Source organism: Gastrolobium bilobum, unplaced genomic scaffold, assembly GCF_033153095.1.
Source record: "Gastrolobium bilobum isolate Gb01-03AN ecotype WA unplaced genomic scaffold, APGP_CSIRO_Gbil_v1 utg10772, whole genome shotgun sequence".
In the NCBI taxonomy this organism is placed as follows: Eukaryota; Viridiplantae; Streptophyta; class Magnoliopsida; order Fabales; family Fabaceae; genus Gastrolobium; species Gastrolobium bilobum.
Window position 1 is genome coordinate 119,157 of NW_026897585.1, and position 141,633 is coordinate 260,789.

The window sequence follows — 141,633 nt, forward strand, 5'->3', positions numbered from 1 at the left end:
GGTGATAACCGATCTAGTGCTGGTTTGGGAACTGGTCCTGCCACAAATATAGGTGAACAGGAATTGCATCAGAAATCTCCATTGACAGAAGAAGAACATGTAAGCACAGATAATATTAATAGCCATTTGGAAGTTCAACCTTCTGCATTGGACAACAACCTAGTCCCCCCTTCTTCTTCTTCATCATCATCCCAAAACCCCTTCCTACATCCTAGTGATGCAACCAACAACATAGGTAATGGGGGCATGGATAATGATCCGAGTGATTCAACCAACAACACTGATATTGGGGGCATGAATAATGGTAGTTCAAGCACATATCCTGTTGGCTCTCAAGATGAAACACATCGTTCTTCAACTGATGATTTGTTAGGCCTCAATTCATCATTTGCACCATCTACATATGTGTCATCACCAGGAAATCCATTCCATGAGCTTACAAATACAAACAACAAGGCTCCTGTTGAATTTGATTCATGGCAAAACGAACCATCTGCATGTGAGACTGTCCCCACAAATGTTGAATCACATAATCCCTTTCAAGTAGTCACAGAACAAGGACATCAGGACATGGCTAGTAGCAATTTGGGGACATCATTTTCCGAAGCTTCTGAATCTTCAAGCCAAGAGCACATCCATGTTACTGTAAATGATGACAATAAGTCCCAGACAGACACAAATGCACCTCCAAAATTGGGATTGGATTCCCATATAACTGCAGAACATAGTGATGATGATATCCCAATCAGTTCAATGCCCAAGCATGGACAATCTGGTGATGTGGCAGGACAACATTCATCAACAGTTGAACCTGAACCTGAACCTGAAACTGAACCTGGTTCAAAGAGGGAATTAGGCACAAGGAAAGGATCAGAAATACAAAATCCTCCAGTGCAGGTGATGGAGCGTCCAGTTGAATCAGATACCTCTTCCCAGTATGTTTTTCCATCCCACGTTTTTGCTAGAAACAATACAAACTCAAAAGTGGAATGGAGCACAAACTCCAATGAATCATTGTTCAGCATTTACATGGGAAATATGAGCTTCTCAAGTGAAATTACTTGCTTTGGTAAATATGAGCCTGGTGATACATCCATGCCTGATCCACCTAATGCTTCACCATATCATCAGCCCCCAACCCCAGTGAATAAATTCAATGATATCAGCCAAAGAACTGCTAAACTACATGAACAAGGTTCGAAAGAAACTGAAGCAAAAGCTGCTGAGACAATGAGAGAGGTTATAATGGAAAGTAGTCGAACCACAGAGAAAGTAGGTGAAAGGGACAATAAAAGAACTAATTCTAATCGCCAGTCAGATGGGAGCTCTCAATCCTATGCTTTTCAACAGTAAGCTTTGATCACTAGCTACCCTTTTTATTATATATACAAATGCATGCTTGTTTAAGTTACTATTCTATTTAGGATCTATGTTAATTAATACATGAATAATGAACTTAGAAATAAGTCTTTCTATCAAATCTACTATTAGTGAAGGGATGGTGATGATGCTTCTTGATGAATGCTTTAATTGATGGAAAGTTTCTTGAGTAAATAGTTGAACATTTTTTTTTATACTTTAATGTGAAGATCGACAGATGGAGATAAAAGTGTTTCACTTAGGGGTGCTGGAGAGAAGCAAAAGCAACAGAAGCAGACAGAGCAAAAAGTAACAACAAATGCAGTTGATCAAGCCCCAAATTCAACCACAAATGCACCTCCAAAGAGATGGCTATCTTGTTTCTCATGCTGTACATTCTGTCATTAGGACAAGTTAGGTGATCATCACATCAGAGCCTATTTGACCATATAATAATATCTCTGTCATCTTATCAAGCTTGTATTATACATCTGCATTGCAGAATAGCTTTAGCCAGTTAGTTTTAATTATACTGTTTATCTATTTTTTTTTTTTTTGTCATGTTTACTCTGTACAATGTACATCCTAGTTGGGAAACCAGAGACCAAATTTGTGATTAACATTGTATAATAGGTTGTTAGTCAAAATGTAATATTAACAGATTAACAAAAAGGAATGACAGAGGTAATTGTTCAGGTATTCCATAGAAAGCTTGTCATCTCCCATGGAGTGCACATCAAGATTTGGCTTGTTTACAGAATATGTTGTCAGCTAGCTGAAAAATCTCTTGTTTACTAGTTCACAAAATTATGATAATTGAATCAGGAGGAGGAATCTAATTTCCAAGTGTAAATGAAATATAACTTTAGGAAAATTGTTTTTTGCTATAAGGTGATGTATTCATGTCAATATTTATACATGTTTGAAGTTGCCTGCCATTTATGTATGTGTAATTTTTCATACGAATTAAATCATACCAGAAACTTTCACCAAATGAATAAATAAGTATACACGGACACACACTCAGTTATACTTTCACCAAATAAATAAAATAACTATCTCTGGCTTACTCTTTGCGAGTCCAATTGTTACATGAATCTCATATATTCATCTTTTCTAGCCAAATCGGATATTCTTAATTAGTCATTCCATTTGCATCCGTTATTTTATTGGGAATATGTATCCTTTTAAAGGATATAACTTTATATCCTTTTAGATTCTAACCATTGATTTCCGTTCATCAACGGTTATAATTTATTGGATTAAAATTATTAATTAATTAATAATAAATTTGGCCCATTAAGTTTGGCCCAATAGATTATAACCATTGATGGACGAAAATCAACGGTTAGGATCTAAAAGGATATAAACTTATATCCTTTAAAATGATAGATATTTTTCCCTATTTTATTTATTTGTTTTTCGGGTCCCGCATTATATTTTTGAAATCTGATAATTGCACCTCTAATTGAAAGAATATATAATTGTTGATGTACCTTAAACTTTTTAGTTTTATTTTTTGCCTCCGTATCTTCAATTTTGATTTGTGAAAACTTATTGTTTTACAAACTCTTCGATCCAAGATGAATCGACTGCCCTATGGCTCCAAGGAGAGTGATCAACTATAGTTTTGGCATGACTTCTCGTGAAACTGGTGAAAATCATAAAAAAAAATACCGACATACCGTTGCTATGTGTATGATTTGTTGCTATGTTTATTGTTCTCATGTTATAGGAGATACATATTAGCCATGTTGGCATTCTCTGGAACCATCATACGATGATTTCAAATACTGTGGTAATTGATTTCAAATGCTTCCGCGCTGTTCATCTGGGCATAGATTAACGATAAAGGAAAAAAGAAGAAGGTATATGGCAGCGGAAGAGAGAAAGAGGAGGAAAGAGAAAGGGTACGGGAGTAAGTGAGAAGAAAGAGAGAAAAAAAAAAAGATTTATTTTATATCACAAATATGGACCGTTAGATGAGATGATAATTGAACGGTAACGAAAAGGGTAGACAAAAGTAGATAAAATGAGAGTAGGCACAATAACCTATATATATATATATATATATATATATATATATATATATATATATATATATAAGTGTGTAGGGTCAATATTTTTTTCTTTTCTTCTTATATGAACCCCATACATTTTTATATATGTTTAAAAAATAAAATTTATCTTCTACAATATGAGAAATATTAAAAATATTAAACTCTTATTTTATTGTTGTGTCAATTAAAATGCCTCCCCTTAAAGTAACTTTAAAATTAAATGGGTTATGGAAATATGGTTGTCTTTAAGTAAGATTTGTATTTACGTTTTTTTCCTCTTTTGATCGGTTACTAGAGGCTCTAAGATTATATTTTTTAATTGGAATATGATACTTTTTTATTAAACGAGTTTTTTAAATAAATCCAAACATGATTCTAACAACTAATTTTAGATATGTAAATGTAAGACTTCACGAAACGGATCAAAGTCCCATGGTTCGTTGAGCAGCCCTCGACACAAGAAATTTTTTCTTCCTTCGTTGAGAAAAAGCTTAAATACACATGCCATAATAAATTTGCTAAACAGGTTAATTCACGACAAATAAAACAAAACCAACATATTTTGGGCAACGTTACCTATATATTAAGGCCCAGAAATAATTACACAATAACCATTTCCTGTGTTTTTTTTTTCCCTTTTGTTGGGCCTATGGCCTTTATGTTACCAAAAAAACAAAAAGGCCCAGAAATAATGTACTTTCTTGAAAGTGATTAAATTTTACAATGTTATTAATAAATAATATTTTATTTTATTTTAAATATTATGAATCCAAATTCTTTTAAATTAGTAATCATGAATATTTTATAATTTTACATGGTATACGTTTTTTATTTTATGATTTTAAACTCATTCTAATTTTTTTTTATCTGAATTCTTAATTTTATTTGAAAGAAATATGGCGCCAGAAGTTCGAAGCATTGTGAAAATGTTCCGCCATAGACACAGCGAACAAATGAAATTCCCGCTCTTTCTCACATATTAAAAACACTCTCTCACTCACACAGTTTCTCTGAACCCTTTACCTTTCTTCTTCATCTTCTTCAACCAAAATCCCTAATAACATCAACGGTTCTTTCCAATGGCGAAATCAGTGAGTCCAGATGCAATTTCAATTTTGTTTGCAAACCCTTCACCCGATTCTTCATCGGATATTCCGGACATCGTCGTCCAAGTTCTCGATCTCAAGCAAAGCGGTAACAGATACATGTACGTTTTCTTTTTTCTAAAACAGAGCTTTTGTTAGGGTTTTCAGTTTGGGTTCAAGATCTGTAACTTTTTTTTTTTTTTTTGTTGATCTGGTAATAGGTTCACTGCTAGTGATGGAAAAAAGAAGCTGAGGGCGATTCTTCCTTCGGATAAGAACTCTGAGGTTCTCTCGGGGAATATTCAGAACCTTGGTCTTATTCGCATCCTCGATTACACTCTCAACGACATACCCACTAAGTCAGAGAAGTAAGAACTAGTTTCGCTGCATCCATCACATCACATGTACCCATTTTTTGTGGCTAGGTCGTGATCTGTGTTTTGCTTTTGGTGTTTCAGATACCTTATTGTCACGAAATGTGAACCCGTCTCTCCTGCGCTTCAGATGGAGATAAAGAGTGAGGAAACTGGAGTTATTTTGAAGCCTAAGCAAGAGGGTGGAGTGAAGAGTGAAGGTGTTGGTGGGCTTCTTTTGAAGCCGAAGCAGGAAGTGATGGCGAAATCTGCTGCTCAGATTGTGCACGAACATCATGGAAAGTGAGTGCTATTGTTGTTTTGTTTCAATTCAATTCGTGTTGAAATTTTAGGGTTCTAGGGTTTTGTGTTTTTATGGATCTCTCAGCAATGTGTGTGTGTTTTTTAATTGCTTCGCAATTTTGGGTTTTTCAGTGTGGCTCCTGCTGCACGAATGGCCATGACGCGCAGGGTGCGTCCTCTTGTTTCCTTGAATCCTTATCAGGGTAATTGGACAATAAAGGTTAGTGTTACGAGCAAAGGGAACATGCGCACTTATAAGAATGCTAGAGGGGAAGGTTGTGTCTTCAATGTGGAGTTGACAGATGAAGATGTAAGAAACATATTGTCTATTTGATCAATATCTTGCATTTATTTGACATTTGGATGTTGTCTTGTTCGTCAAGTATAGAGGGTAATGTTATTTTTTCTTTTTTCCTTTTAAAATATTTTTCAGGGTACTCAGATTCAAGCAACCATGTTTAATGATGCTGCTAGGAAGTTTTACGACAAATTTGTTATGGGGAAGGTTTACTACATTTCAAAGGGAGCTTTAAAGGTTGCCAACAAACAGTTCAAAACTGTGCAAAATGATTATGAAATGACACTTAATGAGAATTCTGAGGTGGAAGAGGTGGCCAATGAAGTGAGTTTTGTTCCCGAAACAAAATTCACGTTTGTCCAGATTGATCAGCTGGGCCCTCATGTCAATAAGTCTGACCTTGTGGGTGAGTGTTGTTTAGGAAACGTGCTACAGCTGTGTTTTAAACCTTTGCTTTTCTCTTATTGATAATATCTGTTATGAATTTCAGATGTCGTTGGAGTAGTTCAGAATGTGTCTTCAACAATGAGCATTCGAAGGAAGAGCAACAATGAGAGTATCCCAAAGCGTGACATTACTATTACTGATGAAACGTGAGTGTTTTCTCTTTCTCAACCTGCAGCAATTAGCATTTATTCTTTTGTATTATTGTGGAACTTTAAATATCTATATTTGGCATTGCAGTAAGAAGACAGTAGTTGTGTCTTTGTGGAATGAACTCGCAACTAACATAGGGCAAGATTTACTGGACGTTGCTGATACATCTCCAGTCATTGCAATCAAATCCCTAAGGGTTGGGGACTTCCAAGGTATGTTAAGGCATAAGCTTTGGTGATTATTGTATTGCATAAGTGCAAGAGGCTGACATATATGTCATTCTTGAATCTCTTCTGTTTCAGGCGTTTCTTTGTCAACTATCAGCAAAAGTGTAGTTCTGATAAATCCAGACATACCCGAAGCGAAGAAACTCAGATGCTGGTATACCAATGTCCATAAGGCTATTGTACCCTTGTTATGATTTTTTTTTTTTTATAATCATATTTATATGCTCATTTGGACCACAGGTATGATTCTGAAGGTAAGGATGCCGTAATGGCCCCTATAGGCTCTGGTTCAAGTCCGGCATCTAACAATGGAATTAGATCAGTGTACTCCGACCGTGTTTCACTTTCTCACATAACCTCAAACCAGTCCTTGGGGAGTGACAAGGTATTTGTTGCAAAATAGTATAGTTTCTGATCTAATAATGCAGCCCAATGTTTTGTATTCTAGTTCCAGAATGTTTTGACATTGCCAAGATGGTTTTATCTGGTTATTGTTTGATATGAACGTTCAATGAAACTATTCTTGGAAGTCTTGCAAATTTAAATGGATTTTCCTCCGGTCACTAATAGATTATTTTGTTGGTTTGGACAGCCTGCGTTTTTCAGTATTAGAGGATATGTAAGCTTCATAAAGCCTGAGCAGGCAATGTGGTATCGTGCCTGTAAGACTTGCAACAAGAAAGTTACTGAAAGTATCGGAGCTGGGTACTGGTGCGAGGGTTGCCAGAAAAACGATGAACATTGCAATTTAAGGTAATGCAGCTATCAAATTTAATCCGGAAGTTTTCCATATATTGTCAGTTTTTAAAATTTTCAATTGCTCTCTTTCAGGTATATTATGGTTGTTAAAGTTTCTGATGCAAGTGGTGAGGCTTTTGTCTCAGTCTTCAATGAAGAAGCTGGGAAAATCGTTGGGTGCTCTGCTGAGGAGCTAGATAACCTTAAGTCACAGGTAACATTAGTTACCCGGGTCTTGATTCTTTGAGCTGGATGACTCAATTTTGTTTTGATGTTAAAATTCTTTTTGTTTATTTCAGTGGGGAGAAGATAATCCTTATCAACTGAAATTAAAACAAGCAACTTGGGTTCCGCATCTTTTCCGGGTTAGTGTTTCCCAGAATGAGTATAATAACGAGAAGCGGCAAAGGATAACTGCCCGGGCAGTTGTTCCTGTTGACTTTGCTGCTGAGTCAAGAATTCTCCTTGAAGATATATCAAAGATGATGGTTTCTCACTAAGATGGATATGCTGGATTTTGTAGTTTTTAGATCTTTTGGTTCACGGCTCTCGAGAAATTTACTGCTTGTAATTATGAATTCCTTAGGTGGCATGTGTTATTCATTTTGCTGCATCTTAAGTTTATATTAACAGTGGTTCTTGCTACTTTGGATGCTTATATTTACAGTTATTTAAAGCTTCTAAAATTGGCGAGCCCACCCCCGTTAGATTATTTCATGGCTAAAAAGCCCATAGGTACAAAAAAAACCCTAAATAGTGATGGTTTACATGAGTCGAAAGCCCTACAAAGTTGTGTCAGAATCAATCCACGGGCCTTTAATTTTTAATATTTTTATTTAAAAAATTAAAATGTAAAAGAAATTAATAATAGAAAAGATGATTTTAAATATATTTTATCTAATACAATATATAATAGTTTTACCTATCAATTTTCATCTTAACATTAATGTGAAATTCTATATTATAAATAGTTTATAAAATAAAATTATCACTCACATGATTTATTATTATTAAATAAATAAATGCTGAAATATTATTATAATTTTTCTTAGATTATGAAAAAAAATTTAGGATTTTATTTTTTTATAATAAAATTTAAGAATTTAATTACAAAATATTAACTGATATATAAAATGTTTTCACTCGCAGTGGTTTGGAGTTTTGGCCTTTTGGGTGCTTCGTGCCGTTGCTATGCTTACCTCTTGTCTTGCTGAAAACGCAACTCCGAGGCTTTCAAATACCAAATATAAACCTTTACAAGGCGAGTTCTTCAGTGTAAGGAATTTTTTTTTTTTTTTTGATAAACAAAACGGCTAATGAGCTCCAAAACAAAACAAAACAAAAGATGAAACTATCTAGGGAGTGCCAAAGCTCACTCCCTTCATACCGAAGTCAAATCACTAAGATGTAAATGTTGCATACCAAGTGGAGGATGACTAAAAAAACACTCAGCTAGCTCACCAGAATCTAAAATAAAGTTAGGTAACCAATCTGCACATGAGTTGTTTTCTTTGAAATTGTGATGGAGATAAACCTGTCACTCCTTTCCAAGCCACGTCTGTATACGAGAAACCAACTACACCTACACCACAATTGGTGAGCATAGTAATTGCCAACAACGAATCACTTTCTAAGATAATTTTCCTGTAACCCTTGCTTCAAGCCCTTTCCAAACCCTTCAGAATACCTTATAATTCAGCTTTAAAAGAAGAGCAGAAACTCAACTTATACAATACCCACAAGTTGCCACACCAGGATTACCACGGAAAGCTGTATATGTATTTACCTTCACAAACCCATCTTCAGGAAAGATTCAAGACACAAGGATGTTGCTAATAAGTAGCCACATATTTCATATATTGTTCAATTTTAATGGGTAATTTTTATAATCCCTTCAATATTTAATTGAATTATGTTAGAATTTTTCTCACATTGATCTGACTATAAAACGTTTAGCTTAGCTTTTATTTTTTTATTTTTTTTAAGGAAATACTTTTTTAAAATTTTCTCTAAATTCTATTATAATTTTTTCTTCTAAATAAGTTAATCCTAATATACACATAATCTTTAACAGTACTTTAAAGATGGGCAATTCTTACAAACTAAATTAAGCATCTAAAATTTTAAAATTTAAATACAATTTTATAAAATAAGCACGGCAAAATGTTGAATATGATAAACTATGATCTAACTTCAATTTTAGGTTAAATTATAATATAGATCCTTATTTTACTAAAAATATGATAATATAAATATTTAGAAACTTTATTTAAGTTTTTATATCTAATAATTTGTAATTATTATTTTTTTATTTTAATTTAATCCATTTTTAATATATTTATAATATATATATATATATATATATATATATATATATATATGTGTGTGTGGGCAGGTTATATTTACAAACTTTTCTTTTACAAACTACACTAAGTACGACCGGTCATATTTTAATCATTCAGTGTATACGACCGGTCGTACTTAGTGTAATTTGCAAAAAAAATTGTAAACAGATCATATTTCTCTCTCTATATATATATAGGATCAACTTACACCAGTGTGAGAATAATAAATCTTACATCAAATCTTAACCGTTGATTTCCGTGCATCTAATGGTTGAGATTTATTGAGAATTAAAAATTAATTAATGAGTGAGACCTAATAAATAAATATATATATATATATATATATATATATATATATATATATATATATATTTCAATGTATGTTTTTGTGGGTGAAAAAGTGGTTCTGATGCGTGAATAAGCTTCAATTCAGTCTACTTACTCAATGAGCTTTGTGGATTAGCGCTGAAAGCAATTTCCGCACAAAGTGAATTTTGTAGATAGAGTTGAGCTTTGAAGCTAGATCCAAGAAATTAGGATATTTTGACTGCTCTAAAGTTATTGATTTTCCGTTATTGTGCCCTTATCTGGTTGTTTTAATTCATTTAGGCTAAAGTAAATCAGGGTTTAATATTATTGACCTGAGATAAAAAAAAAATAGAGATGGTGTGGAATTCGGAAGGTGTTAGGAAAAAGTAAAAGGAATATATTTCAAACAAAGAAAATTTGGTAGTGGATATTTATATAGATGTCTTAATTGAGAACTTGCAAACATTTTTTTTTAGTAAGTGAACTTGCAAACATTTAGATTTGCTAGTACAAGAGATTAGAGATAATTTTTTCTTTGATATGTATAAAAATCTTGCAAAGATGGTAAAAAATCTATCTATAAATTTACAAAGATAATGGATAAGAAAAGTAAAAACTTGACCCGAGATAAATACATCAAGGATAAAAATAAAAATATTTTGATAAGAAATATAAAAGTTAAAGAAAGGTAGATAAACTATTTTAACAAGTTTTTTAATGGGGATGATAAAAAAAATGAGGTGGATTTGGAATACGCTTACGATGATTTGAATAGAAGATTTATGCACAGAATCAAATCGCATGAAATTAAGGAGACATTTAAGAAGATAAAGAAGAGTAATAAATCTGTGTCCTAATGACGTCCCTATTGAAATGTGGAGAGGTTTGAGAGACTTGTCAATAAATTAGTTGATAAATCTTTTCATAAGATTCTCCAAACTAATACGATGTGTAATGTATGAAGGAAAAATATGCTTACACCTATCTAAAAAAATAAGGGAGATATCCAAAATCGTTACAACTACACAGATATTAAGCTTCCGAGTAACTATACTGTTGCTTTCAGAATATTATCAAGACAAGCATTGAAGTGATAGAAGAAGTCAATATTAGCAGTGATGATACATGTTATCCGATACTTTTTTCTTTAAACATTTTTATTCAATTTCAGTCTGATTAGTTATTTACAAGATGAACATGGCATACGAGATCGCTTCCAAGTTGTAAACAGAAATGGTTGAGTTTCTCAGCATCCAAAAATCTGAAATTTATCCAGGGAAAAATGACCCAAGTTCACTTTTTCCTTTCCTTATTTTTTTTTTTATTTTTAGGGTATGGGGGAGATCAGTACTCAGTAATCCTAATTCCCAGCTTCTATATTTTTCATGTAAATGCAGGCCAGAATTGCAGCTGAACTCTATAATTCTTTATTCATTACCTGAAAAAATAAACCTTATTTGTTGGGGGAACAAAAATCCCCATACAGCTTACAATGCTGGTATTGTCTCACTAAGAATAGTGTTTTTTTGGTTTTGCTTAATATGTAGACAAAACAGCTCTTCAGTCAAAAGCTGTCTTGACTCTTGAATATGCTGATATAAGCATTTCTAAAATTAGCTATAATCCAAGTACACACTTACTCAGACCATCTGACTTCTCATTATCTTTTATAAGATGAGACCAACAAAGCAATTTTATGCAATAGCTGGGATGCAGTCTTGTCATCTTGATGGTTATGGGAGGTCCATTCCTGAAAATTATGAAGACTACCTGTGAAGTCTGTAAACAGACCATCAACTCCTATCTTGTTGATCCAGTAATCATACTCTATATACGGATCTTGACTGAAGTTGAAGTGCAAGTACGAGTTCTCATTTCGGTAAGTATATGGATGCACCTGCATCATTATTAGCCATTCATATTGTCATTTGTTTAGCTCTAAAACCATTCATGGAATACACTCAAATATATTAAAAATTAAAGTGGAGAAATGTCCAACAGATTCTCATGAAACATATATGACAATGAAATCAATGAATACATACATCCACACAATCTTGTGAGAATTATCAAATCCATGAAATCATATGAAAGAAAACAAGCTTTAAACAAGAAGTTTACCTGCAGGTTATGAGCATGTGCCCTGGCAACAAGATCAGTAGGAGTTTTGATATAATTATTTACCACAGGTACCACCGTGTCCTTCCAAGGTCCAATTCCCACAACATATTGCTTAATGTAGTCTAGGTATTTATCAGATGTGATTTCCCAATATGACTGCACATCATCGTTACAGTACTATTTTGTTAGGCTTTAGAATAGACAACTTATAATTGGAAAACAACAGTAGTAAAATGTAGGCAGTATTACATTAGTAAACAATCAGATAGTACATAAATCTGGGTGAGATCAAGGGATTAATCAAGGTACAGTCATGTAGGAATGGATAATCTCCTAGGGCAGGGGTTTTTCCAATTTCAATATATAATTTAAGGAAGCCAGCATTGAGCGTGCTGGCTAAGAGTGAAAGTGGAAAGCTGAAAAATAGAACAGTGAAAATTGACAAGGTATTTGGACAGAACATAAGTCTAGATATATTCTCCATTTTCATTCCTTCATTTATTTAACAATAATAAGAAAGAAAAGTGTTTACTATTCTCCTCCGTATAAAATGAGTATAAAGCTGCACTATTTGGACTACAATTTGTTTTCTCTTTGTAGTGTATGAATTTTTAATGTCTAAAATTATTATAATATCAATCATTACTTTCACAAGTATAACAAACTCCACTAAAAAAAATCCATTTTGTTCCAAGAACTTGCAGAGAGTACTGAAGTTCAATAATCCTAATGCAGCTTCAGAGAGGCTACACCAGGGGTAAAATGCATTACGCACCTGATTAGTGTCTTGTGTTGGAACAGTAATATCATCAATTAAGAAAATCTTGGGCAAGTCTGTTTGATTTGCTATATGCACAAGTGAAGTTGGAGCAAATGACTGAATAAATGCAGGTTGTTTTAACCAATCTTTTGACAGGTAGGAACCCTTGTATCCATATTTCTGAAGTATCTCCACAAACTTGTCCTCAAATCTCTTTCCGTCTGACCATTTCACCTGTTGATTGTATCAAATTAATGAACAGAAAGCACACACAACCTCTCAAAGAAATTGGCTAAAACATATTACTAATTAGAGTAAATTACACTCCCTTCCTTGGGAAAATGGTCAAATTACACTGTGCTCACCTTTATTTTGAAAAATTACAATCTCCTCCAAAGATGAAAATGTGCAGCACTTTAGTCCATTTAATTGTAAACGACCCTCATAATGGTCATAAACAATTATGAACAAGCCTCCTAGTTCCTCTCTCTGCAACTCTCAATGTCACAGGAACCTAATTTTAAGTACCTACTATCGACTTTGGGACTTTAGAAGATGAAACTAAGTTTGGAAGACCCCTACTATTGGTTTTAAAACTTCACCCAGAATTTTCATTTCATCTTATAAAATCCTATAATCGATAGTTGAGATTCAAAACTAGGCACTGATAACACTGCAAAGATAGAAAACCTGTCCCTAAGAGGCTTGTTAACATTAAAATAGACTAAAGTATACAACATTAATCTCTCAAGGAAGGCGAGTGTAATTTTCAAAATAGAGGGGATGGAAGATTTAAGGATCTGTCAAGACCAAGTTATCAAGCATGAAATTGTAAGATTTTTTGCATAAAGCATATTCTATCAGGTGATAAAAATACCTTTTTCATACCATTTTCCTCATTCAAAACTTCCAACAATATAATCTCACCTCATATAATAGTCATTAGCCTTAATTTAAAGTAAAGATGAGAGTTTATTTCATTGACTGTACAAGATACCACCAGCACTAATCATCAGATACGTACGTGCAATAAGAATGAAGGACTCTAATATATTCTTCCGGTAGATGAATGATATATCAATAGTTTTGCCTTTTGGAACAATTCATCTTTGTTGCTACAAGTTTTTTTCCACCCTCTCTCTGAACATTTAGTCAGTTATTGGATTCTAAGGAGAAATACTCACATGCTGATTAATAAATACTGGACTCTTTATCTCTGGATATATTCCAACAACTCTGGGTGCATCCAGTGCAATGGAAATGTACTCTTCGAAAGTGATGATTTGAAATTTTCCTAAAAGAGATTCCAAGTATAAGGTTATAGACTTACAGTTAGCTACTATTTAATGCGCCAAAATAATAATAGTTTCATGTAATAATCACAAGAGAAAAACAAGTCATCAGCAGACAGCTGGAAAAAAAAAAGTAGTTGCAACCTTCCTTGTGTGTGGTGTGTCTGTATATGTATGGAGGATAAAGATATCTGAATCAAATATTAAAATCTATCATAAATTGAAAAATTTATTGATAATGGTTTTAGAAGTACCATGTAGAGAACTCTGGCAACAGAATAGTTCACAATCAATGCACGAACAAGTTACAAAACGAAAGAAAACTACACCATAATAGAACGAGGAGCTACTAGGTGTAAGTAGGGACTAACCATTAAACTGTTGATCCCTGAATTTATACCTCTGATTCACCCTCAATGACTTTAATTCCTCTAATGTGAAATCAACTGCGAATATACAATTGAGTACAATTATTTTAGCAAATTAGATTATTTCAACAGGAACCAAATTTGTTTAGATGCCATAACGGACGTTAAACACCAATATAGAGCTTGAAACATAAGCAAACCTTCAGGAATACACACCACTAAAAACAATGAAAGTTGATATGTATTTCAAGCTTATGCATTTATGTCATAAGCAGTAGACAGGAGCAATCAGATTAACCTCCTAAAATATTTTGTGAAGGAAATACAAAGAATAGCAACAGTACCAGTAAAAAAGCCAGTGATGGTGTCCCCTTCGACTTCATATGTTCTTTTACGATTAGCAAACTCTTTGTGCTTTGCAATGTCAGTAATATCATCGAGGTTAACATCATGGAAACATATAAGAACACCATCTTTGGAAGATAAGATATCAGTTTCAATGAAGTCTGCACCTTCTTCAATAGCTCTCTACAAGAGATTCATTTTTAAAAAGCTTAAGCCAAAGATGAAAATGATTGTACCTTACAAAAGTTTATGCATAATTGTAGCACGATTGCATTTGATAACAAGAATCAATATTGGCAACCAACCATCTCACCCAACAACTCCAACTGATAAGTGAACACCCATTAATGGTTTTTATATTTTTCTAACACACCTCCTTACGCGAGGTTTGAAGCGTGGATGTTACACAGATCCATTTGGTTTTTCTAATTCTACCTTGTGCTAACTTAAGCCCATTTTTTTTTCTACTTTGTGCTTACTTAATTCCACTAGAAAGTGGGGAGCAGTAAAGATCGAACCCCGTGGTCATGGAGGCTTTGATACCATAATAAGCAATCATCTCGCCGAACAGCTTAAGCTGATAATTAACGACTCATCAATGGTTTTTATATAGCTCTGGTACCTTGTTAAGCAACATCTCACCCAACAATTTGAGCAGGTAAGTGAAGGCTCATCAACCGTTTTAATATTTCTCTAACAAATATGATAACCGAAGCTTTGATAAAAGGGAAAGGCTAACTTACTACCATTTTAACCTTACTATTCTTATTACCTGATTGGTTACTCTTGGATCAATTTGAAATAAAGTTAAAAAATGAGAAAAATTAGCTGCCATTTGATTTCAAATTGATCTAACATTCATCAATTAGATAGTAAGACTAAAATGATATTAAGTATAACCACCCCCTTGATAAAATGAATCTAAAAACTAATTAAAAAAAGCACTGAGCTATTCAGTTTCTGTAGGGTCAACGGATATAATTATATGTGCAGGATAGAGAACAGGGGCATATCAGGTAAACTTCCTATACTTTTTTTTTTGGTGCATATAATTTTGTTCACTGTTCAAATTAGATATAAAATAATAAGAAAGGAATGCAATTTTTCCAAAAGAGTTATGGCCTTACTCACCATGTATGCTGGACGAGTTTCTTCAGGAATCTCTCCATTTGAACCCCGATGTGCAATGTTATATGGGCGAAAAGTTTGTAGAGGTTGTTTACTTCCATCACCACCTTTGCTGGGAAGCGGATAGAGAGGCCTTGCAGTGCACCCAACAATGAGCAATAGAAATACAATAGGTGCAAAACCTGTTAACCTTAGAATTATTACACCAACTTAAAGAGATATTTAGCTTGAAACACTACAGGGAAAAACAATTATTTGCACACAAGCATGAAAAAACATACATCCCATTTTTATGCCTACTTTTTTAATTAGGAAGTGAAGCCTGATAAGATGCGCCAGCTATAAATATAGTACTGATGACTGATAACATCCCAGAAAGAAATTGAAGGAAATTGGTACGTCCAGTGATAAATGGCAAAGGCTCATTGATTAATTAAGAAGCAGTAATAGTTCCACCCAAAAAAAAAAAAAACTTCGATTCAGGAAAAAAGAGAAATCCTCACTCAGATCAATAGAAACAAAATATGAAAGAAGTGGATGCCAAAAACATACAAAAAAAGGTGAAGACAGAGAAACACAGATTCTTAAAAGTAGATAAGCCTTACAAGGCGAGGAAGCCATGGAGATGGTTGTGTTGTGTTGTGTCCCTAACCAAGTCCAATCTTGTCTGGTGCAATTTTTGAGTCTTCCTAGGAACGGTTATATACTAATTGATTACTATGATTATGTTAATAAATAATTGATCAGAGTCGCTCTCTTGCCTAGGATATTATAGTTATGGTTTCCGCGAATATTCCCCACATTTTGTGTTTCCTATTGTCAAACTATATTATTTTCCTTTCTTTCAATATCACAACCTAAAATTATATTACAATTTTATATTTAAAACTTCTTATATCGTGTTGTCAAAAACTCTAAGCCGAAGAATATTTGCTTAATTTTTTTTTGAATAATTACGGGGGCATTTGGTACAAGAAAATTTTTTATTTGTTCGAGAATCTCGATTTTTTAAAATATAATTTTTGCATTTAGTTTATGATAATATCCAAAAATTAAAAAATTTTAAAAATTCAGTTTGCCGAAAATTTTGAAGAATTCCGCGTATCAAACGCCTCCTAGTGAATTAGTATTGTAAACATAATGGACCAATATTTTTACAATCAAAAAAATTTATTATCAACTCATTATCAATTATCATTAGATCAATATTTTTTCTTTCTTCGTAAACTTTTAAATATTTTTTTTCTTTGATTCAATAATAATTAAATAGATAATAAATTGATAATAAATTTTTTTTATAATAAAAATATTCCTACTCGTAAACATAATAATTGAACTTGTATTTATGTAACTTTTGACTAACACTATTTCTCACTCATGTCCCAGCTCGCTCTGTAAGACACCGACACAATTTTTTCGGTGAAATCATGTTTAACAAATTTAATTATATTAATAATTATATAAACCATTAAATTTATTAAAATTTTTTGTGTGTGTATGAAATTGAATTTGTCGATTCTGTTTTTAACGAGAATTTAGGCATAATAATCACTACTAGTACTTGCTTTGCTTTGGGTGGACCATATGAATTATTAAAGCTTTGTGTTTAACATAAATGTATCCGTTGCGTTTTACGGAATACAGAAAAGAAAAAAAGGATCGAGTAGGTGGTTCAGTGCTCTTGAGTTTGGGTATTTGATATATAAATAGATAATCGATGCTATAATGGAATATTTATGTCTTTGACAATACGACACAGAATAATTTATTGGAGAGTTGAATGCCATAAAATTATTCACACCTAAAATTCTTCGCACCTCATCATTTATAATCCCGTTATTGCTGTAATGAACCTGTGTGAAATGAGATCCAAAATTTGACAATACGACACAGAATAATTTATTGGAGAGTTAAATGCCACAAAATTATTCAGACCTAAGAATTCTTCGCACCTCAGCATCAGGCTTGGCCAAGATTTTTTAATACTTATAATGAAATAAATCATTGAAGTAAATTTATGAATGTCTTTTTCAACAAGACTTTTATGTAATATAATAGGTGGCACGCCATTTTTCATCGTTTATCATGCCGTTATTGCTGTGATGATCCAATATGAAATGAGATCCAAGATTAATAATATGACAACATAATTTTTGGAGAGTTGAACACCATTAAAATTATTCAGACCTAAGAATCCTTGCACCTTAGCATGACAACATCAGGCTTGACCAAGATTTTGCAATACTTAATAATAAAATAAGAGGAAAAAGAAGTATCCTTTTAAATAACACAAGCTTGTGTCTTTTTAGGTGTTTTACACAAAATATGACCGGTCGTACTTTTTGTAAATCTAAAAAGTTACTTTTTTTTCTTTTTCAGATACTTTTTTTTCTTTCTCAATCTGAAAAGTTAATTTTTTTTCTTTCTGTCACGTCGCTATGTGTAAAGTGAAAAAAAGCAACTTTTCATATTTACATAAAATATGATCGGTCATACTTTGTGTAATTCACTAAAAGGACACAACTTATGTTCTTTAAAATAACACCCACTAAACCCTAAAATAAATCATTGAAGTAAATTTATCAATATCTTCCTCAACAATACTTCATAAATAAATCAGTCAAAGTCCAAAGTAGCATAACTAATTATAGATCGGCATAACTATCTAAAGGGGCGTTTGGTACACAGTATTCTCCCAAATTCTCGAGAAATTGAATTTTTTTAAATTTTTAATTTTCGAATATTATTATAAACTGAATGTAAAAATCATATTTATGAAAATCAAGATTTTCGGATAATTTTTTTTTTTCCTATTCCAAGCCTAATGTTGTGGCCTTCTCCAAGAGATGCCACTCCAAGAGAAGTCCAAAGTATCATGCCTTCTCCGATAATGTGCATCGTGGCCTTCTCCAAATACATAGGGGCTGGTAATTCACTCTCTCTGTTCAACCATATAAACTGATTGGTGGAATTGAACGAAGTTATAAAAGTAACTTACATTTAACAATTTGAAATATATAAAAAAAAGTTTTACTAATCTCATGACGTGGAAGAGTAATTTTCTCCTACCATAGATATAACCATAAATGAATCCCACTCACTTATAAAAAACAAAAAATAAATTATACAAAAATTGATGGATGTATAAAAAAGAAAACTACTCTCCAACGACATGAGAGTAGTTTTATTCATATAAAAAATATGTTTGAATTTTATTCAAAATGTATTAATAGTCAATTTATTTAACCAAATAAAACAGAATTTTAAAACAGTCATAATCAATTTGATTATAAGACTTAACCACACTAAGTATCCAATTTATTAGCAAACCTGTTCAACTGTACTCCGGTCTAGTTTTAACGACCCTAACACTAATTCGAAAGCTGGCAGTGACACTGAATTGAAGGATAACAAATTGGATAAACCTTTTTTTGAAGATAAGTAAGGATTCTTTGCTTCCTCTAGAAATTCTAAAAGGGGTGAGTGATAAAGGGAGGTCCATCTCATCCATTAATCTAAAATGAGTTAGAACAAAGAGTGATGTGTTTCATGGGATTAGCCACTTCCTTGCCACCAGCATGCATCACAAATTCTGCTGGAGAGAGGAAGCTGCCATGGCAGACACATACAATACACACTTGATCTCTCCTATAATTGTATAGAAGCCCTTCTATTCTCTTCCCATTGGGGCCATCTCCAGTAGTAGTCACGCTATGCATCTGATATGCCTCCAGCATATATATAAATTTAATCCAAAAAAAGAAAAAATCTTGATCAATCCCGGATAAAAAGGGCTAGAATAACTGATAATTTGATAAATCTCAATCAGAGATCACGCAACTGATTTCATTTTGCTTTTGTAGGAAAACAGGACAAAAAGAAGCCCAAGTTGAAGTTTCCAAGCTGAAGCCCCACGCTACTAGCGTGGAACTCACGCTAGTAGCGCCAGAATTAAATTTCATCCCGAGACATCCACGCTCACAGCGTAAAAACTCACGCTAGTTGCGCCAGACTTTCTTGCAACCCACGCTCACAGCGTGGGAACCACGCTAGTTGCGTGAACTTCCAGAACTGTGAACAAAACTCCCACGCTATTAGCGTGGGATCCACGCTAGTAGCGCCAAGCTCCTGTATCAAGAACAATACTCCCACGCTATTAGCGTGGGATTCACGCTAGTAGCGCGGGAGGCACGTGGTGATTTTTCAAGCTTATATCAAACTATATCAGAGGGAGATTGGACCAAGAGATATGATGAAGATTTGATCAAGATTTCTACACAAGGTCACAAACTCTATAAATAGAGACTCAGACCTCAGAGACAAACAATCTTTGGCTTGAGAGAATTTTTGGAGGCTCACGCTGGAGATCAGGATTCCGAAGGAGTTGAAGACTGAAGATCATTGATCCTTCTTCTTCTTCTCCTTCTTTTTCTTTATTGTTCTCATGAATTCTTTTTATTCTTTTAATTTGTTTAAGCCAGCTATGTCTGGCTAGTTTGTTTTTGTAGTTAGGATCACGAACCCGATGTAAATCCTTTATATTTTCTGTATTGATATTTTATAAGTTATTTAGATAGTTTATTTTTTTCTACCTGGTTTAATTTTTCATATCATGTTTAGAACTGATCACTCTAAATTATAGGGCTTTGAGGGTTAGGATTCACAATAGACATATTGGGGTTTTAGTCTGGACAAGGGTAGAATAACAATTTGTGTATGATCTAGACATAAGCTTACATAAATTGCAGACTCATAATTCATTTGCTTAATGCTTAATTCAAGAAGGATTACTAAGACATTAGGATTCTGATTGGGTTAAAGGGTTAAAATCACTAAGACATTAGGGTTCAACTATTTTATAGGGAAATAATGAATTGTCAGAACAAACGAAGTAATTGATTATAAAATACAATATAGGAATATAAGGGAGGATCGGAGGTGAAGTGCATCCAGGCTACATCATTTATACAAATTTCTATCAATATTTTATTACGTTCTTGATTAATTCTTGCATGTGTTCAAATTTAATTGTTATTAATTATCTGTTTTAAATTTAATTATTTTTAAATTTTGTTTTGAAATTCCAAGATCAATTACTTTCACAACTCAACCCAATTTTATTTTCCAACTTAAGGGGAATAGTTAAACTAGTACTTGGTGCATTAATCCTCGTGAGAACGATACTTTACTTATCACTTTATTACTTGAAACGAACGGTATACTTGCCGATTTCGCAACACCATCTCTCTCACAAACTCCATTGCATCACCTTTAAGATTGGGATTCACTTGTTTAAGCTTTTTGGCTGGACTCTCAAGATTAGTATCAAAGGGAAGGTGTGACATTTCCTTAAGCATTGCTTTTGGGGAAACCTTGTAATTATTTTCCTGCATGGGTGATGTATGGACGTTGGAACTAGCTCTTCCTTCAGTATAAACAACATCAGCAGACAATAGAGTTAAGTATCACCAACGAAAGAATAACCTGTAATATTATTATAATGTATCATGAGAAACGTTCAATCAAAATCCAAATGCAAGTAATTTCCAAGCTAAACTTACGTTGATGGATTTAACAAACTAGTAGAAATATACTTAGCTTTAATTATTGCTCTACTCCATCATATCTTAATTCACAAGTGCACATTCTACATGATTGATGAAGTAGAATAAACAATCATACAGAAGTTATCTCGACATTATAGCCAAATGAGAACCAGTGGCGGAGCGAGACCAAAAGTTTAGGTGGTGCCAAAAAATTTTAACATATCAAATTATGAAAATATTTATTGTAATTACACAAATTAATCTGGAAAAAAATTAATTATGAATTCTAGCATAGTGATTTAAATTATGTATTAAATAATGTCACATAACATTGAAAATTCAAATGAACAATTGTCAATAATTATATATCAAAGCAAACATATAAAAAGACACTAACTTTTCCAGTAAAAAAAAAACACAAGCACCTTCTTAAAAGCACAAAACACTAAACACATTTTTAATAGATATACAAATTGCAGAGGCAAGCGCCCAAGCCCCAAGCCAAGTAGCCAACCACAGCCATTGCTATTTCAGTCAAAGCCTCGTAGGAGCAAGCAAGTTGTGCAACAAGTTAGACGAAAAAAGGAGCAAGACACAAGGTTGTAAAAAATCTGATTGCAATTGTAAGTCACAAATTAGGGTTTTGAAAGTGATTTTAATTTATGGGTTAGGTAAAAGGGTCTGGGTATTGGGTTTTATTTTTCTGATTGAAAAACATAAATATAATTATATTTATTTAGGTGGTGCCAAATTATAAATTTAATCTTTGTTAATTATATATTTATATATAATAAATTAAAGAATTTAAAACAAGGCACCTACTGGCATAAGTGTGGCTACGCCACTATTGAGAACATATGTTCCTATTTATGTATTTACTTGCAATCAAGCCACCAGTGTTTCAGAAGTGAAAAATGTCTAAAGGAAAAACCTTTGCAAGGTTTTTTAAGCTTAAGGAAATGCAGTTCTCCAAACAGACCTATTTTGATGCAAAATTACCAATGGAAGCTATGAAGAAGTCATGTACAGAACCACCACCTAGATTCCCAAATTATGAATATTTTTGTTGAAAATGACTTATACTTCGCATTCTCGGACCGTAGAGGCCTGGTACGGTTGTAGGCCTCTGACTTATTGTATTTTATTTTTCTTAGTAGTTTGGGTTTGGGCACATGAATAGCTTTTGTTAGGATTTTTAAATCCTATTTATATTCCCCTTGACAACTAACTGACTTGTAACGAGTGTCGATAAGGAAAATATAGTACAAACAAGCTAGACATAGCCTACATTGGATGAACTAGGGTAAATTGTTGTGTCAATTTCTCTTCCCTTTCTCTTTTCAAATCAAGATCGTGTGTGTGATTGGGTCGATTCCAACAGTTTTAAATTAAATGCAAATATCTTTTGAGACAAATTAAGCGGGGAAATTAGTAAAATTGGAAAATGTTAAGTTTTTGTTTATGATCATTATAGAATAAAGAATTCGGATGGTGGTAATCAGTGCTAAAAGTGGCATCCATAAAATTGGGTTTTCATGTAACGAGAAAGTAAATGAACCTTGTTTTGGAGGATACGAAATCATCAATATTAGTCTCAAGTCTTGACAGTTTTGTCTAAGCAAATTTTGGTCTTGCAAGGTTTCCCCACACTATTTTAGTGTAAGAGTAATTGTTGCTTTAGGTATTGAGGCTGCCCCTCCCCATGATTGCTTTCCATTTGAGTAAACTAAGAAGTCCTATTTTTCAGGAGTTCCAATTTCCAACGAGGTTCACATTAGACAACCTTGGCAAAGATAAATCTTTCCATATACAATCTCAGGCAAAAACAAATCTTTCCCCATTTCATCCCTAAACAGAATAGTAAAAGAACTGAACTGATGTAAATAATTTGAAAATAAATTGGAGGGGGAAAAGAAAATAAAGAAGGCGAGGAAAATAGCATTCAAAAGAATGAAAAAAGTTTCATTTTTTTTAGCAAAATAAGAAAGTCTAAGACTTGAAGTGAAGGGAGGAGGGATAAGATAAGGTGCAAGGAAAGGGGGATTAGTTGGGATTCAAGTATAACCCTAGATCATAGATCAAAAGGTCTCTTAAAGAGACTTCTACCTGGGAATTTTATTTTTTTACAAAGCTCCTGTGTTCTCATGTCATATTAAGTAACATCTTCTGTGCCATAGACACAATAAATTGTGGGACCTACTACTTGTTAAAAAAGTAAAAGAAAATAACACAAATTTCAATACCTCACAACATGACCCTCTCTAACAACATGAGAAAATAATTTTTCTTTTTTTTAATCTTTTAAATGCTATTCAAACAGAAACACAAGGTTTTTTTTTATTCTAACATCCTACCACAATCAGCAAGAGTATTAAAGACTTCTATTAAGAGTAGAGCCGACAAAACGGGCTCGGCTCGGTGGGCCAACCCGACAAACGAGACGGACTAAGTTTTTCAACCCATCTCAAAAGCGGGGCGGGACGGGGTCATTTTTTGGCGGGTTGATGGCGGGCATAAGTGGTCCGAGGCGGGTCAGCATAAAATAGCTGGTGAGCCAACCCGCCCAATGGAACAGGGCAGGCTAAGTTTTTCAGCCCACTTTCAAAAGCGAAATGGGAAGGGCTGACTCATTTTTTGGCGGGTTGATGGCAGGGTGGGGCGGGCCGCCCACTTTGCCACCTCTAATTAAGAGTGAAGAAATTCTTAATTAATATATTTACAAATTTTTTATTTACAAACTCTTATAAACTACACTAAGTATGATCGGTGATACTTCAATCAAGAATGTATGATCGATCATACTTAATGTAATTTGTAAAAAAAAAATTATAAACGGATACTTTTATCTTAATGTACAATATCATATCAAACTCAATTGAGTAATAAACAACCAAAGCTTAACAAACAAACGAAAAAGAAATTACCCTCATGCAGTGAAACCGAAGAAGGATTTGCGAGCATGTTGAGTTTATCAACTGAGTGAGCAAGTTGCTAAGCGCCGGCTGGAAACGGCGGAGACACCGCAAGGGACTTGTCTGGTTCTGCTGGTGCCACCCTCCGCAGCAGAAACCTATTCCTAGTCTTCACTCTTCTCATTGTCTGCAAGTCCCCAAACCTAATCAGACCCTTCACAGCCTCTAGTGGCAGTGAGCAAGACCTATCCAGAGATGGAACAAAGGGAAGAACATTATCTGCTCCAGCCATTGTTAATGACCTTGTCAGCCACTTTTCCTCTGCATTTTGACCGCATGGTGAAAGCTTCAGAGTGAGGTCTATCTGCTCACACTTGTTGGGTAATTTGGTTTTGTTTGGTTTCCCAGCAAAAACAACACCCTGCAAAAGACATAAAAAAAATCTTGCTAGTTTAATATTACTTTCTACCATGAATAAGTCAATTTGATCAGCAGTTGTTGTTTTTTTCTTCTGGTTTATCACCTCCATTGAAAAAATCCTTGAACAGAACAACACCCTTGAAGAATGTATATCTCTGAAAAAAGAACATGAACAAACAAGTTAGACATAAAATTTGGATGAGTGGTGGTCACCTTAAAATGTTACAAAATCTACCATACCGGATGAAAATTGCACGAACTCCCTCCCCAAAAGGAAGAAGAGTACTGAGGATAAATTATAGAAGATAGCGCAAAAGAAAAGGTAAATAAAATAAGGGTTTAATTGAAGATAAATATCTCTTATTACATACACATAATATAATGTAGCCATTATTTATTAAAAAAAAAAATAATGATAGGACACTTTTTTATGTGAAAATATCATAAAATAGTTATTTCATATAGAATGAGATAACAATTTTTCGTAAAGTCAAAATCAGAATGCAAGCTCAAATTTTGTGGAACAAATGTCACATCCAGAAGTGTTAGTTTCACATCCAGAAGTGTTAGTTTTGAACTATAGGAAAAACAAAGAAGAGAGCTGAGAGGGCTTGGCAGGAACTATACATATGGTTCATTCCAAAGGGAAATACTACTCTCATTTTACATGAGGTAGTTATCTCATTTTCTATCACATCAAAAATCGCACCCCTTCTTTTTTTTTTTTCTTTTTTACTTTTTAATGGTGAACCCCACTTAAACTCTCTCTATAACATGAGATAATACTCTCATGTAACATAAGATTAATATTCCCCCATTCCAAAAGTAGCAAAAGATAAGGGAGTTGGAAAGAATTTTTAAAGAAGTGAAGGATACAAAGGGAAGCCCATTTTTCCAAAAATGGAAAAAGGACCACCTAAGAAAATAGGCCCGGATCACGCTTGGCGAAGAGTAACAAAGAGAGATAAAGATGGAGAGAATTTATTGTGGTCCGGGACCATCATTTTTTAGGTGGTCCCTTAGTGTAAATGGAAGGATAAAATTGAAAAAGAAGAAAAATAACAGGAGTAAAATGGGAAAGAAAAAATTAGTGTTGTTAGAAAGAACACCAAATTATTAGGTGATCCTGGAGCATATTAAATATTTCCATAAACATGAAGAAGTGGACCTGAGATGATTGAGACATTTCTTGTTCATGCTTTTAAATACAGAGTGCAATTTGACAATGCTTTTCGAAATTTCCACGTGTTAATTAGTAGGGAGAGAGGTTCATGTATCTCGGGGAGCCCATAAGTCTTTGTTTGGAAATTTAAAAAAATAGGAAGGAAAAGAATTCAAAAAAAAAGAAAAATAAAGGAAATAGTGACCAAAATGTCACTGTTCATCAACTTTTTTACCTAAATACCACGCGAACAGTCTTATTTCCCAATCTGTCACAGGGGCGAGTTCGCTACTCGGTGTAGCGAACTCGGTTTGCTGACGTGTCACGTTTTTAGTGGACACCAAGTTCGCTACATGGGGTAGCGAACTTGGTTTTATGTAGCGACCTTCAAACTTTTTTTTTTTAATTTGGTACTTGTTATCCACTAGAAATGTGACAAATCAGCAAACTGAGTTCGCTACACCGGGTAGCGAGCTTGCCCCGGTGGCAGATTGGGAAATAAGACTGTTCGCGTGGCATTTAGGTAAAAAAGTTGGTGAACAGTGGCATTTTGGTGACTATTCCAAAATAAAAGATATTTTTTTCTCTTATTTAAGAGTTAAAAATTCATCTCATATCCTTTAAATTTGAGAATCTTTGATATTAAAGGCTAGAAGTTTTGAGGGTTTTACAAAAAAAAGTTGATTAGTTTTCTTATTTTTTAAGGGTAATATTTTTCTTATGTTACGTAAAAAAAATATTATCTTCTATACTCACATTTTTCAAATAGAACCCACAAAAAAATTTCTCTAATTTTTTTCTCTCTTCTATTTATTGTTTGAGTAAGAGATAATACTTTTCTTATGCAACATAAAAAAAAATATTATTTTTTTTAAACTCATAAATAAAAGAAAGATATAAATAATTTTTTTTTCCTTACTTTCTTTCTTTCTCAATTATTACTCCCAAACATAACCTAAAACTCCTGTCACTGTCTTCTCCTACGAGGTTACTTGTTAATGAGCCTGAACGAGGGTAACAAGTTATTGTCAAAAGATGTTGAGGGTAATAAGGTCAAGTTCAATTGAGCCAAAGTTGAAGTGACAAATTTTTAGTGGGTTGACAAGAAGTTGTGGCTCAGAGTACACGTGAATTGTAGATGAACTTGTTTATAGATAGAGTACAGTTTTTTTTTTTTTAGGTAACTGATAAAAAAATATGGTCTTTATTCTTTTTCTTATAAAAAAAATATTCATATTAGTTTTTTTTAAGAATTAAATTGGATCTTTATTGAATTTCTGAGAAATTCTATTTTTAAAAAATTAAAATTATAGATGGACCAAAAATTAATTTTTTTTTGTAAGAGACAAAAATAAAGATCATCTTTTTTTTAGGGATCCAAATAAAATTTTAGTCCTTGTAGATTCGTGTAATAAACACTAGGAGAGTACCGAATTTCGTACTTTCCTTTTTCACAATCAGTAAATTTTTATACCATTTCAAAAGGAAACATCGGGGGCCGTTTGGTACGCGACATTTCGTAGAATTTTTGAGAAATTGAATTTTTTTAAATTTTTGAATATTATTGTAAACTAAATATAAAAATCATATTTTTGAAATTTGAGATTCTCGGACAAATAAAATTTTTTTCTATACCAAATACTTAAGTCCTAATAACTTGCCAGTTTGGGAAAAATGTACCAACTACGGTGGTTCTGAAAATTCACTCGTAATCAATTGCCTCTGACCAGGGTTGGGAGAATAATAGCTCCACCAAGACCCAAGCAACACAGAACTGTTGATGAGAAGGGAGGTTGATAATTTGAATTGACGGAACAAGATATGAATTGAACATGAATGTGAATATAAAATTAGGGTTTTACATTTATCAGACCCAAAAAAAAAATTCTTACATATACATTCAAGAAGAGATAATTTTCTAATGTGGTCCGGGACTAAATTAAAAAGTCATGATCTTTCGCAAATAATTCTCATTTTTTTCTTGTTTTTTTAACAAAATTCTCAATTTGTCCCCACTAAATAACACAAAGACCACCTACTCGTGGAGCATGGAATACCTCTTCCAATAATAGATAGAAAGTGAAAGGATAGAAGAGCAAAAAAATTATATGGATCCTATCTCTTGAATGTGTGTGTAAGACTTTTTTTTTAAAAAAATAAACAAAATTTAAATTTAAAAATATATCAAAAAAAATTATATGAATATGATTCGTGTATTTTATGATCATATAAATAATTTGCCAATTTTTTTTTGTTTTTTATTAATTTGCCAATTTTTAAGTATGTTGTTTGTTATATGAGTTGACAATCATATAATACTACTAACTAGTAAACCTCAAAATGTATAGTTTTTTTTTTTTTTTTTTGAATAACCAAAATGTATAGTTTATTATAAAGATTAACACATACAATACAACACAAATAACTTAACTTATAAAAATAATTAATGCGGGTATTTTCATATTTGCTTGTTGACTCATGATATTTATCAACACAAATATGATATAAATTTGAAAATAGATCAACTTCAATACTAGTTTTTCATGTCGTATCTTTGTGAATAAATTAGGTCAAAAATTGCCAAAATAAATAAATAAAATATTTTTTTTATCTTTTTAATGTGGCTAACTTATAATTTACTTTTAGTAATTTTTCAGAATAATCAAATTTTAAGTTTTTAGATTAAAGCCGTGTTAGGTTGAAGTCAAGTGGGCCAGATTAAGTTATGACGACGCGTGACAGGCAAATAATTGAGCTGAATGAAATGAAGATGGGAAGGGAGAAAGACGTGGATTTTTACTTTTCATAATTTTGCTTTTTTGACCGTGGCAACGAGGTGATAAACTTTTTTTTTTTTTTGATAACATAGGTGATAAACTTTCGACTTTGAATAATTTGACGTGCCATTACACCTATGCCATTAAACGAGGGTACTAGCATTACCCAAGAAAAAATTCTTGAGACATGAGTCAGAAAACTTCTTAGTTTAGCTGTATTTCCATGATTAATATGTGGGATATTATTTTTATGAGATAATTTATCTCATAAAAAAAAATTATAGATAAAACTAGTTAAGGAAAAGAGAAAGAAAGAAAACAAATAGACTTCACCTTTTTTTTGTGTTATATGAGATATTTTATCTCATACAAAATGAAAAATAATATTCTCTTAATTCTTGGCAGGTGTCTTCAAGATTTTGAGATTGCATATAAAATTGATAAATTTTGTTTACTTTTCTCATTTTAATATAAGATATTAATGTTTCTCATGTTATAAAAAATAATTGTATATCTCTTACATACATATAAAAAATTGCATGGCCCGTATAAAGCCATATGAAGAGAAATAAAGAAATCACGAGTCTTATACACTTTTTACTTTTATATATGTAGGAGATAAAATTATCTTGTATAATATGAAAAATATTAATCCCTTAAAGGAATATAGATTTTCTCTTCTTTAAGTTATAACTTTAAAATTTGAGAAATATTACTCTTCTTTTACATGAGATAATTTCTCTCATGTTCTTTTACTTCGCTTTTCGCACCCCACCTTTTTTTTTTCTTGTAATGGTGGGATCTACCTATTTTCTCTCTACAACATAAGATAAATTATCTTTTGTAAAAGAAGACTAATAAAGTCCTTAAAATATTTTGAAATATTGCGAGGGTATAAGAGTTAAATTTTAGTCTGAATTAATTTTGCGGAGTGTATGATTAGCATATCACATATTATATGTTTAATAGATTAAATTGTAAAAAGAATTGTAATATTTGTGTATGTTTAGATTAATTTATTAAAATCTCATTCAGAAATCTTTTAGAAAAGAAAAATGAAATTTTTACTAAAAATTAATCTAATACAAACATCAAATTCACTGTAAAGACGCAAAATTAATCAAACCAACAATGTATAATTTAAAATATTGGGTGCACCTTAGCGTCTAAATGTTAATGATGGAGAAAGAAATAGTTTTATTAATAAAAGTATAGAGCCACGTCATTAGCGTCTAAATTCATTAAAACAAACCTTTTTCATAAAAAGCTCTTCACAAAATATAAATGCTGCTTTAAGACTAAAATAATTATTTCATTATTTAAAAAAAACTTAAATATTAAAGGGATTTTTTTGTCATATAACATAATATAATGTGAAGAAAAAAAAATTGAAATTAAAACTGAAAATGAAAGCCGCACACAGTCTATTCTTCATTCTAGGGATTTCATCAATCGATTAAAACTAGATAACCAAACTAAAAAATCGATAATCAAATTAATCAAAAACCAAAAAACGGAAAGAAAGAAAGAAAAATTCGCATATTCTAATTGGATTGAATCATTTTTTTGATTTTGTTGGTGAAAATTGATCCAATATATTATGTGTTTATTATTTTTAAAAGTTTGTGACTTAGAATCTCGTTATTTTGTAGATTTTGAATCTTGGATGTTATTGATAACAAATTATGTTATTTTAGTTTTTTTATTGTCTATTAATTTATGTTAACACTTTATGAGTTTTAAGACTTATTAGTTATTTTAGTTTGAAGTCTTAAATTTTTATTTTGATATAAATAGTAATTTGTATGGTCGAAATTTTAGATTTTTAAAAAATTAAAATTAAACTGAATAAAATTAAATTTAATCGGATTGAATTTAAAAAAAATTCAAAATTAAATGAATGATTAAATAATTAAATCAAAAGAATTGAATCAAATATTTTTATTTTAAAACCGATCTATTTCGGATTACGAACACCCTAGCTCATGCAACCATTTCTAAATCTGGAGCAAATGGTGAGAGTTCCTAGGTCATCCTAGTTATTTTGTTGCAGATAAATACAACTACATTCCAACTCTATCCTCCTTGTAGCTTCCCCAAAGCTCGAGGGTTGCAATACTCTATATCGTAACTAAAACAGCCTAAAACCAAGTATGAACCTTTTTTTATATATAATTAGCGAACTTAATAGAATTGACTAGTTAACGCTCATCAATAATAGCTGTGAATTTGTCTTTAGCGTCAAAAAAAACAACTAGAGATAGAGAGAAATGATATGCCGTACATACCACAGGTGTCTCACAAAACTGAGTAATAACGGTGCTTTGTTCCAGATCACTAACGTGTTGAAGATAATATCTGGAAAAACAGTTAGGTAAACACGCACAAACGCATGGTATAGATAAGATAAATGAGATGTACAAATAGGAGATGAATATCTTAGTTCTAAAAACTCTCATCTTTGGGAAGCGGGGGATACCCTTAAGTAAAGGTGAGAGTGAGTTGGGATGTGTCAAACTTAATTCAAAAAGCTTTAAGTCTACCTGAATGAATTTTAATTTGATGTGCTCCAATAGCATAGTATGAATTTAACTATTAGCCTGACTCATTTACAAGAAATAAATGGTCTGGTCTGATTCGTTAGCCTGTTAATTTTTAACTTTCAAACAGAACATGAATTCACTTCACAAAATACTCAAATTTTGTTGTTAAAACAAAAATCACAATTTCAACGTTCAAACAAGATCAAGAATCAGAATAACAACTTATCACAATCTGTATTTAAATCACTTTCAGAAGCAAGATGCTTAAACTAAATAATATATATTTCATCAGATCCCACAAATCAATCTATACTATATAAATTGAAATAACTACATAAATTCAACAAATGCATCATAATGATTGTAGTAGCCAAAAATTTCTCATCATCTTCTCTCCTCTACAAATACAATTCCAAAGTTACATAAGTTGGCAAACAATTTGTAAATGTAGAAAAAAATTAAAAACAAAAAATCTTTTTATACCTTTTATTTTTTCTTCAAACCATTTTTTTACGTCACTCTCCACCTTATATTAAAGCTTGGAATATATCTTCAGCCAAGCTACAACGATATGCATCAAGAACTCTTCCTCCAATACTAATTGTTAATTCTGATGGTACTATAGAGTTGGTACAGATCTTATGTTACTCCTAAAGGTAGTATTGGTGGGGGATCAAACCTTGGTCCTTCCACCGCTTACTCAAACTCACATACACCAACTGAACTATTATCATTTGGTACTAATATGAATAATATTATTTTATTTAATTAAAATAAATAATGTGACATAAGTCAACTTGTAAGCTTATAAACCTATGACCTACTTTCTAAATAATTTTTTTTAAATGTCCGAGCCTGTTCTATTTGACTATATGTAATAGACTAAGTCTAACCTAATATAGGCTAGGCCGTAAACCCTTGTAGGCTGAGCTGGCCCACTTTCACCCGTAGCCTTAGGGTAGAGATTATGGTCTATTTAATTGTGTTATGTATTTTTTGTTAATAAAATACATATTTTATTTTATTTTAAAAGTTCAAAATTAAAACACATAACAAAAACAACTCAAATATGTTCTCTAAATTTGATTCTAAAAATTAAAAATAATTACAATTTTTAAAATTATTTTTACAAAACAGGTGTTATTGAATAAATCTTTTTATTTAATTTTTTTGAAAATCAAAAAACTTTTTTAAAATACAATTCAAACAGACCCTATAGCTTTGGTTTTTCGTAGATAACAATAATAATAATAAAATCTCAACTTCCTAGTAAATATGATATTTTTATTTGGTACAGAAAAGATTAGACCCTAATCCTTAGAGCTTACTGCAAATAGTACGCGTATCACGTAAGTGCGTGAGAGCAAGAGAAAAACTAATCTTGACCCTTGACCATCTATATATCATCCTCTCGTTTCAAACTATATATATTGAGTCAATGCAAAAATGCGGTAATAGTTATTTCATATCCAAAACATCTGAGCACAAGGAAAATGTGCACATAACATGACTAATTCGGACAAGTATTCTCACAGCTCATCAATAGGCTAAAACTCATTTCAGATTCAGAAAGAGAACATACACCAATACGGTTTAAGTACAAAATAGCAGCTCACTACAGACAAATTATTCTTCTACTTTCAAATTGCCATAAGGTCACCATAATTTCGCATAAGCACTATTGATCCTGCAAACAATCCCACAGCACGCAGCAATTTCTGCAAGGAAACAACAAAAAAGAGAGTCAACAAACATTCTAAAATAAATCAAGCTTCAAGATATAATCATTAATTAACATGAACAAATACCTATAAAAATTAAGTAAAAAAACACTAAACAGCCCATTAACCACACACAATCTTAGGAACGGCAATTCCTCTAAACAAACCTCATGAGTAACCTTATACAATACTCCTGGATAATCAATTTCTTGCGTTCAATTGGCTATGCTGTAACTTCCACAATAGTCACAAATCATGCACACTGTCATATGAGTTTCCAAAGCAAAACTGATCACAACCAATAATGTTTCACATAAGAGAACACCCGAATTCCAGTATGAAACTAAAAGACAACGACTTTATCACTAAGGTGCTGGCAATAAGAAGAGGATCAACGATCTCAATACGTATAAGTAACATAGCAGGAGGCTAAACTAAGTTTAACAATTTAAAAACAGGATATTCGAGTTTGATAAAAGAACTGAAACTTCTCCATATTACATTGATGAATAAAATGGCAATCCACTATTGCAGCAAGTAAAGGCTACCCATATCACAAGAAATAAATTTTCAAGCTTCTTCCTTCTCGCAATAAAACGACACAGTTAACTGTAGTTTAGAAAGGGGCTTGCGATTTTCATAAGAAAATTGTAAAAATTCAAAAAACAAATATTGGGGCTATTGCTCTCACTCTTACTGTTTCACCGAAAAAAAGAGGGGCAATTTGATCTGATGACATAACAAATCAAACTACGCACCGTAATGAATCAGACATTGTATATTGGGGGCGAATCGAATACAAGAGTACGGAAAGAGAGATTACCACATTGAAGGCCCATTTCTCTTCGTCATGGATTTGAGAATTCACGAAATCTTTGAGGTACTGAATCGAAATCACAGAGTCGGCCATTGATATGAGATGAAAAGCGAAAAGCACCAGAATGAGAGCTTCGAAATTTAGGGTTGGGGTTCTGGGTTTTGAAGACCACGATAAGGGTTTATATATTTTGCTGACTGGCACGTGCACACGTGCCAAAAAAGAACCTAAAAAAAAGCACATCACTTTTTTTTTCTTTTTTCTTTTTTCTTTTTCTTTTTTTTGGAGTTACTCAACCTTAATTATCTCTTTGAGACGAGTTGGCTCCCTCCGGTATCCCCACGAGCTTCGACTCTTTGAGCCGGCTATGGGACTAATCCGGAGTGCGGGGGAACAGTGATGGCTAAAGGTTCAGCCCCCTCCCCAAGAATACATTCAGCGGAAATCGAATACATATCCAACCTTTTTTCTTTTTCTTGCTGAAATATGAATATTTTTGTCTTTAATGTTTCCATCTGCAGATAAAAAAGAACCATGGTTGGCAATATTTTCTGTAATTAATTTTGGAGAGAGGTCTCGTTATTTTATCAATTTGATTTAGGGGTGTATTGGATTAGGATTTTAAAATATTTTTTTGAGATAAAAAATCTTATAGATTTTAAAAGATTATTTAGAATTGGAGGGACTTTAAAGACTTTTCCAAAAGAATTTTTTTACAATTAAGATTTCATAAGATTGGATTTTAAGGAGTGTATTGGATTGAGATTTCAAAAGATTTTATTGGATTATTTTTGGACAAAAAAATCCATTGGTATTCAATTATAATTTTAATGGATTAAAAAAAAGTCATGTGATATTCGATTAGGATTTTAACAAATTATTATCATCTACGATTAGAGTCCAAATCCGTTGGTATTCATTCAAGATTTTAAATAATGAAAAAACAATCCTGTGGTATTCAAAAATCTTATGATTTTAATGAATTTTCTATTGATGTGGATTTCGTGAGACTTTTTAGTAAGAAATACAAATAAAATGACTCTCTCACAATCTCACCCAAGGAAGCACGAACACTTGTAAAAACAGGAAGAGTCGGGTCCGACACACTCCGACACACTCCGACACGGCGACACGCTCCGACACGGTGTCGGACACGCTGTTGACTTTTTCCGACACGTTGACCATTTCGACACGCGAATTTGACCGTGTCCGACACAGTCAAATGGCATTTTCGTAATTTTTTTAATTTTTTTTTTAATTTTTTTTTTAAAGTTAAAATATATTAATAAAGCTTCCACCTGATCATATCAATTTTATCTTTTTGTCTTTTTTCCCCTTAAGTAGATAAGAGATCATCTCAGCATCATTGTTGTCAATTCCTATCACGCTCTTGTTGTTTCTTCTTCTCTCTGATCTCTCTCTAATATGATTTCATCTCTCTATCTGATATTAATCATATTATATCTCTCTCTCATACCAGTTCTTATTTTTTTTTATTAAAGCTTCCATCTTTATAACGTGTTGATGGGTATTATTAATTTAGTTTCATTTTTTTGTTAAATTATTTAATATTAAATGAAATATACACTATACAAATTAAAAATATTATTTAATATTAAAACGTGTCCCAACGTGTCGAAATCCATAATTTTTTAGGATTGACGTGTCGGAGTGTCGTGTCGTGTCGTGTCGTGTCACGTGTCGCGTGTCGTATCGGTGCTACATTCTCACCCTAACTCCTAGGATTTCTTGAGATTTCTCCATTGCAGTATTTTCATCTTCCTTTGGCAGGTTGACCTGCCCGAAATCGGGTTCCGCCATGGGAGCTTCGTCAAAATTCAAAAATAGTATAATTTTGACCGATTTTCATCACTCAAAAAACCCAGAAACAACGTACCAATGAGATTTTAATATAATCTATCTCAAAATAATATATTTTTTAGCTATTTTTGAGAAATTTTGGAAGTTTAAAAAATGATTTTTCAAGCTATGGGTCGCGATTTTTTTTTGTAACAAAATGTGTGATTTTTGTATTAAAAACAACATAAAACAGTGGAAAAATAACAGGGAAACTAAAACCCTCAAACCAATTTTCGGTTTACATCAACGAAAAATATCAATTTAAAGAAAGATTGAAACTTTCATAATATAAATCCTATATTTCGTAACAATACATTCATGAATGAAATTCCTTCACTATAACGATTTCAAACAATTTTTGTGTTAATAGATAACTAAAAACTTGTTTTTCAAAAGCTCTAAAACAATTTAAGGTTTCAATGTATCAATTGAAAAAAAATTGAATTTTTTTCTAAACTTTCATGTAATAAAACCCAGAAATTTAGATTCGTAATTTTTTTAGAATATTCAATGAAAATATGCATATGATATATGGTTAGAAAATTTTCATCACATTGAACAAAAACCCCAAGATTTTCAAGATCAATTGCAAAAAATTTCAAACGAAATTTTATCAAGAACTTGAGGTTCTATATGCAAATTTAGAATTATTTTAATAATTAAAAAAATTGGGTCTTATACATAGTTTTGATACCAAATGAAGAAGATTTTCAACCCATTGGTCAAATCCAAGAACATGAACGAGAAAATGTTAATGCATGGAGGACTAGTATAACTTTAGGTATGTGAAGAGCTGTTGCTTAGTAATTTTGAATGTTTATTAAAAATTATATTATATTTTACTGATTGAGAAAATTATATTAGGTTTTACTTTTTTTTATTAATTTCATTCCATTTGTTTGTTATTTTTTCATTGACTCTTGTAATTTTAAATGTTTATTAAAAATTCATATAGTTTTTTAAAATTTTATAAATTCATATTGTTCTTTCAAATATTATAAATTCTACTATTAAAGTGTTTACATGTTAAAAACTTAAAATTACAAACATAAGCACTTAGAAGCATTTGGCGGAGGATTTTTTTTTTTATTCTTGGGTGTGAAAGTAAATTTCTCAAAAATATTACCAAAAAATCATTTAATAGATCAAAATATTATTAAAAATGTTAACTTAAATTTACTGATTCTATGTTTAATTGATTATCAAATATTGCTGAGAATATGGTGTAGGACAACCCATCTTCCCGTATTTTCATATTCTTCAACTACTATCCTTTTGTGGATCATAGTTTTTCAGCCCAATCTGGAGTTCAATGGTCTCCACAAATTTATGATTTTTCTCATTGGAATCAACCATGATTCTTGAGATAGCTTCCTTTAAAGCATCATCACTCTGAAGCTTATTGCACAGTCAACAGTCAAAAACAGATTATAAAACGTAGGTTTTCAAGCGCATCATTTCACGGAACAATTTTCATTAACATCAGAAACACCATACGAATTAAATGCACCCAACCCAAATCATCAATGAAAAATGATGAATAACAAAACGCATAAACACGCTAAAATATGAGAACAGAGGGACAAATAGGAAACGAAAGTATAAACACCTTATATTTGAAACTTCGATGTTTTTAAATCAGCTGTGAAAAATAATTCTGCACAAAACAAGGAAACAGGAATGGTTACGAGCTGAGAAGGAAAAAAAGTCCAATAGCTGAAACTTCTGATGAGAGAAGGTACATGGAAGCTCGCAACTCACCGGAGCAACCATCAAACTTGTCTACGGAGGAAGGGGTATTTCTGTCCGACTAAGTTTGGAAAAAAATTTCACCGGTTGGAAATCCAAGAATATCACCCACCCTGTGGTATTCTTTGTTAGGAATCATCTTCATAATTTTAAATTTTGGAAATTTTACTTTTTTAATTTTTTTTTTCACAATCCTTATATCAATTATGAGTAAATAAAATTTTTAATGTCAGTTTTTCCGAATCTAAAAAAATTTCTTCTATCAAATATTCCTTAGAAAATTAGGATATTAAAATAGGAAACGGATCCTATAGAAATCTAGAATTACAGTTGTAATTTAATTATTGAATTTCTTGAGCATGTGTTTTTCTATTATTTACATAAAAACTTAAATTTAAAAATTGAGATTTTGTGCAGTTGAAAATTAAAAAGATCTCTCTCTCTCTTATCTAGTATGTTGCATAGAATAAGAGTTTACAGCTTCTGATCATGCATCAAGTGTTACCACTTCAATCATTTTTTTTAGCCAAAAAAGGACATAAAATCATAAGTCAATTCTTTCATATTTTTCGGCATTTGACCTTTTAAAAATAATATATTTAAATATTTCACACATAGTTTAAAAACTCGGTCCGACCATCAGCTCGGCCGAGGCCAAGGGTCACTTCGTGACCCGATTTTATACATTAAAAAATTAAATATATATCCTATATGAAAAATTCAAAAAAATCAAACCACCAATCATCAAATATTTAAAATATATTTAACATAATTCAACAAATTACATCCACAATTCCATATTACAAAAGCTAATCAAAGTATCAAACTATCAAAGTATAAAATACATATTCCAATGGAGTTAATGAAAAGTTATATTATCAAATTGAGGACCTCCTTGTCCTTCTCACATGCAACAACATGTGAAAGGAGATCTCCTACCAAAGAGAGAACGACGGAGGAGAGGCATGGGTGCAACGAATCAACGGTGGAGAAAGAAGAACCAACACGACAAAGGAGAGGGAGAGAAATAACCGAAGAGGATAGGAGGAACCATCACCACGGCGGAGGAAATCACCAGATCAAGGAGACTGAGTATATGCCTGGGAGAGAAGATCAGAAGAGAAGAATAATAATTCAGATTTCAGATCTAGTTCTAAATATAGACAATAACGAATTTTTATTTTATCCTATTCTTTGTTTTTTGTTTTTACACACTAAACGATGCGTTCAGTGACCTCCTCTGACCCCTTTGACTCGGGAGTCACGGGTTCAACCTGGACGTTTCGGGGTCTGAGGGCTCAACGTGCATGCATGGTCTAACTATTGATTCCAACCCTCAGAGAGGAGAGGTTAGTGACTCAGCGGAGCCGACGTCGAGATGAGGCAGGTTTTAAAACACCGATTTCACATTTTAAAATTAAAAATCAACAATTTTAATTTATTGAATAAATTAAAATAAGTTTCAATTACACTCTTCTAGTAGAGGATTTATGGGAATTATGGTTTCAAAATCTCGTACACAAAAGCTAGGAAGACCAAACAGAAAACGATAGTGAAAAATTTCAATGATTGGGATGAGTAGTATCGAAATGGTTGCATTACATGTCATTATTTGCTCCGGATTTTGTGTATGGGAATTGGGTTGACAATCAATTTCAAGTGTTTCATCACTTATTTCTGACGTTCAAATACTGTTGTGATGCTTTGAATGATCTCTTACAAGGAGGCCAAATAAAAAGTGATAGTGAAGGTTTTCGGTGATTATGATGAAATCATATGCATATTTGCCAAGCCACTAGAGTTGATATACTGATAAGGGATTTGGTAGTTTATATTAGATTATGTGTTCAATTATCAAATCATCGCATAAAAAGAGTGCATATTTATCAAGATTGTTGGATTAAAAATCATTATTTGCTCTTGGTTCAGTGTATCTAATACAAACAAGTGGTTTTGTGTATGGAAACCGGGTTCACAATCAATTTCAAGTGTTTCATTGCCTTTTTTGAACTTTAAAACAATGTTGCTATGTTTTCAAGTATTGTAAACCTCTAATTCAAGTTGATGACAACTACCTTTGTGATAAGTATTAGGAGATACTTTTGATTGCCATGACACTGGAAACAATTGCATCCTGCCTAATGCATTTTTTATTGTTGAAGCTGAGACTTTGGAGACTTGGTCATGGTTATTGGCTAACATAGATGCATGTGATCCAAAAGCAAGGTGTATGTTTTATTTTTTATCAACATCAAAGTATAAAGTAGCTAGCAGGTTATATTTATATATTTTTTGTTTATAAATTCTTATAAATTTAAGTATGTACTAAGAGTAGTACATGAGTTTGTTTATATACTACTCTTAGTATATAATTAAGTTTGTAAATAAAATTTTTATAAAGATAACATTTCTCAAGTATAAAATTGGCAGTTGCAAATAAAGCTCTTGGTTAAAAGCCTCTGGATATACACCACATGTACTACATTTGACCCATTGCCAATAATTTCAACCATAATTTCAAGAATGCGAAATTAAAGAAATATTTGTTGAAACTATATATTGTAAGAGTTTAAAAACAAATTTTTTGTAAATATAACTTTCCTTATAAAATTGGCATTTGCAAATAAAGCTCTTGGTTAATGGCCTTTGAATATGCATCACATGTACTGGATTCAACTCATTGCCAATAATTTCAATCATAATTTTAAGAATGCGAAATTAAAGAAATATTTGTTGAAGCTATATATTTCATTTATTGTTAAAGTTAAATTCACCAATGGTTTAAGTGTGTTATTATTAATTTATTGTTTCTTCTCATATATTTTTCCAATGATATAAAATTTGGACCGATTTTCAACTCGGCGTGGGTAATTGGTTGAACCGGTGAGTTATAAATTCAACCGGATCAACCGGATTTATATACAAAATAAATATAATAACAATATTTTGATTGATAAGCTATGTTAATGTGCACCCTTCATAATAATACTAACACAACTTTTATGTGATTATCAAATGATCACGGTCTAAATGAAAACAAAATCTTGCTAACAAAAATATGTTGCAATAAAGCTAATGCAGTGATATGATGTAATGATCTGTTGCTAAAGTCACAAGTCACAACCAACAAGAAGAGATCCATCATGTTATGCTGACTACCGTTAAAAGGATGAGCTTTGTTGGTCTTCCTTGATCTGGCCTCGTTTTGTAAGTACTAGTAGACAGCATATACGAAAAAATATTTCACCAATGTGAAGTGAAAATGTAATATATAGTAGTTATAGAGGCAAGTCAAACATCGTATTTCTTGAGGAATAGAGACGTTTGAAAGTAATTCAGCTACCATTACTGTATTAGGACACTTCTCAACTAACCATGTTGCAAGAGACATGTTCGTCTTTAAGGCAATTTGGACCGATTATGCAACCGGTTTACTGGATACCGAACTGAACCGTCGAGCCGGGGTTTTTTTCCCTTCCCATCAACAATTAAGAGTTGCTTGTGTTTTCGTGGCCAGCCCAAGTCAGAGGCGATTGATTACACGTATCAATAGGCAAGTTCGTCTACAATTGACGTGTACCCTGGAGCAAGAATTTCTCGTCTCCCACTAAAAAATTGTCACTATAGTCTATAACCTTGCCTCAATTGAAATTGACCTTAGTGCCCTCAACATCATTTGACAATTACTTGGTACCCTCGTACGGGGCTCATTAACAAGTACCCGAGTGACAGAGGACCAATTTTCAAGGAGCTGTTCCTTAGTGCCACAAGATACATGAACCTCTCTCCCCATTAATTAACACGTGGAAATTTCAAAATGCGTTGTCAAATTGCACTCTTTATTTATAACTTAAAAGCATGAACAACAAAATTCTCTATGATCTTCTCACTTCTCAATCATCTCAGGTCCACTTCTTCATCTTTATCATTCTTTCTTATTATCTGCCAAGCCCTCTCAGTCTCAGCTATCTTCTTTGTTTTTTCTATAGTTCAAAACTCACACTCCTGGATGTGATTTCTTTTGCTTTATCTTCTATATATAGTCCTCAGTACTCTTCTTCCTTTTGGGGAGGGAGTTCGTGCAATTTTCATCAGGTATGGTAGATTTTGTAACATTTTAAGGTGACCACCACTCATCCAACTTTTATGTCTAACTTGTTTGTGCATGTTCTTTTTTCAGAGATATACATTCTTCAAGGGTGTTGTTCTGTTCAAGGATTTCAATGGAGGTGACAAACCAGAAGAAAAAAAAAAACAACTGCTGATCAAATTGACTTATTCATGGTAGAAAGTAAAACTAAACTACCGTGATTTTTTTTATTTCTTTTGCAGGGTGTTGTTTTTGCTGGGAAACTAAACAAAACCAAATTACCCAACAAGTGTGAGCTGATAGACCTCACTCTGAAGCTTTCACCATGCGGTCAAAAAACAGAAGAAAAGTGGCTGATAAGGTCATTAACAATGGCTGGGGAGAAAGCCAATAGTACTGTGGTGGCAAATGGAGCAGATAATGTTCTTCCCTTTGTTCCATCTCTGGATAGGTCTTGCTCGCTGCCACTAAAGACTGAGAAGGGTCTGATTAGGTTTGGGGACTTACAGACAATGAGAAGAGTGAAGACTAGGAACAGGTTTCTGCTGCGCAGGGTGGCAGCAGTAGAGCCAGATAAGACCCTTGTGGTGTCTCCGCCGCCTCCAGCCGGCGCTCAGCAACTTGCTCACTCAGTTTATAAACTCAACACACTGGCAAATCCTTCTCGGGATTCATGGCATGATGGTAACTTCTTTTTCTTTTGTCTCTTGATCCTTTGGTTATTTATTGCACCTAAAGAGTGTGGCGAAACCTTGCAAGACCAAAATTTGTTTACACAAAACGGATATTTTTATCTTTCTATGTCATATCTGAATCAATTTTAAGTGTTAAGACCATTATTCATGATTTTATACCTACCAAAACAAGGTTCATTTACTTTCCCGTTACATGAAAACACAGTTTTATGGATGCTGCAATTAGCACTGATTACCACTATCTGAATTCTTTTATCTATAATGATCAGAAACATACTTAACGTTTACCAATTTTACATAATTTCCCTGCTAAATTTGTCTCAAAGATATTTGCATTTAATTTTAAACATTCATAATTTGGGAATCTGGGTGGTGGTTCTGTACATTACTTCTTCATAGCTTCCACAGGTAATTTTGCACCAAAACAGGTCTGTTTGGAGAAAATAGCTTCCTAAGCAACAAGATTCCCTTATGTTCATAAGCTTAGAAAACCTTGCAGAGTTTTTCCCTTAGAGTTTAGACAATTTTAACTCCTGAACAACTGCTGACTTGTTTACAAGTAAATACATAAGTTGGAACGGCGAAAGCACTCTGCTGGGCCGACACTGACACTGAGAGACGAAAGCTAGGGGAGCGAATGGGATTAGATACCCCAGTAGTCCTAGCCGTAAACGATGGATACTAGGCGCTGTGCGTATCGACCCGTGCAATGCTGTAGCTAACGCGTTAAGTATCCCGCCTGGGGAGTACGTTCGCAAGAATGAAACTCAAAGGAATTGACGGGGGCCCGCACAAGCGGTGGAGCATGTGGTTTAATTCGATGCAAAGCTGTTCTCATTTGGCTATGGCTATAATGCTGAGATAACTTCTGCATGATTGTCTCTCTTGATTGTTTCTTCTACCTCACAAATCATGTGGAATGTGCAATTGTGCATTCCAAGTATATTTCTACTAGTTTGTTAAATCCATCAACGTAAGTTTAGCTTGGGAAATGGAAATTACTTGCATTTGGATTTTGATTCAACGTTTCTCACGATACATTATAATAATATTACAGGTTATTCTTTTGTTGGTGATACTTAACTCTGTTGTCTGCTGATGTTGTTTATACTGAAGGAAGAGCTAGTTCCAACGTCCAGACATCACCCAAGAAGAAAAATAATTGCAAGCTTTCCCCAAAAGCAATGCTTAAGGAAATGTCAGAAAGGCCCTCTGATACTAAGCTTGAGAGTCCAGCCAAAAAGCTTAAACAAGTGAATCCCAATCTTAAAGGTGATGCAATGGAGTTTGTGAGAGAGATGCATAGCGTGACTACTACAGGAGATGGCCCCAGTGGGAAGAGAATAGAAGGGCTTCTGTACAATTATAGGAGAGATCAAGTGTGTATTGTGTGTGTCTGCCATGGCAGCTTCCTCTCTCCAGCAGAATTTGTGATGCATGCTGGTGGCAAGGAAGTGGCTAATCCCATGAAACACATCAGTCTTTGTTCTAACTCATTTTAGATTAATGGATGAGATGGACCTCCCTTTATCACTCACCCCTTTTAGAATTTCTAGAGGAAGCAAAGAATCCTTACTTATCTTATCTTATGGTTCAAGTAATGTGTTCCAGAAAATTTTCCTCAAAAAAAGGTTTTTCCTATTTGTGAACATACACACCAGTGTTATTTGCAAAGAAATTTAGTGTTAAACTTAGTGTGGTTTAGTCTTATAATCAAATTGATGATCAGACTATTTTGGATCAATTAAAAATCATGATTCATTTGGTTAGATATATTGACAATTTTGGTTCATAAAAAACTCATGATTCATACACGCCCGTTAAACCAGAGCTTCCAACGATGGTTTATATAAATCTTATTACTGAAATCACCCATCATTAGAGCAGCAAGAAGGATCAACTGAAAGGTGCAAAAGAGGGCATAAGGCCTAAAGCCCAAGTAGAAGCAATAGCTCCAAATCTCAAAATCCAATCAATGGCAATAAGCATAACTAAAACAATAAAAAGGTAAGAATGTAAGATATATAGGAATAGAAAGAGAATGTCATCGGTTCTCTATTACTGATGTATCTAATAATGTACATAAGAGTCCTCTACACCTTGGAGGAAAACAAGTTTGGTAATCTTATGGGTCTAAAGCACAACACCAGTCTAACACATACGTGACCTTCTTACCATAAGCTTTGCTTTTTCCTTTTGGTTCCTTTTGGCTTAACCGCAATGTTGGTTTCCAACTGTATTGTTGTCTTCGTGTCAGAAAAATGGTTTTGCTATGTCAGATTTTCTTTTCCACAATACTTCCTTTTCTTTTTTTTTCTTGAGAAATTATCAAATTTTTAATTTGATGGATTTGTATGCTAACATAATCTTTTATTGTTTATGTTAGAAATTGTTTCAGTATTCTAAATCCTAATCTTTTATACCCGTTTAAATACGGGTGTAATGTTTCTGTTTTTGCTGCAGAAAAATATTTCCTGCTACATTCATATAAAAGTGAATGAGTCTTATTACATTACAAAGAGAAAAAAGAGAAAATATTAGTGGGATACACTCATATTTATGTAAATGTGGCAAAAAAAAATTATTTGCAGTAAAAGCAAAATTATTTTTTCCTTTAAATAAAATTTAAATTATTTTTTTCTTCTACTCTTTTTAGGTTTTAATATACCTTATGAAAGCTAAGCATACATAGATGATCAGGTTAAAACGAAAAACGCATACATAGATAACAAGTCAATAATCAAGCATTATTGAAAAATATAAATCTCGAATATCACCATCTAAATTTGTATTTAATAATTTAATAATTTTATAATTTTATATGATATAAATAAAATCAAATTATAACATTTATTATAAAATTTTCATTCTTAAATGTATAATATTATTATTATATTATATGATTTTACTATTATCAATCAACTAAAATCAAATTCAAATTTTAACTATTATTAAATAACAAAGTTGTTTGTGGAAAAGAAAATATGGATTAGCAAAACCATTTTTCTGACACCAGGGCATCGATACAGTAGGAAACCAACATTATGCAGCACCGATACGACACGCGACACGTGACACGACACGACACTCCGACACGTCAATATTAAAAATTATAGATTTTGACACATTGGTACACGTTTTAATATTAAATAATATTTTTAATTTATATAGTGTATATTTCATTTAATATTTAATAATTTAACAAAAAAATGAAACTAAATTAATAATACCCATCAACACGTTATAAAGATGGAAGCTTTAATAAAAAATAAGAACGGAGATGAGAGAGATATAATATCATACAGAGAAATCAAATCATATTAGAGAGAGATCAGAGACAAAGAGATACAACAAAAGCGTGATAGAAATTGACAACAATGATGCTGAGATGATCTCTTATCTACTTAAGGGGAAAAAAGACTAAAAAATAAAATTGATATGATCAAGGTGGAAGCTTAGATTTTAATTTTTTTTAAAAATAATTTTTAAAAAAAAAAATTAAAAAAAAAATTACGAAAATGTCATTTGACCGTGTCGGACACGGTCAAATTCGCGTGTCGGAATGGTCAACGTGTCGGAAAAAGTTGACCGCGTGTCCGACACCGTGTCGGAGCGTGTCGCTGTGTCGGACACGACTCCCCTTGTTTTTACAAGTGTCCGTCCTTCCTTCGCTGTAATATAAAGCGAAAAGAAAAAAGCAAAGCTTATGACATGAAAGGCCACAACATCCATTTGTAGCAGCAGAGGAATACCCTTCATCTATTAGTCCTCTCCTCCGACTAAGAGAAGCTAAATAGGCATAGAAAATTGCTACTTTATTGCATAATGTGTTTGGTTTTTATGTTTTGAACTCATAATCATTGTTTGAATAGAAGTTTAAAAAATAGCTTTTCAATCCATGATTTGAGACTTTTCAAGTGGAATTCAAAATTCTTCATAGCGCATGGCAACTCACAAGCTACTTCTCATCAGTCACTAAAACTGTAGGTTTTAGAAAAGTCAGCGCAACAAAATCACTCTGACTTGGTTAGAAAAGTTTTTTGGAATCTGTCTTCTTGCTTCTATCATCTTGGATGATAATCACCCCCTAGTTTTACTTTTTCATATCTTATATTTTGGTAAATAATGTTTATTTTTTATTCAAGTTGTTTCTTAAATCTAAATTCATAATAAGAAAGAGGTAACTATATCTGATTTTTTAAACGTTAAAAGAAACAAAAGGCTAACTATGCTGTGAATTTACCTCTTGAATGCGGTACCTGTTTATTATGTTGCCAAAAAGTGATTTCATCCAATTTATTAACTATTGTTCGGATTTCCTAGCTAAGTCTATTAGTTTTCTCTTTTCTTTTTGTGCTCAGGCCCTCATTGTGGTCCAATAAAATGATAACGCTTCGTTGCAGGAGGAATGTGAGTTTATGAAAGTCACAAAAATCTAAAAACCAGTTTAACGGCACCATTAAAAGCATTCTTTCCAGGGCTCAAATATTTTCTTCCATATACTTAACCATGTGCACACTGCATATAACAATTACACCTCCCATAAGAGTGGAGCAGCCGAAACTGTAGAGCAAAGCAGAAAAAAGTTGTGTCACTATCAGCAGAGAGAAGCTTGGGGTTCACCCTATCAACAATAGAGAAACTGCAAGTCCTCTAAAAAGTAGAAGAATTTGGTGCCATCTGCAGCCACTAATGATATTTGACATTTTCCCTAGCTACAGCAAGAGTTCTTTGTTATCTGATTGAGGATTTTGTTTCCAGTGTTGCTCACTGTTTAGAATTTTATTTCTCACTATGTCATTATAACCCCATTACAGTATACCATGTCAACTAAAGTAGATAGATAAATAGAAACTGCTCAACTAGTCCTCTTATACTCACCTAGGCACATAGGTAAAAATCGTACATGGTTTCCATTAAATTTATGAGAAAAAGAAAAGGAACTCACATAGTTCCAATTTACACATAAAACATCCACAACAGAGATTCATGTTAAACAACTCAGTAGGAGGAACATTCTTGCTCTATATAGCTCAGATATATCTCAGCAAAATAGAATGAAGTGTATTCGTAACGAAAAAACAAAAAAAGATGTGACCGATCCAAAACACCTCCTGCAAGGGCTGATCAACCTATTGATCATTGCAATGATGAAAGCCAGAAACCTGAATTTCTGCCTAAACAATTGGAAAGGAAAGAGGTGTTTGTCTTCCTTTTCCTATACAAATATTATCACCCACCAGTCTCTATTGTTTTGTTTTTGTTAATGTTGTTCTATTCTTTCATTAACCAATATGCTCATGCTGAAGTTGATGGTGTAGAATTAAGGTTCCCCACACCTTGACGTCCACCCCTCCCACCTCCATTCTGACTTGGCCGTTGAGAACTTTCTCCCTTCTGTCCTGTTGAACCCTTAGGTCGCCCTGAGAACTCTCCTTGGTTTCTGAATTCATTTCTTCCATAACTCCGTCCACCACCGAACTTCCCACGTCCTCTGAAGCTCTCGCTTCGGAAACCACCTCTTCCTGAAGGATACCTCCCTCTCCCACTACCGCTGACTATAATAAGAAAAAAAGAGCATAATCAACATCTCTCTGATAACGTTGGTTTTATGCCCAGCAAATATAAATCATGTTTAGCTCAGAATAAGAGGGAAGAAATGAAAATATGTTGGCATACCTCGTGTAGTAGTTCTTTTTTCCTCAACAACAGCTTGTCGCTCACCAACAGTCATTGGTGAAGCCTGAAATTCATTTTAGCAAGATTTATTCCACGAAAAATTTAGACTTTTGGTGGGTCATGATATGCAATGATAGACAAATACAAAAGATAACATGAAGATGCTTCAAAATGAACTGAATCACTGGTAATTGGTGCAAATAAGAATTCAACACCCGCATATTCTCTAGTTATATAATCTAACAAAAAAAATCAAGTTAGTCTTTGCCAAACTTCTGGTTATGGCAAAACAGGTAGGTAAAACTAGACCTATAGGTTTTTATTCCTAAAAATAAATACCCCAAAGAAAAAACTTGACAAGTAATCAAGAACCCAAATGTTTTTTAAATTTGAATTGGTAATCCATATAGGGAAAGTACAAAGTCCAGAACATCCTAAAACCCAGTTGGTCCGATCTGTAGTCTATATCCAGTAAAACAGTAGAGCACAGTACCAAGCTACTTCCTGAAAACCTCAATAGAGTTCCTATCTGGGGTTCATGCTACCTTAAAGCATTTCTGCATAGGAAAAGCCAATGGCATCCATGGCTTCATATTACTAAGTTAGACAAGGTCAAAGTCATTTGGACCTGCCACTAAAATCCATAGGGCATAGAACCGTAATAGTGAACTGATATGTTATGTACTGCAATACAGCATTGTAGATGATTTCCTCATTATATGACAAAGTAACTGCATCTTTTTTACCAAAAAAACAAATGGAGTAGAAAAATGGATCATTAGTTGACTTGTTTCCCCTTCTCTGATTCTTCTAAAACAGGTAAAAAGAAATTGATGTGTAAGGCCAGCGGTGCTCTATATTAGGAAAAGTTGGGCGGTAAAGTGCCAACAAGAACAAAAGAAAAAAGACAAAAAAAGTGTGGCAGAGATGGGAATGCTGAGGTGGATGTGTGGACACACAAGATAAGTTCAGGAACAGATGTATCTGAGAGAAAGGTGAAGTGGCATTTACAAAGGAGAGGATGACAGAAACTTGCCTAAGGTAATATGGTCGGTCATGTGAGAAGACGACCAATGGAGGAAAACCTATTGAAAATTGGATCTTTGATAGAGCCCAAGGACGTCCATTGATCCATTTAGCCAAACCCATCTAGTGATATGGGTCCTTGTTTAATAAGTTTCTATTCAACAAAATGACAAGAAGACGGAAACATACTTTTCCTCAGAAACACACACATTCTATTTCTTACCAACTTTACAATGACAATGGCGATCTATTTTCCAATCAAACTAGATGCCTCCTAGTTCCAACTGAATTTTGTGAATACATTAATTACAAAGCAGAAGCCATTCCACTACTCATCCCCTTCCACATGGTATTGCTTAAGACCAATCATCACAACCATATTGCTACCATTAAAAACCTGCTCTGCTGCTGTCGTTACTCACCAGACTCCCCACCACTTACATAGCATTTTAGTCATGTCATTCACCACCATCCCACCACGATAATAGCCATTTCAAACTATTAAGTCATCAATACCATTATGTTGTCATAACCATCATAATCAACTTGTCAACAACCGACACCCCTCAATCACTCAACCATAACATTAGCTCCATGACTTCTATCTACTGAGTGCTGGTGCCACCACTAGTGCCACATCATCACCAATTACCATATTCTGAAAGCAAGCCGTTTCATCCACTTGCTGCCACTGCAGCTTCACTGCAACACTGCTTCCTAATCATTCTTCAGATTACCACAATACAAGCATCTAGCCAGCTTGAGACAACAGGAAACTAATGGGAAGGAATAGATTTTTTAAATTAAAGTTATTTAAGTTAAAGACACTAGGGGAGTATATTGGCTAAGGATAACTAGTGCTCCTGAAAGAAACATGATTACTCAAAAACCAAACAAAAAGACACTGCAAGCTAAAAGAAGCCTTAATTTCTAATGTTGAGTCAAATACCTGGTGCAACCAAAACCAAGCTTGAGTTGTTCTCATAGATAACATATCATACAGTGATATGTTAGAAGAAACAAACTATGGTATTTTGTCAAATAAATCAGTGACATGATCAAGAAGCAAAGAGATTGGGTATCTCAATCATAAACAGAGATATCTTCTCAAATGCTTTCCAACCATGAGACCTGCTTCCTTATTTCACACAATTACAACTTAAACACGCTCAATAAACAATCTAAGCAAGGTTACCTATAATAATAAATACAAAAAGTCTAAAACTAATCCCATTTCCAAAGTGCATTTATATATTGCTTTAATCAGATTTCCAGAAAGGCCTTCCAGTTTAGAAGCATACAAAATGTTTTATGTACAGAGGCTGCAGAACATATTCAACACCCAAAAGTTCCAGCACCAGAACTGCTCCTGTTAGAAGCTGGAACATAGGAACTACAGGCAAAATTGATCCAAGCTAATGCTAATCTGTACCACTACCAATCAACTGAAAGTATTCTAAAAGTTATCCAAACTTTACCTTAGTCTTATGGATGTCCACAAACAGATACTTCTTTCCTGGCTAAATATACAAACAGCAGTGCAAAACTATAAAATCAATAGTTCAAAAAAATAGCCTGTACCTCAAGTGCACTATGCATGGAACTCAATTCCTCAAATTCAACAAAGCCAAAACAGAATCCATGCTGCAAGAAGCCAAAAGTACAAAATAGCTCTTTAGCTTGCCTCAGATAATGCTTAGATTGTTTGGAAGTGCAGATAGTAATATCCACCGACCTTACTACTTCTAACTTGGATTCCATCATGCTTAATAGGACCAAATTTCTTAAAGACGTCTTCAAGTTGTTCAACTGTTGCATTATATGGCAAGTTCCGTATGTATATGGAGTGACCTTCAGCTGTTAAAAGGAAAGAGGAAGTTAATTGATTTTCAAACTAGAATTTAAGGCACCAGTACATATGAAGTTATAAACTCTATCAATTGATTTAGCCTCCTTTTCTCTTATGTATTTGTTTTAATCTCTTCCATTCACAAGACAAAATTAGATGAAACAGAATTTGAGGAGGATAATATGTGTCTAGATCACAGGAACGGTCTGAAAAAGAAAATAGCTGTTACGCGTGTCAACAAACATCAATATATACCTTCTTCATGAACATCGCTATTCCCAGGTGCACTGTCACTACTAGGAGCTAATGCCTCAGGCCCAGGAGTAGATTTGCCAGTAGCAGGCCACTGTTCACTGGATTTAGCAGATGCCACTCTTGCAGCTTGGCTGGGAACATAGACATGACCAGATGCTGTGTTGCTTTTCATTACCTTCATGTAAATGAAACCAATAAAGTCAATGAACGTAAAAGATCGGAAGAGTACAACAATGCAAAAAAATACATAAGGACAAACTCACAATTGATGCATATGATGTCTTTGGTGCATCATCCTGGACTGCAGAAGTTGAATCATGAATTGTAACCACATCATTCTGACTTAAATCAGTAGAGGGCTCAGCAACCTCTTCATCAATAACTGATCCTTCTTCCTCATTGTCCTGAGAATGATAAACTTCATCACCATTATTAAGATTCTCATCCTCTGCAAAAGTTGCAGGGTCTGCCTCAAGATGTTCGGGAGCATGTATATCCTCTAGAAACATGTAAGACACAATTAAAAATTGAGGTTTAAGAAAAACAAACAACTGTTGAGTACATATAAAAGGAGAAAAATCATGCTAACCTGATTCTGGCATGTGCACTGACTCAGCATTTTCATTGATGACATTTACTGAAGCAGAATTTAACTGCAGTGTGTCATTCTCCTCGATGTACCTGAAGACGTCATTTAAGACATAATAGCCTCTATCTTGTGGAGCCAGAAAGAATGTCTGGGAGAACTTCCTTTTCACATTATCCTTCCCAGTTAAGCATCCAGTTACTAAAACTATCACACCTTTCTCATATGACTCCTGAGAATCTGCAGTTTTTATTTCTGCTGTATAATCTTCATAATTCAGGGAAATAATCTTTTCATTGATTGCCTGATCCAAAAGTTATTTCCTTCTCATTAATGAATTGCAAATAAACCACAAGTAGGGTTAACAAATATAAGAGGTCAAAGTTACTACTAGTATCCACTAGTAAGGAAATTCTTCAGGAACCAAACCATTTATAGGAAGCTTCGTAGGGAGTACGAATGTTATAGTTACTGGACATGTTACATCACAAAAAGTATCTAACTAAGTATACCAATAAGTTTGAGACATCATGACTTTAGATCCAGAAAGAGGGCAAAACAGTCTCAGAAATTGTTAAGCTAAATGTATTCACAGAAAAACTAGTCAAGCGAAATGACAGAACTGTTTGAATAATCAATTGACCAAAAGGTAATCTGTCCTTCAATACTACTAATTTTGTGACAAAACAAAAATAGTGTTATCATCGAAGTTGCATCCTTTAGCCCTCCTATAGTTTTGTTCCAAAGAAGTCTCCTTGGTGATTTTCCATGTCAGTAGTCTCTTGGTTTCGTTTTGTTTGAAATGGGTGCTTTATCAAAAACTTCTGGACAATATCTGAAGTGTAATTATATCATCAGAATTTTATTTCAGAACAAACCTAACAGCCAAGTCCTTCTCCTATTAAGTATATAGTGATCCCATAAAAAATCACAGAAAACTCACCACTAAGTCCTCAAATTACCCTCAGAACACATATACTAGACTGCTATCACAAAACCAAGTCACAATTTTTTTTTTCATAAATCCTTCTTGCTATTAAACTCATACTTTTAGTTCAAAATTCAACTAAGAAACATCAATTCAGTAATTTTAAATCCCAAGCTACAAATCCATAACTGTTACACCATAAATCCATCAAGTGGTGACTTGATAGACACATTTCTAACTGTAAAGAACCAATTCAACCCAAAAGCTTAAGCTATTGGGTGAAGGCCTTTTTAATGGTTTATATTATTATCTAATACTAACGAGTCATTCTCTAGTAAAATACAGACTCAAATTATAAACAATGCAAAGATAAAATGCATAATATGTGACATGTTGGAAAGAAATATTTTTTGAAATGGTCACTAATACTCAATAACAATTTCATAGCATTGTGTCTCTTAGCATCTTTCACAATTAAAATAGTAAATTGGATAATTGTTCTAGAAAGGGTTGGATGTAGAAAATGTAAGCCTTTATCATCTGAGGAGTGAATTATACATGCATATCCTGGTAGACTTACTTTCGTAGTTGTCACAGTCGTCATCACACCATTGCTGTCTGATCTGGTCAAGAAACTTGATTCCTGATAAAATCTATGCACCAAGTTTGGGGATTGGTGCAGAATGTGATAATACTGCTCCACGAAGGCATTGCCAACAACTTGAGCACTATGAGTAGTGGCAGGGCTTGCTTCCTGCATTGCCATCTGCAAAAGAATTTACAATAATGTAAAGTAAAAGAAATCGTAATTAACCATGGATAAATTTTAGTCGTGGAAAGCAAGAGAAATATTTCATTTTTCCACCTTGCCATGCCCCACCCCTGTTGCAAATACCAAAAGAAATCGCATAACTGAACTAATTATATGTCATAACAAAGAACAAAACAAAGACTCAGTGTCTTGAAAACATAATTCAGGGTGAAAGCTATAGGAAAGCATTACATCAGAACCTACAAATAGAAGGAACAATGTAAATGTAGAGTGGAGAAATATGAAAATACGAAACTTCAAACTTGCTAATTGTCAAAGACGCAAATTCCTTAAACAATAACTTCATGGAGACCGCTTGCTAATGTCACCACATGTAGTTTCATCACTAAAGCAAATGACGAGGTAGACTGTTATCACTCATACACAAACGGGTCCAATGATCAGAACACCTAAATCACTTCCCAGTCCTTACTTCCCAGGTCAAGTGTGAGGACTATTGTAACAGTATCTCCGAGATAACATATAATAAAACAACCTAATCAAGTCGCAAAAGTAAAGCTAGAGAATATTATAGTCATACCTAGAAGAACAAAAAGAAAAATGATCAATCCAGAAACTTAACATTGGAACAGTTAAGTAATTTTACGCTGGAAAACCGGCAAATCACGAGAAGAATAAAATCCTAGTAAAACCCTTAACAAGATAACAACCTACATATGAAACATTCGAGCAGTAAAAGAAAAGAATTGTAAACTAAAACCAAAAAACTGTGAACTTAAAAGCCGCAAATCATGATAAGAAGAAAAACAAACTAGGAAAAATCCTCGCGTACATCCTTAAAGGGATAGATACTAGTCCTAAAAGACACAATATTAACAGATCAGACAGCAAGCAAGATGCAGAACAAAGCCATAAACGAAAACTAAGATATCCGACAATAATTATAAGAAACATGTTCGTGAGTACAAGCACGTGTGTACCTGCTTGGTTACAGACACGGTTTATAAAGCAGAGAGAGAGAGAGAGAGATCGACAGCGCAGAGTGTTTGGAGGGCGAAGGAAGTTAGAGAGAGAGAGAGCAAAGATTCTGAAGCTTAGTTTGTGTTCGGAGATCACAAGAGCCGATGACTCCCGCTATTTGCTTTTTCTATTTCTAAGATGCCTTATTATTATTATTATTGGAAATATAAGAATTATACCATAGAAATGAGATTTTTTATCTTGTAATTGTTTAAAAAATATGTACTAGAAGAAGAAAAAACATTTTATAGTTATAATTATGTGCTACACTTATAGCACATGGTTAAAAACGGTTGTAGGATGGGTCATCCTATTACCCTATTATTATTCTCTTTATGGTTCATTATTTTTTTTAATTTTTAATCAGTAATTTTTTTTTTTCTCACTGCAAAAGAAAATAGAAAATAAAAAAAATTCCCTTCGGTCAAACGACATGGTGGTTCGTAAAAGCTATTAAGCTAAAACAAACAATGCCTTTATCAATTGTCATCTCAGCTGAGTTAGTTGAAGTTTTCAAAAAGTAAATAAATCGTTTGACAGTTAAAAAAAAAATTTAATTTTTTTTTTTTTTTTTTTTTTTTGTGTTGTGCGTTTTTGATAATTGAAACACTAACAGAATTCTTTAATCATGAGTAACTTGACCATAGTTCTCTGAGTGGTCCTTTTTGATATTATTAATTTGCTACTACTTGAAAATTCAGTATAGCCATTGTATGCCTTGACGATCGACTAGTCGTGATCAGTGATCACAACGAAGTCTTGGCTTACGTGCCAACTAAGACTTAACATTTTGATTAACTTGTAATTAAAGTAGTGATGAAGTGAATCATTATTTAAAGGCACAAATGTGTTTACCGAAAAAAAAAACAAACAAAGGCACAAATGTAATACGAAAAAATAAAAAAAAAATGGTACAAATGATCCGGGGATGATTTGCATTTTACGTTTTTGAAAAATAAACGAGTTCTGTTAATTTGTTGTTAAGAAACTAATTCTTTATTTGATTTACTTTACTTCCGCTTGAGAATAAATTATAAATGAATTTCAGTTTATGTTTATATTAATTTATGGAAAAAATATTATCATTTTAAATAACATAATTTTATATTATTTTAAATAACATAATTTTATATTATTTTAAATGAAACAACCGTATTTTAGTGTATATTTAGTGTTTTTTATACGATTAAATACTTTTTTGGTCCTCAATAAAAAAATATAGAACTCATTTTAATTTTTTAGAAAAAAAATACTCATCTCAATCCTTTTTGAGGGACTAACATGAATCTTTTTTGAATTTTAAAAAGACTATAATCTCAAAAAACTAGAATTTCATTGGGATCATAAATCAATTTTTTTTCTAAAGATTAAAATAGATTTTATGTTTTTTTGTTGAGGAATCAAAAGAGAAGAGTATTTGCTCTTTTTATATTCTCTTATTCACAAAATCAAGAGGAGAGAGAAACAAAAATGATTGTGAAAGAGAGAGAGAATCTAAGAACCTATCAAAACACAATTGTTTCACTAAAAATGATACAAAATTTGTCACTTAAAATAATAAATATTTTTTCATTGATTTATTTTTAAAAAATAATAAATAAAAAACATATATAATATAAAGAGAGAGAAAATTTTGTCGATAATCATTTTATCATTTTAAAAGATAGTCATTTTAATTAAAAAGTAGTATTTTTTATTAAAAAAATTACTCACTTTCTTATATCTGATTTTTATTGTGTATTTCTTACTCTCAATAAATTAAAAAATAAATTCTATGTCCTTTAAGAGTAAAATACCAAATCCAAATATAAACGGATCGGTCTAAAAAAAAGTGTGCGGATCCGGATCCGGATCCGAGGCGGTTTCGGATTCAAATCAAGGGAAAGGAACAACGCGAGGGTGGTTGATCTGAACTGAACTCAGCTTGTGAAACCTGAAGTTTGTGGTAATCATCTAGAACCTTCGTTGAGTGGTGATGGCGAAACTGTTGCAGAGCCTGAAGCGGTTTATGAAGAAGCCATGGGAGTGGACGGGACCTCAATCGCACCCGGAGTACTTGTCGGCTTTGCCCGGAGCCCTTGAGTACCGGGTCTTCTGCCCCGCCACCCCGAAGGAAAACGCGATCGTTCCCACCTCCCTTCCCGAAACGGTGTACGATATCAAATACTACAGCCGCGACCAGCGCCGCAACCGCCCTCCGATTCGCCGCACCATTCTCAAGAAGGCCGATGTGGAGAAAATGATGAAGGAGCAGACCTTTGCCGTCTCCGACTTCCCTCCCGTTTACCTCAACTCCACCGTCGAGGAGGACGAGAATGCTCACGGCGGTGGCTACCAGAGTTAGGTCATGTTGCAATTCGGGTGTGTAAATCTTTCGTTTCCCTAGAACCATGTTGTTCAATTGAAATTGCATTTTGAATTAGGGATTAGTTAGTTTATAGCTTTCGAAAAATATTGCACTGGAAGCCAAACTTGATAAGAATTTACTCATTTCCTGATGCAGGATGAGTCAAAGTCCTTTTTTTTAAAAAATAAAATAAAAAATAAATAGGATTATTTCCTTCAACATTGCATTATTGGTCTTCGTCAGATATTAATAATGAAAGATTGCTTCATACGGCATAGGTGGTATGTATGAAGACTGAAGAGGAGAGCTAATTAGTGAATCATCTCTTATTAAGTGCACGGTAATTTGAAGATGAAGATAAAACAAATATTATCCTTGTCTCACTTTACTCTTATGATTATTTGTTATAATGCTGCAGAGATAATTGGTTTCTCTGAAGGGTTTGATTGAGTTATTCTGTAAATGGCAAGTAGTTTGAACTATGGTGGGTGAGGAATGTAGGTTACTAGTATAGTCAACTTCAAAATATTTTGGAGGCTCTGTGAATTAGTAATCAAACCAGAGAACAATAGTCTACAGGATCCTGGAAGTACCATTTTGTGGCCTGGTGTGCGAGTTATGGAGTTGAGCTTAATTCCAGCTTATCTTTCCTTCTTATATTTCAATATTTCTTAAAGGTCGAGCAAAGCTGTTAGTTTTGCCTATATTGTTCTTTTTTCCCAATGAGAGGGTTGTGATAGAAGTTGCCAATCCTTGTAAAACTTTTTGAATCTTTATTATATGGATCAACAATACGATTGCACTAATGCTTGTCCTTTACCCTTAAGTAGTGTGTTGTATAGCCTTAGCACAATATTAACTTGGCTATAGCAGCTATGTCAGCGCACAGATGTACTGCACAATATTAAGTATTAACTTTGGCACGCCAGTAATGATGGAGCTAGAAATAAAGATGGGTATTATTATATATAAGACTTGGAGAAATAATGCAGTTAATGTTCTAAGGAGAGATAGGGTCACATCCTTAAAATTTGTCATCGAACAAGAAACATTCAACACTATAACTTATAGGGGAGTGTGTAACTGTGTATGCACCGCACATAGGATTAAAGGAACAAGAAGAATGAGATTTCAGGAAGTTTGGAAGGGGTTAGTTCAAGAAATCCCATAGGAAAATAGTATTATTTTAGGAGGTGATTTGCCACGCTGGAAGAGACATAAGGGAGTACACAGAGTTACACCCCAAATGACAAGGTCTGTTGTGACCTGGCTGCGATAGCAGCAGCTTTGAGTTTTTGTGGAGTGGCATCATCGGCCTGAATTTTAGCTAGATAGCAGACAAATTGCAGTTGTGGTTGCTATGGTTAATGGACCATTAAACCCCTGCTTTTCCCTTTTTTTGTATACTATCCCTCATATTTTTAAGGTGATTTTTGAAATCCGTACATTTTCATTTTTCCCCATCAGAATGAAAATAGGGCTTGAAATCCTTCTTTCTTTGTAAAATGACGCACTAGGTTCCTTCTCTGTTCCTTTGCACCACCATCTCGGGCAGACAAAGCATTTTCTGGCAAAACCCTGCTTTTACAGCAGCCCAACACTTTTTCTGGCAGCTTCTAAACCTCTTTTGAGTCTGCTCCTTCTTCCAGACTCTTTCATACTCGCAGGTCTCTCCCCACACCCTTCCCCCCTTTTTTTTTTGCCGAAACTTCTTCCATGATTCCATCAAATGTTTATTTTCGCTGTGAAACACATCCTTTGTACATCCTCTGTTCTGTCTGTTTTTGCTGTTTTTTATTAATTGTAGCCCCTCTTTGGTGCAGCTATCGCATCTCCCCTCAGCCTTAGCTTCAGTCTCTTCTTGTTATTGACTTGTTAATATGCCTTAGGTTGATGGTGATTGTGTGTCTAGACCATGACTTTTTATACTGGTTGCCTTTCTACTATTGTATAATTTAATTCTTATTGGATGATATCCTTTTACTATACAAACGAAATTGTAAGATATCATTCTTGCAGTACTTGGATTTTGCTGCTAGATCTTATTAACTGTAGTACAGTTATAGTAGTCATATCTTTATGAAGATACACCTGCTATCTTACTTGTGTTTGAAGCTATTTTACAGAGGTTGTGTAACTATGTTTGTATCTAGCACTACGTATGTTTCCATGTTTGGATGCAATTTCAATTTATGGGGCCGATTTGCACACTGGATTACCTGGAATAAACGGGATGCTAGATTTTATAACTGCAGTGCATGTTGTCATAGCTTTATGAAGATACACCTGCTATCCTACCTGTGTTTCAAACAATTTCATGTTTGATAATAATTTCAATTTATGGGGCCAATTTGCACACTTTGATCAGCTACAAAGAACTACCTGGAACAAATGGGAGTCAGAATTTGCAGGACACTACATTTCTCTGGAATACTTTTTTTTTTTGTTCTCTGTTTATATTGTATGCTCTGCATTCCCCTCAGCTGCTCCTGGTGCTCAATTATGTCTAGTATTACCTGTTTTAGTGTTCAGAGAATTGTTTATGATAATAATCTATTCATTTGTTTGGCTTCAACCGTTCTAGTGACTATCTTTGACTGCCTGTCTTTGCTTGTCACCAGGTTCATGCTATCAGTGGATAACATTATTGGCCCAGTCAAAATTGTGTTTCTGTTACAGACGTGTAATGTCCGTCCATTTTAAAGAGGGTGTAAGCATGTTATATCAATAAAGGATTGCTGGCTGCAGTTAAGTTTAACTATTTGTTTACTTATTTGTGAACGTTGCATCATAAAGTAAATTGCCTCAATGACTTCATAATGGATAAATTGGATAATCCCCCCCGAAATTCCCTGTTAATTTGGATTATGAATGAAGCTTGTCGGCATGATTTCAAAGTTTCTTCAGGGCAGCTAGACGAGCATGCAGGCCAGCATCCATATTTTGGAAATGAAATCCATATATATTTTTACGCTTAATTCTTGTTAGATATAAACCATTTATAAGCTTTTACCTAACAACTTAGTTGGACAATCCAACTCTCATCCCTATCGTATCTGTGCCTATCTTTGGAAAGTTGGGGGGAGCCTTGGGGTTTGTCCTTTTTACCTAAGAACTTAAATTTTTGGAAAAAAATTGTTAAAAATTCTATGTTATCCTCGTTCTTTTAAACAAAAGTTGAAAAATCTAAGATCGAGGTGGGCTTATGTGGATTCTCGTGTGTGTTAGATTTAAAACTATTTATGAGCCTTTTTTCGACTAGAAGAAGACTTTTTCTTTGTTTCTTCCCTCCCCACTAAATTTGCTTTTGAACTACCAATTAACACGGCCAGACATGTTCTTTTTTAAACCCTAAACCCACGACACATGACCTCCGTGGTATAATGTAGTAACTTGTAATGAAATATTCTTATCTCTTTTTCCATTCCTCTGTACTCATCCCTTCGCGTAATAGCTTACAAAAAAAGAAGAGTGAGTAATAATTGAATTTTATTTCTATATTTTATTGAACCAAACACTGCATGACCCTCGTTTAAAAAAAATAAAAACTTTAAATTAGTGATTTAAAAATTGGAGTACCATCGTATTAGTTTTTTTGAAAAATTATCATGAAATTAATTTTTTAAAGATACAAAATAGTTATTAAATTTATGTTTTTATATCACAACTATAATTCTTTATAAAGATTAAAGTGATGACGTTTTAGATTTTTGAAAAATTATTTTAATAATAAAAAATATATGAAAGTGATGCAGAATTATGAGAAAAATAGACTTTCAAGAAAATGCAGAAGTTTTTTTGCTATATTATTATTCTCCAAAAGTTAAAAGTCCCCCTTCACATCTTTCTAACAAGCTTTTTTAATTAGGCAATACAGAAAATAAACAACAATAAAAGACCATCAATGGTCTTAAAAATTGATATAAAACAGAAATAATCATAAACCAAACATAAAGTCATGCAAAGTGAAACGTTTGCAATTATTAAAATTCATAAAAGGCCTTAAAACCCCTATAAATGACAATTATAATGACTTATGGTGACTCAAGTGCATCATCCTCCCCTACTAAGGGAAGATTCGTCCTCTAATCTGCACTGTCTTCATCTGCCATGTCACCTTCATCTTCCACACGGTATATAGACCAAACATAAAGTCATGCTTTGCACTTATTAAAATTCATAAAAGGCCTTAAAATCCCTCTAAGTGACAACTATAATGACTTATGGTGACTTAAGTGCATCATCCTCCCCTCCTAAGGGAAGATTCGCTGTCTTCATCTGCCAAAGATTCGTCCTTGAATCTACACTGTCTTCATCTGCCATGTCGCTTTCATCTTCGACACAGTATGGGGATAAATCTGCAACATTAAAAGTGTCAACCACATTATACTGCCCTAGTAACTCAACCTTATATGCATTGTCATTGATTTTCTCAAGGATTCTAAAAGGATAATCAGCTCAAGGTTGCAACTTCCAGTGTGCAAGTGAATCCATACCAGATCTCCTTCCTTGAAGATTTGTTGCTTCCTATGCTTGTCTACCCGTTGCTTGTATTCTTCATTCTATTTTTGAATTTGACTGTGAACTTGAGAGTGGACTTCCTTGATGTGCTTAACATGTTCCTCTACATCGAAGCTAAAGTATTTCTGAATTATGCATAGCTAATGTGCATTGACAGCTGTTAACAGAATCACCATCACCGTACCATTTCCCTATTCCACGTTTTGATGATCTGATTGACCAACTTCATAGTGCCTGGAAATGAGTGGAGAAAAGCCTTTAAAACAAGAGATGATTTGTATGAATGGATGGTGATGTCATTTAGGTTGAGTAATGCACTAAGCACCTTCATGCGACTAATGAACTAGGATTTTTGATCTTTCATTGGTCGATTTGTGGTAGTCTATTTTAATGATATTTAATTTATAGTTCATCTGTTGAACAACACTTGGTCCACTTGAGAAAAATGCTTGAAACATTGCATGAGCAGAAGCTGTTTGTTAACGTGAAGAAGTGCCACTTCCTCACTTTAGGCGTGAACTTTTTGGGTTACATTATCTCAAAAGATGGTATTTGATGCACCCGAGCTGGACTTTTTAATAATTGTTAATCATTTTCCTTTTTGTTATTCTTAGATTAGGTTAGAGTGTGCGTTAATTAGCATTATCTCTTTGATTAGTGTGCGTTAATTGGCGTTATCTTTTTGATTGCGCATGATTATAGTTATTTACTTTTTTTTTGTTATTTTTTTTTGCTTATTTAAGACTTGGATAACCTTATTGTTATTGTTATCTGGTTGTTTTTGGTTAAATAAAATTCAGAAAAGAGAAGTAGTTTTTGATTTCTCGCAATACTTGTGTTCAGAGTCTTTCTTTCTGTTTAGCCAATGAGGTACTACTTCGGCATTAGTATTCAGATGGATCCAGCAAAGGTTGAAGCAATTACAGGTTGGGAAACACCAACAAGCATTCATGAAGTCCGAAGTTTTCTTGGTTTAGCCAAGGAATTGGGGGCTTATTAATTAAAGATTTTAGCTTCATTTCAACACCAATTTCTTATTGTATTAAAGGAAACAATTTCAGATTTTAAAGGTTAAGGTAACTGAGGCCCCTACTATTTTACCTGATTTTTCTAATGCATTTAAAATGCTACTCTTCTGGAGTAGGAATTGGGGGTGTATTAAGCCAAAAGGGGAAGTCAATTGTATTTTTTAGTAAAAAGTTGAATGGAGCAAAGAGAAAGTATTCCAAAACAAGAAGTTTTTCTTCTATATTATTATTCTTCAAAAATCAAAAATCTCCCTTCATATCCTTTTAACAAGCCTTTTTAATCAAACAATACAGAAATAAACAACAATAAAGGACCATCAATGGTCTTAAAAATTGATACAAAACAAAAATAATCATAAACCAAATATAAAGTCATGCAAACTGAAACATATATAATTAACAGAAAAATATTTCTGCAGTTATTGCAGATAAGTTATTTGCATTTATTCTTAAAATGACGTCAACTTCATGATTTTCGTCCCAAAACGACGTCGTATTGGACTTACTGCAGATAACTTATCTGCAGTAACTGCAAAAAAAGCGAACCCCTATTAAAATTCATAAAAAGTCTTAAAACCCCTCTAAATTACAATTATGGTTTAATACTAAAAAAATTATTTAGGAGAACTAATAGGATCTTCAAGACTTTTGTTGAGAACAAGTGTAGTTATCTTTTCCCGTCATAGAGATGCTAGCTAGTATACGGAATAATTTAGATGCGGGGTGTTGAACCTAAGTTTTGAGCAACTCCCTAACCTTTATAGTATTAGTGGGTATTCAACTAGTTGAGCAATTGGTCTGTGTACAATGTTTACAAACTACCTAAGAACTTAGATATTGCTCGTTGCAGCTTATGATCTCAGAAATCAGAATTCCGAGTGTTTAGCATTTTTGTAATCCTTATCCCATCAAGACATATAGATGAATTTGAACAAGATGGATTTATCGTTGCGGTGGACGTAGTTTAGTAACCCGTCCAAGGGGTTTAGAACTTGTAAGAGGAAAAACACAATAAAAATTGGTTTTATGCTTAACTGTTGATGAAACATTTCTTTAGATGCAAGGGATAACTCAAAACTCGAAAGGGACAACAAAGCATCGTTGTCAGTCAAATAATGTATAACATGCCAGCTGATGTTAATTCTGTCTTGTCCCTATCCAGCTATAATTGTTCACTTAGAACTGCTCCAACTACACGAGAACGAAATAGCTAGAAGCCTTGGCTCATGGCCATTTATATTATCTTCTTATGTGATTTTATGCTAATGTGAAATTGGCCTTAGAGATTAAGGTTGTTCGATGTGCTTTGCTATACCCAACAAAAATGCAGCATATAGTGGCGTTTTTACATGGAAAGGAACGTCTGCAACATGTGATTGCTGTTCTTAGTTTAAGACAGTCGAAGAAAAAAAAAAAGTGGAGCCCCTAGATTTTCAGTAATTTCTTCCATAGGGAGCGTAAGCTTTGCATATTCTTTTTCCAATTGCATGCCACTTGATAGGACCACATCCATTATTGTTCTTCCTATCTTTTTTATATGATTATATATATATGATCTTTTATGCGCGCAGTATGTAATTGGTCTTTTTCAGAATCATGAATAGTCCCTTTTTCCCATTTCCCCTTCATTTTTTTAGGGATAAATAAAAGATTACTTTTCGTGTTTTAGATGACCATGAAAATTATATAGGACCCTGAAAACATTCTTGAGGGTTGTTCGTAATTAAGAAAAAAATTAATGCTCATTTTATTTAGGAGCTGTTTTGCTACACCAATGTTTAATGGTGGAATCACATAGGAATTACCTCAAATTTATGGGATAGGTTGTATTTATTAGGGGTGTTCGCGGTCTGGATTGGATCGGTTTTGGAAACAAAAATCATTCGATCCAATTCCTTCGGTTTGATCATATAATCATCCATTCGGTTTGAATTTTTTTTCAAATCCGATCCGATCCAATCCAATTTTTTTCGGTTTGGATTGGATCGGTTTTTGATTTTTTGAAAATCCTAAAATTTATTTCATTATTATTGTGCAAATAACATCTTTTGTATATTTTGACTTTGTAAAAAAAAAAATTGGAAATACAAAAGCATTAGTAAACTATAGTATAATTTTTTTTTGGGCTTTTTGGGCAATGAGATATGAATCTCTAAAAAGATAAAATTTTGTTGATGAGATGTGACTAGATTTTTTCTTAGGTTTAGTTGATGGGTTAATGGGTCTTGAGTTAAGAAATTTTTAGGCTATGATTAGGGAAAAACCCAAGTAGGTAGAGAGGAATTAATATATTGGATCGGTTTGGATTGGATCGGTTTTTATCAACCCATCCAAAAACTGATCCAATCCAATTAAAATTTGCGATTTTTTTTCGGTTTTTGATTTTTCGATTTTCGGTTTATTCGGTTATCGATTTTTAAGTTCGGTCACCGCGGTTTGAATCGGTTGATGAACAGCCCTAGTATTTATCACCATTTTTTCTCATTTGATGTTATTTTTTAATCGTTGATTTGATTTTGATCCAACAATAATAAGATTGGTAGTAAGAAGTGATAAGAAAAAAAGGTGATAAATATAATATCTCCCACCAAATTTATCAAACATTTATGTTAGATTTATATTCAAATTTAAAAGAAATGTAATGTAACATAAGTTCACCCCTCCATTCTTATTATTTCTCAAAGCACGAAGAAAATTTGAAGTGATTTTCGCATCTGACTACGTACTACTATATTGTTTTGCATAATTTTCAGGTTCCGCCATTAAATGTTTTCGTATAAGAGTGTATTTATCTGCGATATTTATTTTACTGTGTTGCGTACATTTAAAGGGTTTTTTTTGTTTGTTAACATACACTTGAAGTTTGGTATTATACAAATGTAACGTGACATGTATATTTTGAATGATTATTTCTATTTCATTATGAATACGATGCCTTTTTTAGGTTAATTTATTTTGAAGGCCCTTAAAGTTTCACTAAATTTTTAAGCAAATCATTATAATTTAAAATTATTTAACAGAGTCCTAGCTAACAATTCCTAGATATTTTTAAATAGGTCCCTAGCTACTCGCTAACAGTCATATATTAACTTTTGCTAAGCTATAGAAATTTATTTAAAATGTCAAATAAATTATAAAAAATATATTCAATAATGAAAAATTAATTTATGTTTTATATATATATATTCCTATAGTTCATCTTTTTTTTCCCGATAAACTCCTATAGTTCATCTTAATTTTTAAATAAATATTTATAATTAAGTAAAAAGTATTTGAGTCTTAACAATTAAAAAATAGTAAATAAAAAATATTTAAATTTTTTTAAAAGTACAAGGATCTTGTTCAAAACTTTAAATTATAGTATATATTTTATTTTAAAAGTTAATAAAAATATAGACATCTATAAAGTAATTTAACCTTTTTTATTATCATGATAAATACTCACACATGCATATAAGTACTAAGGTTTTATTTTATTTTTAAAAGAAATAAAATGAATGTTTCAAATCTAGATATCATTAAATTGAAAGTATGTATATATAAAAGTGTATGTATAGGAGATAAAATTATTTCTTATAACATAAAAAAATACTAATCTCTTTTCAATAACCGATATCGGTTTAACCCAGTTTATTTAAATATAATACTTAGAGCATAAGTTAGTAAAACCAAGAGAATAATTATTGCTCCACATTAAAATATCCAGATGATACGTTAGAATGTGGTAGAAATCCAAACCATAAGGTCAAATGAAATGGGACAGACTAGCATCAAAATTTGAGCTGTTCAGTTGACCTTCTAATTAATTGGACAGTAATACATAATGTTGGTTATTAATTTCCTCTGTAAACAGACATCGCAGCAATGGGGCCACATGACCAAAGCCGCTCCCTCCTTCTCAGTCACTTTCATTCACATGAAAACACACATAGAGGTTTGCAAAGCATACAGTCACTGCTAAAGAATGAATAGTGAAAAGAAGAGGGTGTCCTGCTACTCATGCACCCAACAGTTTCAACATATACTAGGTTGTATATTTGAATGGGTGGCAATTTTCCTTAGTTCTAACCATTTGCTTAATTTGCATTGATTTTATTTTGGGATCATGTTCCTGTTCTGTCTACATTTCCTGCTACCGCTTTTGCAGTTGTGGCACAGTGCAATAACTGCCTTGGCAGCAGATACTGAGAGACCCATAAAAAATATAATCATATAAAATTCAAAAGAATTTATAGTAAGATTTAATGATATCTTATCATATAGATGATTGGATAGGTTATATTTACAAACTCTTACAAATTACACTATTTTTTTCCGGGAGAATACAGTGTAATATATAAAAAAAATCCAAAAAAATTTATAAACGAATTCTTCCCCGTAGATGATATCTTAATTTAATTATTCTATGCAACCTTCCTTCTTCCGGCAAACGCATGAATATTCGTATGGCTCATTTTAAATTTATCACTTTTATTATTTCTCTTGTTATTATTGAATTAATTCAAAATTAATAATAGTTAACTTTTTTTAATCATTAATTTTAAATTAATTTAATAATAATCAAACAAGTAATACAAATAATAAACATAAAACTGTAATAAATATAACCTTTCCTAATTTATATAGATAAATTTCTAATCGCCAACCGACAATGAGAATTTGTAATTCACACAAAACCTCTCAAATTTTCTATTCTGAATACATTTATTAATTGCTTCATATCATGTTGCCAAATAGATGAGGTCTTACCGAAGTTGATGGTGATAGTATATATTCATTTATTAGAGAGTTATTTACTATTACTCAGTGGACAGCGTTGATTGTGATATGACATTTTCAATTGCATGGGAAAGAAAGAAATATCTATTGTATATTGTATCTTGTATCCACTGTTCACCGATGGTGCCAAACTTTGTCATATATACAAATAAATTAAAGCCAGCATGCAAGTTTACACAATATAGACTTATTAAATGTCAAATTCTTAGCTATTTAATTAACCATAATAGCATGCTAAGAATCAAATATTTTGAAGAGTTTAAAAAATTAACTTCAGACTCAAAAGATCATTTTGTCTCTTACCCCAAAACGCTAATATTTGGATAATAAAGGTTCAAGATTTAATAAAAAAGAGAGTTCAAGTTTGACTCGCATATTAACTTATTAATAAATGAGAATTACATAATAATTAGTTAATCTGTCTATATATATATATAATCAGAGAGTATATATTTTTAAATATAGTTTAAATTTTTAATTTATTTTTCCTTAAAAAATAATATATATTATTCTTAATTTCTTTTCTTTTAATTTTTAATTTTTAATTTTTTTAATATATATAGATATATATATTCTATTTTAATTTTTTAATCTTTCCTCCTAACTTTTATTCCTTTAAACTTTGAAATAAAAATATTTTAAATTGATTATATATTTTTTCAATTTTAAATTCTTTTTCTTTTCATCTATATTAATTAGATTTTACTTGTATTCATTATACACATATTCTTTATAATTCTAGATAAATTTTTTTTTAATATGTAAGTTTTATATATTTTGATAAAATTTAAAATACTCATATACAATGCACAGGATATGCACATATTAAAAAAAAACGTCAAAAAATAAAATCTTTTGAAAGCTTAAAAAGTTAGGTTCAGACTCAAAAATTCATTTTCTTTCTTACAAAATGCCAGTGTTTGGGTTAATAGAGGTTAAAGACGTAATTTTATCTAACTAGATACTACATATTAATTGTTATGAAGATGAGGTTCATATAAGAACCAAATTATATATGTGTAACATTTGAGTTATTATGGTATTTAAATTTTTTTATTCTAAGTAATATCTGAGTTATGAAATATCTATACTTGATTGACTCAAAATATTTATTGTGATTGACTGGCTGTGTAGTTTTCTCAAATAAGCTATGTATAATAATTTTTTGTTATTACAGTTAATTAAAACTAGATTTAAAGTTTCTAAAATTACTTTAAATAATTTTATTTAATGTTTACCAAAATACACATATAAAAATGTGTGGGACTCATACTTTTTTTTCTCTCTCTTCTCTTCACATCGGTCCACATGAATCCCCACATACTTTTATATGTGTATTTTGGTGAACATTAAATAAAATTATCTAAATTAACTTTAAAAACTTTAACCCTTAAAAATATAGTGTAGTATCCACTTGACTGTTGGGTATAGTTCAAATGAGTCCAAATAAGAGCTAGTAAGCAGAGGAAAAAATTACAAGAGGTCTAGGTCAATTAAGGTTAAATTGTTATAAACATCCGATGTTTGCCAAACTATCTTCCAGTTAATTAAGTTCATTACTTTTTATGTAATAACTTGTTGAGAGTAAGATAACCTTAGGCACATAAAACAAAAAAATCCTTAAGCAACAGACAAGGGTACGTCAAATAAAATAAGAATATTTCTAATCTTACCATCTTTATTTATATATCTCAAAAGACAAAGTTCTTTCTGTGTTTATGGGTTTGCTGAGTTGAAATTTAGGGTTCCTTATGCCCTATCATAATATCGTTGGTTTATATTTTTAAATTGCTCATGTATAATTAGGGTGCAGAAATGATTTTTCACCATAAAGTTATCGTTGGGAAGATTTTGGGGTTCACAGTGATTTAATCTACTTAGGGGGCGTTTGGTACATGAGATTTTGAGGGATTCTCGGGAAACTGAATTTTTTTAAATTTTAAATTTTTAGATATTATCGTAAACTGAATGCAAAATCATATTTTTGAAAATCAAGATTCCCGGACAAATAAAAATTTCTCCTGTACCAAACGCCCCTTAGGGTTTTAAATTGAAAATTATGTAAAGTAAGTTTAGCATTTGACCACCACACAACTGCAGTTGCCGTGTCCCGATGAACTTCTCAATTATTTCATAAAGATTTCCAATTTCTAGATATGCAGGCTTTTTCTCTCTTTTGGCAGACAACATTTTAACATTTCATAAAGATTACTACTTGTATACGACATATCAGTTGACATAGTTAATTTTAACGAATAACTAAGAAATATAGAAAAGAAGATTCATCAGTTTTTTCATTTTACAACTTTAGATACAACAGGACTAAAGAGCTAGGGTTCCTGTGATTACTAGATTTGTTCTCTTGAAACACGAGTGTGTCTTTTTTTTAATTTTTTTTAAGATTAAATCTTAATATTCTCTCCAAGTAAGAAATAATTGCCTGTTAGTTTTTGTTTCCCTCTTCTTGTTTGACAGGTTATTTGAATTTTGAAGTACTCTGAATATAAAGAGACATACATACAACACCTAATTCGATTTTTCTGGTGTTTGACTCATTGATTAACTAGAATATACATATTTATGGAGAAGTATAAGCATCTCAATATTGAGACAACATATTGTAGAATTAGATGAGTAATCAAATCTAAATATTGTTAGATATCTTGAAAATTATATACATATATAGACTCCAATTTATACCGTGCAAATCTCACTGGATGTGGTCCCTTTTTCCAGCTATAAGTTGATTGAATGCTTTTAAGAACCTAAGTTGGTCCCTCATCTACAGCACAGCTAGCTATATATCTCGTCTGATTACAGCTGATCAGTCTCCAATAGCATATACATCACAACTTTTGAAATGTTAAGATAATGTTTTTTTTTAATGTTAATTAATTTGATATATTGATATTAATAACTACAAAAATGATAATTTATTTTCATTTTATTTTCTATTTTTAAGAGTTTGCAAAGGAAATTATAAAAAAAAAAAAAAACTTGTTCTAACCTTTCCTAAAATGTATATATATATATATATATATATATATATATATATATATATATATATATATAACATTTTTTAATTATAAATAAAAATATCAACTCAAAAAAAAAAAAAAAAAAAAACTGCAGGTATAACTTATCTAGTTGAATTTCTTCGATAAAAATATATCTACTTATCTAGTTAAAAAAAAACTGTTAGCTTTCTGCAACTAGTTGCAAATATCTGTCATGACTATTGGTATATTTATAAAACTGTATATGTGTGTTTATATATAACATATTCTTGGGTTATAATTTTTGGCTCACTAAAATTAGCACATTCCCACATTAGTCCATATTTTGTCATCAAATTAGCCTTTTTTAAGATTAATATGTCATAATATTAGTCCTCGGAGATTTTAGTCACCAAATTTGTTTCTCAAACATCTAAACTGTTATAAATTCGTCTTTGTTTTTATAAAATATTAAAGTAATTAATAATATAAAAGGACAAATTTAATAACTATTTGGCTCACTAAAATTAGCACATTCCCACGTTAGTCCTTATTTTGTCATCAAATTAGTCTTTTTTAAAGATTAATATGTCATAATATTAGTCCTTGGAGATTTTAGTCACCAAATTTGTTTCTCAAACATCTATACTGTTATAATTTCGTCTTTGTTTTTATAAAATATTAAAGTGATAATATAAAAGGACATGCAAATTTAATAACTATTTTATATGTTTAAAGGATTAATTTGATAGTAAAATTCTTTAGATACTAAACGCATTAAAATGTGAGAAACTAATGTGATGAATATATATATATAAAGGAATAATGTCATGCAAAGCTATTCTTAATTATATTTGTATTGTAACACTCATTAATTAAGCAAGTGATTGTTCAGTAAATCAAAGAAGTTAGTACTTGCAATTTGGTTGGCGTGCCAGTTCACAAAGGATGACACATGATCAGAAGTCAACTTTTTGATTGTTTTGTTTTTTTCCTTTTAACATTTACACATGCAACATGATGCTGTAAAATTAATTTCAATATTTCCTTACAAATTTTCTAAATTCTATGCTAAATATATAATTCCTTTGTAGGGAAAAGTTGAAGTCCAAACTTGAGTTCATCTTCTCAACTAATTAACACTGAAGAGTTCATTTTAGATGAATTTTATGCTGTGTCTACATACTTCTGCTTCCTCCTCCATTTCTTCTCTTTTTTGGCTCTCGTGAGAAGCGGATAACAGTTGACAGGTAAGTTTTTTTCTGGCTCTTGTGCTCATCATGCTTCTAATTTTTTCAGTGAAATCCTAATTTATATGCACAATTTCTGACCATGGCGGTGCTTCTGGCTTCGATTTGGTTTCTTAACTATCAATTGACTGAACAGGATTTTCTTTGCCCTTATTTTGGAGCAACATAACTTCAGCTGTCATGTAGAATTAGAAAAACTGATTTGCGTGTAGAACTTCCACAACTTTTTCTTTCTAATAACCCTTATTTAATAATAACACAAAAATATTTAGCAAATATAACTTCTTGTTTTCATTGTTTAATTATCAGGGGTTTGTTTGAAGTGCAGGAGAAAAGAGGGTGATGGGTTAAGTAAGATGATGATTGAAAATTCAAGTAATAAAGGTCAACAAGCCAAGCAAGAGGGTGATAGCAGTAATATTATTGAGAAGTTCTCCAAGGCACCCTCTACCTCAAGACAATGGACATCATTCAGAAATCCAAGAATTGTGAGAGTCTCACGTTCTTTGGGAGGAAAAGATAGGCATAGCAAGGTTTGCACCATAAGGGGACTCAGGGACCGGCGCATTAGGCTGTCTGTGCCCACAGCAATTCAATTATATGATCTTCAAGATAGGCTTGGGCTCAGCCAACCAAGCAAGGTCATAGATTGGTTGCTTGAAGCCACAAAACTTGATATTGATAAGCTCCCACCACTTCATATTCCTCAGGGTTTTGCTCAATTTCATCAACAAACCCTACTGCCTCATCATCATGAGTCAGGTACTACTCTATCCTCTCTTGGAGGCTTTTATGATGCTAATTCCCCATTTATGAAGGATAGGGGAAATCAAAACCTCATGGGAAATAGACTAAAAGGTAAGGAAGCTGCAAGTGTGTCCATCTCCAAAGAAGATGAACAAGAAAATCCAGATGGAATTGGTGGTTATAATAGGCAGAATTCAGCTCATAAGATCTTCCCCATTGGAAATAGCTCTTCTTTATCTGGGTTTCTAAACAATGTCATGACATTCAACTCTTACAATTCTCAGCCTTCAAGTTTATCTTTGTCCCAATTTGGAAGCCATGGATTATTTCCTTCCCAGGTAGATTCTGATCCAAGTAGTGGCAGTGCAGTGCAGTTTTCATCTTCTTTGCCTGTACCATTTGGTTCCCAATTACTTTTTTGTCCTTCTTCTCCTTCACTTTTTACTCCACATGCTCCATTTATGGTCAACTCAGAGGAAAGTGATCCAAGACAATTCAACCATATTCAGATCTTGAACTCAAGTTCTCAAGGAGTGTCTCATCCACCTCTTAGACGCCTTCCAACTCCATTTAGTTCCAGGCTTCTTGATTCAGATAAGGGTAATACTCGTTCTTGAAGCTCCTCTTCGTACTCCTTTTCTTGATGATGTCACTTTTGTTGATTGTATGCCTGCAAAGGATGTGAACAAGGCTTAGAGGGTATTCTTCAAAGAAATTAATCTAGATAATAAAGCACATAATTTACATTTTTCACACTCAGCGTGAAGATGAATAATTATGTAAGTATTACGGAAAGTATTAGTCTCATGCATGTTTCGTGCATAAATTATTAAGAAAAAATTGTGTGCACAATACATGCACAATATGGATGCTTTCCCTAATAATAAGTGTGACAATGCTGTACATATGGAATAATTGTGTTTAAATTAATCCTTGTGATTGTAGCTATAAATACATTGTTGACAAACCATTATGATTATGAATTAGAATAAATCAATCTAAAGTAGTATTCATGTGTTTAATGTGTTTATCTTCATATATAATCAATTTATTAATTGTATGTTAAATTAAGCATACTATTTTTTAGTACATACATGCACGTTTACCAGAGTCCAAACAAGCAATTTGACCAAGTCTTACCTATGCTTTGCTAGAATTTAGTGTTATTGCAAACTCAGATAGTCAGCATTTTAGTTAAGCTTGACATAAAGGAAATGTAGGATAATATGATTGATATCTGAAAGCAGAGATTGATAAGTAAGTAGTTAATACATTTATGTATATTTACATTTTTATCATTTACATTTTTATCAGTTGCATTATATAGAGAAACACAATATGGAAATTAGTTTCTTTTGTTAGATAAACTTCTGAGTACTCTAGTTAGAGGTACTATCAAGTCAGAATTTTGTTTTCTAAAGGAAAATACACTTTGAAATATTCTGCAAATTGAGAATGACAAGTTTGATTTCCCACATATGCATATATGTTATAGGTTTTGTCTTGCAAGTGTGGAATGGTTGGTTTGCTTGTTATTTTATCGTAAATCTATTCTACGTACTGGTCAATACATGGTTCTTTTGTTTTTACTACTTGTAAATGACTAAATGGCACTATATGGCGGAGGCTTTTTGACAGTTTTGATGCAAAATCCAAGATATATTAACAGATTAATTCTTTTGATAAATTATTTATAAAAAAAAATTGATAGATGAAATTAGTTTAGATGAAATTATTTATAAATTCAGTGCGAGTGAAACATGCATAGGAAGTGTGCGCGTTTAAATCACACATCACCTCATGTGTAATTTGTTCAAAAACCAAAAAACATCTATCATACGTATTGTGTTCTGCAAGACATACATGGAGTGCATGTGCGATTTGAACACATACGGCCAGGATGCGTGTCTTACATTACACTGATTTTTGCAAAAATTGCGAATGGCGGTGATGTGCGACTTAAACATGTACATTTTTCATGTGTGTTTCACTATAAATAGTTTGTTGTCAAAAGAATGAAACCGATGATATGTTTGTGTTTTTACTTCAACAGGATCAAAAATCCAAGGTTAAATAATGTGTCTTATTCGGACAGATCTAGATGAAGATTTTAAGCCAAGTAAACTCCTGGAGTCCATGACTTTCTCAAACTCTAGTAGGAATCACGTATGATTAAACATTATAGAAGTTTCACGTAGCATATATAACTAGCTAGCATGATAATTAACATGCAAATAGGAAATATGCATTGTGATCGACTGTTTAATTAACGGAGAACATCTTTCGAATATATATAGTAACCTAAATTAAATTAATCAATTTTCTGAAACCCCACATTAAACAAACATGCTGAATATCTAACTAAAAAAAGTGATTCAGAGATCCAAATTTCTATTGTCGACTTTGTTCGTGATATCAATTGTTTTGTCCTGGCAAGCAGCTGAGAGGTAATTGTTGCCACTGCAAGTTGTGAATCTTGTGATCATGGAGTCACAGGACAAAAACATGATGATTACTTTACCATTTAACCAAAACTCACTCTCTACTCTATGTACTAAATGTTCAATTATGATGGAAAGAAAATTTAAAACTGACAATGTACGATGAAATTAGATGCAAACTTAGAAATAACTTTTGGAGCTTGATAAATGACTTCTTGGATAATCTCTCTCATCCATGCATGCCATATGACACAAACATGATAGAGTTAAAAGAAAATGAAAAAAGGCTAATGAAAATGCAACTAAATGCAACCCCTCTATAATATATTACTAAAAAAACAACTATAATAAACTCTTAAAATTAAAAAAAAAAAGAAGATAGATCATGAGTAAGCCTAAAGATATATATAACTTTCTCCAGTATAGTGCATAGGCAATAAACCTCATCCACGCGCGTTTATCTTTGTATCATTTTTAGCATTATATTGATGAATTCATGGAGCTGATGAATGAATTAATTCCCTCTATACAAAGTGAGAAAATGTTTTTGAATCTATGGTTCTTCTGACCATGAAAATGAAGCAACATAAAATCACAAGCTTGTAAGCAGTCTGTGTTGCCAGTAGACAATAATATATCACAGGATCCAAGGTAAATTAAAGGAGACCCAGTTGTTGCTGCAATTTGACTTTTTTAAGGGTCCTTTAAAGGCGGCAGCAAAAAGAAAAATGAATAAAAGTTTTATTTGCCAGTGGTCCAGGTTCTAAGGTTTTAAAACTAAGAAAGAAAATAAGACAAAAATTAAGACAAGACAGCTACATTTATAATTTATAAATAAGTGAGGATATTTTAACTATCAAAAATTCTTACTACTAATTTACTACTCATCACATCACCATTGGATCAAAGAGAGAAAATGTTAAAAAGTTTTTAAAGAAAGAAAAAATGTTAATCTAACTGTGATTAGATAGATAGTAAATTGATTGTGAAAAATTTTAGTAACGAGAATATCCCTTCGCTAAATAAATATGATTTTATTTTGTTACAGCGGCCAGCAACGGAGCTTCGTCCGCTACATTACACTCATTTGCTAATATGTACAAATTAAAGTTGATATTCTATTGCGTACCCAAAAAAAAGAGAGTTGATATTCTATAAATAAATAAATAAAAACCTCTAAGAATTGTACATTGCTAAGTATTATGCTATAGTGACATGACTTTTTAATATTGGTGTCAGCTTAATCGTTAATTTTCATAAATTTAACCATTATAATTTATTATGTCACACTTAATTATTAATATTCAATAAATTATAATCGTTAAATTCACAGAAATTAATGAATAAAATTTAGTATCAAATTTTTTAGTCTTGTCCGCGATCATTATTTCTGTTTTAAGTTTTGCAAGCCTCAAACCGGATAATTATTCATGTAATTGATAAATCGGTGGAAAAGTGACAAAAATATAAGTGATATCCAACGAATTGTTATGAATTATATATAATTATTTATCTTTTTATATATTTATATAAAAAAATTGTTTTTACACATTGTCACTGAAAAAAATTACATTTTCATTCAAGTATGTATTAATGAGTTATTAAGAAAATTCTCATGATAATCATCTCAAAAGTCATACTTTTTTAATGATAACAAATTTATGGGAAAAGTCCAAAAAAATCCTATAGTTTTGCTTTAAATCATTTACATCCCTATGCTTTTTTTTAATCACTTATCCTAGGATTTTTTTCATCTAAATCTATCATTAATACGGTTAGACACTTAGTTAATCTATACACTTTACCCTTCTTAAAAAAAAAATAGACCGATGACAAAAAAAGGAAAAAATAAGATGAAAATGTTGAAAATTTATACCACTTACTAAAAATAGTAAAAGTAAAAAAAAAAATGGTCGTAGCTCAGTTGGCGTATGTGAGCTAAGCAGGTGGGGGTGAGAGCATGTGTTCGAATCTTCTCAGTATCACCTTTGGGAAGGATTTAAAGTCTTAATCTTGTACACGCCCCGAATCGAATTAGTTGTGAAGCAATGAACCGATTGTAATATTTTCACACAAAAAAAATAGTAAAAGTAAAAAAAAAATAAAGATAGAAGAAAAAAGATCAAATATATTGAAATCAAAAAGAATAAAATAGAATATGAACAAAAAATATAGAAGAAAAAATAAGACTAGATATGTTGAAAACTTACAATTGTGACATAAAAGACTAAAATGAAAAAAAAAGACTAAATCAGAGCGAGAAAAATAGACGGAAGAAACAAAATAAAAAATAGAAGTAAAATAAAACACTAATATTTTTCTATTTTTATTTTATTTTTTGTTCTCCATGTATTTTCTTCTTTTTGATTAGTTTGGTTTTTTTTTCTTTTAATTTTATTTTTCGCTTTTAGTCTTTTCTATCACTGTTGGTAGAAAAATTAAAAGAAAAAGAACTCAATCTTGTAAATTTCCAACATATTTAGTCTTATTTTTTCTTCTATTTATTTTTTTCTTAAGTCTATTTTTTTTATTTAAACTCTTTTTATTTTTTTTTACTTTTTATCTTTTCTGTTACTGTTGTAAGTTTTTAACATATTTGGTCTTATTTTTCTTCTTCTTTTTGTCCTCAATTTATTTTCTTCTTTTTTATTTAGACTTCTTTAATCTTTTTTTTCTATTTTCATTTTTTTAGTCTTTTCCATAAGTGTTGTAAGTTTTCAACTTATTTGGTCTTTACTTTTTATTTTATTTTTTAATATTTTTTCCAAATCTATTTTCTTATTTTAACGATGTTAAGGAAGAGTTTGGATGAAAAAATCACATGGGATAAATAATTTAAAAAAGCATAGGGGTGTAAGAGATTTAAGAAAAAATCATAGGGATTTTTTGGACTTTCCCCAAATTTATCTAATCTTATAAACTTAAGAAAAGTGTTTATCATTTTTAAATAATACAACTTTGTGTCATTTTAAATGAAACAACAATGTTTTGATATATATTTGTTGGTCTTTTATATTTTCTCTCCTCCATAGAATTACCAGGAAAGAGAAAGAAAGAATAATGTGAAAGAGAGAGAATGTAAAAAATCAACAAATACATACCAAAATACGATCGATTCACTTAAAATGACGCAAAATTGTGTCATTTAAAATGACTAACATTTTTTCTATTAACTTAAAACGATAAACATTTTTCCTATATAAGTTTATAAAAAAAATTAATCTTAATTTTTTTGTACAAATAGCATGCAATTTCTTTCCTCTTATATATTAGACTTCTTTTTTCCTAAACCATTTTACTTTATATATAACAATTTTTGTTGATATTCTTATCCTAATCTATACATCAAACCTTTTGATATTAAAATGAAACACGGTTTTAATTTTTTTTTCTTTTCCTGAAACAATATCAAATTTTGATGTAAAAATTTCATATAAATAACATTTATATATTATTATATCAATAAAATACAAACATGAAAGGACAAAAGCCAAAAAATATCATTGATTCTAAGGAGTACATGTACAAAGGAGTACGATCGATATATATAGAGAAACTAATGGAAAAAAAGTAATAAATTCAAATCCTAAAAATAAGAAAACATTAATATAACTAATAAAGGAAAGAAATATTACATATATATTTCATATTTTAGCATTCCCCCTCAAGCTGAGAAATAGATATTTATCATTTATAGCTTGCTATTAAATTCTTGAAAATATTTTAATGAAAAGTCCCTTGGTAAGATATCAATTAATTGATGACCAGAAGGAATTTATGGAGTAGATATCAGTTCACTATCTATTTTCTCTTTAATGAAATGACGATCGATCTCAATATGTTTTGTTCGGTCATGTTGGACTGGGTTGTATGTTATATAGATGACTGACTTATTATTACAGGGTAACTATAAGTCCTTCACATCTCATCTTGAGATCATCTAGAATAATTTTTATCCATAACAATTCACAAATATTTTAGTTCATGGCTCAAAATTATGCATATGCACTCGACCTAGCAGCTACATTTTACTTTTTACTCCTCCATGTTACTAGGTTTCCATAAAGAAACATAAAATAGTCCTAAATAGATCATCGAGCAATCACATACCTAGCATAATCAACGTCAGTATAAACTTCTAGGGTTAGATTTTCCCTTTTCCGATATAACAGTCCCTTGCTTGGAATGAACATAAGGTACTGGAGAATCTTGCCTACTTCGTGCATGTGTTTTTCCCTTAGGTCATGCATGAATTGACTAACAATGCTAACTGCATAAGCTGGATCAGATTTAGTATGAGCTACATATATCAATCTTTCTACTCATCATTGTATTGTCCCTTTTCAACTGAAGGACTCTTCTCTTTATTTTTCAGTCTCTGATTTTGCTTAAGAAGAGTATTGAAAACTTTACACCCAAGTTTTATCACTTCTTTAAGAAGATCAAGGACATACTTTTGCAGAAAAATAAAAATATCTTCCATTGAATAGGCTAATTCTATCCCAAGAAAATATCCCAGCTTCCTAAGACCTTTAACTTCAAATTCAGTAGTCAATTTCTCTTGTAGCACATGTTTCTTAACTATATCATTTCCTTTGATAATAATGTCATCAACATAAATGGGGAGAATAACGACTTTACCTCCTTGAGAGTGTTTAATGAAAAATGTGTGATCTCCTTGACTATACTTGTATCCCAGTGACACCATAACCTTGGTAAATATTCCAAACCAAGCACGTGGGGATTTCTTCAACCTACTGCAAACTTTAAATTTCTCCATTTGTGGTGTCATATCCCGGTGGAATCTCCATGTAAACCTTAAATAATTCACTATTGAGAAAGACATTCTTCACATCAAGTTGGTTCAAGTCCCAATCAAAGTGAGCAACAAGGGACAATATAACTCTCACAGTGTTCATTTTGACTACTAAAGCAAACGTTTCTTCATAATCAATGTCATAAGCTTTCTTGGCTATTAATCGAACCTTATACATATGGAGTTGTCATCTAAATTATATTTCAAAGTATAAACACAAACTATATGAGAAAGAAAGGACCCACGACCGAAACAGTGTCAGATCAAAAAGGATAGCACAAATATGGAAAAAGAAGGTTGGGGCGAGCACAACGACGACGAGCACGACTAAGAGGATGCTTCATATGCACCCACGTTGCAAGGCAATAGCGTATAGATCTCACGCATACAGAGACAGCCAACACGAGGAGGTGTGTGTGGTTGTTTCTAGTGATGGGCTCCTGGGTTTCAACCGATTTAGGACGCACGACCTCATCCTAGGATTGACCGGTTAGAAAAATGATTGAATATATAGTCAGCCAGAGAGATAATAACGATTGAAACTTTCCAGTGTGTGTAGAGGTGCATGGAGCAATTCTAGGACGACGCAAGTGTGTCGAAGAATTCTAGATCGGGATATTCTGAGTGAAAAATTTGCCTTCTTCACTGGAAAAGTTATCGAAATTTTTTTGATTGACCGCGAGTTAGGACCATTGTTGTCAAAAACTAGTGTAAAAACTTACATTTTTACTAGAGAGAGTGCGTGTTAAAACGATAGTAAAAACTGTCCTTAGTAAAAATTGGTAAAAATGCCGTGTAAAAACATAAAAACTGTAAAAACTTGTGTTTTTACCGTTTTGACCGTTTTTACTTAAAACTAATTTTTTTTTAAAAAAAAAAAAAAGATTTACAAAAAAAGAAATTAAAAAAAAAAAACCCAATTTTCATTTTCCCCAAATCATATGCACAAATCTTGATATCTTTTTGTTTAGATATATGTCTTTCATAATTATGTCTTATAAAGCTGCAATTCTATTATAAGTTATGCTATAGAATCATTTTGTGTTTTTGGATCATTGTGTGCACTAAAATAAGTGGAATGATATCATGATGAGCGATGATCCAAAATCTGCCTAGTGTATGAAGCAGTTAAAGCATGTTGGTTATCCATTACTTGTTAGTTATCACTGTTTATAATTTTGGCATTTGGTTATCAAAAAAAAATTTCCTTTTTAGATAGATAAGTGGCTCAACACACATTATGAGATATTTTTTTATATGCATATGCATATATGTATGTATGTACATATATATATATATATATATATATATATTTGTATCTTGACCTCAAGTAGTAGAAAGTAAAAACTTTACATTTCGTGTCGTTTCTACGTTTTACGTTTTTACCGCCCATTTCCGTTTCTACGTAGATACTCGAGTTTGACAACATTGGTTAGGACAACTGTGCAAGAGAATCCGCACTAAAGGCATAAAGAAAGGTCTGCACTAAAGACAGTAGCTGCAGAAGCTTAAGGCTCCTATATCGAGAGTTGTGATACAACTTAAAAGGAGAAAAATTAAAAAATATTAATAATTCTCAAGAGTACATGAATAAAGAAGTTAGAGATATATATATATATATATATATATATATATATATATATATATAGAGAGAGAGAGAAACTAATGAGTGTAAAGGAAACCTAAATCCTAAAAATTAAGGAAACACTAATTTGAATAATAAATAAAATAAATTTACAAATATTTTTCATATTTATAACGTAGAATATTATTCTACCTAATATATAGAGAGAGAGATAAACACTAATGAGTCTAGAGAATGAACCTAAATCCTAAAAATTAAGGAAACACTAATTTGACTAATAAATTTACAGATAATTTTCATATTTATAACGTAGAATATTATTCTACCTAAAAAAAATGAATACCAAATGATAAAGATTTAAAAGTTTTTTCTCTTTATATTATATATAGCTCCATATTATATACATATTTGGAGAGAGATCATTTGACTTTAGAGGAAAACTTATATATATAATTTTTTTATTAATAATAATTTCAATCAATGTATTTTATTTTATATAACTTTTAATGTAGTGTATTAATTATTTTAGCTCTTGAACACAAATAAATAAAAATTTAACAATATGATAAAAATATAAAACACAATATTCTTATGATTTAACATAATTTTTAATATTTGTGTGTGGGCACGTGCGTGTTTATGCATAATCATTATAAATAAAAATTTATATTATGTTTTATTGTTATTATTCCTTTATTATTACATTATTATAAATATATTAATTTTGTGATATCATTACACAATAATATATTATTTAGTGATACAATGAATATTTTTCTTTAAAATCTATTTCTTCTTCTAACAAGAGTTATAAGTCTCCTAATAATATTGTTAAGATATAAAACAATAATTTTTTTTTAAAATTTTATATCGTTAACTGAATTTGATAAGATATGACTTGTAAAATAAACAAGCTTTGTTAAAGATACAAACAGTTTTAAAACATGATCATTTATTTTATTATTTATATACTTTTATATTTTATGTATTTATGTTATGGATAAAGTTTTTATCCAGTCAATGGATATAAGTTATATCTGGTGAGCTCAAAATGATATCATTTTGGGGCGAAAATCAAAGTATTTTTGTAATTTTAATATATTGTAGGGATATATTAGTCTTTATTTATTTTTTAATCTTATAACTCAAAATAATATTGTTATAATTTTATCTCGAGTGACTGGAGAAATACTTTTTCCTTATATTATTTTGTTCTTTGCAAGTGAGTTAAGTTATTTTTCCTATATAATTCATGTCCATAATCCATTTTAAGAATCAGTGGAAAGTACAATAGATAAGAATAAAACAATGGCGCTTTTGTATGTGAGTAGTTGCATGCGCTTTGTAGGCGTGCAGAATAGCAATTAGCACATTCGGCATCAAATAAAATTTGTAGGCCTTGTGGTCCTATATGTCTGATATATTGTGCTTTAGTGAAGGGAAGGGCCGAAGGGACCATTTCTTCTGCCTGCTCTTCTTCCTTTTGTCCTGAAAATTAAGAAAGAGAAAAACCTTTTACATTAGCAATAGAGGATATATACTTAATTATGTTGAATATTTCTTTAAAGTTTTAAATGTACCACAAAGAAAAAACCAAGAGCTCTCAGTTCACTTTGTTGGGGCTGCAAGGAGCCCAACACCATCATCTAAATATTCGACAACAATAAACCCTAAACCAAAATAGCTAAATAATGAATAGCCCCCGGCGAGGATCGAACTCGCGACCTTTCGCTTACGAAGCGAACGCACTACCACTATGCTACGGAGGCTGATTGCAATGTAAAATAAATTAAAAGTAATATGTATCATTTTCTAAATTTGATTTGCTCTATTTTTAAATTTAAGGTAATAGATTTGAAACAAAATTTAACTTTGTGCGTGCGTTAGCAAACTGAAATTATCTCATTTTTATTTCTGTTGTACCCATTTTTTAAAATTTTATCTTTCCATTATTTAGCCCTTCCACTCCTTAAAAATAGCTTAGCATTACATTGATGGAAGTTAGTTCTCTACCCACTTTTTTGCACTTATGCATTTAGATTGATGACTATGGACTAGTGAAGGTGACAAGTGCAGTCAGGAGAACTATTCTCTTATATTGTTTAAGATTTGGTTTCCCAATGCTTTCTACAAAAATATAATGGGAAATATGTCTCTCCTGTGGTAGGAGAGACAATATTTTTCCTACAGATACATCGAAATGTGTGTCTTCTCTTTTCTTTTTTTCTTTTTTATTTATTGTGGTGGTACCTACAATGCCTTTGAGTCTGCAACATGAGAGAAGATGTCTCCTACTACGTAAGAAAATACAAACCCAAATATAATATTCCAGATTTTGTTGTAAAAAGGAGACGGACCCTTTTGTTGTCTAGAATATGAATTCATCTAAGAGACACTTTCATGGCATTTCCCAATAGTTTTCTCCACTTTCATTGAGGTGTGCAACTTATAACACTTTCATGGCATGATAGTTGGTGGCCTTACAAAAACCAAACTATGCGTCACAAGGAAAACACAAACAAGATGTGTCGTTCATAGGTGACACACAGATGTTCCACAAAGAATTTTTTTAGAATACCGCAGATGTGAATCCATGGTAAGTTACTTGCTTTACAACTTAGCAAAAATAATCAAAGCTCTAAATCTACAAACTTTATGGCTTGACACCAAAAAATTATATGTAAATGACAAGAAAGTGATGGATTAGAAATTAGTGATAAAGGGAAGAATGGAATGAACTACTTTCCAAATAGCTTCTTGCGCCTACCCAACTTGACTCGAGAACTAGTTGCTTCACCAATCACAATCTCGTCAACTAAGTCCTTAAATATCAGTCTCTCAACATCCAACACAACCCCAGGTATTTCACCATGGAAATCTGTCCATCTTTCTGAGCCATGCATCACATCTTCCAATAGAATACTTTTCAGTCCATCCCCTTCATCTTCTAAACTGCAATCTGGCTTCTTGGATTGAATTTTTTCTACCTCAAAGCACAGTTCTTTAAGAAGCTTTTGTGCACTGAGGACTTTCTTGGTGAGTCCATTAGGCTTCAACCATGGCTCGGGAGAAGAGCCTAATTTTACACCAAGAATCTCATTCACAGCATCAAAGATGAGTTTCCTGTGAAACTTCTCTGCATTTAGCTTCATGAAAGCAACTTTTCCGAGGCTGCTCTCTTCTTTTGAAAGCAAACTACTTACCTTGGTCTGCTCCAACACAAGGAATAACTCAGGGTTAATGGGATGACCTGATGAGTGATATTGAAATGTCAGCAATTCAGAACTCAGATCTCTGAGTAGTAGGCCTGAAGCTAATAGTATTTCGGAGATGTATCTGTGGTCTGGATTTGTATTTTCACAAAGGGAAGCTATGTAATCGATTCTAGCTTCATCATGATTTGAGTTTAGCCGTCTAAGCTTCTGAACAAGGTGATCTATGCTTTGCAATTTCTTGCGGTTGATCCCTCCAGATCCTGTGCTGTTAACTGAAATGCTATCTGCAGGGTTCCACTGATCTATATTTTCGTTTTCTTTAGATTCTTGACCATCTGCAGCATTTAAGCATATAGTGAAGTAGCGTAAAGAAAATATTATTTTTAAAAAGAAACTCAACAACGTATTAGACTATTGCACGTGACAAATACAATTAAGATTCCTTTATTTAGTGGATACTTGATGCTAAATATTCCGGAAATACATATTACACAAGGAAGAACGTACAAAGCCTATTATGTCTGATGCATAATGTAAAGAACCTTGGGATACACCACCCCAAAAGCTAGCTCAAAGGGTGGAAGTGCCCAAGGCCTTATAAACTCCACATTAGTTGCACATACAACCAATGTGGGACTATATATCTCAACACGCCCCCTCACACGAGAGCCTTTTGGGCTTGAAGTGTGGCCCCTCACACGAGAGCCCTTTGGGCTTGAAGTGTGGACAATGCAACAGGCTCAGCCTACCTGTGTTAAGAAACTCCACAAGAGAAAGAGTGGGGGACGGCGAGGCTCTGATACCACGTAAATAACCTTGGGATACACCATCCCAAAAGCTAGCTCAAAGGGTGGGAGTGTCCAAGACCTTATAAACTCCACATTAGTTGCACATACAACCAATGTGGGACTATATATCTCAACACATAAAGCATGAGTCTTTTCCTAGTTGTCACAATCATTGGCTTTGAAAATTTTTTAACATGCATACAATTTGAACGTCAAAAAGACTGGATACAAACCAGAAAAATCAGTGGCCAAAAGGAGCATAATTAGGAAAACATCATATCTAAGTGCCAAATCTGACATCTATTTTGAAGTATCTGTGCAATATAAGCATGATCAACCGTATTCTCAAGTTGTTGTCAGTCCTTCATAAAAATGGATTTTCAATCTATTACATGAGAAACCATTTCAAAAAGAAAAGAACTAATCTTTTATAAATAAAATTGTAATCAATCCTGAGGCTGAACTGATGGTCAAAACAAGAATTTGTCTTATTTTATTGGACTCAATATGAAGTATAGTCCTCAGGGATAATCAGGCTCTTAATTTTTGTATCCTTATTTGGAAGGCAAAAACCATACCTTTGGGAGCATTGCATATAAGCTTTACAGGGGATGGCACATCATCTCTGTATACTGAGATATCAAATACTGAAACACAACTTGGATGATCTGGGCCATTTGCTGCAAGTTCAACAATCGGCTCATCCTCATCCAATCCCAGAGTTGATTTCTGGAAAATTAAATAAAATATACATGTCAACTAGTAATTGGAATATGCAACTACTAAAATTATAAATTTTCTCATACAGATCTAATCAGAAAGCTTGAATTAATAGAGATTATCCCAGTTCTTACCTTCTTCATTGATCCTGAAACCAATTGCTCAATACCCTTCATGGATGGGCTTTGGCTATCAATAATTTCAGCAGATTGTAAACTGCTGGTGACTTCCATATCCATCTTTGAGTCAACTGAGATACTGTCTGATTGCAGAGATATTTCATCACCTTGGCAACTTAAACTTCTTGATTCATTGCTTATGTCACTAAGTTGGTCATCACTGTGCTGTGAATTATGGACTTTAGGTCTCAGTTTTCGAACAGGAGAACTTGATTCTGTTGTCTGCTTACTGGATTGCCTTCTGGTTTTATTTGAACCTGATGGAGGGGTAGGTGGTCGAGATCTCCTCTCCAACTCTAACTTCTGCTGCATTCTTGGGCTCACAGATCCTGAATTCTTTACTGAACTTGGGCTATTATCTTTTGGAAATTGCTGAGACCTTGGTTGAGATTGTGTTGATTTTATAGTCTTGCTACTACCAGCTTTCTTATCACTGGAACTGGTAGAAGCATCCCTGCGATTGTTTCTAGGAGACTGATCTTTTGCTATTCGACCAGAAGCTGTCCCTCTTTTATTATGTGCATGTACACCACCACTCTGGAGTTTATGGTAATCAGAAACTCCAACAGTTGGAATGACTGAAGAAGCCGAAATTCCAGCTTTCTCAACAAGTTTTGCTGGTTTCATGATCACAATTGGTGATTCAAAAGTCCTTGCTGAGTCAGTTCCCCTGATTTTATGTTTCCTTACCGACAGAGAATTCTGAACTAGACTCATTTTTGGTTCATAGTCTCTTTGATTTGAAACAACATTTGAAGCTTGTTCTTCTTTTCTTGTCTCTAACAGCCCCTTTACTTGCATTGCTTCTAGTATCCGTTTGAGTGCTCTAAGATCCCTTCCAGACTGTTTAAATTCAAGATCCTTCAATCTCTTCTCAATCTCACTATAAACTGAAGGAAATGAATCTGGTGTTCTCGGTGGAGCTTTTATGGACCTGGAATTTGGTTTCTGAGAGCTTCGGTTTCCATCCTGCTGCTTCCATGGTGCTGGTTCAATGGGAAACCTTGAACTTGAGAAAGGTTTAACAACCAAATCAGGATTCTTCCACTGCGGGGGACTTGGGTCTTTCAATGAACTTTTAGGAGAATTGGAAACTCGGAGTGGCCCGGTGAGTCCATTTTTTGAAAACTGAGCATTACTTTGAGTTGAGCCAGTTTCACTCACACTTGACTGATTATCACTAGCCAAATAAGACTCTGGCAATGCTTCCAAGCCCATTAATTTTGCTACAACACTAGGTGACCGGCTCTGAGTTGCTGAAGACTGTTGTAGACTAGAGACTTTGTTATCTGAGGTGGAGGTACCACCAGTGTTCAAATTTCTCGAGAGGTGACTGTGTTTTGAATCAGAGCTGAATGTGCGCCATGAACTTTCCCTACTGTCAAGTGAAAGTCTAGGAAGCTCTTTTAGCTTTGGTGGAAATTTGGTGGTATCAAGTGATTCAAAAGATAAACGACTTATTTCTCTTCCATCATAAGAAAACCGACGAGCATCCTTTGATGTGGAATGCCAATGTCCATCTTTCACTTCATATGATAATCTTGCAAGTTCTTTAACTTCTTCATCATAATGCCAAGGTGCTTCCCTAAGTTTAGCAAGAAGTCGGAGTCTGAGAGACTCCTCTAAATCAACAGGCACACTTAGTTTTCTATCCACAGATTTGGACAGCTGAAGAGGTCTTGGGGAGTCCATGTGCTTTATAACACCAATGGCAGCTTCCTCTTTGGATAGTCCTCTAGCCTCCCTATACATTGAGTCCCTCACCACATCCCTCAGGTCAAGGGAGTGACGCCCTAAATGGGGAGAGGTACTTGATTGGTTCATAACTTGGTCCCTCATTGGAGTTTCAGGAAAAATAATCCGGTCTAAGGGAGTATCTGCTTGAGCTTTACAATCCAGAGAGGACATTGATGATGAACAAGAAGAAGAGAACGAGGCTCTTGATGATTCTGTTGAAATTCTTTGTTTTTCACTCACACCCTTGTTTAAGCTTGTATCCTGCGATTAATTCGCTAAGTTGCATAAGTTCAGTTTCTTTCAAATGTGTGCAGTTTTGTTTCAGACAAGATGGCAATTACAAGACATGCATTACCCAAACAAGGAAAAAAACAGAATCATAAGTCTCTGAATTAGGAAATAGAAATAAACAGAATACATTTGATTGTGCAGAAGTTAAGGGTATGGACAAATCCTGAAATTGATTTTGAGGAAGATAACAAACAATTCTCAGCCTTTTACATTTGACTCCAGTAGATGGTATGAATTGACTCACAACCCAATGATAATATATCATTGGATCAGCATATGCATACTTGATCTAGTAACAAAAATTCCATGCCTTAAATTGAAGCAATATTCAAGAAATCTTGTATAGTAAAACAGTAGACAATTTGTAAAACGGGAAAAGGAAGGTTCTTACAGCTGCTGTACGTCGTTGGCGTATGCTATTAGAATCTCTTTCCAGGCTGTCATAATTGTAGTGGGAATTGCCTACAATGAAATGGAAACATATGACCAAGAACCAAGAATAAACCGCATACAAAATCTTCAAAATGAACTTCAACATTTGTTAAATAAATTATGACAAACATCTTATCCACGTGAATTCAGAGCAAACCTGCAAGGACTAAAAGAAAAAAGAAAAACTGCAAACCACCCTCCCCACTTTCAAAACATGTGAAGAAGAAAGATGAAAAAGGACCGAATTAGACAAAAGGCCTTAAAACCCATGACACTAATCTGAGATTAGAATCCTTGTGATAAGTCAACTATTAGGAAACAGCTCAATTCATAACAATTTCTGAGATTGACAAGAGCAAAACAGAAAGAGGGGGAAAAAAAGATCAAAATAATGCTTATATAAACTAAATTACCAAAATTGAGCATGTAACTACTAGAGGTTTACCAGGAGGAGGCCTCTTCTGGCTAATTTGGCGAGCAGTAACAATATGATGACGATCAAAGAGTTGAAAAATCCCAGTCATGCATCCTATCTGCTTCTGTAAATCTGGGTTATCATCTGCTAAAGAATGTAGGAGTTTTGCAGCCATATCCACCTCTTCTTCTCCAATTAAACTCAACTTCTCAACTACCACAATCAATTGCAATTACTCCCTCTTCATAAAAGCTCTATCATTTGTTACTCTCCAATCTACCAACACAACACAACGCTGGAAAGTGCAAACCCCTTCAGAAAAAGGTTTCAGATTCTAATAACAATAACACAGAATCCGGGACTCCAGAGAGCTCAAAGGGGTCCTTATTCCTTTACCATCCAAAAATACAATCCATTTTGCTTAAAGATAAGTAAATGAGCCTCCTTTCTCTTCCTTCACACTCAATTATAGTACAGGCCAAAATTCATCTTGTCTTTAACCCAGATAACTACAAGTCAATGGAGCAGGTTTCCACATTTATGCAGTTCCATATGCAGCATCCAGAAAGAGGTTTCCTTCCCCAGCTGCAGATAAACAATACTCTTGCTAAACCCTCCAGCTAATTTCATCAAATGCTATTATACAATTGACTCCTTACAAAATATGAAAGAAAACAACTTTTGCCGACTGAACTGAACACTACAATCCCAAAAATTTCCAATTATGACTTATATTCCCTTTTTCGGTATTGGGTTTCACAAGAAATAAACCAGGCAACACCTTGTATGATAATAACCAAAAAAAGGCCAAATGAAAAGAAAGTGGCCAATACCCCTTACAATATAAACACAAGAAACACAGAGGGACACACACACACACAAGCTTGAACAACCTAAATGAAACTAGTTCCAATGCAGACACTTCAAATGAATGTCAGCAGATCCAAGAAGAATTGTAATAATAAGATCTACTGATCTCCTTAAAGAACAAATGGAGAATCATAATAAAAAATGTGCTACCAATCTGGTCAGAGCTGGCACAAAAATTCCTTATTATTTTCTTAATATATATTATTTTATTTTTTCTTGGGGAGAAAGACAAGAGAGGGGTGAGTGAAAAATGTTTTAGTGGGTCAGATGTACCTAAGACTCTTTAACTCACAAATCCATGTGGGATTAGGATGTGTGGGTCTGAACCTGTCTGCATGTGCATGTGATACTGTCAGGACAGAGAGGGAGAGAGTACAGCTTGTAGGGTCTAAACTCAAAAGGCTCAGTAAAGTGTATAATCAGTTATGCATAATAAGTGGTAAGTGGTAAGTGGAGGAGGGTGTGTTGATTTTAAAGCACTGAAAAATGTTGAAAAGGTTGCAATACTCTTACTTCCTGCAAAAGTGCAAAGTACAACCAAATAGAGTTTTCACAAGTGGTAAGGAAGTTGTGTCCTTTAAACCAATGATTTTGTGTTCGAGTTTTAAAAAAGAAAAAAATGATGAAGAGCCACCTCTCTGTAAGATCTGACGATGCTAGAACCAGACTAGTATCAAAGATGAACCGATGGAGGAGACAATAAAAAAATGCAAATTCCAAGTACCCCTTTTCAAAGCTTCAATCTCTCATCCTTCCATTGAAACCCTCCAGTTTCCTCTACAAAAACGTAGTTGCTAAGAAAACAAATACAATTTAAGCTGCAAACTAATGTATTATAGTGATTATTCCCTAACATTTTAAATGCATTTTTGTCAAATATATTATAAAACTTGCCTAAAGCATTCAATTTGTTTATTAATAAATGGATGTCATTATTTTATGATATTGTAAGATGTAAAGTGCCGTGTGTCGACTCGTCTGTTTTATTACAAAAGCTTATAATAATCTAATGCATTCTTTTTCTTTTTAATAGTATGAAAATCTCCAATTTTAATTATAATAAATCAAATAAATTAAAACACAGTGACAACTTTTTGCATCATTCAATAATAAAATACTTGCCACTTACAGATAAGTTTCCATTCCTTAATCTAATTCTTGACCAACTGAAAACAGTGCTCGAGGAAGAAACATCATCGGAGTATGTGTTAATTGCCAAAAATTAAAAACGGAGAAGGGAGAAAGATATCTATTTAAACTAAAAGATAATGCGATTTAATGTATGGACAGGAAGGAAGATATACTGATGAAACTCTGGACAAACTGATTTACTTTACAAACTTTCACATTCATTCTATTTTGTGTGCAAAAGATAAACTTCGGTCTATTAATATTTTGAAGGGATTTTAGATTGTTTAATTAATTAAGTTATCTTGCAATCATGCCATAACTAAATTGGAATTATTATTATTTTTTACTTGATGTATTTATTTATTTTCCTAATCCCACATGATGAATGAGTCCAATGCAATTTATTGTGTCATTGATGTTTAATCAATAATTAAGAGACATAACCATACATGCAGGCCATTACAAATTACAACCAATACCAGCAAGTGAGCAAGTCTTAAAGCACCTTCAACGAACACCTACGTAGTATTTAATTTCACAGGGTCAAGTCAATGATGCGTAAGCATATTATATACAGATATGCATTAGTACATATACAGCGTTTATATATTTTATATTTTATACAAAAATATATACACCGAATATACTTGGTAAGTTCCATTGCTGGACCCCACCCGTGCATTATCTAGATTGCATCTTAGGCTTAGGGTACCCCAGAGAAAAAATTATATGGAAAAGTCTGATCCGTTATTCAGGAACTGGGAATTCTGTGTCAGATTTATGGGGCACAGGGCCACCCAGCAATTCCTAATTCATTCCAAAATTTCCCAACAAGCTATTTCATATTGTTTTTACTGAGTTTCAGGGCATAAAAGAAGAATGGACACTCCCGAGTCCCACGGGTCCAATCGTCAGAAAAAATCTAAAGGGCTACCTTGCTTTATTTCTCATCACAAGTAAACATGATTCATTGATCAAGAGTTGCTAGAAAATGTGTTTACCCCAACCCCACAAATGGGCTCGTTAGTTACCACATGTTGCATTTTAGGCCAAAAGTAATAGTTATTATTTAGGGTGCAATTTTTTTTAAGGTAATAGTTTTCTTATGCAGTAGGAGATAATTATTATCTTCTACATACTCATTTATGTATGTGAGGTTCACTTTTAGGATAAGAGAAAAAAAGATAGAATGAAACTTATCTTGAATTTGTGTGTATAGGAGATAAATTCATTCTTATGTAACATAAGAATAATAAATTTCATCTTTTTATTTACCCCAATCACTTCAAGTGTAATAATTCCATCTAATTTTGACCCCACACTAGATATAGGCTTGAAGGTGATCCTATATAGGCTTGAAGGTGATTCACTAGGATTAAAGAAGTAGGATCCCTTATCCAAAAAAAAAAGAAAAAAAAGTAGGATCCCCAAAATGAATTCTTTGCGGGAGGTTTCTCTAGAGCCCATACCTGTCTCGGAGATAAAGAATACTGTCAACATGTTTGTAATGCAGGATGGCTGTTGGGATTGGGGGAAATTCAATGTGCTACTTCCACCGGACGTCATTGACTGGATTGCTGGTATGATTCCCCTTACTGATGAGGATGGAGAAGACTGCGTAATTTGGGACACTTCAAATGATGGGGCCTTTTCAGTTAAATCGGTTTACATGGTTCTCAATCCTACTCCCATCTCTGAGTGAGCATGGGAAGAAATGGTCTTTGGCTTGGGACTGGGAGGGCCCCCAAAGAATTAGGAACTTCCTCTGGCTTCTTATTGGTGACAAGCTACTTACTAATGAAGCTAAATGTAAGAGACACATGGGGGAGGATAGTTGTTTTCGTCGCTGTCAATTCCCTGTAGAAGATGGTCTACATATATTCAGGAATTGCCCTTAGTCTAGAGCTCTCTGGTTGAGAATGGTCGACTGTAACATCAGGCCTCAGTTCTTTAATCTAAGCTTTATGGATTGGTTGGAAGATAATCTAAGTAGGAGGAGGGGTAGGCACAACCACTATTGATGGGATACCCTCTTTGGTGTCACGTGTTGGATGATATGGCAAGAGAGGAATAATTTCATCTTCAAAGAGGATTGCAAGACCCAAGATTGTGTTATAGCTGGAGCGAAGTCCTTCACCATGAACATTGGGTTGGCAGAGCAAACTTTAGCCACCGCCGGGATTCGTCCTAGCTGGAAACAGGAAATCTTTATCAAATGGATCTTCCCTCCTTCTGGTTGGGTTAAGCTGAATATGGATGGGGCTTGCAAATGGAACACCAGGAAGATGGGCTGTGGAGGAGTCATTAGGGCTTGTACTGGTCATTGGATCGTGGGATTCTCTAAGAATCTGGGTAAAGGAAATTCTTTGATTGATGAATTATGGGGTGCTCTTATTGGGCTTGATCTAGCTTGGAGTAAAGGCTTCAAGTCTGTTATTATGGAGGGGGATTCTTCTACCATGATCAATCTCTTGAATGATGGTTGTGAGCCTCACAAACCTTGCTTCAACCTGGTTCTCAAAATCCAGAGCCTTATTAATCGTCCCTGGCGCGTTATCGTCTCCCACTCCCTCAGGGAAAGCAACTCGGTTGCTGACTGGATGGCCAACAGCTCCCTAGCTCAAGACTGGAGCACTGTCGTGTTTCTACACCTAGGCTTGTAAACATGTAGTCTGTTTTTGTTTCCCGTGTTTTTCAAAAAAAGAAAAGAAGTAGGAAATCACATATGAATTAGATATAATCGAAGTGTGTTAAGTGGAATGATGAGTGTGAAAAGGAGTCATTGAACCCAAGTGAGGGATCACTTAAGTCATGAGCTAGTGAACGGTGATTCACTATGACCAAAGACATGTAAAGGTTAAGGAACCCTCATACCCATTCAGGGGCGGAGCCAGGGGGAGGCTAGGGTGGGCGGCCGCCCCCCTCCCCTCTCCCCCCCCCCCCCCCCCCCCCCCCCCCCCAAAAAAAAATAAAATAAAATAAAATTGACGCAGTTGTAGGCTAGACGTGGTACTGTTGTTATTGTTAAATATGTGTATTCTGGAAGTTCTGATTTGAGATCCAAGTAGAAATCTACCTCCACTTCACCTAATATGTGTGTGTCATGTGTACCCTTTTCTGTATATTTTTTTTTTTTATTTTCATTTGCTATATTTTGGTTAATGAAAGCTTTCACATTTTTGCTTTGCTCTCTTGTCATTTGCATGGTTATGTTTCTTTTTGAGTAGTGGTTTCATACAGAGAAAATGAGTTTGCTCTGACTTAAAAGATTCACTTTTTGGGGCAATTTAGTTCAGTCTTTTATTTATTTAAAAAAATTATAGTTAAAAGCATTGTTTTAGTTGATGTTAACGTTGAATAAAGGCATTATCCTTTTTTGTTTTTAATTATTGCTTTTAACTACATTTTCAGTCTTTTAAATGTTGTTAAATGTTAATATTTTGGTAAGAAATTACCTAAATGAGTTCCATAAAAGTATGAAGTCAATTGGTAGAGAAAACATTGATATTATGCAGCACAAAAAATTAATTTTTGCCCCCTTTCTCTCCAATTCTGACTCCGCCACCGTATCCATTCAACCTTGGGCGCAACTTATGAAGGAGTGCATATGGGCCAATTGATAATTACTTAGGCTAAAGGATTAAATGAATAAAATATATATATTAGTTCCTCAAATATATAAAATATTATCATATTTATCTTTATACATAATTAAAGAAGTGACAAAAAAAAAAAATTAAATTTGGAGACCATTTTATATCTTTAAAAAATTAAAGTAGTAATGTTTAATCTTTAAAGAACTAATTTAATAATAAAAATATTTAAAAGATTAATACATCCATTTCAATTAGCTTATTATTTGTGCACGCCATGAAGATCATACACTTTGTTGCATTGCGTCTAGCAATTGAAAGTGATAGTGATACACATAGGGACGGAAAAAAGATTAGGCCTATCAATAAAACCCCACATTCACAAAGCGAAGGATCTCACTCACATGTGGTGTGCCAAACTCTTATCAGGCAGGATCAACTAACCTATCTCAATCATCTCTAGACCATGTTCGAAGAAACATATATTACTCGGTAACCCTCTTTGATTGGCACATTATGCCTTACCTTTTTGGAAGAGCATCCCCACCAATAATCATTATGTGTAGACTGTAGATGCACTTCAATCACGAAAAGAATTATAAGCAAAGGTGGATCGAACCCAATAAATTAGTTTATCCAAAAGAAGAAAAATCATGATGTGTGTGTGAGAGAGGGGAGTGAATTCTCTTACGTTGAAAAAGATATGATATGATCACGTGAACAATCATAACCATATAAAGGTGGACTAATGATGATAAAAGAGGAGAAAGAGAAAAATATTAAATTTGATAATTACTAAATCATAATCATTGTATGTCTATGATTGTCTCATAACCACATCATTTGTTTTTTAAAGATGAGAGGATTTATTTTATGAAAAAATATGTGTCATTTTAAAGGATGTAAACTTATAGTTATGTCATTTTAAGAGAGATAAATAGATAGATAAAGGAGTAGAGAAAGTTGATAAAAATAAATAAATGTGTGGATCTCATCTCTTTATGAGTGTGAAATGACACAATTTATATTATTTAAAAGGATAAACATTTTTTCTTTTATTTTATGTGTGGTATATTTTCCAAAAAGTAAAACAGATTGTGTGACCATGAAACTAGGAAGATTTCCAATCTAAGACCTACTTAGCATAGACATTGCTTTTTAAGGTTGCAAAGTGAAAAGGAAATTCAGATGTTTTTTATTTCAAACTTGGATTAAAAGTAAAGTGGCTCCAACTGAATACATGATTGGGCATTTGGGCTTCTTCTGCTTTCGTTGTTGAGCCTCAGGAAAAATTAAAAAAGAAAGTAGTTTGATTCTCCGCTATTTTAATAGGCAACTCAATATTTTGCATAAATGCGCAACACATGCAGTTAATTATTTTATACGGGATACTGTCACGGGTCTAAACCTTTTTTTTTTTCTGTTCGAAAAAAAATATCTAATTAATATATTTTGATGTTATAGTTTATTGGTATTTCCTTTTATCAAAATGTCACGTTATAATTCGAAATTCATTTCTCTACTAATCTAATTCACTGCAACTCCAACTTGTTATTTCTTAATAATTCATATTAATTTAAACGCCTTAGCAAAATATGACTTTTCAAGTATAAGTCAATGTGATTGCCTAGTGAAGATTACTATATTATCTAATGATCAGCCAAAACAAAACAAAAAAATGAAAAAGAAAAATAATGACCTTTTAGGCTGTCGTTCTACTTAAATCCTTAAAATAAAATAGAAGAAAAGGGAGAAAAGCTAAAAGGCTATTTTTCATTATATTTCTCGTGCGGTTGTCTTAAATAAAATCATGAGTTAGGTTAGGTTTGATATCTAAATGTTCACATTTAATTTGATTTTTTATTTTATTTTCTTACAATGTCTTAAGACGTTACTTATTATTATAACAAAATATTATGGATCATTATGTAATTGAATGGCCAGAACACAAGTTGGTGTGGTGCTTGCCTTCTTTTATTTTTTTAATGCTTCTTCTGCTTAATTTGACAAATTGTTGATACGCCTTTAAGAGAGAAGTAACTAATTGGGTTGGTGTAGAACCTAAGCAATGACATCATGGGTTGGCTACTTCAAAGATTGATAATGTGGGCAATAAAACACAATCGAAGATGGTACCCGTCACATTGTTTTGGTAGCTTTATCTTCATTTGTATTTGGTACCAATCAATATTTTTTAAATTGATGAGTTGGGTTGGGAGAATACGCCAAACAAACCTTAAGTTTTTCGTTCATAGTTGAGTCACTTTTAATTTGGATTTTATGTGCTTTTTATTAGCTGTTTTTTGGTGAATTAAACTCAAATTGGGACCATTCTTGTTGCTTGAAGAAGGGAAGGGGTTCATATTAAGTTTGTGGACCCAAGCAATGCATACTATGTAAACTAATGAATATAAGCACACAGACTTGTTCTTCAAAATAGTTGCAAGCACATGCAAATATAAACCTTGCATGGTTGGTGCATGTGACAACACTGAGAAGCACATGCCATTCTATACATGGCTAAAGCTTTGAGGAAACGGTGGTTGGTTGGTTTAGAGAATTGCTCAACTGTCATTTCCAACTACCCGCGTGAAAATGAAGGATACGGAATATATATATAGACAGGATATTCTTACATCGGTTTAATCTTATACCCAATCTTGATCATTGATTTGCTTTCATCTAACGGCTCAAATATTTAATAAATCAGAACCTTTAAACGATCAAAATTGAAAGTATAACTTATACTGATATAAAATAATCTTGATCCATATATATATATATATATATATATATATATATATATATATATATATATTGTTGTACTAAATTGCCAAATAATTAAGCCTATATATTGTTGTACTAAATTGCCAAATAATTAAGCCCTGTAAGCCTATAATCATAGAGAAGCTAAAGCTTCTGAGCCATTGCAATGCTTAATTTTTTATTTTATTTTTTTGGGCATACGTATTTGATAGCTTAATTTTCAGCTGAAAAATATGGAAAAGACAAACAGTCTTCGAAAAGGAGGGAGACCAATGCACCCATAGTATTATATTTGGAAATGTCACTGCCACACACACCTACTTTTCATTCAAAACTAAAGATAAACTTAGTACAGAAAAATTGACAATCCATGATAGTAAATTTTTTTTTTAATTTGGATAACACGTTAGTAATAGGTTTTACTACAGTGAGTTTATTTTCTTTTTCTTTCTTTCTTTCCTTTTTTATTTTTCGTTCTTGCTTCTTGATTTACTTTTTGCTTAATTACATCATTTACATGCCCTTAACATGCATCAGAAGCAATCAGAGAGGTGTTCCTACAAGAGGGAACAGAACAATAGAGTGACTCCAAGAGCTTTGGAATTTGATACCTAATGTAAAGCTGCATTTTGGGAAAAAAAAAAAAATTTGATGCCCACACACCAACAAAAAAAAAAGAGGAAAAAACATTGTAGTCAGCCTTTTAACAAAAAATTTTTTCCTTGCAATGAATGAAGACAAGAACAGAAATAAATAGATAACTCAGTACTTTCAAACTAAGGACTACATCTATCACTACCTAAACTGAAAGGTAATCATGGTTATGTTCAATAAAAAATTCAGATCAAAGGATGTCAGCGAGCAGATAATAGTTGTATATCCCACCAGTTGACGATGTTAGTCTATATCACCTGTTATATTGACCTCTATGATCAACTTGAGAAGAGGAATGTACAAACGCCAAGCAGACAAGGTCTTCATTACTATCAGCCATTATCTCCTGAGTTCAAATTAATTTTGCTGGTTCACTGCACTCTCCTGTCCTTGGAGGAGTGGAATCCACCATTGCACCTACCAGTTCATTGGAAAATTAATCTTATGTTGGGGAACCAGGGTCCATTTTATATGACAAGAAACAAGAAATAAACTTGAACATAAAATAGAAAATACTATGTACCAGAAACCTTTTTTTTTTAAAGTTCCATCAAAATCACTTCCCCTCTTAATATAATACCTATTTAAACATTAATTGTCCTAAAATCTTAACTAAAAAAAAAAAAACTATCAGATAAATCTCTGCTGTATATGACTATGACACATAAATGAATGTTCAACATCTGGTACACATAAGAGCATGTTCTCAGGGAAATGGGCAGGTCCCATATAACAATGGAAAATTTACTCCAGTTTTTCAAGTACATATAATGAAACAGAAACCCATCCAGCATTAAATAATATCTCTTTACAGCAAAGGGCACAATGTACAGCTGCAGTCATAATCAGATGTCACCAATGATGCTTCTATGCTTCCTTTTAAGTTTTAACAGAAACAATTTAAGTGAAGCAAAGGATTATCTTCTGGAATTTGGATTACGGTTGATTCCAAATGTGAACATCTTGACTTCTTTACAGCAGGAGATAGGTATTGAGGCAAAACACTGCCACGATGGCCTAAGCATGATAAGCCATCCAGAATGAAACTCAAAGCCTGATTTTTTTCACCTGACTTAACTCAGCCCAGCCAAAATTGGGCTGGCCCGAAATCTTATCTACTTTTTAACCAGCAAGCTATCACCTAAGTGCATGCCATAGCACCATTTTTTGCTTGAAGAATCGAAGCCCAATTGACAATTAAAGCTAGCTCCCTAATTTGTTTGTCATTGGCCCAAAACCGAGTTATCCAAATTTCTTAATTCTCATTGGTTTAAATTTTTTAAATATTAGATGTATTGCATTTAGAGAGAGAGAGAGAGAGAGATTAGGCAGGCAGGCCCAAAACATACCTAACCCAATTTGGAGCTGCCTTAAAATGGCTCAGCCCGAATGGGTCAGTTTTAACAGCTCTCAGATCATTCTATTTCACTAATAAAACCAAGCCACTTATTCTCAAAGCATAAACAGCACATAATGAAATGAGTACCATTGGTCCATTGCAACTGCAATTAGGCTAGAGGCTAAGCTATTTGTCTGGTGGGGAGAGAGGAAGGAATCTCAACTTAATTTTTCTTTTGATGAAAGAAGAAAGTTTATTGCTTGAATTATTTCATTCAGTTCACCCATTCAATAATCCAAGCTGGAAATATTTGTTCTCCATATGAGAAATGAACTCGGCAGAGATATAATATAAAACTATATATGTGTAAAGATATAACAACTTAGTGTTTGGGATACTTGGTATCAAAGCTTCTACGCCCATGTGTCAAGAGTTCAACCCCTGTTGTCCCTCATTCTTCTAAACCATAGTTATATTTCAGCACAAGAACAGATAGGCCTGGACATCGTCCATGCTTAAGTCCAAAAGGATCTTGTCTGAAAAGGTGTGTTAGGCACGAGCCTCAGCATCAGAATATGGTTTAGAAGTTTCATCTTCTCAATCTCTCAAGTTTCTTCCTTTCCCTACCATTTTTCCTGCAAGTCTAGTCTATTTTCATACAGATCCCTAACAGTGTGTTAGAAGTGTAATATAAAAAATCATTCATGTGTCATCATCACCTAACAACTTAAACTTTTGACATAGTTGATTCTTGATTGAACTAAAAAAAGCCACTTAATGAATAAATGCAGACACGTAAAAATTCTAATTGCAAACACGTTTTCATACCTTGATTTGACAGACACACAGCACTCTCAGCTGCTGCAGGTTTCAGAAACTCAGTATTGCAATTTGGTGCATCACTTGTTTTATCATGCCTTGAAACTTCAAAGTTGGAAATTGGCACATTTGTTTGATCATTGGTTTGGACTTCACCTTTGGAACTTATCACCTCATTTGCTCCGTCATTTTTCAAGTTTCCCCACAAGGATTTTGGTGTTTCATTATTTTCATTATTTCGATTCAAAAAAGCAGCTTCTGGTTCTGGGTTGGCAGAAACCTGCAGGATAGTCATGTATATATAAACGAAACCTTACAAAAGACCAGCCCAGCATTCCCAGGGATACACATTATTAGCTTGTCATCTATTATTTGGGAACATCACAAACAAACAAAGAGTCATTAACTCCAACTTGTGCATCATATCTTCTGAAGAGATTCATATTCTCAACACAGGATGGAGATCTTTCAACCAAATACACAACTAGATCCAAGCAAACCAACCCTCATTTGGAAACTCAGACAATGTCATCTCATCAAGAAAAAATCATAAGAAATATAGAATTGGACTAATTTACCCCATGACAAGAAAGGAAAAACATTGTCATTGTATACATATCCCAGAAATGTATTAAAAGAATTACATCAACCATAGTTCATAGGGATCCACCACTATATATATATATATATATATATCCATGGGGGAAGATTCTTCAGCAAAGTAGTAGAAATGAATCTCAAGATTATGCTAATAATTTATATGAAATAAGATATCATTTGCAAGGAGTATATATAATACAGTATCTCCTACAAAATAAAACTTCGTGAAAATCCAATAATCTCAGGAAGTACACGCTCTAACTTGCAGCAGTTCCAGCAATTTTAAAGAGAAGAAAATGTCTGATAATATAAATCATAACATTAAGACCAACTTCCTTTCAATAAGAAAGCTCAACTGAATCATTCTGTCAATAAATTTTTAATTAAAAGAATAATTCTATTGATCAATCTCTGCCAGGTGTACTTCAAAAAAAAAAAAAAAATTGGAAATCACTACCCAGACCTGCCTCTAGAATTCTAAATAACAGAAGGAAAACAACTTGACCTTATGAGTAGCAGAAGCATTGGCAGTTGTTCGGTCACTGGATATAAGTGCAGAAACAGCTTCAATGCGGTTTTCATGAGATTCTGTACTGTCTCCAGGAACTACTTGTCTATTTTCCATTTCATTTTGCTTAATCACTTTAGGAGTCTTTAATTTGTTAGGGTGTATCCCATTTGAGATAACACCATCAATTTCACCAGCAGTCCTTTTCCTGCTTTGAGAATCAAACATAAGTTAAAACAAACTTATATAAAAATGGATGCTTAATATTAGCAACACATTGAAAAGCGATAGAGAAGGAGAGAGAGGAAGAACTAAAGAAGACATACCTACTGGAAGTATGAGCAGCCGGGTGCAGAGAGTTAGGCTTGTTTAAAAACAGAATTCCACGAAGAGGTTTTCCATCAATAACAGTTTCAATAGTATATCCTTCTGAGATGTTTTCAGTAACCTTGGCTTCAAACATTTTCTTTCCAGGAGGCAGGGATTGATTTACTGGGATATTCTGTCTACCTGCATTTATGACGCTGGATATTTAGCTGTCCCCAAGTGGTACTTTGAAAAGTAAATAGTCAAACATCATTTCCATTCTTTTTGTCCTCCTAGCTATAATAATCAAAATCAAAATTTCCAGAGGGATCATTATTTTAGTCAACACTGACTTCCCATAACTACAGTCCATATCTAAGATTAATACATATTAGTTGGAAGAACTAGTTTTACACTGATACAAACTTGACTAGTTGAATATTACAGAGTTCAACTAAGAACACCAATTCTTAATGCCTTAAACTTAATTAGCCAAATGGCCCAAACCTCTGAATGTAAGCCCTAAGGTTGATAGGCTAAAAGCTTTAAATCACAGAGGTTTAAAGGAAAAACTAGACTTTTATGATATCCGTGAATCAAAAAAACTTTACATACAAAGGAAAATTCTTACTTGGCTGGCTATAATTCAACACTGACATGATCGGGCTAATATCAGCACCGACTCCATATCTAACCAGAACTTGATTTTGGCCAGGATTGAGATTCTGTTCTTGGCATTTCAGCTTCAATTGCTTCCTTAAAGATAGTTTCTCTGGTCTCTGTTCACTTTCCCTAGCAATCCCTAAAAGTCAGAAATATATCACAATTTGTTACATAATAATCTAGAGTAATACCAAAACTTTGGTTACTTTAGAAAAGTTAATAATTGCAAATACAAGACACTTTGCTGAACCTGTATATAGGTAATACATATCATCCAGGGCCTCAAGACTTTTATTACAACCACCGATGAACACAAGAACACCACCCTTAAACGGGTCTAAACAGTCACCAGCCACAGAAAATCTAGCAGAAGGACCATTGTTTGTAGTTGTAACATTTGTCCAAATACCAGTATCTACACCCAATCAGAAATGAAAGATGATGAGAGGAATACCATCTCAATATTGATAAACAAAACATGATTTATGCCACCACTTTCAGAACAGCAAACAAGAATTGATTACTTAAATTAACTATGTCTTTCTAACAAACGATAAATTACCAGGAATAAAATAGTCACTAAGACAACAATTTTGAAAAAAGTTGGAGCAAGTGACCCTTTAAAAGCTAAAATGACAAATGTGAAATTCTCATGAATCTCATCATCAATATGATCAAATATCTTCTCAGCAATTGAGAAAAGGATGTTGCGCCAATGAAATGTGTAGGAAAAAAAAAGGCTGTTAAAAGACACTATCTGGCACATCCACCTTTGCCCCATGAGTGTTAAATCCTCTACTAAGAAGGCAAGAAGTGTGATGAAAAAAAGGAGCAGTTACACTCACTAAGTTTCTGGTTTTCTTAACCTGTTAAACCACAGTATAACATGAACAAAAAAACACAAAAACATGTTGTATAAGCTATATTGAACATACCAACATCAAGCATATAAAGGTCATTGTAAAGATTTTGGGCATCTGTAAATCCACCAAATACAAACAAGTTCTTGCCGAATGAAACTGTAGAATGACCAGCTCGAGGCGGCAATAATTGGCCTGATGTACTCAGCTCCCTCCAAATTAGAGTATCTAAATTTTACAGAAGTTCCAAAGAAAATTGATAAATACCCTTTTACTATGCATTATTAATTATAAATTGTAATACAAATAGAACAATTATTAACACAAACAGAAGATAAAACAGCGATACCGGCATCAAGGATATGGACATCAGACAAATAATAATCATGTCCATCTTCACCCCCTATCACAATAATTTTGTTTTTCCAAGATGAGCAAGTGTGGCTATCACGAGGAGATGGTGGAGAGCCTGATGTTGTAGCAAACTTCCAAACAAACGTCTCTACAAGTGAAAGAGCGAAAAGGAATGATCAGCATATTCCACATCTGATCCATTAATCAAAAGCAACAGACAAATGTCCAATGCAAATGTAAATGAAAGAGGAAAATAAATAGAAAACCAACTAAGATGTTCAAAAGCTCAGCCTTTAAGTACTCCAAACCCAGCATCCCTACTTCTTACTGAGTAAGCAAACCATAGCTCTCTCATTTCATTCACATTTCAAGATTGAAATTATAATCAGCCTCTACAAGCACGCCATGCAGTATGACTATTCCAAGTTCTAACAAGTGTTTTGAAAAATAATTAACAAGATAGGAAATCCTAGTCAATTTCATTTATAAATTGTGTAGCAAACTAGCTTGATCAATAACTGGCAGTATTATAGAGGAAAATCACCTGTATTCAATATGTAAAGATCATTGTAGTAGACCTCATTATTATTATCTGCAGATTTTCCACAACCACCAAAGATGAATAGCCGTTTGCCAACAACTGCTGCACTATGACCTTCACGTGCTTCTGGCCCTTCTCCTCTTATAGTTGGAGAAATCCATGTATGTGAAGCTAAAATGATTTAACATCAGTGAATCAAATAGTAAAGAGACAAAGAGCATGTAACTAGGCGTAGCTGCTAATATTTTCAGATTTTAACTTTAGCAGTAGTTTTCACAATCGTCATCCAAGAAAAGTGCAGGACCAGAACTGTACAGGCTATACATAGACCATTCAACTTCAACTAAACACCATAAATTTAGGCTTTTGAAGGCAAAATGGGTATAGAAATTAGGCCAACAAACTCATATAGATATCAGAAAGATGACTCACAAGTGTCTAATATGTGCAAATCCTTCAGTGGGTTCATCCCATCTGTACCTCCAAACACAAATAGATTATCCCCAATGGCTGTGCAAGTATGGCTGTCCCTTGGAGTAGGTGAGGATCCTTTTATAGCTGGTTGGCTCCAAGTCTGCTTGACTGCAAATCAGCAACCAGGATTGAGAAAACAAAGAATACCCACATTATCTTGCCAGAGTACTAGAACAAATGCATAAAAAAAATCAAAGGCCAAGAACAAAAGTATAAAATAATGTAATACACACTGGTCACTACAACATCAGCTACAAAACAAGTATCAATTTTTCAGTTCCACATCCGTTTCAAAACCTATAAACAGAAAAACAAATTTGGAAAGAGACTATTTGGCTCAAAATAGAAGAGCTTTTGTTCAACTAAAAAAAAAAACTATAAGGCCTCAAAAAATCATGATAATAAATAAAAAAATACAAAACTCTAGAAAAACATGAGCTTTTAATAGGAATCATGACAGCATGCAACCAGAGCAAAAATGCTAACCGATATGTCAAGAATCTGCCATCGAATAATAAAAAATGGAAAGAAAAAAAAAATAGAGAGAAAAGCACTACTGCAATAAAAATATTACTACCCGGATATTGAAAAAATTTCAAAAATTCTTCTCAGAAGAGAAAGTAAACAACAATGCCAAATCAAGGTGCCATAAATTCCAGACAAACATATAATATGATTTAAAAATAAAAATAAAAATTGGGAAACAGAAGAGAAATAGAAGCAGAGCGAAGAGTGAACCCACCAGTGTCAAAGACATGGACTTGGTTGGTCTGACAGTTATGTTTGCCGTAACCACCGAAGACATAGACAAGTCTTCCACCTTTAATAGCGTTGCAGGTGTGTCCCCACCTCTTCCCTGGCCCACAAACCTCACTTTGTCCTCCTCCTCCTCCTCCTCCTCCCTCTATGGCTATGGGGTTCACCTGAACCTTTTCCCACCTCATTTTCGAGAATACAAAGGAACCAATTTGCTGAGGAAAACTCACCACCCCCCTAATAAAATAAAATTAAAAACAGAAACTTTCTCTAATTTTTTAATTCGAAATATGGGAAAGAAGAAATGGGGGTGGGAAATAAGCGAAGGTAAAATCAAATCAGAGAGAAGATTTGGCATGCAAATAAGAAAAATATAATAAAAAGTGTCATATCACAGAGAGAGTGAAACCTGTTTTGCTGATAGAGCCGAGGCCAGTAAAAATATAAAATAAAAAATCCAATCTGAATAGGGAGTGAGTGAATCTGATTAGGGACGAGTCTTAATGTAACACGTGGGAAATTTAATGTCGTCCGATCAGAAAAATGTGAAACGTGGCATCTGTAATAGTTGTTGGATTTATGGTTTGTTTCTTCTCATTGTTTTTTTTTTTTTCTGCAACTTTCTCTTCTTTCTTTTTTAGGTTTTTTTCTTGTTTCTTTGGAGGGATTAGTATTTTTTATTTTTTATTTTTTTATAAATCACGGATATTTTTTACATGAGACAATCATATTCGAAATTGGTTTAAATTTAAAATTTTAAATCTCTCCCAAAATAATATTGGAGAGGATCGTATTTATCCTTTTAAAATATATAAAATTATAATATTTTATGCTGAGAGAAAGAATTATACAAAAAAAAAATCATGTTGAAAAAAAATTAATTTAAATATTAAATAAAGAATAATTGTTTTAACTAAAATAATTATTCTTTAAGAAGATACATATTTTTCTAAGGGAGCGTTTGGTTGAGGAAATTTTTTTTGAATACTAAAGAAATGTAATTGATAGGAAAATGGTTGAAAAATGAGTTTGGTAGGAAAATGTAAAAAAAGTTGTTTGTTTAGAAAAAAATTAAACCCGGCAAATTAGGTAAGATTTATAAAGTCTATGTTTGGTTTGAGGTAAAATATAGATAGGAAAATAACTTCAAATTACAAATATAATCTCATAAAAAAAGTGAAACCTTGGCATTTTAGACGAGAGTATTTGAGTCTACTAGTAGGTTGCTTTTTTGCCATTTAGCTAGCTAAATGTAAAATACCATCTTCAAGTTGTCTTTCTAAATAGTAACTTTGTCTTGCTTTCTATTCTATGAACAAATAAGAAATGCTACGCAAATACAATACATAGAAATTTTTTGTAAAACCTTCTACCAAACATTGCTTTCTTACTTGCCAATTTTATTTGCATAGGTAAATTTTAAAAAATCTTCAACCAAACACCAGAGAAAAATAACTGAGAAACTGATAATGAAAGGAAACTTGCTCCGTCTTTGATTATTATTTTTTAATATTACTCTTCGTCCCTCATGCAACATTTGTTTAAGCTTAAAGTTCGTAATGTTAATTGAAATTAATTGGTTAATTATATGTAAGGTGGAGGAATTCTTCAATGTTGTCAAAATAAAAAGTTTCGTGATCTATGATAATGCCTATCAATTATTTCTTATTTTTACTTTTTTCAATGTACAACTAATGTGATATACATTTTTTACTCACACAAAAAAAAATCTTTTTATAAGGGCAATTAAAATTCTCTCGTTTGATTATGTCAATATAAGTATACTAAAAAATAAAGATAAATAAAAAATTATATTATATGATATAACATAGCTTTCCTAATTCCTATACACACTTGAGAAAAGAGAGGAGAAATAAAAATCAAGTGATGGGACCCACAGAAAATTATGTGTGTAGAAAAGTTATGTTATATCATGGAACATAACAAACATAAAAACCAAAAAATAAAGATTTTAGTAATGAAATATTTTAGGAAAATAAAAGTGTCATATTATATGATACAACTTCTTTTTCCTACACACTCTAAAGATGTGGGACCCACTTCAATTTTTTTTCTTTGCAATAGGACCCACAATATTTATGTGTTTATGACATGACACAAAAAATCTCATGCAATATTATATTCATAAAACCCAGATGAAATTCAAAACTCATAGGAGGCATCTGGTACAGGAGAAAAAAAAATTTACATGAGAAATACAATTACTAGGAATATAATGGGAAAGTAATTTTGGTAGGAAAGTTAAAAAAAAGTTATTTGGTAGGCCAAAATATTACCGAAAAAATTAGGTTACATTTTCTGAGTCTATGTCTGGTTGAAGGTAAAATATTGATGAGAAAATGGAATAAAATTACCAAACTAACTATTGACTAAATACAAAGAAGACTCTCTCTTCATCTTTCTTTTGACATGTTTTTTGAGAAGGAATATTTGTGGCCATTGCTTTTTTTCTACTTTTTGGTTTGATAGGAAAATGAGAATACCATCCTCTGAAGTGTAAAATTTTACACACAAACTGAGATTGTTATACAAATTCAAATGATAGACAAATTTCTTAAAATCTCCTACCAAACATACTCAACTAAAAAACTCATCTCAACTTTTTTAGTTATCCTAAAATAAACCTCTTACCAAACACGTCCTATTTATTTTTGAAATATATGTGCTTAACATTTCAATATTTGTTTTGACTATTCGTCGAATGAACACCCTAAACTGTTTTACATAGCGAGAACACAACTCTTTGGGTCTTTGAGAATTTTATAACCTATAACTTCGCTTTTTAAAATATGTGCTTAACATTTCAATGTTTGTTTTGACTAGATCTTTTTCATTTATAGGTAGCTTAAAAAAATTACCTTTGTTATCAAAAAAAAAAAAAAAAAAAAAAAATTACCTTTGATCCTATTAATAATGTATAGAAATGTGATTTTTAAGTAACTGAAAGAAGATTTCCTGTTAGAAAGCTGTGATTCAGTCAAATTAAATTGATTAAATAAATTTAACTCTAACATAAGAATAAAAAATATTACTCAACATGTCAATCGTTGATTTTATTTAATAATTAATAATTAATTAACAAGCATAAAAAAATAATACTTTTTCTTTCTTACCCTCCCCCCATATAATGCGATTATTTAGTTGTATTCAATATATGAACATCCATCGATCCATTATTATCCTTCTGTAGAATATAATACGGTGTTAACAAATTACTTTTTTAGATGTTAAAGGGGTTATCATGTTTCATTGTTAGATGATAAATGGTTAATATTTCTTTCGAAAAAAATTCTGTCATTTTAAATTAGAAAAAAAGATACACAATGAAAATCATAAAAAGAAAAATGTAAGATTTGTTTTTAAATTTTAAATAAAATAATCACCCTTTAAAAGAACAAACATTTCCCCCAAATAAAATATCTTTTTAAAAAAAAAAAACCTAAAAAACAAACACTAAATTTTTGTAACTAATATGTGCTTGTAAAGCAGCCTAGTACTGTTAGCAATTCAAATTTAACCCAATAACTTCACAACAATAGATAACATCAACGACTCATTCAATAGTAATAAGCAAATAAAAATTCCGTTTTGCAGAGGTATGAAAAAGGATTTAGAATCTTCCTTTCCGAACTCGTGCCCAAGCTATGGCTGCAACTGCCGCACCCCCTAAATGTGCAGATCCTGATATTCTAGTGTCTCCCTACAATTTGAAAACCATTAAATATTTTTAATAATTCCTCCTTGGAATGAACAGGGAGAAGTGGAGTTCAAAAGATAGTATCTTTAGGATAGGCAGGCCTCAATTAATTCGCTAGACACAAAGGTGATGACAAACATTACAATGTATCGAAGTGATTATATATATATATATATATATATATATATATATATATATATGTGTGTGTGTGTGGGGAAGATTATATTTATAAACTTTTTGTTTACAAACTCTTACAAACTACACTAAGATATGACCGGTCATACCTTAATCAAGAGTGTATGACCGGTCATACTTAGTGTAATTTGTAAAAAAAGTTTATAAACAGATCATTTCCATATATATATATATATATATATATATATATTATATCTTCATTCCTTTTTTTCCTATCCAGCCATGCATAGAAAAGAGGATTAATCTCTGCAGACGACTAAGGCGTTAACTAAAGTTTGAGGAGGAAAGGTGGCGGTTTCACTGAAGAGGTCTAAGGCATCAATATGGTAACAAAAAAGTAGTGGTTTATACAGAAATTGCATAACATAGGACAGACCTACTGGATGGCATAAATTTGATAACATTTTGTAGAAATTATTTTGATGCCATTGAACCAGTAGTTAGAACTTAGGACTATGGCATTTGATCATTTCTCTAAAACTAAGCTACTCAAGATGGATAATGCTATGAAAATTAGTAAACACAAAATAAGAAGCTTGAGAAAGTCCACCATACCGTTTTCATCCTCAGCATATCTTTCCAAATCAAGAAGATGCCCTTAATTACAATAATTTATAAGACAAAAGAAAAGGATATGTGAGTATCCACGTTATAAAAGTCATAGTTTTGAACCAGCACTAGGTTGAGAAGAGCTTACAAACAAGATTGCAGGAATAGGTAAAAAAAATTCCAAGTAAAGGGTTGCTTTTGGAAAGAGGAATATGTCAAGCAGCATAACTGCATTCAAAGCTCCACTTGCCCCCTAATCATTAGCAAGTTTTAGTTAAATTAATATCAGACAGTGACTTTAAGCAATGTCACTAGTGATACAATACAAGCAAATAGTAATTTTCAATGCCTAAGCAAAAAATAACTAGATAATCTAACTATAATTCGATAGAAACAATTTTAACTTTTCAAGAAAAAATTGAAGAAAATAGACATTTCCCGCAACTAGGAGAACTTAATAGTCTAATGGTCAGCATATACTTGATTAATAATGACAGGCGATGACAAATATCTACATAACGGTGTGTGCTACAAAGGTACTAGAAACAAAGTTTGGAACCCAAAATGGAATGAAATCATCAACTACATTGAATCTTACACCAGAAAGGAACATTCTATCATGCCATGCTAAGTACCCATGATATATTTATTACATTTATGTAGTAACATCCTCTTTCATTTAATTTCTGGATAGAAAGATCTTCAAGGAAATCAAAAAAGATTAAAAGTAGATATAATTCCTTGAAAACGCATTGCACATCAAAAACGTAGTTGACTAGTCCCACCAAGAACATCCGTTATCACAAAACACGGTCTATATTCCCTGAAGAATAGGAGTTAATTATAGAATAGTTACTAAAAGCTTACCATCAACGGGTTCATGAATCTCCAGCCCTGTTGCAAACAAAATGCAGAGAAACGTTAAAGCTCACTGAAAAATGTTTAAGTTCAAACCAAGACGAGAATAAGTATTTACTTTTGCTTATATGTTAAAGAAATTTATCACTAGTCACCTTAGGCACAAAATATGTTTATTACCATTTGTATACTATGTTAAAACAATCCCTTTTTTTTTCTCTTTCTCAGTCTTCCTTTCAAAATGCTCAATTATGGATGTTACTTTTGAATCATATGTACTCAACATTTCTTAAGAAAAAATTTAGCTTTTAAAGATTCAAGTTACAGGTATATCAAAATGAAAGTAAAATCTAGAAATTCATATATGAATAGGTTGTGATTGAATAATTAGCATATTAATTACTAAATTTTCTAGTTGCTAAGTTAGGCTTGACAGGGACCTTTGATGTTTGTGCCTCATAGGCTTGATGCACAAAGTAAAAAACAGAACCACCCACTGCCCCAGCAAGATACAGCTTCAGCAGAAATTCAGGTCCAAAATTTCTTCCAATCTGCCCATAGCCCAATGGAAAAAAAGTTAAAAGAGTAATGGAACAAATATTCGTTAAAGAAAAGAAGCTTGAAAGAAGGAAATTTATCTATTAAGTGATGGTATCTGACTTAAGCTAAAATTCTTAGCAAGCCAAGCTATATGTTAATAACAAATAATTAAATCCACATTTACTGGGTGTGACAAAAAGGAAAGGGGGACGAAAAAGGCATTACATAAACAAAAAATATTTTAGGAAACCAACAGAAATCAGTCCCACAAGTTTTTTAAGGGACTCATTAAACTACAAATTCAATTTCCAAAGTGTTGGGTTTTTCCTCCTTTTCCTTTTGCCTTTCCCTACAATCTTTTAGAAAAGGAAACACTGCTGACTGCAGTTCCTAAATTTCAACCTAAACACATAGATAGCAAGAAACTATAAACTGAATGAGTCCTAATTTACTAATCACAATGGGTACATAAGACTATAAAACTATAAAAAGACAAATATGAAACTTAAGGCATATCCAGTAATATAACTGAAAACCGAAAAGAACAAATGAAATGGCATAATACAACACGATATATAGTAGATATAAGATTAAAAGATTTATATTTATTATATTCAAGGTATTTATTTATAAGTGACATAAACAAATTTCAAGAGACCGAAAATCTGGAAGTGTCACACGAATGCACAAGCCTAATAATCTAGCAAAGCCTAAGAACTTCAATATATGATATGTTTCTTCTCAAAACTATTTCCTTTCCGAGAATTCAATATCTGACTCAATTTCATAAAAATGTGACAAATTATTCTTTGCTTTAGGTTAATGTCTATTGTCTACACACCAACCCAAACAATATATTAGTTGATACATATATAAAAAAGAAAAGGAGAAGATAATGAAAAAAGAGACGAGAGAAATAATGACCAAAAATACAATTCAAGAACGGGCCACCGCACATTCATTCCAAAGAAGTAGAGCCCAAGCATGTTGAAAAATAGATGCGGGAAATCTATGTGACTGAAAGAACTGGTAATCAAAGTATGCAAACGTCCACTCTTAAAATTGTCGAAAGAGACCTGTTCACAGAAAAAAATTGGATTAGCAGTCTTGATAAGTTAAATCCAAACAGACAATAACATTGAGACAACCCATTTCCCAACTCCATCTTTCAACAATTGGTAAAGTGCCAGACCATCATCACTGTAAGTTTGATGAAATCTATACAATGTGTTTCACAGTATCTCCAACAAATAAACTTCAACTTGAAAATTAGATATTATGGCTATTACGAATTATTTGAAGCCTCAAAAACCTTGTATTTTCTCTCTCTATCCTCAACAAAAATAAGAAACTGGAATGAAAAGTCCATAGTTATACATCACACGACTATAACACTATCTCGTTATGAAGAATTTCCGACGAAACTTTTAATACACCGACAACACAGGTGGGAGTGCCATAAAAAGCAAAGGTCAAGTAAATAATATCTACAATTACAAGCGGCATCATCAAGTTGATCAAATTTATAAATAAAGAAACTCACAGTAAAGTTTTTTATCATAAACTCTTCATCTGCTATCTTCCATAATATATAAACAGCAATGTTAGCTACAATCAAGCCCGAAACCATGTCAGAAGGTGTTAGCCTCTGGAACCATGATCTCCTGCAAACAGGAGAAAAAATATTATTGACATGACCATATTATATGTAAACCATCTAAATATGTTTACTAAAAATCATGGCTTTTGTACATAGCATTACTAGAGGTAATTTTTTTATTTATATGCCCTGATTGAAGAAGAGTGAGAAGAAAATTCAGAGTTTCACCAGCATAAAGCATAAACATTTCACCAGAGAAACAACAATAATTTTGTGCATAATTATCTACCATTTCCAATTTGATTTACAGGCACAATGAAGATGCAAGAAGACTGCAATATATTACAAGTCCAGTAACGAAAAGTTGCACATCATATAAAAAGGGTTGAAACTTGAAAATAGCAATAAAATGTAAACAATCAAGATTTCACGGTAGAGATGCAAGAAATAGAAGAATAGGAAGGACGAGCTACAATGCATAAAACATTTTAACTTTAGTATAATAAAGCACATGTAAATACTAATAAGCACAAGAATTAAGTGACGAGACTTGAAATTGTCAAATTTGACACTCAGAAGGTATTGGCCTTCATGCTGCACATTGTATGCTTAATTCTTCCATAAATAGCAAGTAGTTACAAACACTTTTAATATTGATAAAAAAAATAAAGTTTGAAAAATTGATTTTTCAATTTACAGGATTTAAAGAGTGAATTATCTCGTCTGAATAGGCAACAACTAGTTTAGAAAAGTTCTTCTGTAATGGTGAGATGAACTGAGATTTCCAAGAATGCATAACCATGTAATGTTTCAGTACTGTTAGGCTAACATATATAGAAATTCAAATTTCGACGTGGAAAACAAACCAGAATAGTATAAGCCTGTGCAACTGCAAACAAGTAATGCATTGCAACCCTAATCCTAGAAGCAGTGAGAGTAACCATAAGAATTTAAAAACCAAGAAAGTGAGACATGTAGCATAATCTTAAAATGATAATGTGATATCACTCATTCACTCACATTATCAAGGTGATTTACGGGGAAAAAAAACTATTTCCTTTTGTGGAGGGGGAAGATAACTGGAAAGAATATCAAACAAAAGTCTACATGTTAGTTGCTCACATTTATAAGAAACGGTAAGTTCTCTCTAACAAGTTGTCAAAAAAAAGGTTATTACTTATTAGTGATTGAACACTTTTTGGTATAGGTGTCAAAACTATAAAAAGCTTTCTCTCTCTTTTAGCAACATTTTCTTAAATATGATATCATTAATTATAACGAGGATAACTCAAAATAGTTATTGCTAGTTGCTACTTCATTAATGCTCCTGCAGTAATTTCACAATGAGGAGTGAATGTAAAGAAACACTTCAACCCAAAACCTTAAGGTGTTGGGTGAGAACCTTTTTAATGGTTTATATTATTCTCTAACACCCCCTCACGCAAGAGCCCTTTGAGCTTGAAGCATGAGTATTATATAGGCCTGATTTTTGGTTTACCTTGTGCTTATTTTAATTCCACTAGAAAGTGGAGGGGCGGTGAAAATCGAAATCGTGACCTTGTGATCACTGAAGCTTTGATACCATGTAAAGAACCATATCAACCCAAAACCTTAAGATGTTGGGTGAGGGTCTTTTTAATGGTTTATATTATTCTCTAACAGTGAAACTGATTTCAAACCCTCAAAATTTTACTTTTGGCAAGAAAAACAGTAGCAAGGATAGGTTACTCCAAAACTCAGTTAGGGCGCTAGTGTCATGACTTGGACTGATGACCCCAAGAGGGATTACTAGTCAAAGGTTCACCCAAGGGGGAGATTTGAAACCACGCACATGGGGAGTAAGTGGGAGGGGGTTCCTAAAGAATCTGATTCTTAATCTATGACACTTCCAAACGCAATTACAAAACATGGTTAAAACTAAATGGCTCCACTTGAACTTTAAAGTGTCTTCTATCAGACTGTCACCAATAAATGAAGGCTCGTGCAAGCCCCATTATTGGAGGAAATTCCTAATAAAGCCACGAAAGCTTTACGTACGATCACAAGAAGCAATGCATAGAATCATCAGTATAGAAATTGGTCAAATCAAAGCTAAAAAAATTACATATTTTTGGTACGACGACCCAAATGACCATTGAATAACGAAGTAAAATCAGACATGTAATATGTACTCTAGTTCTCTCTCTCACACACACACAAAACAAACAAAAAAAAAAAAAACAAAAAAAAAAAACAGAAGCAAAAATCTCATAAACCCTGATTAAACCTCAGTCAGGGTGAAAATGAGAATTGTTAACCTCAACCTAAAACAAAAAACATGAACCAGTTATGATGTTCATTTCATTTATAATCTGACGGAACATTACCAACCACGCCGCCGGTAAAAATCATAATTTTGGTAGAAAATGAAGCTCAGGCGAGAAAAATGAACTATGGGAAGGCTGGGCCTGCAATCTAGAAGGCTTCTGGCGGAGATCCTCTGGAGAGCATTGCGCGAGTTCAACGCGAACTGCTGCTGCACGATCATTGGTTGGGAGAGAAACCCGCGAATTTTGGTCGAAAGGTTGTGATGGGAGGGCCATGACTGAAAATGACGACGAAGTGGGTGAGTGAGAAAAGAGGGAGAAATGTTGTAATGCCCTAACTCTAGTTTGGGGATAGAGGATAAGGGGATGTGAGAATGAGTGTTGAAGATACGTTGAGAAAGATTGGGTTGGTGACGATGATGATGGTGTGTGACTAGTTTGCGAAGAAAGCTCTGCATCTTTTTTTTTATTTTATTTTATTTTTTTTGGGGTCAGCCTCACAGGGAACAAGGAGATAGGTAAAAGATTTGTTTAAATTTATTTTGCTGTTTGGTGTATTTTTTGTCATGAACTCATGGCCATTTTTTGATTTGGGTTATAAAATTTTTGGGAAAGTAATTCATAAGAATCTTATGAAATATTTTCTGTTTTGAATTATTTTTATGAACTTTCCTATCGTGCTAAACCGTTTCATTCATGTATTAAATATGATAGTATCTCATTTATTGAAATTAAATTTGAAAATAAGTTGATTCCTTTAATAAAATTAAAAAGAAACAAGAAAATTGAATCAAAAAGGGGGTTGGTAGACTTTAAAATAATAATATAGGTGAAATGAGACATTGCCAGGTATATCACATTTTTATTTTGACAAATTTTCTTATTTGCAAGCTTTATTATAATTATTACGTCGCACTAGGAAATAACAACTTTTACTACATATACACCAAAGAGGAGAGAGAAAATGAGATGAGAAGGAAAAAAAAAATACGTGGATCCATTTTTTTTGTTGTGTTTGCGGGACTATTCTAATTTTCGTTTAACATAATATTTATAAAACCTTTATTATAAATACTCTAAAAATTAATAAAGTTGGGGATAGTGTGCGTACATCTTTGTTTTTAATCTAATGTCATTATTAAGAGTGTTAATGGGTCAAGCGGGCCGAGTTTTGATCTTAAAAAGTTAAGTTTGTGTTTAAAAATATCAAACTGGCCTAATCTGTAACTTGTTATGAATATTTCTGTTTTGAATTATTTTTATGAACTTTCCTATAGCATTAAATGGTTCCATTCACATATTAAACATGATAGTATCTCATTTATTGAAATTAAATTTGAACATAAGTTGATTCCTTTAATAAAATTAAAAAGAGAAATGAATCAAAAATGGAGTTGGTAGACTTTAAAATAATAATATAGGTGAAATGAGATATTGTCAGGTATATCACATTTTTGTTTTGACAAGGTTTCTAAGTTGCAAGCTTTATTATAAGGGTTGTATAATTATCATGTCGCATTAGGAAATAACAACTTTTTCTACGTATACACCGAAAGGGAGAGAGAAAATGTGATGAGAAAAAATTATGTGAACCCATTTTTTCGTTGTGTTTGCGGGACTATCCTATTTTTTGTGTAACATAATATTTATAAAATCCTTATTATAAATACTCTATAGTTTAATAAAGTTGGGGATAGTGCGCGTACATTTTTATTTTTAATCTAATATTATTATTAAAGGTGTTAATGGGCCAAGTGAGGCCGAGTTTTGGTCTTGAAATTTTAAACTTGTATTTAAATATATCAGACTGGCTTAATCTGTAACATCTTATGAATATTTCTGTTTTGAATTATTTTTATGAACTTTCCTATCGCAATAAACCGTTTCATTCACGTATTAAACATGATAGTATCTCATTTATATAAATTAAATTTGAAAATAAGTTGATTCTTTTAATAAAATTAAGAAGAAAATTGAATCAAAAGGGGGATTGGTAGACTTTAAAATAACAATATAGGTGAAATGAGATATTGTCAGCTATATCACATTTTTGTTTTGACAAGCTTTATAAGTTGCAAGCTTTATTATAAGGGTTATATAATTATTATGTCGTTGTAGGAAATAACAACTTATCATCAAAGGATTTCAATAAAAAGATAACATATTGGATTAAAAAATTACTAGCCATTAAATCCTGATGTGTGAAGAAAATTACTCGCCATAAAAAAGGATATGGTTTGATTAAAAGAAAATTAAAATCACATCCCACATTCTCGTGATAATGTGGTGAAGAGAACAGCACTAATTGTTTGTACTTGTAGACACAGCCTGAAATTTCAAGCATCTCTTGTGAGGATTTAAAATCTTGGTAGTTACTCATTTCAAGTGGAGAAAAACAGAATACTTAATCCAAGGAGGTCTTTAGACTAGAGGGGAGGGGTAGTTAACGACCATTATCCACAATTTCTTGCTAAATAGTAACACTTTCAACTGTGATAGTGAGGGCCTCCTAAGGAACTTGTTCCTCAAACTCAAAAGTATCATGTGCCCCCTCTCCTCAACGTGGTAACAGTTATTCATAATTTGCTAGACAGAGACTAGATTTCGGCTTTCGTTGTTGTTTGTAGTTGTCTCCTGACTAAAGCAGTATACACACCATCCTTGTTGAGAAGTTCATCATGTGTACCACTTTCAACTACTTGGCCATCAGAAATAACTGCAACAGTATCAGCAGTTTTCACAGTTGATAACCTATGAGCAATCACTAGAACTGTCCTTCCCTTCATGATAGAATCCATGGCATCCTGCAACATACCCATCACATTATTAGTAGCTTATTGAGCAACAAACAAAAGATAAGAAAAAGTTTATATGTTCATGGAACTGGAAAAAAAAAAACACTCCAGAATAATTTGTTTACTCACTTGCACTAGGTATTCGCTTTCAGCATCTAAGGCACTGGTGGCTTCATCCAGAAGGAGAATTTTTGGGTCCATAAGCAGGGCTCTAGCAATTGCTATTCTCTGTTTCTGCCCTCCTGAAAGCCTCACCCCGCGCTCTCCAACAAAGGTCTTGTATTTTTCTGGGAATTTTGATACAAATTCGTGCGCATTGGCCATTTTCTGCATTCAAAATCCATACCAATAATGAGCAAATGAGAGTTGGGAGAGAGGTGTGTCTCATTGGTGAAAGAAGACATTAAATATTACAGCTGCTTTTTCTATATCATCAGGGTTAACTTTGCCATCGAATCCATAAGCTATGTTCTCCTCTATGGAACAGTTGAAGAGTGTAGGCTCCTGACTCACTATACTGATCTGCAAATACAAGACCAAACTGCATTAAATTTGAGTTATCAAAATAACAAAAGAAATTAGATTTTGGAGAGTTCAGTTTCTCTTGTTATCACGGGCATATCATATTAAACCTGTCCCTCACCAAACTAATTTCTCAAACACCAAATTTTACATCTCCAGTATAATGCTTAATTGCATGACAGTTAGACAGGCAAGTATGAAATGTAATAGGCACAAGGTGTGAATTAATATATAGCTTTTCACCTTGAGTTAGGATTATTTCAGGATTCCATCACACACTCAAAATACTACAAGATATACAGGTATCTAGAACTAAAAACATGACACTACAACTACAATAAATTGGGTTAATCGTTGTCAATAGTTTATAAATGTCTTATCTACTGTTTACTACGCACCGAAATGTACTTGTGATGCTAATCTGCTTAAATGTTTTGTAAATATGTAGTGTCCTATAGTGGAAAAGCTGCTGCAGTGCCAACTTCTTAATCCATAGTCCCCGTAGTAAATAGTAATAACAAAAAATTAATTTTCTAGTAATTAATTTTAAGCACAAAAAGAATATGATCAAGATACCTTTCTGTGTAAATGCTTGTGTGATATTTCTACCAGAGGAACCCCATTCAGCGTAATCTTTCCCTTGGTTGGGTCATAAAATCTTTCAATTAAGTTTGCAATTGTAGTCTGCACAAACAAGAAACAAGTTCATGCGCATGATGTTTTTTCCTTTCACTTCACTGTGCTCTCTACCTTTTTATGCTTCAATCCAAGCATGTTAAATAAGAACCTTGTTGAACGATGAGCTGCAAAAATAAACACAGGAAGAAAGGGAAAATAAAGAGAAGATGATCATAAGAGAAAATATGGACTATACCTTTCCCCCACCACTTGGACCAACAAGAGCAACCTTTGAGCCAGGCTGCAGCTTCAGCGAAATGCCCTAAACACGAACAATGCAGTACACTTTCTTTTAATAATTTACAATTGAATTTGTATAACCAGAACAGAAAATTAGAAGGAAACTGCTACCTTGAGCACTGGATGATTAGGGCGTGATGGATAGGAAAACCATACATCATCTAGTTCCACTTCCCCATCTCCATCGCTACAGTAATAGACATTGAATGTCAATTCTCATTTTAATAGATCACTTATATAGAAAAAAATTTAAGCCAAAAAGGGGTATATTTAATTTATGAAATGATTCTGAAATTCACACTATATAATGGAGAGAGTGAAGAGATTCTTATTACTTTTGACTTTCAGTATTCCTGTGTTAGGTTTTCATCCTCTATATCATAAAGTTTCACTTCTCTGTAACACTAAGGAAACAGGGGCCTGTCTAGAAGTGTCTAAATATTGCAAAGACTATTTCATAATGAGCCACTAATCACTTTTTCATCGACAATTCAGGATTTGAATGCAGAATTAGGACACTGGAAAGTCTTTGGTACAAGAATCCAACACTAGAGCCCTTCATCCACATCCTAGACTAGGTGTGGTCCAGGATGGTAAAATACTAAACTAGTAGAAACGGAGAAAAACTCTCTAAAAATAGCACTTAAAGGTTGAGTTTGAAGTATGTTGAGGGAAAACTGTAAAAAACCAATTCAACCCAAAAACTAGAGCTATTGGGTGAGGCCACATTAATGGTTTTTACATATCAAACACGCCCCTTCACACGAGAACCCACTGGGCTTGAAGGGTGGACAATGCACAAGCCCATCTACCTGTGCTAAGAAATTCCACAAGAGAAAATAGAGCGGCGGTGAGGATCAAACTCGTGACCACTTGATACCATGTAAAGAACCAATTCAGCTTAAAAACTTAAGCTATTAGGTGAGGCTACATTAATGGTTTTTATATATCAAACAAAAACACATCAGAACAGTACAAGCAAAGGTGATTTGGTCACAGGGCAATTTTTTGGTGGTGTTAGTTGTTTGATGAACAATACACAAAACTAACAATTTTGTGATATCATGGACAGAAAAATGCAAAATTTATTATAATAACCTTTTATGTTATGCATTGTTTTGCACGTAATAAAGCAGGGATAATGATAAGTTAGGGATTATTGGTCTTTTTCCCTTTTCATGTTGTGGACAAGATTTTGTAACTTGGTATAGTGGGTAACAAAAAAGTAGAAATTTGTGCAGTCCTTTGAATTACTTTCTGTTCAGTACTTATACTATTTGAACAATCAAACAAGGTACAATTTTTCTGTGCCTTGTTTTCCCTTATTTTATAATAAATCAAACGAACGCATAAATATATTTTAAATCTAGAAAACTGACCCCAGAGGACATTCATTTCCCGACACAGGCATGGATGAGACACGATCCATAATTTGAAATACTCTTCTGCTAGCACCTGCAGCTTTCATAACTACTGTGTACAACCCTGACAGACCAGATATAGAAGATCCCACTACAAGGCAGAGTAATTGAGTCAATATAAACACAAAACTGGCAGATCAAATACAACAGATCCAGCTTACCACTGAAATAAATTAATAAAGCAAAACAAGTAACATCCTAATCATCTAATAAGGAATATCCATGGATCATATATTTTCAATTGTGAATATTATTATACAGGTTTCATTCACATGTAAAAAGGTAAAATAGAAAGAGGAACTTACCCGAGAGACTATAAAGAATGAAAGATGTAAGATCGCCTGAGGACATGGAACCCTTGATTGTCAAGTTAGCTCCATATATAACAACTACAATAACTGAAAGTGTAGATGCTGCATTAAGGCCTCCAGAAAAGAGTCCAACAACTTTCTGCAAGACCAAGCAAATAAGATTAAATGTTGTAAAGGGAAACAAATAAATTTACACAAAAGCAGATAGATCAAAATATAAATGACTAACTCACAGCTTGTTTAAGTCCAAGCTTAAGTGTCTCATCGACTTTCTCAGAGTAGCGTGTTATTTCATAATATTCTTGGGCAAAAGATCTTACTGTTCTTATTGCACCAAAGGATTCCTAAGCAACACAGACAAAATTAATATCAGTTTAAATATCTTCTCCTATGATATCTGTTTAATGGGAGATACATACCTCAGCAATTGAAGAAGCTACTGCAGCTGCTGCTTGAGTTTTATGAGAAAGTTCACGCAGGAAACGGCCAAATTTACGAACAGCAACAGAAATAACAGGTACAACAGCCAAAGCCAACACTATATGTTGTCAAGAGAGAGAGACAAGTTAGGATAAACACATAAAATGTGTGCTCGTGTGTGTATGTGTATTTCATGAAATAAAACTCCAATGTTTAATTACTGACATGTTAACTTCCATGATGTTGCAAACATGAAGCTAAGACCAATAAATGCAGTTGATAAGTTTCTCAGGGCCTCGGAAAGATTGGTAGTTGCAGCATTCTTTATGATCTGTGTATCTTCAGATAGCCTACTTAAAAGTTCCCCAGTTCGAGTAACATCAAAGAAGGCTATCTCCTGAAAACTCATCATCCATAATAAACAAGTTTTTATTGTTAGCTAACTAGCCAAGGGTAATTACAAGCTTGAAGATTGAAAATTTCTACTCTTCAAGTGACAAAAAGTAACACAAACAAAGAAAAACAATCCAAGAGTCAATATGATAATATTGTTTTACCTGGTTTACAAGGTGACTGAACAAATTCTTTCTCAGCCGTGCAACAACCCTTTCACTAGCAGAAGAAAAAAGCCAAGCTCGAAGTGCTGTGCAAACTGAACTGTAAAATTGAGAAAACTCAGTGAACCACTTGGGATCCCAGAAAATTTACGTGACAGATCAGAAATCATGACTACAACCAAATAAAAATGTATCATCAATTGGAGAATAATCAAGCAAGATCATACCCAATAACAACAATAAGAGAGATTTCTAGTATGGTGCTCTTGACAGCATTCAAAGCTTTGTCTTTATCCTCAGGAGTTCGCAGATCCCCTGAGACAATGTCGATTATATTCCCACCAAATTTTTGCTGCAGCAGGAACATTTCCATGTTCATTAGAAAACAGCTTTAACTTTACATCTGGCGATGTGGCAGCAAATAATATAGTTACATGCTAACATAATTTTCAATGTGTGCGTGCGTGCTTGTATAAATTGTGCGCGTGTGAGAAAGAGGGGGAGAGAGTAAATTATGCATACAACTAAGATACTTGTTGTGGCAGCAACCAACAGAGCCACGGTACCAATCACCAACTTTCCAGCCTCAGGCTTTGCCTGCAATTAGTTAAAAAAACAGAAGCAACTTTAATGATCACAAAAATATGTCACCAATTAATCCAAAGAAAAAACTAGCCACTTACAAGTGAAAACACCCGAAAGAATCCCACATTTGCCGCCTGAAATTTTCATTCATAAAGTTAGCAATTGCACCTGTACTTACTAATATATTATGCTTTGAGATGTTATAGAGAGATATAAAAGATGTATGAATGAAAATTACCGGCACTGCATCACCATGCTCAAGGTCTGAGACTTGACCTGCTGAGGCATCATCTCTCTTTCCCCTTCCCTATATAGATTGAGAAAAAAATAAAAAATAAAATAAAAATGGAGTACAAGGATAAGTGAAATTCCAGAAACATGTCCAAAATCCTTTTGCACTTACTTATTGTAGAAAATGCATAACCATACCAAGAATTGGAACCTAAGTAATAGTTTCAGATTACAATTTAAAACCAGTTTGAAACCGTTAAAACAAAAGCCGAAACATTACACAAGACTCCGGCTATGTTTTTCAACTGTACATAACAAAGTTTCAGGAACAAAGCCTAAAGTACTGAATCAAAAAACTGAAATACAAGCAGAGAATCATGTTTAAATACCTATCAAAAAAATTAAACGGTTAGAGTGAAAAATTGACTTACACCACGCTCAGCCTCTAAGAGAGGTGCTCTTTCACTTCCATGTGCGTTCATCCTCCTCAACCACAACAAGTGCCTCTCTCTCTCTCACTCCCACCCTCCAAATTATAATAGTGCCAGTACCAATAATACGTTGACCCTCATATCACTAAATTATTATGTATGCCTCACACAATAATAATAACTGTAGATAAATAATATTGGAGTGATTGTTATTGGTCAAAAAGGCTTCACTTCAATTAAATTTCCCAAAAAAAAGTGTATGGGGTCCAAATATCAGCCAAATAGACGGGTAACGATTCAGCTTACCCATTTCTCGTTTATTGATCATGATTACTATTGATGGTCCAGAGAAAATAAAGAAAAAAAAAAACTGATTGGTTACTAATAAAATATGAGGGTTTCCGGTTTTGTTTAGGCATGAAAATTGAAAAGTGCCTGTTTAAGAAAAAAAGGTTACTAATAAAAAAATTATTCTTAGTGAAATTTTATATTTTCCTTTTAATGAAATATGAACTTAAATTTTTTTAAATAAGAGTTACATAAAGTTTTTTCTAATAATAAAAATTATATCATTAACATCTATCTTATTTAAATGCTTGGATTTCTACTCTTTGAGAAAGTGAAACCACAAAAAAAGGCACCATTGACCAATACAAAGAGATGACCTTGACTTGGGTCATTCAATTGTCATGGAAATTTCTTAGCAAGAAAACATAAGGTGCAATTTGACCATGGGTTTGTTTTTTCTAAAATTACTTTAGATAATTTTATCTAATATTTATTGAAACGACGTCGTTTTAGGACGAAATTATGATATTTTTGTAATTTTAATTTATTTCAGGATTATAATAGTCTTTATCATTCTAATTTTTTAATTTTTCAATCTCAAAACGACGTCGTTTCGATGAACATTAGACAAAGTTATCTAAAGTAATATTAGATACTTTTTTCCCTTTGAATATTATGTGAACCATGTTTAGTAGCTTATTCACGGGTTTGAACTTGGTATTTACAGAGAAATATGTTGAAAACAGTTGAATTATTTTTTGTTTTCTTATATATTAGTCTATGATGATCTAACTGGGAACGTGCATACCTAGGGGTATATACTTCTACTTTTGTTTATTATTTTGTTTCTTTAGTATTTTGTTCTTGCATACCTTATTCAAAAAAATTTGCGAACAAATATTGATACAGTTGATTAAAAGTTTGGTTTATATTTTTTAAGGGTATGAGTTCAAATTCTATTAGTCGATATAAAATTTTTATTATTGGATAATATATAATTTCTATCAAAAAATCTCCAAAAGAAGAGTCTTAACTTAACGGAGCGTTTGGTACGCGGCATTTTTTTAGATTTTCAAGAAATTAAATTTTTTAAAATTTTAAATTTTTGAATATTATCATAAACTGAATGTAAAAATTATATTTTTAAAAATCGAGATTTCTAAACAAAAAAAAAAAAAAAATCTTGTACCAAACGCCCCCTAAATGATCTTGGTGTCTAACTGCATTTAAAGTTTTAGTTAAAAAAAAAAAAAAAAACTTTGATCAGTGAGGTAACGTCAGCATTGACGTCATTCTCAATCTAAATGGACTGAGAGAGTGGTATATGCTGCTTGCAGCTTAGTTTAGTCCGTGAATGTGGTCCCCACACGCTACGACTGTTTTGTTTTGTTTTATTCAAGGCACGTGTCATGACGTGTCTAAACCTAAAAATAAAATAAAAAATACTACACAACATAGACTAGAAAGTCTAGAATAGCTATTTTGACAAAATTCCAAGTAATTTTTGAATTTGATCATAATAATACATATTTTAAAATAAGATATCACATAGACAAAATACCTTCCACAAGGCAATGTCGACATATAGATAATAGAATAAATAAAATGAATGCAACTTCTCAATGATAAGGCTCTCTTAAAGATGCTAGTATTAATGACATTTTCTCGACGTATCAATTATAGTAGAAAAATAAAATAAAATCATGATATGCAATGTGACGTCCCATAAAAAGGTACTAATGGAAGAGTGACCATTTTGTCACGTTTGCAAAAAAATTACCAAACTGTAATGCCAACAGTAAATTTTGTCAAAATATCACGCGACATATTTCGTTACACTGTGTAGCGAAATATGTTTGCAAGTAATTCGCTACACAGTGTAGCGAAATATGACATATCAGGATGCACAGTCAGCAAAAATGACACGTGTCAAGCAAACAGAACCCAAACATAATTCGCTACACAGTGTAGAGAATTTCTGCCTACTTGACACGTGTCACTTTTGCTGACTGTGCATCCTGACATGGCATATTTCGCTACACTGTGTAGCGAGTGTAGCGAAATATGCGGCGTGGTATTTCGACAAAATTTATTATTGGTGTGACAGTTTAATAAAAAAATTTGTCAAGCGTGACAAAATGATCACTGTTACACTATTAATTCAGATGACATATTTTATAGGGCACTTTCACGTGGCATATAACAATTTTACTTTACAGACCCCATGAGATAACCGTATCCCAGATCCATATTCCAAAGCCCCCCGGCACTCTCGCTTCCGTATCACCCCCAGCATTTTTTTACTTGTAAATCGACTGGGCCGTTCCAAATGGTCCAACCCACAACGTCGTGGTACTACCATGAAAGCCCACATTGGGAATGAAATTCTTCGACATTGTTCATGTTAAGCCAATAAAACAAGCCCAAAATTAATCAATTTAAACCTTTTTTGTCCACTAATTCAAAGATTAATGTTATTTATCATGAATAATTTCATATAAATTATATTATTATATATACTTGTTTTTAAAATTTTAAATTATGAAAAAGATAATTGTCAAAATAACTAATCGAAATGTGTGACTTCTTAGTTTTGCAGTGTAGAGATATCTTAAATCAAATACACACATACATACATCTGTATGATATCATTTACCAAAAAAAACATATAATTTTAGGGTTTGGTGTTTGTCATTTTAAATGACATAAGTTATGTCATTTTAAGAGAGAGATCGACACAGAAAAACAGAAATCATGGGAGAGAGAAAGTGGGTGGTTTTTTTTAATTTAAAATTCAAATTTTCTGTGTCTGTATCTCTCTTAAAATGACTTAATTTTCTGTCATTTAAAATAACAAACATTTTTCCCATAATTTTATTAACCGACACTGCATGCATATGAATTCACATTTTTGCATACAATCATAATTAAGTATAGAACATGTGTCCTAAAGTGAAAGATTAGAAACAAAAATTAAATTAATTTTTTTTACTTATTCCAATTACTTAAATAAGAAAATATTGTTATAAAATAAAGGAGAACAAGAACATAGAAGGAACAGAGAGAAAATTAGTACAAGGAGAAAGACAGATAACTTTTTTCATTGTGTATCTATGTCCCCTTATATATGGTCTTTATAGGCTCTTTGTAAGTTACAAGGGAAAGAAATTAATAATTCTGATTAATTACAGTTTGGAATAACGTTTTTGAGGTTTCGGATATTCATATAATTATATTATTTATAAAAAATATTAAATATTTTAGTTATTACGTCCTTTATTAATAGTTTCACTTTTTTAACCTGTCACATTATATGTTAACAAATCCCTAAAGGTCATTCGAGTTTGCACTTTTTATATTTTAAAATTATTGAATAAATAGTATTAGTTATTTTAGAGAAAACGTTCTTAAATGACCATCTATGATCCAAAATTATGGGTGCAATTGAATATGTAACAAAAAATAATGATTATTTTGTTGAAAAAAATAAAAATTAAACGCGAAAGTGAGAAATTCAACGTTAACTACTTTGTTCAGAATGAGATAAAGAGCAAGATATATATATATATATATATATATATATATATATATATATATATATATATATATATTGCTAGGGTTACGTGAGTTAGGTTTTAATTTAAATATGTTAGATTAATGTAAAATATTTTAATACTAACTTTATCTATTAGTTTAATATACGCAAATTTATAAGTCTCATCTGATTTAAATTTTTTTTTAAGAAAAAAAGACTTAGCTTATTAACTTATTTAAGCCCATCAAATTTTTTATGTTTATCAAGAATTGAAAATTCTCTTTTATTAGGTTAGACCTAGCCCAACATAGTTCAAGTCATAAGCACCCGACAGGCCAATTTCCTATTTTCACTCCTAATTGCTTATAACATGCTTCACTTTAAAAATTTCTAACACTCATTTTCTATTATTAGATATTCATGATATTGAATTAGAAATTAAGCGGAATGTTGTAAAATACAATGGATAAGTATTTGATTTCTCATTACTTTTGATGTATTTTGTAACCACCACATTAATGGTAAATTAAAGTATAATTATTTTCGTTAGAGTCTCATATATAATCACATGACTTTTTATAAAAAATGGAATGATTAGTGAAATTGGAATTGATGATATTCTAATGCTTTTCTAAGAGTTCATACCTCTATAACACGAAGTTTGGGACTATAATTTAAATGGAGATTTTAATTTATCAAAGTATTTATTGAAATGTACTAGTGACTCATGATCAGCACTAGTATCGTAATTATTTATCAAAGTATTTACAAAAATCCACTAATTTATCATAATTATTCTCAAATGTCCAAATTGATGATTCGCCATAAACGTGTAATGTGAAATACTTCCATGAAAGTATATGCGCATTAAGGTTTTCACAGTTCTTATGATGAAAATAGGGTTCCATCGGGAGAGGATAACAAACATATCAAATTAAGTAAGCAAAGCATCATCCTGTTCTGGATAGCACACTTACATAGGTCCAGCCACTGGGTCCAGCCTAAAAAGCTCACTTCTAGAAGGCAACATAGGATTTCCTCTCTTCCCATGCACATGGTTGCCCCTGCACACTCGCAGGGGTTTAGCATGCCCAACCTAAAAAGGCTAGGCTGGCTAGGTTGATTGGAGCTCTCATTCTAAATACCCCCTCTCACATTGAGGAAGGGGCTTATTCTCCTCCATTAAACTGTTGGGAACTCGGTTCCCTCAAGCTCGGCTAAGCAGCCTTTGTGCGAAAGTCAATCAACAAGATCCTGATCTCGGATCTCGGCAATACCTCAGCATGAACTTCACCAGGTCGGGTAGCGCAGCGGAAAAATCAAAAAGCAAAAAATCACAAACAGGAGAGAGAGGAGAGGAACACAACCAGATTTAACGTGGGAAAACCTTCTTCAATGAAGAAGTAAAAACTCACGGGGCCTAGTCCAGATCAAAAATCCACTATAAAATAATGGTTACAAAGAATCAAATACATCAATGTGGTGGTTAACTCAACCTCTCCAATAATGGTGATAATCAAACTACCCTAGAGATGTTTCACTCAAACTCTCTCTAGAGATCTCTCAAATGATTCTCTAAAATTTTCTCTCTAATCTCTTAACTTAGCATCCACCCACAACTAATGAATATATAGAGGAGGTGAGATCTAGGGTTAGGGTTTTTAGGAAACCCCTCAATGGGCTTGGGCTTAGCATTGAAAGAGGAAGCCCAAAAAATCTCCCCCTCCGACTTCAATGCGTCGGCTTCAGCATCAACCCGGCTCCTTCACAACAGTCTTCAAATTTCCTTGTTGAAACCAGCTTCGTCATCATGTCGGACCAATTTTGGTCAGTGTGCACTTTGATGAGTTCGAGCTCTCCACCTTCCACCACATCCCGGATCCAGTGATACCTCACATCAATATGCTTAGTGCAGGAGTGATAGGTTGAATTCTCCGCAAGATGGATTGAGCTTTGATTGTCACAACCCAGCTCGTACTTGTCTTGATCATGGCCGAGTTCCATGAGGAACTTCTTCATCCACAGCATCTCTTTGTTTGCCTCAGTTGCTGCAATGTACTCAGCCTCAGTTGTCGATAGTGCAACACATTTCTGAAGTCTTGATTGCCAAGAGACAGCTCCTCCGGCAAATCTCATCAAATATCCTGTAGTCGACTTTCTCGAGTCAGCGTCTCCCCCTAAATGAGAATCCGAGTAACCTTGCAACTCGGCTTTGCCTTCTCCAAATCGGAGACATAAGTCGGTTGTACCTCAGAGGTACTTGAAGATCCACTTCACTGCTTCCCAATGCTCTTTGCCGGGGTTTGACAAATATCGGCTTACCATTCTAACAGCATACATCAAGTCGGGTCTAGTGCAAACCATTGCATACATCAAGCTTTCGACAGCGGATTGGTAAGGGACCTTCATCATCTCATCTTTATCTTCATCAGATCTTGGACATTGCTTCTGTTTCAGCTTTATGTGTCCGGCTAGGGGGTGCTCATTGTTTTGGCTTTGTCCATGCTGAATCTCTTCAGAATCTTCTCAATATATTTCTCTTGACTCAACCACAGTAGCTTCTTCTGTCTATCTCGAATGATATTGATTTTGAGAATCTGCTTTGCAGGGCCGAGGTCCTTCATTGCGAAGGACGAGCTCAACGCCTTTTTCAGGGCGGCTATCCTCGATTTGTCTTTCCCTACAATAAGCATGTCATCAACATATAACAACAAAATCAGGAAATCTCATGCCTCATACCTCTTCACAAATACGCAGTGGTCGGCTTCTGTCTTCTCAAACTTATGATCAGTAATGAATGATTCAAACTTCTTGTACCATTGTCGAGGTGCTTGCTTCAAGCCATAGAGGCTCTTCTTCAACCGACATACCAAGTCTTCTTGGTCTGGAGCTTGAAATCCTTCAGGTTGCTCCATATATTTTTCTTCTTATAAATCACCGTGAAGAAATCCTGTCTTCATGTCCATTTGTTCTACCTCGAGGTCCATCGAAGCCGCCATTGCTAACACGGTTCAGACCGAGGTCATTTTTACCACAGGAGAAAAAATCTCCTCAAAGTCTACTCCTTTCTTCTGATTGCAGCCTTTCACTACAATCCGGGCTTTGTATCTTGGCTTTTGCCCGTTCTCTTCATTCTTAATCTTGTAGACCCATTTATTTTTCAAAGCTCATCTTCCTTTTGGCAACTCGGTCAACTCATAAGTCTGATTCTCGTGCAGAGACTTCATCTCGTCTGGCATTGCCTTTTTCCATTCGTCTTTCTCTGAGCTCATCACAGCCTCATCATAACTCTGAGGCTCACCGTCTTCAGCAACAACGGTGTATTCATCATATGAGTATCTCGTAGAGGGTCTTCTTTCTCGAGTTGGATATCTCGGCTGTTCTTCAGCTTTAGAACCTGGTTCATCATTCTCCTCCCGGATCTCATCATCAACTCAAACCTCAGTGTCTTGGTCATCTTCAGCTTGTTGCTGATCATCATTTTCTTGATTTTCTCCCCCTGCTTCAGCTCGGACAGGAGGATTGGGTTCTTCACGTCTGACAGTAACTCGGACTTTGGGCTTCGAGATGTCATGAATATTCTCATGCTCATGAAAGATCACATCTCGGCTTCTCACGATCTTCTTATTGATTGGATCCCAAAGTCGAAACCCGAACTCACATCTCGGCGAACCAAGATAGATGCATTCTTTTGTCTTAACATCAAGTTTTTCCCTTTCATCTTTAGGGATATGCATAAAAGCTCGGCATCCAAACACTTTCAATTAATTATAGGCCGCTTTCTGACCTGTCCAGGCTTCTTCTGAATTTCTCCTTCAAGTGGCCGTGATGGTGAGAGGTTGATCAAGTCAACAGCTGTTTTGACGGCTTCTCCCCAAAATGATTTCGGCAATCTGGCATTGGACAACATACTTCAGACCTTATCTTCAAAAGTTCGTTTCATCCTCTCAGCCAGTCCATTCAACTGTGGAGTCTTGGCGGGCGTCTTCTCAAGTCGAATCTCGGCCGCTCTGCAATATGCATCAAAAGGGCCGCAATACTCACCACCATTATCAGATCGGACCACCTTCAATTTCTTGTCAGTCTCCCTTTCAACCATCGCATGGAATTCTTTAAAGGATTGGCGTACCTAGTCTTTAGACTTCAACAAATATACCTACACTTTGCGGAAATGGTCATCAATATAAAACATAGTACTGAGCTCCTCCAAGGGATCTTTCCGACATGGAGCGGACATCAGTATGGACGAGGTCAAAAATATACATGCGTCGTCTAGGTTGATCTGGTCTCACAAAAGAAACCCGGTGCTGCTTTCCAGCTAGGCAATGCGTGCAACTTTCCAACGCTTGGCCTTTCAACCCGGTCAATAATCCTTTATTGTTTAGGATCTGGAGCCCTTTCTCGCTCATGTGGCCGAGGCGCTTGTGCCATAGCTCCAAGCTAGGTTCATCTCGGATAGAATTGGCTTCTCCGCCATTGATCTTTCCTTGCATCACGTACAATGAGCCTTCCTTCTTACCTCGGGCCACGACCAAGTTTCCCTTGGCCAGCTTCCATCTAACACTACCGAAGTAGTTCACTAACCTGGCATCATCAAGTTTGCCTACCGAGATTAGGTTCAAACGCATGTCAGGAACATGCCTTACATCTTTCAACACAAGTCGGCATCCGACATCCGTGGTCAGAGTTACATCACCGACACCAACAATCTTGTTGGTCACTTGATTTCCCATCTTCACGACTCCAAAATCACCACCTCGGTAAGAGGAGAAAAAACCTTTGTGTGGAGTAACGTGGAAGGAGGCACCAGAGTCTACAATCCAGGTGCAGTCATCATATGCAACATTCAAATAATTATCCTCACCAAGGAGGAATATCTCGGCATCCGGATTGGCAGCCACCGCAGTGGTGTTCTTGTCTTCCCTCTTCTTGGGAATAATCTGATCCGGCTTCACAGAGTCGTTCTTCTCATCATTCTGCAGGGTCCAACAGTCTGGCTTCTTATGTCCTGTCTTTCCACAGTAAAAACACTTCAACTCATATTTCATCTTTGACCGACCTCTGGAATTTTCTCGTCTGTCACAACCTCTACCCCTGCTTTTGCTTCTACCCCGGGAGTCAGATTTTCCTTTGTTCTCAGCAATGTTGGCCTCAGACGTGCTTGAAACACCTTGTTCTCTTCTCCTGACTTCTTCGCTCAGGAGGCTGTCTGTCACGACATCCATCTTCAACTTTCCTTCTGGAGCTGAATTACTCAAAGTCACCACCAGAGTATCCCAGCTTTCTGGCAGCGAGCTCAACAGCAGCAAAGCCTGCATCTCATCATCAATTTTCATCTCAGCTTTCGACAGCTGATTCACAATACCTTTATAGATGTTGAGGTGTTCAATCATGCTCATGTCGTCCTTGTATTCAAGCTTCGCAAGTCGGCGAACCAGATATGCTTTATTCCTCGGAGTCCTCCTCTGAATCATAGGCTTCAGCTTCGTCCACAACTCATACGCGTTCGTGAACTCGGACACGTGCTCAAAGAGGCTTTTATCAATATATTTCCTGATCGTGCCTACTGCCTTCCGACTCAGGATCTCCCACTCCTTATCAGTTTTGCCTGCCGGTCTCTCATCAAGGATAATAGGCTCATGTAAATCTTTGCAGTAGAGATTATCTTCCATCATCGGTCTCCAATAGGTGAAATTATCAGCGGTCAACTTGAACATGTCTCCATCGTTGGTTTTGCCACTGGTCTCCATCTCGTCTCCCTCAGAACTCGTCGAACTCGGGCTCTGATACCATTGTTGGGAACTCGGTTCCCTCAAGCTCGGCTAAGCAGCCTTTGTGCGGAAGTCAATCAACAATATCCTGATCTCGGATCTCTGCAATACCTCGGCTTGAATTTCACCAGGTCGGGTAGCGCAACGGAAAAATCAAAAACGAAAAATCACAAAACAGGAGAGAGAGAATAGGAACACAACCAGATTTAACGTGGGAAAACCTTCTTCAATGAAGAAATAAAAACCCACGGGACCTAGTCCAGATCAAAAATCCACTATGAAATAATGGTTACAAATAATCAAATACACCAATGTGGTGGTTAACTCAACTTCTCCAACAATGGTGATAATCAAACTATCCTAGAGACGTTTCACTCAAACTCTCTTTAGAGATCTCTCAAATGATTCTCTCAAATTTTCTCTCTGATCTGTTAACCTAGCCTCCACCCACAACTAATGAATATATAGAGGAGGTGAGATATAGGGTTAGGGTTTTTAGGAAACCCCTCAATGGGCTTGGGCTTAGCATTGAAGGAGGAAGCCCTACAATTCTCCCCCTTCCCATGCACATGGCTGCCCCTGCACACTGGCAGGGGTTTAGCATGCCCAGCCTGAAAAGGCTAGGCGGGTTAGGTTGATTGGAGCTCCCACTCTAAATACCCCCTCTCACATTGAGGAAGGGACTTATTCTCCTCCATTGAACTTCATGCTCTGCTACCATTGAGAGTTATCCTAGCCACTTCCACAACCCCCCTTATGCACACCATGGGAAGCTTCACTAGTGCTTTGATCTCTATCACTGCCACTAGGGACACCCCCTATATCAACATACTTCACTCTCTATAGGACACATTTTATGTACACCAACTGTACACATCCTAATTGAAAGTTACAAGTACAATCTGAATAATATCTCTTCCCCTTCCCCCAAACAAAACATGAGAATAAGATATATACAATTGATTGTAAATGTTAGAATAAAAAAGTATATCATTCTTTATGACAACTCTGTAATGTAAACATTGTAAGAGTTAAGGATTTTTATTAAAATAAGTGTAAGTGATTATGATACAAATATTTATTGGAATAGTAGTTTGGAGCTACTTTGTGATTAACTTGATTGCTCATGAACAACATCGGGAGAAAGAGAAGTCTAGAAAGGTTTACAACTTTATATATTTGTGGACAATGCTGTCAAATTTTGAAGAAGAGTTTACAACTTATTCGGGTATAAATTTTTCTCCAGGAGAGGAATAATTATATGCCCTATGATTAAAAACATTAACTTTCTAAATTGACAGTTAAGGATTTTGATAGGAGGTATGATATTCATACTAGTAATTATTTTTACTACCGATTTAATCTACTTTCACTCTAATCATCAATGAATCATACTTTTCAGCTGACAAATTTTGAAAAGTTTTTATAAAGAGAGAAAAGAAAAAACAACTTTTAATATACTTCTCGGAATATATAGTCATATTAGAATGACAATTGATTAGTAATAGAAATAATTGATAGTATAAATATCCTACCTCCAAACTTCTTTATTTGTGTATGGAGCTTTTTATTAACTACATGGCAGCGATAACTGATAATGACATTGGCTATGAGCATATATACTACGAATATAAGAGTTTATGTATTTGTGTATGTATTCTTTTAGTTTTACATTTTTTGGATAACTGTATATAGGGGTGTAAATGGTCTAGGTCGACCTACAGTGACCTATGACCTAACTTATATTAGGATAGATCTGGCCTATTACAAATAGTCAAATAGAACAGGCCTAAGCTTTTAAAAAACCTATCTATAAAATAAGCCATAGACTTTTTTTTATACATGTCGGGCTTATAAGCCTACAAGTTGGCCTATATCATATTTATTTTAATTAAAATAAATAAATTATTATTTTAATAATTTTGAATAATAAAATAATATTATTTTTAATTATTATTATAATTATTAAATGTTTAATAGGCTAACAGGCCTAGGTTAAGACTTTTATATTTTAAAGAAATTTTTTTAATTTCACCCACTGTGGTTTGTTTTATATCATTTATGTCCTTGTGGTTTGAAAATAATCACTTGTATCCCTTATGGTTCCATTATGTGTCATTTAATCATCTGAATGACTAAAATACCCTCATTATATAAAATACCAAAAACACCCAGGGCAAACAAAATACTAAATTAAAGATGAATTGTCAAAAATATCCTTTCTCTTAAAACAAAATCATAATATATTTTATCTTTATCTTATTAAACTTTATAAAGTTTGTTAGTCAATAGTGGCAGATCGTTGTTCTTTCAAATTGATGTTTAGATCTTTATATTACTCCTCGACAAATGGTTCCCACCCGACGATCTTTATATTTTATTTTTATCTTAATCTTCTCCGACGATCTTTACTTAGCTCAAGCTTGCTTTGTTGTACAAGTTTAGAGACATATATATAAGCGTAGATGTTGTAGTCTTGAAGAAGCAAGGAATTTTTTCCAAAAATGCAGATAGAGGTTCAGTAGTTCTCCAAATGTAGTTACTAGTGATACACTTCTGCATCCTTTTACAATCAATATCTTAACCGTTGATTTCTGTTAATCAACGGTTATTATTTTCGCAAATCAAATTCATTAATTAATATTTAATTTGCAATTAATGATAACCGTTGATTGACGGGAATCAACGATTAAGATATTGGTTGTAAAAGGTTGTAAACAAAAATAGGTTGTAAGTATAACTTTATCCCATCTTTTATATATATTGACTTTGTAAATTTTTTATTTTTTTGAAATTCAAAAGCATTAGTAAACTATAATATAGTTTTTTTTTCTGGCAATGAGATATGAAACTCTACAAAGATAAAATTTTGTTGATGAGATGTGATTAGATTTTATTTTTGGGTTTAGTTGATAGGTTAATAGGTATTGTGTTTAAAAATTTTTGGGCTATGATTGAGAAAGACCCAAGTAGGTAGTGGAGAATTAATATATTAGATCAGTTTTCATCAACCCATCCAAAACCCGTTCCAATCCAATTAAAATTTGGGGGGTTTTTTTCGATTTTGAATTTATTCGATTACCGATTTTTCGGTTCGGTTACCGCGGTTTGAATCGGTTGATGAACACCCCTACACGTTAGTGCCAGTAGATACTTTGGTATTGGTTAATTTAGCCACGTTTCAATCATAGCTAAATAAACACAGCAAATTATGTTTTAAATTTTTTGAAAATTAGCCACGTTTTAAACGTAACTATATAACTTTAAGTATTTTGGCACCAATTGAAATTGTTGGCACTGAATAAGATACTTTGCTAGTTCCGCCACTGGATTGGGACCCAGGTCCATAAACATGGAAATAAATGAATATCATCTTCCTAAATTGGAAATTTTTAATACCATTGGATTCCAAATCTTTTATTATAATTCCTTCCAAATCTAAAATTTTTCTTTTTTAAAAAGTGATGTATGAGGTAGGGATTTGTATCCTTTAATATAAAAAATATATTTATGTGATCATATTATTTGATTATAATCATTTGTTTAAAAATTATATATATATTTTTCTCCTATCTCATCTTGATTATGATCAAATAATATAATTATATAACTATTTTTTCATATGATTGAATCCAAATTCATGATATAGCAGTAGCATCCAAGGTTTGCTCCGACACAATCGTACGATTACCGTGGTTCGTGGAGGAAATGGTTGCGGAGAGACGGCGGTCGCGTTGACAAGGTCCATGTCAGATCCAACTTTTCAAGGTGGTAAACGTGTCCCGCCACGTGGTAGTATCCGCGCCTTTGAATTTTGATCATCTGCCACTTCACATGGTTTCACTATTACTCGCTATGTGTGTCTGTACCCGATAAATTAATTGATTCATGATTCATCATCACAATAATAATAAAAATAAAAAATAAAAAATTAGAAAACAAATAAGTAAAAAATCAATTTGTTGTTCCTCTTATATTTCAGTCAAATATCATAGAACCTTAAATTTAGTAATTTTTTCATTATTTTAGAAAATATTATTTTCATAACACAGCCAAATAGTTTTTACTTTTTAACTTGGTAACGACCGTTTATCATTGTTACAAGTATTCGCAATTTTACCGTGGATTTGAGTTTATATTTAATCATTTTGTTTATTTGCTATGATACCGTTTAAATGGAACTTATACCTTCATTATTTACTAGAAACAATTTAATTTTATGAGTTTTTTTTTTTTTTTGTATAAAACCTTGATTGATCTTTATCACTTAAACTGATTTCAAGCGGTTTATTATCTATGTTTGTTCTTTTTCTGGAGTGAAAAATATTATAATGGCACAGTTGATCATTATTCGTTCTATAAAGGAAAAGAATAAAAAAAAATGAAATAAAATCAAATGAAAAAAGGTACGATGCCGCGTGATATTATGGATGTGAGAGAAGGGGCATCGCCATGCTATGGCCCACCTACCGAATTGTATGTTCTGTGTCTATAAAAAAAAAAAACTGAAAAAATAAAAATAAAATTGGAGCTTGTGAATCAGTAAGTAATAATGTTAGGTTAATTTTTATGCACGGACATGAGATAATTTTTCAACAAACCTGATTATATATTAAGGTTCATATTTTTAATAATTAATGTAGATAATTTATTTATATTAAGCCTAAAATGACATTATTTTGAAGCTACAATTAAGTTTTTTTTGTAATTATAATTTATTTTAAGATTATAATAATTTTTTTTATTATAATTTTTTAATTCAAAATAACATCATTTTAAAACAAAATATAAGTAACTTATCTATATTCAATTTAAAAACATTAAAATCATATATTAATTCTAGAATCGACTGGACCTGTTGCTAAAGTGCAATTATCACATGAATTAAGCTGGAGCCGTTGTTGCACGAAACCAAGGACTGTGATATTTTTGAAAGGGTACCAAAGCGTTCGTCCTTCTATTCTTTAATTGACAACAGTTAAACTTTTTGAGAAGTGTGATTTTTTGCATTAACAAATTAAAAATAACTTAAGACATGTCTGAGTGCACAGCTGTGATTCTAAATGAGTGACAACATAACGGAGATGTTGAAGTTACGTTGAACAATTTTCATTAGTTGAGATGAAAATTTAAATTTAAATTTAAAAAAGGTTATTCTTGTGGAGCAGTTACATAATTTTCGCGCTCACGTAATCGAAAAAAGATTGATTTTACAAGTTGTTCAAATAAACCGAATTTGTTATTTCCAAAAAAAAAAAAACGGAATTTGTAAAGATAGCTCGTTTTTTTTTTTTTTTTAATTTTATTTTTCCTTCTCAAGAAAGAGAGAGAGAGAGCGCGCGCTAGCATCATAATTTACGTATGTTTAAATTTTGGTTACACGCTGTCATTTGAATGAGAATAAATGTGAGCTTAAATAATATATATTTAGTATTAACAAATATTTTGGAATTTTTATTTGTGTAATAAAAATACACATATTTCAAACATAATATCATTTGCATGTAGCTTCTATTATATTTTTTAGTAATACAACAAGATACTTGTATTTTTTTTTTTGGAAACAGATACTTGCATTTTTCAATGTGCATGTAACTTTTTTTTAATACAAATAAACGTAACAAATGGAATAAAAATAGTTTATTTTTTTAAAAATAGTTATTTAAAAAAGAAAAAAAAAATCACTGAGCATACTATGCACTCGTTTGTTTGAACACTCAGCCGCTTCAAGAATTAAAGATTATCCCTACATACTAACACGAAATTTTTCAGTGTATTTTTTTATCACTTGCACATTTTTTGGAAAAACTTGTCAGGAGGTCACCCATCCTATAATTGCCCCAAGTCAAGCACGCTTAACTATGAAGTTCTTTAGTTTCGGCTATCGAAAAGTAGATGTATCTTGTTAGTATAGATAGTACCAATTAATTGTTACAAGCTATCTGTAACTGTGCAGTCTCATAACTGCACTATCTTTGAAATTCTTCTCTTTCGGGTGTCGATTCGATTCATTCGTTCATATAACCCCCCACTGAAAGCTTGTCAGGAGCCGCTCATTGTCCATGTCTTTTTGCACTGCGCGATCACTCCCCGGCCCTTGTCAGCGCTCGATCAGGATGTTACAATTGAGGTGTAAATAGACTAAGCAATCTATCAAGAGCCTATATCATAATATGTGCTAGCTAGCTAGGTCTATTCTTACGTGACTTGTTTATTATAACTTGCAAGGTTTAGGTTTGAAAATAAATTTATTTAAAAAAGCCTAGGGTTCAATGTTTCATTTTTAAAAATTCTATCTTATACATCTGTAGGTCAGCCTCTCTCTCTCTCTCTCTCTCTCTCTATATATATATATATATATATATATATATATATATATATATATATATATATATTTGGTTAACAGGTCAACCTATATTTATTTGTTAAAAAAATAACAAGAAACAATTATCATGTGAATAATAGTATTGAGATAAGAGTACATCTCTTGCTCGAGTAATTAAAGTGGTTGTAATAGAATAAGGGGAAAATATGTGACATTATTTAGTTAATTAGGTATTTATGCAGATATGATATGTCAAATTGATCTTGTTCGGCCTTAGGCTAGGTATTTAGGGAAATAATATGTGAAATTTCTAAGCCAGTCAAGTTTTTGCGTAGAAATGATATGTCATATTCATCTTGTTCGGGCTGGGTATATAGGAAAATAATATGTGACTCGATTAGGTATCTACGCAAGGTATATTAAAGGTTTATCTTCTGTTCCCAAAAAAATAAATTTTTTTTTTATCTTGTTTGTCTCTGGGATGAGCAGAGTGAAAAATAGGAGTGTAAATAGGTTAGATTAAGTTAAGCTTTAATTTAAATAGCTTAGGCCTGTGTAAACTATTTTAGGTCTGCCCTGACCTGTTAGTCTTATACATATCCAAATTATAAGTCTGTCCTATCCTATATTTTTTTTTTAAAAAAATATTGGCTTAGGTCTATTAGCCTGTTTAAACCTATTAAATATTCAATAATTAAATAAATAATTAAAAAATATTATTTTATTATTCAAATTTATTAAAATAATAATTTTATTTAGAATAAATAATATGATATAGGCTGATCAGGTTCATGCCAGACATGTAAAAAAAAAATCTATGGCCTATTTTCTAAGGGAAAAGTATTTCTCCAGTCACCGGAGATAAAGTTATCTTCAATGAGTTCAAAACGACATCGTTTTGGGTTATAAGATTAAAAAATTATAATAACAAAGACTAATATAACACTGCAATACATTATAATTACAAAAACACATTAATTTTCGTCCTAAAACGACGTCATTTTGAGCTCACTGGAGATAACTTTATCTCCGGTGACTGGAGAAATCCTTTACCCATTTTCTAAATAGGTTTTTTTGAAAATCTAGGTTTGCTTTATTTGACTACATTTAATAGGCCAAGTCAGGCCTAATATAAGCTAGGTTGTAGGCCGGCCTAACCCATTTACATCCCCAGTGATAAGATTATATATGACCAAAAGAGTGCGAATTCTTAACCTTTTATCAGTGTTTAAAAACTTGGCCCGACTATCGACTCGGCCGAGGTCAGGGGTCATCAGTCACAGGTTCAACCGAGGGGGTTACAGGGTCACTTAGTTGACCCAATTTTATAACATTAAAAAAATATAAATATATATCCTACATGACAAATTCAAAAAAATTGAATCACTAGTCATCAAAGATTCAAAATAACTTAACACAATTTAACCAATTACATCCACAAGTCAATGTTACACAAACTAATCAAAGTATCAAAGTATTAAACGCATATTCCAACAAAGTTAATAAAAAGTTATATCATCAAACTGTGGCCTTCTTTATTTTTCTCACGCACTTACAACAACGTGTGAAAGGAGATTCCTTATCCAAGAGAGAACACAGGAGGAAAGGCGACTACACGACGAATCAATGATGAGGAGAGAAGAACCAGCACGGTGGAGGAGAAGGAGAGAGAAGACCGAAGAGGATAGAAGGAACCACCACCACGTCGGAGGAGAGGCAAAGGAGATCGCCGAATCAGGGAGACTGAGTTTGGGTCTGGGAGAGAAGATCAGAAGAGAAAAAAGAAGAAGAGCGATTCAGATTTCAGATCTAGTTCTAGATCTATGTAACAACGAGTTTTTATTTTTACACACCATACGACGTTGTTTCGCGTGTAATTTTTAAAAAAAATAAAAAAATGCAATGACTCTTAATCCCTCTGACCCTTGGGTCACTGGTTCAATCGAGAGGTTTCGAGGGTCAGAGGGGTCAACGTACATGCATGGTTTAACTGCTGACCCCAATCCTCATAGAGAGGGGTCAGTGACCGATGGAGTCGACCTCGGGGCGGGGCAGAATTTTAAAACACTGCCTTTTATGGGCCTAAACTTTTATTCAGACACAAAGTGTATATCTTGGCATGATACTTGAAGTGATTGCGGTATAATTTATAATTGCAAAATTATTAGGGAAATTTTTTTTATTAAAATAACCGTCTCAGATTATCTTTTGAAGGCGGTAGTAGAGGCGGTTAAAATAACCGCCTCAGAATATGTTTTGAAGGCGGTTAGAATAACCGCCTCAGATTGTCATGTAAAGGCTGTTATTCCAGCGGTTTCTAAAAATTGCCGCGTTTTGCCTCGCGACGGTGATAAACGAGGCAGTTTATGAACCGTCGAACCAAGCATTTAGAGGCGGTTTGAACCGCCTCTAAATGCAAATATAACCGCCTCTAAATACGTCGGAGGAGAGGCAGAGTAGATCGCCGAATCAGGAAGACTGAGTTTGGGTCTGGGAGAGAAGATCATAAGAGAAAAAAGAAGAAGAGCGATTCAGATTTCAGATCTAGTTCTAGATCTATGTAGCAACGAGAAAAAAGTGCAATGACTCCTGACCCCTCTGACTCATGAGTCACTGGTTCAACCGAGAGGTTTCGAGAGTCAGAGGGGCCAACGTACATGCAGGGTCTAACTGCTGACCTCAATCCTCATAGAGAGGGGTCAGTGACCCGATGGAGTCAACCTCGGAACGGGGCATGATTTTAAAACACTGCCTTTTATAGGTCTGAACTTTTATTCAGACACAGAGTGTATATCTTGGCATGATACTTGAAGTGATTGCAGTATAATTTATAATCACAAAATTATTAGGGAAAAGTTATATTTATCAATTTTTTATTTACAAACTATACTTTTTCTTACCTGTAAGAAACTCTTGAGTTAAGTCTTACCAATAAGACATAGTATAATTTGTAAGTTATAAAAAAAATGTTTGTCAATGTAACCAATATCAAATTATTATACTATTTTTGATTAATTTTTATTTTTAATGTTTTAAATATTTATTCTATCCTTTTCATATAAATTTTTTAAAATATTAATTAAATGAAACATATAATTTTTTGAGATTGTTAATAAAAATATATCAACGAAACTAAAAAGC

The 141,633-nt window shown here is 33.0% G+C and overlaps 11 protein-coding genes and 1 non-coding gene across 14 annotated transcripts; 4 read left to right on the forward strand and 8 right to left on the reverse strand.

The window, feature by feature from the left end:
- Positions 1–4,498: 4,498 nt before the first annotated feature.
- LOC133308354 (replication protein A 70 kDa DNA-binding subunit B) lies at positions 4,499–7,520 on the forward strand. Its single transcript, XM_061508975.1, has 12 exons — positions 4,499–4,626; positions 4,726–4,872; positions 4,963–5,160; positions 5,293–5,470; positions 5,594–5,864; positions 5,949–6,051; positions 6,143–6,267; positions 6,358–6,436; positions 6,523–6,667; positions 6,875–7,035; positions 7,114–7,234; positions 7,320–7,520. Exons 1-12 carry the CDS (start codon positions 4,499–4,501, stop codon positions 7,518–7,520), a joined length of 1,857 nt encoding a protein of 618 aa, XP_061364959.1.
- Positions 7,521–11,088: 3,568 nt separating this feature from the next.
- On the reverse strand, positions 11,089–16,408 carry LOC133308336 (glycerophosphodiester phosphodiesterase GDPD6-like). The gene is made up of 8 exons (XM_061508950.1): positions 16,294–16,408; positions 15,692–15,870; positions 14,560–14,743; positions 14,219–14,293; positions 13,740–13,849; positions 12,571–12,789; positions 11,796–11,951; positions 11,089–11,571 (listed from the first exon to the last, which is right to left on the reverse strand). Exons 1-8 carry the CDS (start codon positions 16,307–16,309, stop codon positions 11,335–11,337), a joined length of 1,176 nt encoding a protein of 391 aa, XP_061364934.1. The 5' UTR covers positions 16,310–16,408; the 3' UTR covers positions 11,089–11,334.
- Positions 16,409–32,469: 16,061 nt separating this feature from the next.
- LOC133308352 (mitochondrial import receptor subunit TOM5 homolog) lies at positions 32,470–33,732 on the reverse strand. Its single transcript, XM_061508973.1, has 2 exons — positions 33,593–33,732; positions 32,470–32,766 (listed from the first exon to the last, which is right to left on the reverse strand). The coding sequence occupies exons 1-2, from the start codon at positions 33,677–33,679 to the stop codon at positions 32,689–32,691; spliced, it is 165 nt and encodes a 54-aa protein (XP_061364957.1). The 5' UTR covers positions 33,680–33,732; the 3' UTR covers positions 32,470–32,688.
- A 7,321-nt stretch (positions 33,733–41,053) lies between these two features.
- LOC133308355 (ninja-family protein AFP3-like) lies at positions 41,054–43,482 on the forward strand. Its single transcript, XM_061508977.1, has 5 exons — positions 41,054–41,153; positions 41,239–41,290; positions 41,376–41,424; positions 41,528–41,969; positions 43,097–43,482. The coding sequence occupies exons 1-5, from the start codon at positions 41,054–41,056 to the stop codon at positions 43,480–43,482; spliced, it is 1,029 nt and encodes a 342-aa protein (XP_061364961.1).
- A 3,410-nt stretch (positions 43,483–46,892) lies between these two features.
- LOC133308331 (nuclear transport factor 2) lies at positions 46,893–54,184 on the reverse strand. Its single transcript, XM_061508944.1, has 9 exons — positions 54,056–54,184; positions 52,884–53,069; positions 51,379–51,679; positions 51,053–51,288; positions 50,790–50,964; positions 50,421–50,542; positions 50,267–50,329; positions 47,660–47,723; positions 46,893–47,538 (listed from the first exon to the last, which is right to left on the reverse strand). Exons 2-9 carry the CDS (start codon positions 53,067–53,069, stop codon positions 47,279–47,281), a joined length of 1,407 nt encoding a protein of 468 aa, XP_061364928.1. The 5' UTR covers positions 54,056–54,184; the 3' UTR covers positions 46,893–47,278.
- A 1,738-nt stretch (positions 54,185–55,922) lies between these two features.
- LOC133308332 (uncharacterized) lies at positions 55,923–59,347 on the forward strand. The gene is made up of 2 exons (XM_061508945.1): positions 55,923–56,456; positions 59,064–59,347. Exon 1 carries the CDS (start codon positions 56,071–56,073, stop codon positions 56,437–56,439), a length of 369 nt encoding a protein of 122 aa, XP_061364929.1. The 5' UTR covers positions 55,923–56,070; the 3' UTR covers positions 56,440–56,456; positions 59,064–59,347.
- An 11,543-nt stretch (positions 59,348–70,890) lies between these two features.
- LOC133308350 (transcription factor TCP5) lies at positions 70,891–72,726 on the forward strand. Of its 3 annotated transcripts, none has more exons than XM_061508969.1 (2): positions 70,891–71,016; positions 71,345–72,726. In XM_061508969.1, the coding sequence occupies exon 2, from the start codon at positions 71,373–71,375 to the stop codon at positions 72,378–72,380; it is 1,008 nt and encodes a 335-aa protein (XP_061364953.1). In that variant the 5' UTR covers positions 70,891–71,016; positions 71,345–71,372; the 3' UTR covers positions 72,381–72,726. The 3 variants fall into 3 exon arrangements, with proteins under 3 accessions (XP_061364953.1, XP_061364954.1, XP_061364955.1); XM_061508970.1 differs by having other exon boundaries at positions 70,894–71,016; positions 71,326–72,726; XM_061508971.1 differs by having other exon boundaries at positions 70,978–71,016; positions 71,340–72,726.
- A 9,576-nt stretch (positions 72,727–82,302) lies between these two features.
- Positions 82,303–82,374, reverse strand: TRNAT-CGU (transfer RNA threonine (anticodon CGU)). Its single transcript has one exon. It is a non-coding gene; the product is annotated as a tRNA-Thr (tRNA).
- A 969-nt stretch (positions 82,375–83,343) lies between these two features.
- On the reverse strand, positions 83,344–88,557 carry LOC133308356 (protein LONGIFOLIA 2-like). Its single transcript, XM_061508978.1, has 6 exons — positions 88,431–88,557; positions 87,927–88,006; positions 85,463–87,505; positions 85,187–85,337; positions 84,485–84,490; positions 83,344–84,155 (listed from the first exon to the last, which is right to left on the reverse strand). Exons 1-6 carry the CDS (start codon positions 88,555–88,557, stop codon positions 83,344–83,346), a joined length of 3,219 nt encoding a protein of 1,072 aa, XP_061364962.1.
- An 8,921-nt stretch (positions 88,558–97,478) lies between these two features.
- Positions 97,479–104,937, reverse strand: LOC133308340 (tip elongation aberrant protein 1-like). Its single transcript, XM_061508953.1, has 11 exons — positions 104,603–104,937; positions 103,819–103,968; positions 103,390–103,557; positions 102,841–102,993; positions 102,567–102,719; positions 101,882–102,046; positions 101,600–101,770; positions 100,989–101,172; positions 100,660–100,870; positions 99,564–99,834; positions 97,479–97,813 (listed from the first exon to the last, which is right to left on the reverse strand). The coding sequence occupies exons 1-11, from the start codon at positions 104,802–104,804 to the stop codon at positions 97,749–97,751; spliced, it is 1,893 nt and encodes a 630-aa protein (XP_061364937.1). The 5' UTR covers positions 104,805–104,937; the 3' UTR covers positions 97,479–97,748.
- A 3,135-nt stretch (positions 104,938–108,072) lies between these two features.
- Positions 108,073–114,840, reverse strand: LOC133308357 (RHOMBOID-like protein 12, mitochondrial). Its single transcript, XM_061508979.1, has 8 exons — positions 114,443–114,840; positions 112,020–112,140; positions 111,433–111,552; positions 110,377–110,487; positions 109,946–109,972; positions 109,227–109,331; positions 109,085–109,126; positions 108,073–108,337 (listed from the first exon to the last, which is right to left on the reverse strand). Exons 1-8 carry the CDS (start codon positions 114,838–114,840, stop codon positions 108,248–108,250), a joined length of 1,014 nt encoding a protein of 337 aa, XP_061364963.1. The 3' UTR covers positions 108,073–108,247.
- A 1,743-nt stretch (positions 114,841–116,583) lies between these two features.
- On the reverse strand, positions 116,584–122,702 carry LOC133308329 (ABC transporter B family member 25). Its single transcript, XM_061508938.1, has 17 exons — positions 122,574–122,702; positions 122,150–122,218; positions 122,010–122,045; positions 121,849–121,923; positions 121,554–121,678; positions 121,327–121,426; positions 120,995–121,166; positions 120,769–120,887; positions 120,583–120,693; positions 120,344–120,488; positions 119,997–120,129; positions 118,729–118,804; positions 118,574–118,639; positions 118,276–118,383; positions 117,592–117,699; positions 117,307–117,504; positions 116,584–117,186 (listed from the first exon to the last, which is right to left on the reverse strand). The coding sequence occupies exons 1-17, from the start codon at positions 122,622–122,624 to the stop codon at positions 116,980–116,982; spliced, it is 1,899 nt and encodes a 632-aa protein (XP_061364922.1). The 5' UTR covers positions 122,625–122,702; the 3' UTR covers positions 116,584–116,979.
- Between the last annotated feature and the right edge of the window lie 18,931 nt (positions 122,703–141,633).

Coding starts and splice junctions, on each gene's coding strand:
- LOC133308331 (XM_061508944.1), bottom strand. CDS start 53,069: ATGGCAATGCAGGAAGCAAGCCCTGCCACTACTCATAGTGCTCAAGTT. Junction 51,680..52,883: donor CGACTGTGACAACTACGAAA/GTAAGTCTACCA, acceptor CTTTTGGATCAG/GCAATCAATGAAAAGATTAT. Junction 51,289..51,378: donor AGTGCACATGCCAGAATCAG/GTTAGCATGATT, acceptor ACATGTTTCTAG/AGGATATACATGCTCCCGAA.
- LOC133308350 (XM_061508969.1), top strand. CDS start 71,373: ATGATGATTGAAAATTCAAGTAATAAAGGTCAACAAGCCAAGCAAGAG.
- LOC133308340 (XM_061508953.1), bottom strand. CDS start 104,804: ATGAGGTGGGAAAAGGTTCAGGTGAACCCCATAGCCATAGAGGGAGGA. Junction 102,720..102,840: donor TGTCCATATCCTTGATGCCG/GTATCGCTGTTT, acceptor TGTAAAATTTAG/ATACTCTAATTTGGAGGGAG. Junction 101,173..101,599: donor GTTGAATTATAGCCAGCCAA/GTAAGAATTTTC, acceptor TCATAAATGCAG/GTAGACAGAATATCCCAGTA.
- LOC133308336 (XM_061508950.1), bottom strand. Junction 12,790..13,739: donor CAGTATTTATTAATCAGCAT/GTGAGTATTTCT, acceptor TACAATCAACAG/GTGAAATGGTCAGACGGAAA. Junction 11,572..11,795: donor CACATGCTCATAACCTGCAG/GTAAACTTCTTG, acceptor ATAATGATGCAG/GTGCATCCATATACTTACCG.
- LOC133308352 (XM_061508973.1), bottom strand. CDS start 33,679: ATGGCCGACTCTGTGATTTCGATTCAGTACCTCAAAGATTTCGTGAAT. Junction 32,767..33,592: donor AGAAATGGGCCTTCAATGTG/GTAATCTCTCTT, acceptor GTTTCCTTGCAG/AAATTGCTGCGTGCTGTGGG.
- LOC133308355 (XM_061508977.1), top strand. CDS start 41,054: ATGAACAACAAAATTCTCTATGATCTTCTCACTTCTCAATCATCTCAG. Junction 41,154..41,238: donor TTATCTGCCAAGCCCTCTCA/GTCTCAGCTATC, acceptor TTCTATATATAG/TCCTCAGTACTCTTCTTCCT. Junction 41,970..43,096: donor TCGGGATTCATGGCATGATG/GTAACTTCTTTT, acceptor TTTATACTGAAG/GAAGAGCTAGTTCCAACGTC.
- LOC133308332 (XM_061508945.1), top strand. CDS start 56,071: ATGGCGAAACTGTTGCAGAGCCTGAAGCGGTTTATGAAGAAGCCATGG.
- LOC133308357 (XM_061508979.1), bottom strand. CDS start 114,840: ATGCAGAGCTTTCTTCGCAAACTAGTCACACACCATCATCATCGTCAC. Junction 111,553..112,019: donor TTATGATAAAAAACTTTACT/GTGAGTTTCTTT, acceptor TTCTGTGAACAG/GTCTCTTTCGACAATTTTAA. Junction 109,127..109,226: donor CTATTCCTGCAATCTTGTTT/GTAAGCTCTTCT, acceptor ATTGTAATTAAG/GGCATCTTCTTGATTTGGAA.
- LOC133308329 (XM_061508938.1), bottom strand. CDS start 122,624: ATGAACGCACATGGAAGTGAAAGAGCACCTCTCTTAGAGGCTGAGCGT. Junction 121,924..122,009: donor TCTTTCGGGTGTTTTCACTT/GTAAGTGGCTAG, acceptor AACTAATTGCAG/GCAAAGCCTGAGGCTGGAAA. Junction 120,489..120,582: donor AGCTTGGACTTAAACAAGCT/GTGAGTTAGTCA, acceptor TTGGTCTTGCAG/AAAGTTGTTGGACTCTTTTC.
- LOC133308356 (XM_061508978.1), bottom strand. CDS start 88,557: ATGGCTGCAAAACTCCTACATTCTTTAGCAGATGATAACCCAGATTTA. Junction 87,506..87,926: donor GCCAACGACGTACAGCAGCT/GTAAGAACCTTC, acceptor AATTAATCGCAG/GATACAAGCTTAAACAAGGG. Junction 85,338..85,462: donor TTTCAGGATCAATGAAGAAG/GTAAGAACTGGG, acceptor TTAATTTTCCAG/AAATCAACTCTGGGATTGGA.
- LOC133308354 (XM_061508975.1), top strand. CDS start 4,499: ATGGCGAAATCAGTGAGTCCAGATGCAATTTCAATTTTGTTTGCAAAC. Junction 5,161..5,292: donor GTGCACGAACATCATGGAAA/GTGAGTGCTATT, acceptor TGGGTTTTTCAG/TGTGGCTCCTGCTGCACGAA. Junction 5,865..5,948: donor CAATAAGTCTGACCTTGTGG/GTGAGTGTTGTT, acceptor TATGAATTTCAG/ATGTCGTTGGAGTAGTTCAG.